The sequence below is a fragment of the Lichenostomus cassidix genome, chromosome 2 (assembly GCF_008360975.1).
Source record: "Lichenostomus cassidix isolate B80296 chromosome 2, HeHo_3.0, whole genome shotgun sequence".
In the NCBI taxonomy this organism is placed as follows: Eukaryota; Metazoa; Chordata; class Aves; order Passeriformes; family Meliphagidae; genus Lichenostomus; species Lichenostomus cassidix.
In genome coordinates, this window is record NC_139482.1 from 100299088 (window position 1) to 100412438 (window position 113351).

At 41.2% G+C, this 113351-nt stretch overlaps 2 protein-coding genes across 2 annotated transcripts; both read right to left on the bottom strand.

The window, feature by feature from the left end:
• Positions 1 to 9257: 9257 nt before the first annotated feature.
• VAPA (VAMP associated protein A) lies at positions 9258 to 37204 on the bottom strand. The gene is made up of 6 exons (XM_085052536.1): positions 36937 to 37204; positions 20191 to 20343; positions 17495 to 17598; positions 15425 to 15505; positions 12858 to 13034; positions 9258 to 11910 (listed from the first exon to the last, which is right to left on the bottom strand). Exons 1-6 carry the CDS (start codon positions 37010 to 37012, stop codon positions 11752 to 11754), a joined length of 750 nt encoding a protein of 249 aa, XP_084908662.1. The 5' UTR covers positions 37013 to 37204; the 3' UTR covers positions 9258 to 11751.
• A 15457-nt stretch (positions 37205 to 52661) lies between these two features.
• Positions 52662 to 112365, bottom strand: RAB31 (RAB31, member RAS oncogene family). Its single transcript, XM_085052537.1, has 7 exons — positions 112233 to 112365; positions 86515 to 86594; positions 84329 to 84410; positions 74791 to 74862; positions 72570 to 72676; positions 68449 to 68558; positions 52662 to 56852 (listed from the first exon to the last, which is right to left on the bottom strand). Exons 1-7 carry the CDS (start codon positions 112269 to 112271, stop codon positions 56755 to 56757), a joined length of 588 nt encoding a protein of 195 aa, XP_084908663.1. The 5' UTR covers positions 112272 to 112365; the 3' UTR covers positions 52662 to 56754.
• Between the last annotated feature and the right edge of the window lie 986 nt (positions 112366 to 113351).

Genomic DNA, 113351 nt, shown 5'->3' on the forward strand with positions numbered 1-113351 from the left:
AATAATGGGAACTGCCCATGATCACCACCTCAAAGCAGGCAGATACCCTTTCCCATGGGAACCACAGTGCTCCTTGTCTGCTGCCATTTCCAAGAAAGTCTGTTGGAAAATGAGAAAGTAAGGCACACAGGGCAGTGCTGTCTTCAAATAAATAAATTTAAAAAGCTGGGAGAAAAAAGTTTGCACTTGGGGATGTTGGGCATTAGATCTCCTAGATTAACACACAGTAAAAATACAGGATCAGACTTACGTACTTTAATCCAGAGGACAGATGATTGCTAGACAGACACATTATGAATTTCTTTAAATAAATGCCCAACTACTGGATAACTTCACTGTCAGCACCAGCCAAAGACCAACAAAAGTAATCAAAATTATATATGGGCATCAACTTTATTAACTGCCCTGTATGAGACCCACCTGCATCTGGAGTGTTGCATCCAGCTCTGGAGTCCTTAGCACAAGACATAGACTTGTTAGAGTGGAGCCAGGAGAGAGCCACGAAGATTATCAAAGGGCTGGAGCACTTCTGCGAGGAAAGGCTGAGAGACTTATTCCTGCCTTTCAATACCTAAAAGAGGCCTATAAGAAAGATGGGGACAAACATTTTTGCAAGGCCTGCTGCAATAGGACAAGGAGGAATGGCTTTAAACTGAAGGAGGGTCCATTTAGATTGGCTATTAGGAAGTCATTCTTTACTGTGAGGGTGGTGAGGCACTGTAGCAGGTTGCCCAGAGAAGCTGTGGATGCCCCATCCTTGGAAGTGTTCGAGGCCAGGTTGGGTGGTGCTTTGAGCAACCTGGAAGGAGATGATCTTTAAGATCCCTTCCAATCCAAGCCATTCTAGGATTCTCTAAGGTATTGCTGGAAACAACCGCATCTCCCAGCAAACACTACAAACAGTAGTTTCAGCATTACTAACAAGATACCCAAGCCCCGCTGGACACCCTGCCTCAAAGAGGAGCGCTCGGGCCGGGCTGTCCGGGCTCTGAAGGAGAGGGAATGGAGCAGTGCCCGGCCGGGCTATCAGGGCTCTGAGGGAGCGGGAATGGAGCAGTGCTCGGGCCGGGCTGTCCGGGCTCTGAAGGAGAGGGAATGGAGCAGTGCTCGGGCTGGGCTGTCAGGGCTCTGAGGGAGAAGGCATGGAGCAGTGGCCGGGCTCTGAGGGAGCGGGAATGGAGCAGTGCCCAGCCGGGCTGTCAGGGCTCTGAGGGAGCGGGAATGGAGCAGTGCCCAGCCGGGCTGTCAGGGCTCTGAGGGAGCGGGAATGGAGCAGTGCCCGGCCGGGCTGTCAGGGCTCTGAGGGAGCGGGAATGGAGCAGTGCCCGGCCGGGCTGTCAGGGCTCTGAGGGAGCGGGAATGGAGCAGTGCCCGGCCGGGCTGTCAGGGCTCTGAGGGAGCGGGAATGGAGCAGTGCCCGGCCGGGCTGTCAGGGCTCTGAGGGAGCGGGAATGGAGCAGTGCCCGGCCGGGCTGTCAGGGCTCTGAGGGAGCGGGAATGGAGCAGTGCCCGGCCGGGCTGTCAGGGCTCTGAGGGAGCGGGAATGGAGCAGTGCCCGGCCGGGCTGTCCCGCCGGCGGAGCGGGCATGGATCCGCCGAGAGCGGCGCGGACCGGGGGCACAGCGCCATCTGGCGGCAGGAGCCCGCGGAACGCCGGTTCCCCTCACAGCGTCCTCCCGCCAAAATCCACCGGGAGCACGGAGAGGGGAGGAGAGGGAGCCCAAACCCTGAGGAGCCGTGAGGCTCTGTCTCCTTTATCGAGCTCAAGCAGGAGAAAAAAAAACTTGAATGAGTAACGAAGCCGGTTTCTTTGCGGAGGCCATGGTTTCAGCGTACAGAAAACATCCATCTTATAAAGACACTTCACAAGTCTTCCCTGAGGGTCAGACTAACACTGCAGTTTCGTTCCGCATGATGCTCTCTCCTCACCAGAGGGGCGCACCATCCATGGGAGTGGTACTGATAAAAGAAACCAGGAATTACACCCTGAAAAAAATGTGAATCTACCCTTTCAAGAGCTAGGAAACGCCGAAATGAAGCTTTGCCCATGCAGCCTTCATGGAAGCCCCTCCTGTGTGCCCAGTGCCATATGATCAGGACAAGACTTGTTGAACTTATGCACTAAATTATTCCCTGCTCCACACTCTGCAAGGAATACAGCGGAAATGATTACGTGGTCTAAGCTGTACCAATCAGTTCTGCACTTAGGCATTTTCCATAGAAGGAAAATACTGTTACTAAACTGCCAGCCTTGCATTGCCTCAACATATGGCCATCCATCCATAATCCAAATCTGTCCAAAAATGTATATATAGGTAACAACTGAAAATTGGAATGATAGGTACACAGCTCATATGAAAGTACTTTATCCAGGGAATTACCAAAATTTTTAATGAGGATTATCACACACTCAACTAAAACTAAGAGCTACATAAACACTCAAATACACTAAATATGGGAGAAGAAATTACTGAATTTTGACAGATACACTAAATCTTAAATCTTAGATTATTATTGTCTTGCCCTGTTATAAAAGCAAGTACTTTAGTTTCCATGATTCTAAACAGGATTAGGAGATAATTATCCATGTATAGTGACACAGAAGGGAGCATACAGGACTTAGATGCCATCAGGCATGAGACTAGGAAGGATCTTCTATAAAAGTGGCTTAATTTGTAAAAATCTCTATTTAAATGTCTTAAAAATAAAATTTCTTTTGCATTGACACCAGAGACCTGTGCACAAAAGCAGTTGCAATTGCTCCTGGATGTTGGAAATTCGCCTTGTGTGAGCTTTTTCCTGCTTAAGCCTCCTATTTCTCTTCGAAGGTCTCAAATTAACACTTGCAGAGTGCATTTCAGAGAGGTTTTGGAGGAGATGGTTCCCATTTGGCAAGAAGGAAGTGTTTCTGCATGCAGCCACCCTCAAAATCAGCAATTTTAAAGTAATTCAAAAATTAGGAGCAGTTAAAGGAAGAAAATGGATTAGAGGCAACTGAAGCAATTACAATGTACATTACAATGTAAAGTCCTATAGAAACCCCATCTGCTGTAAACACCAGCTCACATACAGGCACCCCAGAAAGATTGGTGTTCGCAACTCAGAAGTAAATATGAACACACACAGACACACAGAATAGTTTTCACAGCCCACTTGTCATGCCTGCCCACAGGGCAGTTAATGCTGCTGTGGCTCGCCTGTGTGCACAGAGCACCAGAGGACTCTGGTCACACACTGCTCTTCCCTGCTGCCCTTCCCTGAGCAGTAGCCAAGGAAATCAAGAGGCCACTTCCATACACTGTGAGTTACTTTGATGAAAATGTTTACTTTTGATTAGCTGCTTGATTTCTAAACCTCTAGTTCCACAAATGCAACTTCTACACACCGCACACAGTGAACTTAGAAACCCACAATTTATAAAAAAGCACTAGTCTACAAGAAGCTTTGAACTCGGTTTTGGCTACTCTGAACAGCAGACTCCTCCCATCTGTTTGCAATCATTGAACCATTAGTGTTTCTGAAGTGCTTGAGCAGAGCAGATCAGGGAAGTGAGGGTGCATAACATGAAGGATTATACTTTCTTCCAATTTTTAGCATTTTTCACCCTGTTATCTACCAGGTTTCTTGCATAACCTATTCCCACTCCCTGGTAGATCAAGCTGCACTCTCACCTCCCCAGCCCCTCCATGAGCTTACTCTGGTGAAGGTGTTGCCTTCACTATGCCTGCCAAACTGCTCCCTTGTTGCCCACTCATCTCTCACCCCATTGCTGAACAGAGCAGGGCCACCGCCGGCAGCTGCTGGGGTGTTTGATCTGTGCCCATGCTCACACCTTGGCAAGGATGCCAGCAGTAACTGGTCCAACAGCAGCAAGCAGAACAGGTATCTTTCAGCTCGCCACCCAGGCTTGCCCAGGCTGGGAGCCTCAATTTAAATGTCTTTCATCTGAGTTCTAATCTTCCTTTAATTGGAGGTAATTGGTGTCTGTGAAACACACACCTCTTTATCAAATGTGGCTTGAACTAGATTTCAAATTCACACAGGGAACAGCAGCATAAAAATGCTGCAATCACATAAATCTTGTCTCTTTGTCTCTAAGTCAGGTTTTTCCACAAATACGCTGACCTTCCTTTGCCATTGTAACCTGGTTCCTGTGGAGGCAGGATAAAGAGATTATTTCACCTAATCAGGAAGGCAATCTGTTCTCATTTTCTTGAAGCTGGGATGTGAAATGAGAGGCCCAAGGGCTAAAGTATTTCAAGGTATTTACTGCAGTCTGAAAGCACTGCCATGAAGCTGAAGGCTGCACTGGAAATCGGAGGTTAGACAATCCTGGGCAAACAAAAATGAAAATACTTCTCCTGGCATTCTCCTGTTTACAAGGCCAGCCACCATGTTTGAGGCTTTGCACCTTACAATTGGAGAGAAGTTCCATTCCTGGAGAAGGCATGGCAGTTTCCAGCATATGTCTGAAGAGAAGGCAGCATATACAGACCTTTCTAACAGTCCAAGTGTCCTGGGACTATAGAGCCATCACAAAGACACTTCTGAAGCAGTCCACCTCATTTTTGTCGAGGCCATCTCTTCCTTCCAAACTCCCATTGTCTTCATTTGACACCAACCCCTCCTGAGGTATGGGACACATATCTCATATTTATCATTTCAATATTTTAAACTAACCAGAAGTGATTAGGGCAAGCAGTGAAAAATAGCCACCACATAAGCTCCCATTTTCTAAGAACCACTCCCTTCATTATCAAAGCTGCACTCTTAGGTACCTCTGATCACAGCTCCAGAGGTCTGTCTATTTGACCCAGGGTCAGGTTTTGTTTTCTGCAGACTTTCTTCCTAAGCCTTTCCAAAACATGGCTCTATAAACTACATAGGGATTTAAAGTAATGCCTCTCAACAATTAAGAAACAGAGCACCATCTTTATAATTAAGCTAATTATTCTCATTACTAATATTCCTCAGACCAACCTTCATACCAGTGCAGAAATCTACTGCAGTCTGAAAAGCAGTAGTAATATCTACTAATTTTGAGTGAAAATCCATCAGTGGATTTAACCTCTGAGTCAGTCTACTATTGCTGGAGCACCTTTGCTTGCAGGAGTCAAACATGTTTAGGTTTTAAAAAAAGTAAGTGCTTGGCTCTTCTGAAGTAGAGTAGTTGTCTGTATCATCTGTATTTGGACTATCAAAGCAGCAAATGAAAAATACTTTCCCACTTCCATGGGTAAAGCAATTGTGATACACGGCTGGACATCAGATGCTCACCAAAGCTGCACTGTCACTCCCCTCACAGAGAAAATACAATGAAAGGCTCATGGGTTAAGATAAAGACAGGGAGACATTGCTCACCAATTACCATCATGGGCAAAACAGACTATTTGGGGAAATTACTTTATTGCAAATCAAACCAGTGTAGGATGATGAAAAAGAAAACCAAATTTTAAAACATCTTCCCTCCACCCCCCTCTTCTTCTCAGGCTTCATTTTATTCCCACTTTCCTCTTCCTCCAAACAGTGCAGAGGGATAGGGAATGGGGGTTGAGATCAGTTCACATTGTCTCTGCCACTCCTTCCTCCAGGAAGGACTCCTCACATTCTTTCCCTGCTCCAGCATGGGATCCCACCCATGGAAGACAGTCCTTCACAAATTTCTCCAGTGTGAGTCCTTCCCATGGGCTGCAGTTCTTCACAAACTACTCCAACAAGGGTCTCTTCCACAGGGTGCAGTCATTCAGGAGCAGACTGTTCCAGCATGGTCACAAGCGCTCCAGAAAACCTTCAGCATCAGCTCCTCTCTCCATGGGTCCACAGGTCCTGACAGGAGCCTGCTCCGCTGCAGGTCTCCCACAAGCTCACAGCCTCTTCAGGTATCCACCAGCTCTAGCATGGGGTCCTCCATGGGCTGCAGGTGGATCTCTGCATCCCTATGAACCTCCATGGGCTGCCGGGGCACACCAGTCTCACCATGGGCTGCACCATGGGCTGCAGAGGAGTCTCCGCACTGGTGCCTGGAGCAGCTCCTGCCCCTCCCTCACTGACGCTGGTGTCTGCAGGGCTCTTTCTCTCACATTCTCGCTCTCCGGCTGCAATCTGCTCTTGTGCGGTATCTTTTTCCCTTCTTAGCCATGGTATCCCAGAGGCACTACCACCATCACTGATGGGCTCAGCCTTGGCCAGCGTCAGGTCCATCCTGGAGCCAGCTGGCCTTGGCTCTGTAAGACACAGGGGAAGCTTCTGGCAGCTTCTCACAGAAGCCACCCCTGCAGCCCCCCCTGCTTCCAAAGCCTTGCCATGGAAAGCCTGTTGGCGATATATACTCCCGCTAACAGGGCAGCTGGACACATTTAGGACTCTTTGCCTTCTTTTACTTGTAAAGTGCAAACAGCACTGGCTCCACAGAAGTTTTTTACAACACAGACTGACTTTTATGTTTCAAGACTACAAACATAACACACCCAAATGTTTAGCATATTTTTTCCTTTTCTCCCCCCTGGACTATCTTTGGCTAAGGTCAGGCATTATAATCCCTGAGCACATTCCACTTTTAAACACCTAACAGCTACATTTTCTGCCTGTTCAACACTCGGAACAGGAACAGACAAAGCAACAGCTAAGTCTTTAGGAAGCCACTTTAAAAGACTATTACAGATGTCTAAACAACACAAAGCAGCATATTTGAAATCCAACAAACAAAAAAAAATATTTGGACATGGCTCAAGGAATAGTTGATGAGAAACAGGACAGTGTGTGTGCTAGAGAATAGGGGCTGTGCTTAAAATACCCAATCATATACCTCAGCACTCGTGCCTCAGTTTCTCCATCTCAAAAGCCAGAAAAATGCATCCTTGACAAGGCAGACCAAGACACTCACAAATATTGCTATTTAGCTACTACCCACTGTGAGAAAAGCCTAGATATTGATCCCCTATGGTAATCTCTCTAAATTCACCTATGCGTGTCAACCTGCACCAACATTAGTGAAAACTTTCAATAATATCCTGAAATATATATTCCTAGACTGTGGCAGTTGTTTGTTCGCTGGGGGGCTTTTTCCTTGCAGAACCTGGATGATCAGCAGTCTAACTTTTAAAAGAACAAATCACCACAACTAAACAAAACAACTCAATGCCTTTTTTTATCAACAAATTTAAAAGGTAACAATAACTATTCCAGCCACCTTTCAATTAATGTTTCATTTATTTCAAGTGTTTGAGCTCAGATGGCTTAGCTGTTAATTATGGCTGTCTGTCTCACACCTCTGTACCTGGTTACAACACCCTTTAAATCTTTTCTAAAGAGAGGGAGGAGATCAGCCTTTCACCACTGCCAGCAACAAAGTGGCTATGGTATAAACAGGGATTGAATACCCTGCTGGCAGTGCTACCAACGTTACATAAACTGGTTCCAAGTTTAAAGTAAGATGGCATTGCAACGTGGTGATGTTTATACCAGGATTCAATAAAATATAATTTGTAGGGGATGAAACAATTTCATCCAAAGCAGTTTCCAGATCCAGTTCACCACGCTAACACATAAACCCCTGTCCCAGCAAATGAGGCACAGGCACTGACCTTACCACCACCTGGATGCAATGGCAGTGTCAGATAAAAGATAAGAATCAACTGTTTTGCCTTTGCACAAGACCTCATTTCTACACAATCATTTGTCACATACAGGGCAAATAAATAAGAGGTGATAACACCATCCCTGCATCTGCTTATGCAGCCCTGTCAGAATCAGCAATTCTTCTTCAACGTACCTAAGAGGCATTGAAACAGAAGAACACAACATACAAATTTCAGTCAGATAGTGGGTTACACTGAGTGTCCCCGTGAAACATATTTGAACAGAAATTACCTAATTTATCACCATTACTTTCAGTCCTTCCCACAGGAAGGAGCTCAAACCCTTGTGAACTGACTCCTGCATTTAGCTCCCCCTCTTGTCCAACACTCCACTGTGCCCCCACTCTAAAGCTACCACAGATCAGATCAGCAAAGACACTCACTGGCAGCAGTGGCAAGTGCTACACAGGGATTGGCCTTCCAGGACACCCCCAACAATGCCATTCCCCAGGAACCAGAGAAGCAGGCAAGGCAGTGAACTATTACATTCACAGCAATGTGGCAAGTTACAGAATTTCAATCCCTCTTGCAAACTTGGAGAGTGGGGCATTTCAGTAATATAGTAAATATTTATTAGGGTTGCTCTGTAACTGCGTAGCTCTCATTCCATCTTTTGCTACAGCCTGAACCAAGAGTTTGCTCCAAGAAGTCGATTGACACATAAATACCTGGGGACTCCCAAAAGGAAAATGATTTGTCAAGATGATTCTTACAAATCTGACAGGCGCACCAGCATCCTCAGTGTTGCCTGGATCGAGGCACCTGTTCTTCACTCCAACACTGACTCTTCATCCAAGGCAGCTTCTTGCCATTTACCAGCAGAACCTAGAGCAGAGCAGTTACACCACCCATGGGACCAGATACACCTCTCTTCACTAGCTGCAGTTCACAGAACAGAGTCGGGGAGAAGTTCCAAAATAAAAAGGACACTGCTACATTTTTAATAGTTTATTAACACTTCAACTTTTAATAACTTTGAAGAAGGCCTGAAAGAAAAGTTTTGCTTATTGACTTTGTCTTTTCCCCTTTGGCAAAATGTCACCTTTCAACTCCTCCCTCCACCCTCCCTCCTCCCAGGAGGACAATGAAGTTCCAAGCTACTGTTTGGTTGCTTCTTTGAAGTAAGTTGGCTTCAAACATAGCAGCAGAAACATGCAAGCCTGGGCAATAGTGTTTGTCAACAGCTTTTTGAGAATGAGTAGAAACGCACAAACGACTTGTGCATTGATACAAATAACTTTTTCTTAAATGAACTTTATATATATATATATTTTTAAGTGGGTTAAATTTGGTGCCCAGAATTACTACAGAAGCTGTATCTTCTAGTTAACTAGGCTTATTTCTTTTTCCCCCTGAACCAGACTACTCTTTTTTAAAGTGCTATATTCATAAAAACTTTAAAATAACTACTTTGATACTGTATACTTGTTCTATCTTGCCCTTTTGAGAAATCAGAAGAGCAACCTGCAACGTGTATTTAACTGAAGTTATGCATTTATCCTCATGTGACTTTATGGGCATCACCGTCTGCTCATATCACCAGGAGCAGGTAGAGAGACTGTATTTCCCCGTGCTCACATACACGAGTATGCAGGCAGACAAAGCAAGAAGTTCTAACCATTTCAGGAACAAAGACAAACAATTTAATCCATATTACATAATTCACTGAATACAGTTGATCTCATCCAAAGTGACTCCTGAGAGCAAAATAGTTTTAGCATTACATTTTATATACAGCTATGAAGGGATTACGGGAAACCAAGACAGTCTCCTTAGACCATTACTGAGAACTCTGGTTACGAGACCGCTGTACACTTTCACCTTGAAAACATTACTTAAACCATAACCAAAGTTTTACCACCAACTGTTCTGTTACTTATGAAAAAAATTATTTCATTCCAATTTTATCATTATTTTTACCGCATTTCCGCTGCCAGATATCAAAACCTGAGTCAGCTGCATTGAGCAATGACTTCTTTTTCTGCTTTAAAGTCCTCTAAGTGCTAGCACCTTTGGAAACCTCCGTACACCATGCTGTAAACATTTTAAGATCTTCCAGAGGGTTTTGTTTGGTTTGTCTCCCTTCAACGCAGGAATGACTGCTCTGTCTGAAGCAAACTACATCCTGCACAATATTGCTTTCGTTATTTTCCACGTAATCAGTTTGGAACAGGCCATGAAAGTTTGATGTGGCAATGTTCTGTTAGAGAAAAAAAAAATCAAGAGAAATACACCATTCTGAACCAGTGGAACCAAAATAATCAAAACCTTAAAACAGTTTTTTCCAGTCACTGGGATGGAAGGAGACTTGAATGCAGACACTGGAACAAGTAATTGGAAACATCAGTGCTTGCATGCTTAAGTGAAAAGATAAGCAGTATTTGCATTTTCTCCATCATCTTCCTTGTACATGTGCAAGATTTTATAAAAAAAGTTTATCACAGAGAGCTATGACAGAACATGATGTAATTTTTTTTTAAAAAAAGCACTAGAAATCAAAGGCAACCAAGATAACGTACATCTTTCCCAGAACATTTTTCTCAGCTACATAAGGTGTCCATATACCAAGGTCTAACACACTTTGCTGCACCACATCAAGTCAAGCTGTCCAAGAGCATACACAATTTTGCTTACAGGAGTATACCTCTTCCACAATTTTTCAAGTTTACAAGAAATTCCCTGTATTGGATTATGCTTACTCAGAAGTACAGATAATATTTTTTTTCAATACTACTGTTTGTTTTTATGACATATTCAGAGATGAGGCAAGACATAAGATTAAGTGCAGGGAAGCATTTCAGACCCCCAAAATGCATTTTTTAAAACTTAGCTATATATCGTTAAAACAGGTAGATCTGCCAAGAGTTGCATAAAATGATTTTTATTTCCCAAAGGTGAGCAACTGAGCAAAAGGTGAGCAACTCAGCAAATATCAACTCTTCTGCATCATGGAATTCACTATGGGTGTCTGAATGATTCAATTTGCATTTTTTAATATCTGCTAAGACAGAACTATAAACTGAGTAAGTTAGTATATGTGAATTAAGTACCCTTAAGAAATCAAAGAATAATGTTGACTCCTGGAAGACACCCAGAAGATTCAAAGATGGAACAGAAGGTTGATTATTACACTCCTGCACAATCCAAGCAAATTGTTAATATATTGAAAACATTCATGTCTGGTATTTGTACCTGCTGGATATCCAAATTATTCTGTCCCAAAACAAGTTTGATAACCATCTTCTTTGCAGCTGAAAGCAGCCAGAAAACAGTTCATTTTGTAAAAATAAATGGAATGGAAACTTTTTTTTCTTTCCCAAGCTTCAATTACAACAGTCAAAGCCAGAGACTTAAGCAAATAAACTCCAAAATAGCCATTTGTTACAAGTAGCAAATTACCATGAACAATGAACTTGTTAAGAATCCCCTCTAAAAGCACGACACACACAAACAGGCTACCCAGCAGAAAAATCTGTTAACAATTTTATTTCTTTTGTCATGTTAAATATTATGGGACAGGACTGTTAAGGATGAAGAACTCTCAACAATGCCTCACAAGGAATAAGAAAGAAATTCTGCCATGATATTAGCAAAGTAAGGTAAGGAGAAAATTTACACATTAAGAGGCACCATTTCCCCCAGAATACCTCTTGTCATATTCCTGAATGAGTGGGATTAGCAATCTAATAAATCATTTGTCAAGAGGTAACAGCAACAGATAAAATTTTAAAGGATTATTAAAATAACATTTACAAGACTCTGAACAATTTTTGAATTCTTATTAAAACCACAGAAAGAAAGAACAATTCTTTATTTATGAATTTTCATAAAGGACTGACTGTGCAACTGATACCTGCTATTGATGACTGAATGTACAATTTTGTCCAGCAGCTGAACAGTTTGTCTTTTCAGATTGTGTTTTCTAACCGTGCGAGATCATTAAAGGCAAAGCCTGTTATGATGCTGTACACAAGAATGGCCGATTGGGCCATACTACCCATGATGTGGTAGGTAAACAAACCTTTTTCTGGCCAAGAGAAAACAAAAAAATAAAACGAAACAAAAAAAAAAAAAAGGAAGCTGCAGTTTTGCATGCTTCTCTCACTCATTCTTTCTACAAGATGAACTTCCCTAGAAAGAATCCAATGAAAATGGCTGCAATTACAACAAGAAGTGAAGGAAGAGAATTAGAGCCATTATCTCTGAGGGCCAAAGCTGTGGGCGATCCAGATTTATCCGAGTGCGCTACCTTTCTGAGCCTCAAGCCTTCATCCTGAGGGAAGGAAAAAACACAGACAGAAAAAATATATAAATACATCATTACAATACATCAAAAGGCCATATTTACTGGTGAATATTTAAATAAAGTTTAAAAAAAACCCAACACATACAACATAACACCACACTAAAATCCAAAACATGAACATAGAAAACCGTACTTTAAATAAGGACCGTAATTCACTAGTCTCTCTCCACTAGTTCCTCTGCTTAAAAAATATTGCAAAAACCCTGCTAGGCCCAATGAAGCATCCTTACTTACTGTGTGTCAAAAATAAAAAGAGTAATTCCTTATTGTTAAGGAGAAACATCTGCTTTGTTTAGCGCCAATGTCATAAGTATCACAGATGTAGAGTATTATTACAGTATTATTTCATAGTTCTTTAAAAGACTACAACAGCCAATTAAATTGTCAGAACTGTTCCAAAAGCAAATATATAGAAAAGACACATAAAGTCATGTATTGACTGATTTGCAGGTCACTGAAACAGACACTTTTACATAAAGGTACTAGAAAGTAGTGCTTGCTTACCTCCTCTGGCCAAACAATTGCTCTTGTTCACTTGTTGTTTGTAATTCAAAATTATACTACTCTGGATCTCATTTACTCATTATTAATGAAAAATAAAGCACTTTTAAAAAGCTACTAATTCAGTATCTTAGACTTGAAGTAACTAAGATCACCTTAAATAGGACCATTTCATTTAAGAAGAAAATTATGCAGCTTCGATGGCTCATCCATGACAATCACAGTCTCAATCATTGACAAGTTCAGAACATACATTATATACAGAACAGTGAAATCATATCACAAATCAATCTTGACATTCTAACAGTTTTATCTGCTCACTGGAATATACACCTTTTGGCCTAATTACAAACCAGACCTTTCAATCAAGCAGAGTGAAGCCACTCAAACATAAATGTGGAAGCAGAACTTACTCTCAGGTGCCGATTTTCATCTGTCAGCTTCATAAGCTCTGCTTGAAGTCTTTTGCACTCCTCCACGAGCTTCCTTGTTTCAGTATCATTAAGTGAAACACTATGTGGTTTTGGCATCGGTCCATCCTGCTTAGATGTGTTCAGTACTGGGGCAGATTTGCTTGCATCTATATCATTCTACAAATATCAAGAATGATTTGAGAATTTTACTTTACTTACTAATAGAGAAAAGTCATCCACAGCTTAAAAGTGAAACAATGAAGCTACTAATATAATTCAATGAAGTTGATATTTACAGTAATCTGAACAGACACACTGACAGTTCAATTCTGATTAGCTCAAGTAGTAAAAAGCAAGAGAAGATTGCTGTTTACCTGGTACTACTGAGTACTGCTTACTCAGTACTGCTCACTTACTGCTGAGACACAAATCAGTACTTTAGCTGCTTAACACTGGCCCAAAGGCATCCAAAAGAGGCCATGAAATACACAAAAGAGCATTTGAACTGGGGGGAGGGGGGAGAGTAAAAGGAAGAAAGTAATCCTGCAATAGTAAGGAACATAAGTAAAACCAAAACAGATCATGTCACAAACTCCTATGAAGTATGTATCACACAAATGTTTTGCACTTAAAACACCTTTCAGTGAAGGAAAATCAAGTGCTGCAAAAACATGAAATTTAAGTCTCACAGCATCTGAAATACACATAACTAATTTTGAGAAGTCACAAAAAGCTGTGGAAAAAACTATATTAAAATTAAAAATCTAATTCCCACAGCTCTGCTCAAAATCACAGAATCATAGAATAGTTTGGGTTGGAAGGAACCTCAAAGAACATCTAGTTCCGACCCCCCCACCATGGGCAGGGACAATTTTCAGAGATCAGATTGCTCAAAGCCTGATCCAACAGAGCCTTGAACACCTTCAGGGGTGGGGCATCCACAGTTTCTCTGGGCAACCTGTTCCAGAGCCTCCCTACCTACTGAGTAAAGCATTTCCTCCAACTGTCTAACTCAAATCTTTCCTCTTTTGGTTTAAAAACATTCCCCCTTGTGCTATCACTATCTGCCTGTGTTAAAAGTTGCTGCAATGAGGTGCCCATGGAGCCTTCTCTTCTCTGGGCTGAACAACCCCAGTTCTCTCAGGCTGTCTTAAATAGGAAAGGTGCTCCAGCCCTCTGAGCATCTCCACAGCTCTCCTCTGGACTTGCTCCAGCAGGTCCACATTCTTCTTATGCTGGGGAACCCAGAGCTGCACTCAGGACTTCAGATGGGGTCTCATAAGGGCAGAGTAGATGGAGGGAGAATCACCTCCCTTGACCTGCTGGCCACATTTCTTGTGATGCAGTCCAAGATGCAATTGGCTACCTGGGCTGTGACCACACACTGTAGATTCATTATCAGCTTTTCAACCATGAGAACCCTGAGACAGGGGAAGCCTGATTGCCAGTGAAGACTGTGGCAAAGAACGTCAGCCTCCTCCATATTTGTTGTCACCAGTTCTCCTTTCTTGTTTATGAGGCAGTTCACTCACCTTGTCCTTTCTCTTCTGACACACATACTTACAGAGTCCCTTCTCGTTACTCTTCACCTCCTTCATGGAGTCCCATTCCACCTGTGCCTCAGTTTTCCCAATCCCACCCCTACCCACCCCCTACCCACCCCCAAACCACACCCCTTCCCAAGTCACATGTCCCAGCTTCCACTGGCTGTGCATTGCCTTCTTACTCCTCAATGTGAGGAGCAGATCCTTGCTCAGCCAAGCCATTTTCCAGCCTGCCTTCCTGAATTTCTTACACATCAGGATGGAGAGCTCTTGTACTCTAAGAAAAGTGGCTTTAAAGAGCTGGCCCTAAAAGAGCCTAAAGCCCCTTAAGAGTGGCTGTAAAGAGTTGACTTTCTAATTAAAGAGTCAGCTCCTCTGTCCCTAGGGAGAGTGTTTTAGGAGAAAAGGAGGTAGTTTTGTAAAACTCATTACATTTCTCTCACTACATTATACACTTTATAAAAGTAAAGCCAGAAAGTAGATAACTAAGTGCCTTGATAATAAATGCTCAATCTTTACATTTTTACTGTTTTAACACACACTTAGTAAGCTTACACCTTCATCTCATAAATCATCCTTTACCAAAAAGAAAAAAGAAATTAAAAAAAAGACCAAACCAACAAACCAACAAAAAAAAAACCCAGAGCACAAAGCAAGCCCGACATCCCCTTTCTCCAAGATTATACTGAGATTGTATCTGAAAACTATAAAGTATAAAAATAACAAAAAAATACGGTTTTGGCACTGGTCCCTGTTGCTGGAGTTTTTTAAGATGTGGTTGGACAGAGTGTTCCCTTTCGGACAAGATCTTGGATCAGATGGTATTTCAAGATCCCTTTAAACCTGGGCTGTTCTGTGATTCTATGAATCCTTTAAAAATTATATACTGAACACCCCTGCTGTCTAATTTAGTACAAACTCCTTCAATTCATTTAATCATTACATCAAATAGATTAAAAAAACCCTGACATTTCTGTGAGATCCTACCAGTCAGTATATGACAGTTTCTTACTCCTTACTTACCAGTTTATCATTTTCGTTGGGCATTTCAAACACACATCTCAATTTGGAGTCCATTAACTCATCAGGTTTCGCTTCTTTCCACTAAGACAACAATTAATACAGTTATTTAACATGCTGGACTCATGCAAACATCTCAACAGTTCATGAGTTTGCTCTTAGCACTGCCCTCCTATACAGCTAAACACTGTGCTTACCCTCACTGCATTTTTCAGACTTGCTTATGAACAATGCTTTTTGTTCACACTCACTGCTGTGAAGTAATAAAAGCTAGAAATGGTTATTCAAGTCTGGAAATGAAAAAGAATAAACTGAATGCAAGGATGGCTCCATCAGAGGTTTGTATGAAATAGGGATGCAACAATACAGTGGTTTCTTAATACACAATGAGAAACAAGTAGCATCTGAGTCAGTTTGAGAAGGAAGGTCTAGCCCTTTTATGCCTCAGTAAATGTACTTTTTGTATCCCATCCTGGAAGCACCGATCTTAAACAAAAGATTTAAAGACTCTGTATTTGTTCCAGAGTACATTTCTTTAGTTCTTCAAATTTTAGGCTTTTAACCACTTTGTCCTTTTACTTCATATCACGTGACAATTTGGGGCATGAGAATTTTTCAAAGCTGTTCATAAAAACATTTTAAATTGTAATGGTTATCAGCATATTTAAATAACTAAAATATGCCGGAATTTCTCTACTCAACTGACAATTAACTTTCAAAACCTGCACTTCATGCAGTTGCCTTAAATTCTTAGGCTCAGAGACTGATCTGAAGTCTGCAGCGATTTTTCTAATAGGTCCTCTCCTGTTACCTTAGAATTGTACATGTTACAGACTCAAATATTCAGGTTTTTCATAACATCCTTCCTATGTTTTTTTTTCCCAGTGGCATTATACAGTAACTTATAACTACAATTATTGATTTTCTGCAAGATCTGTTTCTCAGTATCGTATACCTGAACACAAGAAGACAGTGGTTATTTGAAAGGTATTTCTGAAGTTGATTTTTATATCCTCACTAAATGGCCATGCCTAATTTACCACACATAACCAAGAGCTACTAGAGCATATGAAGAAAAACTAAACCAGTTCAAAAAGGTGTATGTTAACTTTTGTGTCTCAAAAGCTTCACAAAATGCAAAAGGTTTTCCACTGCTTCCAGTGAAGAATGATGCTACAGTAGTCTGTCTTCATATAAGGGGACAGAGCTTAAACATGAAAAGGTCTACTGGATTCCAGTGATCTATAAAATCTCTTCTTTATCCCTTGTTTCTCCTCTCCTTCTCTGCCTTGAGTGAACATCAAATGTACCTGTGTAAACCCAGGCACACCTTAAAAGAGTTTGTAGAGTTATAGAAGCATGTGCAACGTTGACCTCCACCTTAAGACATACTTACATGAGTCCACATACAACCCTCGTTCTGACAACTGAGGGCTTCACTCCCATTGCTGCCAGCCAGTAATACCAGAAACAGGCACCTTACTTCTGAACTAACAAGCACAAACCTATGTATCTTCTCTCTGGATCTTCTATCAGACCAACCCAGCCTAAGAACTAAAGGTACAACATGTTCTATTAAAACAGAAAATAAATCTATCATTCATGCTGTGTTTAGCCACTTAGTACCCTGTAGAGAGACACATCTTAGTCTTGAAAATGTTTTAATTCATTATAATCCCATTCAACATTCCACTTTAACGCTTTTCACACCAAATGCACCCATTTCATAAGGCTTCAGGCTTGTTGTTTAAATATACTCTTGATTCCTTCAAATTCTATCTGTTTATCCCCCTCAAATTAGCTGCATATAAAGGTATAACATGCCCATATTATAACACTGAATTGACCTTACCTTAGACTCACTACTATCTCCATTCAATAACCTCACTAGGCAAGTTCTAAGAACTGACCTTGTATTTCGTATTAAAAACCCTGAATCACATTTGAAGTCACACTTGTTCAGAGAAAACCCAATTCTTCAAAAAGAAACTGCAAAAACATGCATCATTTATAGTTAAGCCTGATTTTTAAAGAAAAAATATACAAAAGTCATTTTACTCCATTTTTACTTACCACTGCCTCCATATCTGTAATATTTGGTGGTGCATAGGTTGTTTGTACCATAAACTTGTGTTTGCTCTTCTCATTTGGGTCATAGTCAAAAGGCTGCAGCATTACTGTTCCAAAGGAAAAAAAAAAAGTGATTCTTCAGCTAATCACTACAGCAAGCATGTTATCCACTTTAGATTTATTCCTCACTGAACAGACACCAAAAATTAAAATCCAAAGGCAGTGCATACACTGTAGTAACATGGACTGAAAGGTCCGAGTCTGGTGTAGCTGACATGATTATTTCTGTGATTACTATAGGTAAAAGACATTTCATATACAAATATGAACAAATAGATCCTGTAAGAGAGAGAGAAAAAAAATTACATCTAAATATGTGGGGGAGAGAGGTAAACTTGCAACTTGATCAACCAGAGGATGAGGATTCAGTGAACAGGAAAGATTAATTATTTGGCAGTGTACATACACTTGCCTTCCACAGAATGGAAACTCCAGTTCAGTGTATCTTTATACAAAATTAATAGAAGCAGAAGCAGTTTCAGGAAAACATTTGAAAAATTACATGGAGTCCTACAACAGCTATCTGTATATGTACCTATTTTATAGCAATGAAAAAGCTATAGCAGAGACACTCATATAGCTAGAAAAATGCAAAAGCAGAAGGAAAAACAGTAACCTGTACAAGTAACAAGCTGTGAAGGAAGAAGAGTGAGACGCTATATTATGAAAAAAACCACAAGCAATTGCTGTTAACAAGTTAACAATACATGACAGGACAATGAACAGTAAACTTAGGACATCAAGGTAAGAAAAACAGCTTTTACTGAATTCACATTTTTGGAAAAAATGAATAAACATGGCTGGAGAAGCTTACATAGTGATTCACAACTGAAAAGTGATAAATAATTTTAAAAATATCTGAGGACTTCCTTAAAATGACTGTTACATCACATCTCCAACAATGACTAAAAATTCGCTCTGAATCAGCACGATCCATTAAACAAGCTGAAGACGCTAACACTACCTCAACATACAGTTTTGATCGTAAGAGCTTCAGCCCACAGTATCCTATAGTTATTTCTCTCCACACAACAACGTGAGAGAAATCTATTTTTAATTATAAGAAAGATGACTCAGCACTGAAAACATTCAGTTGAGAGACTGATGAGATAAAGTGGGTCACTAGAAAAATAATCTGCGCACTTACCTTAGCAAACGACCCAAAAGAAATTATATGCCTAAAAACAAAAAGATGAAGCTGACACTTTGAGGAAGAGAACTTAGTTCTAAAAAGCATTGTGGAGTCACTGTAACTAAACAACTGCACTTGAAAACATCTTGAGGTCACTGTAGCTGAATAACTGCATGAGAATCCAGTAATACAGAAATAGGCACACCAAAGGCTTCCTGCTATGCCAACTGAAGAGTCGAGCAGTGTGACACTGTTTCCCTTTATTGGTGATCCTGAAGCCACAATATTGTTTACAGCTCCAGTACTGACTCATTTAAAAAAATCAAATATTTAAACTTTAAAAGGATGATTTGTAACTGTGAAAACACACAGGATGTAATCCTTCAATCTATTCAATCCCCTGAAGAGAAAGTCCAGCAAGACCTTGATTGTGATACTGAACTAGCCACTGGAAAGATCCCAGATACCAGATCAAACCTGCTAAGGCAAAATGGCTGTAAGTTGTAGCTGAAGACTGAAATAAAGAAGTTTTTCACTACGTGAACCTTAAACAAATTCTCAGTAAAATGATTCTTCATCCCTGAGTCAGTGAATAAGTACCATGAGTCCAGATGCTGAAGCGCCCATGGTAAGCAACAATGAAGTTTTAAAGGGTCCCATTCTACAGATCATATTAGATTAGAGAACTCCTACAATGAAAGTTACTCTAAGGTTTTAATCAATCATAAAGATAAAGACTTCTTGAGTTCTTCTTTGTAACATCTGAACATATCCCCTGAGGCTAATTCACTAGCTTCTTTTAAACTTCCCCAATGGCATAAGAATGTGAATCCGAAAAGCTCTGAGGATTGCTCTATTACTTCCCTTCTGCTTTGCTACAGATGTCTCCAAGGCTTCTACAATTACCAGTTTTCTAGACCTAGGAGATCTAGGAGTTCACACCTGTATTGCCTGAGGTCTCTACAATGTGAATGCCCCTTATTCTAGAGATTCTACCTTAAAATAGTCAGAAGAATGACCTACAAAAATCATTTACCAAATCTGAAGACTGGTATCTAGTCTTTTATCTAGTCTTTTCCCATTTTCTTAAGAAAAACCACTAGGGACAATTGTAAACTAATTTTTTCTTAAATGCAACGAACTGTGAAATGTTACATTTTAAACACATCCAAGCAGTCAAGCAATGTTCTGCTTCAGAACACAAACATGAATAGTGTGAAGCAAAGGTACTGTTATTGTCACTTCCCATTTCCAACTTTCTTTTCCTCCTTTCTGAGAGCCACAAGTACTTGACAAAGGCAAGTATTTCTATATGGAGAATTTTTTGATGTATCATTGCAGCTCCACATCAAGTTGCCATCCCCCTAACAAAGGGAATCACTTTTATTTTAAAAAAAGTGTTTTAAAAAGCTGACATACTTCAAACAGTCTTTAAGATCAAGTATTATGGAACTTCTTTAAAGGCTTTAAAAACACCTAACCTACAACTGTGTATAGCTGTTTTTACCTGAAACAATTACAGACGATCCTGGGTCAATAATTCCACTGTTTGGCCTCACACAGTATCGACGAGGTGCTGTGGTCTTCACTTTGAAGCATACTTTTCTATCTGATGGATTTCGTAGTTTAAGATTTGTAGTTACTACATCTGTAAAGGGACCTGAAAAAAAGGTTGGTCTTTTTTAAATATACATGTATCTCTGGAAAAGAATTCTGTTTATACAGTACAAGTAACTATTAAATTACAGCTTGTTGCCAACAAACTTCTAAAAGCAGGTTAAATCATACATCTGTTAGGCACATACACTGTGTTACATTCAAAGCATACTCTATTACCTTTGTTATAAAAATATACATGACAGCAATCAACTCTTAAATAGTAGTAGAGACTCAAGCTGCTAGCACAAGTGGTTCATATATGCATATGTTAATTTTAGCAAATCATTCTTAACATTTGAAATACCTAGAAGGTAATGGTCATATGCAAAAGTAAATTTTGCTGGATTTTTGTTTAGGAATAGAAGCAACACATTCTTTGGAACTCTTTCAATTGTTTAAAGAAAGAAAATACTGAAACTAAAATTCAGCAACTGCTCCTGAGATTTCAACCTCTGTTGGCTTCTGAGCTCCGACAGACTTGACAGAACAATTTCATCTTTTAAACTCAAAATAAGCAAGAGAAATGATACCCTGTTTATGCCTGTACTCTAACTGATCCCCAGGAAAGCAAGTTGTAGTTGCTATATTTATGTATTCAATGAAGTGTACTCTCTGGATTTTGTTTATGTTAAACCTTCAGGATAGGAATTCCTTCCAAGACTGGATTGGACAAGAGGTGTAATTTCAATATCACGCCACAAAAGCACATCTTCCAACAGAGATCACCTCCATGCAATGCCACACAGTAAGAGCACAAAAAGTAAGGTTCACAGCATTCTGAGCTGTGTTAATCTCCCTTGTGCTTGTGTAATCTGAAAGCAAGACTGAAAGGGCTCTAGAAAAATGGTATTTCATGTCAACATGAAATGTATTCAAGAATATTTCATGTGTACATTGATTTTTAAAATTTAAAATTTTAAAATTACACTTTAAAAACCTCCTTTAAAATTACACACTAAATTACTGCAAAATAATTTTATCTGTATTGAAAACAAAACAACAAGTTTTCCATTAAAAAAGTACAAAGAAAGCAAACTTTAGATTAAACTGGATGAAAAATGTAAGTGATATAAACCAGTGGTAAGGTACAACAAAACCACTAATTGTATGAAATACAGGAACTCAATTCTTTTCTGAACACCTTATTCCATAGAGGTGTCTGCACGTCTCTGAAAGAATAAGCTCTGGCCACTATCAAACACGTTACTACACTAGAGGGCTCACTATTTGATGCCTTTGTTTCTATAACTCATTCCAAACCCTTAATTTTGAGAGAGTGTTAAACAGAATTAACACAACACACCAAGACACAAATACATTAAGACTAAAAAGAGAATTACTGATAACCAGAATACCAAGATGTAGATAAAGATACATGTGAGATAGGTTTACATTCAGTGAAGTTCTTTTGAGAAAATAAGAACTGGTATTACTTGTCTGAAACTTCACATCTAATCTGACTTCATAAGGTGAATGAAATAAGTCACCCTCTCAATCCAGGCAAATTTGACAGAGCCCCCAGATTTCCTGCCACTCATCTCTTGATGGTTCTTGCAGGATCCCACTGTCTCTACTTATAGAGGGAGATCCAAAAATAACTTCCATCACCCATACCACAAGCTGAACTAAAATCAGGCAGCTGAATACTCCTCTTAATCTAAGACTGGTGATAGACTCCTAACACACCAAACATGTATTTTTTCAAGCTACACACACGTTTTGAGGAAGTTATTCTGGGAGTTTTACTAACAACCGCCTAAGCTATTAGTCATCTAATAACCACTGCTTTTCCAGTGCTCAAAGGCAAACAGCACCTTGAATATAGCTTTCAAAGATGTGGGTTGCCTTTTTTTAATTGCAACTCTAGGCAACCTGAGGAGCTCTGCTTCTCAATCTTCTCAACTACTTTTACTAAGGACATTCTGCACAAAGGAAAAAAGACACAGTTCAGAGGCTCATTTTCAAAAGTATAGTCATCAAGAAAAGAAGCTATACTATTCAAAACCAGCTTGTTTCAAGACAAAGCAGCAGTGAATTTATAAACTGATGATAAACTGGTTTTTAAACTAAAATAAAAAAGTTCTGTTTCTTTTGAGACATGAAAGCTCTCCTCATGCCTGCCTTTTTAAAGTGTGCAATAATGAGATAGGATTCAAAATATTCTTCAAATTACTCTGATATTTACTGTCAGTTTCAACACCTCAGATAATTAAAAGAAATCTGCTTTTCTTTCCCAGGTACATGAATGCAGTGACCTCTTTTGCATTTCCTGGATACTTTACAAAAAAAGCTTTTAGCTCAGGGACATTTTTTAGAATCAGACATATCTTTCAGAGGTGACTGAAATCTTTTTCAAGGTCTAGAGGATGCTTATGACAGCTTTACCTCTCACCTGCTTTCTAAAAGCTTTAAAGGAAATAGCTGTATAAAGCCTCTGAAGACTTGCAACCATCAGATTTAATAAATAGGTGGTAACAAATTGGTGCAGAGAAGAAAAGTATTACTGAATTTCACTGTTTCTGCAGAATCCAGGTGTTTTGGTAATTTAGTGGCATGCCAACGGCATGGATCTGAGCATGGACAGGCAGGAACAGACACAAGAATAGCAAATCAGAAAAAAAAAATCTATTACCTTTCAGAGGAGCCACATGATCTAAGTTAGCATGACATACCCTCCCAAAAAGAAACTGCAACACCTGAAGAAGATTCTGGAGTTCACTATTACACAAACATAACCACCACCTTTGGAGGAGTGGGGAAATAAAGTACAAGCTGGCACTAACAGCCTACGTTCAAAATCCTAAACCACAACCATTCTTGAGGAAAAATGTGGGGCGGTGAGGGGAGAATCAGGAAGGAGAAATGTTTGGGATCATATTACACAGACTGCATGTAAACAAGGAAAAGTACTGGCAAAGATGGATACAAACATTCTGCACAAGCGTCAAAATGGACAAATGCACACCCACTTCACTGCAGTAAACATTCAGCTACACTAGGACAGCATTATAATCTCAAAAATAGCATCTCACCTGCTGCTTGCATGACACTCAGATCCAAGCAGGTTTTTATTTAAGCACTTAAACCTCAGACAGGCTTATGTCTAACTGTACACACAAAAGCTGTGGTAATTCAACTAATAAAATCCTTGGGCTATATATCACCGTAGCATGATGTCTAACGACAAGAGATCATTGCTTTATAAACCAGTAATTTCAATTTAATAACCTCTGCAAGTCAAGAGTTACTTTAGAGGGGGCAGCGAGTTCAGCAACTCTTCGTAGTGTAAATTCAAGACACCAATTACAGCATCTTCCTGGAATGAAGGTTGTGAGAGTGCCAGTTTGTTCCAACGGTTTTGAATGGAGCAGTGACAATTCATGCCACAAGTTTCCCTGTCACTGTGACTTACAAGGGCCTTAGAAAGGAAGGACAGACACCTGCCTAATCACACTCAGAAATACCAGACATAAACCTTCATGTGCTGAATTTCTATTTCAGCTATCTTGCAGTGCAGTCACAGCAATATTAATGCCAGGGTTGCCTCTGGCAACTACACAGCTTGGACTACAGCGACTAGTGGGCAGGAAGAAATGCCACAGATTCTGCAGAGCCAGTTTCCACTGCTGGAGCACAGTGCCAAGTTTCCCAGCTTGCAAGTTATGCTGCAATAAAACCAAAATACAATGTATCACTGGTCAGGTAGGACCTGTACAGACATCTTTTTCATCAACAGTGTCATTTTCTCTTCAGATTCAGATCTCCTTCACTGTCCCAGCTTCAAAACCCATTCTTCTACCACCCGAGATAGTCAAACATCAGGGAGAAAATGACGATGTGAATATGTTTTCTTAGAGTGAGAAGGAAGAGCTTAGACAAATCTCCACAGGCTGTGGTAGCCCTGGGAAAGGTGAGAGACCCATGTCAATATCTCTAGTTGTTGGCAGTACAGAATGAACAAAGCACTTCTAAAACGGGGGCAGGTTTGGTTAGCAAGAAGCTCCATTCAAAATTAGTAAGGCTGTCATAATGTACACACAAAGCCTGTCACAAAATATCACCTCTACCTAAAATTGTGTAAGAAGAAATTATAATATTATAAAAATACATAAAATCTTCGATAATTAGAAGGCAGATCACTTGTAGAGTTGTGCAAAAATGAGCATGCATTATTAAATAAAATCAACAGCATTTTATTAAATGCTTAAGCTTCAGTTTTAAGCATATTGGCCTCCTCAATTTAAGACAATGAACTGTAGCTGTTACAAAAGCAAGTATCTAAGCCAATTCTGCCAGAAAACACTCCAGCTCATGCACTGAATAAAGTTTATTTAAGCTGTAAATTGGCACAGCAAAATGATACATTCAGCCACATCTTAAAACAATGTAAGTACACATAAAAGAAGTACACAAACTGGCAAAAGGAATCCAAACTCCTTAAAATGTGTTACAGTATTAACTCCAAAAACTATGGGGATTATATGCTTTAAGCAGAATGCTGTCTTTTCACAGCTCCTGCATCACCTTTGAAATTCCAAGAGTACTTGAAACATTCAGAACACTTCAAGGCACCATTACTAAAACAAACTCAGGCAGGGTAGCTGTCTTTCAGTGCACAATAAAGCCAGGTTGGGCAGACAAAACTCATTTACTGCATTTGACAGTTTGAGCCCTAGTGAATGAGAAATGAGTTCAGGTCAGCAACATAAAAACTAATAGTGATATTGTAAATCAAGCAAGACAAATTTTGAGAACAGGTTAACTGACTTTTAGGACAGACCTAAGAGGAACAGAGTAATATCTCCATCAACTCATTCTGCCAGAATCAAATGTAACAACGGAGTAAAGAAAGAATAAGTTAAATTAACAAAGCTCTGTGTAATCTATATTTGTATGATGTAATAAGGAATTTTTTAATTAAGCCAAAATTTAATTGTTTTTCTTTCCCATCATTTGACATAGCAACCACAGAATGGTTGTGATTGGAAGGGGCCTCTGGAGGTCAATCTGGGCCAAACTTCCAGCTCAAGCAGGGATACCCAGAGCCAACTGCCCAGCAACATGTCCAGCAAACTTCTGAATATATCCAAGGACTTTAAAGCCTCCCCGAACAACCTGTGCCTGGCAACCCTTACAGTAAAAAAGTGTTTTCTGATGTACAGAGGGAATGTTTCAAGGTGTGCCCATTGCCTCTGGTCTTGTCATGGGCACCCATCTCCATCCTCCTCACACCCTCCCTTCAGGTATTTTCATACATCAATAAGATTCTCCCAAACCTTCGGTTTTCCAGGGTGGAACAGTCTCAGCTCTCTCAGCCTTTCCTCGTAGGAGAGATGCTCCAGTCCATCCTCTTTGTGGCCTTTCCCTGCACTCTCCAGTATGTCAATGTCTCTCCTGTACTGGTGAGCCCAGAACTAGACCCAGCACTCCAGCTGTGGCCTCACCAGTGCTGAGCAGAGGGGAAGGATCACCTCCCTGGACCTGCTGGCAACATTCCTCCTAATGCAGCTCAGGATACCACTGGCCTTCCTTGTAGCAAGGGCACGTTGCTGGCTCACAATCAACTTGTTGGCCACCAGGACACTCAGGGCCATTTCTGCAAAGCTCCTTTCCCAGCTGCTCAGATCCCAGCCAGCACTGGTGCTTGGATGGTTGTTCCTCCCCAGCTGCAGGACTTTGCAGGTTTTGTTGAACTTCCCAAGGTTCCTGCCAGCCTGTTTGTCCACCTGCCAGCTCCCTCAGCACTTCGTGTGTGCATTCCACCAGGGCCCACGGATTTATTAGGCCCAGTTATTTAAGTATTTCTTAACCTGATCATCTTCCACCAGAGGTTCTAAAGGAAAGATATCTAGAAACAAGAAATACTTGCGCTCTGTGGTGAACCAAAACTACCTTGACTATCAGATAGAAAATTAATCTTAAAATATACACAAAGCACTTTATTGCCCATAATCAAATTTTATAGTACTTTCTGAAAAAAGCATAGGTGACACAGCTGACACAAAAGAGAGTGGAATGTTTTTTATTTCCATAAATTAGCTTTAAGAAATTAATATTCAGACCTCTGTGAAAAAAATGTGAAAAGAATATGTAACATGCATTGCAAATGAACATAAATAACTCCTTCCTCTTGAAATACCAGAACCATGACCATTCAAATACCTTCTCCAACTAGAAAAAAATTCCAACTCTAACAAATCACCTACATTAAAATTATTCATGGTCTATGAAACATAATAGCTTCTGTTTCATGGATTAATACTTCAACACGGATCTAAATGATCAGGAATAATCAGTGGGTGAAGGTGAGAGATTAATAATACCTACAAATAACCATGGCTCTCAGAAAGATATTCATATATTAGAACAGCATTACAGAGTCTTTTACTTATTATTCTACCCTGGCACATGAGAAATAGTTATGTTTTGTCATCAACCTGCATGTAAAATATAGAATGCGAAACAGGCTTTATAAGAAAGCTGACACACCTCAATGTCCACAATTCCTGAGGGCTGATTCTAGGCTACCACTGTTTACCAGGGGTAACATCAGATTTTATCTGAGCTCCCCACGATGACATGCTGTCAGCATTCATGCTGCTGATGTGTCTATCATGGATTTTTCTTTCTAAAAAATGCTGAGACAATGCCCATTTTTTAATCCTAAAATAGCTCATCTTTCTCTGTCAACAGGGCAGAGCCTGCATATGGCTACACAGCTTATTAGAGGTGCTTGTGCAGATGCTGGCACGCAGGCTTTACTGGGGGCTGCTATAAGAGAAATGGGAGCTGAAACCTTTTGCCTGTTATTCTGACAGAAAAGAGACAAAAATACAACACAGTGACATTTCAAAGCAGACAAAACATTTCCTTACATATTTTTTCTGGATCAAAACTTCTTATTCACCCCAGCTTGTGACTGAAATGTTGTTAGTAGCCAAGAAACCACAATAAAAATGCAGTAAGCATCTATCTTTAGGGTAAAGTACAGCCACAGATAACTACCAGGAATTCTGGTAAAGAGAATGTTATCTTCTTTATATATTAGATAAAATACAGACTAAATGAAGATTGTCCTGCATTTAATGTTAAAAATGGTTTCTTTAGCCTTAACAACAACAAAACACCGCTAGTAGTAATATGGTATACCATGGAATAACTCCATCCAAAGATATTCCTCTTGGTATTTTGCTTAAAAATCTAAATCTTTAAAATCTAGCAGTCTAGACCCAAGACAGTTATATGTCTATTCTTGACATTTTTCCTATTGAAAGAGTGCCATTACTAAAGAACTGCCTGGTTACTAACATCAAAGGGATGCTTTCTACTTCAACTTAGCCTCCTTAATATTGTGAATTTCTTACTTGCAATTTAGCTTTACTCAGTTACATTTTTATTCTTGACAAAGACACATTAAGAGCATACTAAAATTGGTAGCTCTTAATTCTACTAGGATAAAGTCTTCAGAATCTAATCATAAAGTATTATTCATACCAAAGCACTGCTGAAATAATAAGAGTAGAAATATTTCAATGGTGCTAAACTTGAACATTTAAACGATTGAATTATGCCCCCAAAGTCCTGAAGCAACTACTATATACAAGCAATCTTTCAGTACGGATTTAGTTCAGTAAAGGCTATGTTACAAACCTTTCCTGCTGGAGCAACTATTCTCTTTGCTTGCATAAGGAAGGATAACTAATGAGTTTGATATTTGCAGAGGTTCTTAGATTTCCAGAATACTAGCATATTTGATCAATGGAACTAAATAAACAAGTAACTTTTCCCTTTCCTTTTTCCTTTTAAACTTGCTTTGTATTTAACCTGCTTAGAAATGGTTTCAGTGATGCTGAAAAGCTCAGATCTGCTGTTCAAAATATTCAAATATTCAGCATCTTAAAATACATATGCATCCTCACATAAGAAACCTCCCACTGGATGCACCTAACTGATCTGCATTGCAACATACAAGATACTCTTCAAACTCTATAGCCGTAATCAGAACACTTGTAATCATCTCAGATGACAGCTGTAGTGGCACACAGAAAATCAGTCCTTCCACAGAAGACCTGATCAAAAGCTGTTGCCTTGCACTTTTCCCAACGTGCTCCAAGAACTGGGTATCAGAGGCCAGACACAAACATTGAACAGACCACCAAAGCTCTTGTGGTTTTCAGCGGCTTCCTTGCATCCCAATGGTGAAACAAAGTAACTTTAACAATAAATCAAACTCATAAGTCTCCCAGCATGGACAAAAGCCCAGAAAGTTCTTTAGAAAAATTTTAAAAACCCAAACAGCTTTAGCTGTTGGACTGCTACATGGTGTCCAACCTCAGCTCATAACACAGAGCCTGGTCAAAACAGACTTATATATCAGACATTAGCATCTCCTACAGACAGGTCTAGCTGACACTGGACTGCCTCCCAAACACACCAACAGCTCACTGCAGCTTCAGGATGCCTTTTCAGTCTCTGGAAGCACAGGCTACACATCTCCATTTCCCACACCACTGAAAGCCAAGTACCATCATATCCTACAGTCACTCAGGGAAACAAACACCTGCTTCAAATAGAAGTTTTATTTAGTCAGTCTCGTCAATCAGACAGGACCACAAACTCCACTTCCTCCATCAACTTCACATCCTAGTACTGAGCTGAGCTAATGCAGCCACACTCCTCAGGAACAGTCAGGTCACTTCTACAGAAGCAGCTGGAGTTCCAACTTGAGCTATAACATGGAACGAGTCTAGTAGAGAGCTAGTGGACATTCAAATTAAAAAACAAACAGTTTTTACTTTAAGTGGGTCTACTAGTGGCCATACACTATAACGTTAAATTAACATCATATCCCTATAAACTGGAATTACTAGGTTTACTTCATGTATGGAGCAGTTCCTCCTACATACATGATTTTTAAATTAATGGGTATCCCTTTTTACAAAGAAAAAAAAATAAACATATCTCAGTCAAGCTATTCTAATGTCTTGGAATATAACACAACATACCTGCTCTAGCTTAAGTACATAACTGTGTACCATTAATGTCCTACTAAACTTTTAAGAACATTGTAAACTCATTACCTAGAAGCTTTCTGAAGTCCACACGAAACTAATTATTTTTAAGATGGTATCTGATCAATTTAAAACTATTTTTGCCCACATAATTTTTAGAAGGCTGGTTCAGACTGACATGATTCAGATTCAGCTACTTTCTAATGATCTAAATACATTCATAGCCACTTCAAGTAAATTCGTTTTACACCAATCCTATCCTTTGGTCTAGATAGATTTTCTTTTCCCTGGTGCTTACCTTGCTGATATATTTATAGATAGCAATCAAATCCCCTTTCAGTCTTCATTTTCCTAAGATTAACAAGCTAAAGCTATTCTACTTCACTTACGTTAATAAAGTTTTCTTTGCACCATTCCCATTTGGGTTCATTTTATCTGACTAGGAGTTGCCAGGGATGCATTCAGATGAAGCTTCATCAAAGCCAAAAACCTTGACATTAATACTTCCTTCAGTACAAAATTACAGTCCTGTATTTGCCCTATTTCAAGACTTGTCACATTCACAATAAACTCATGATTAAGTACTAGTCACTAGTTTTACTTCTTTTTCATCACTTCTAAGAAAATGTTGTATTATTAGCACACATCAAATTTCTTTTTGCATTCATCACATCTCCTAACCTTGCACTACCAGTGAGCTGTACCACCACACTCCCACCCAGTACCAAGGTCATTAATGAAAAATGGGACAGACCCTCCTGTAAGATATATAAAAATGTATTTAAGACAAAGAGTTAGTGACAGCCAACATGGCCTTATCATGGGCAAATCACACCCGACTAATCTATTGGCTTCCTATGGTGGACATCACTGGACAAGAGAAAAGCTACACGTCACCTACCTGAATATCTGTACAGTTTTGAATACCAACATTCTTACCCCAAAATTGGAGAGATAACAGGTTTGATGGACTGTTAGATGGACAAGGAATTGTCTGGGGGGTCACATCCAAAAGGTTCCAGTCAATGTCAGAACATTCAAGTGAAAACCAGCAACAAGTGGCATCCCTCAGGGATGCACACTGGGACCAGCACTATTCAGTGGCTTCACCAATGACACTGACAGTGGAGGTGACAGCACCCTTGGCAAGTTTGCACATGACACAAAGTGAGTGGTGCAGTTGATTTTGGAAATGGGAATGCCATCCACAGGGATCTTGACAGCAGTGAAGGGTGGCCCCATGGAAATCTCATGAGGTTCAACAAGGCCAAGTGCAAGGTCCTGCACATGGGTCAGGGCAAGCCCCAGTATCACACACAGAGAAGGTCTCAGATCAGACTGCCACATTCTACCTGGGACACTGCATTTTATTCCATGTTCCACCTACCTCCATGTCTTTAATTATGCTTTCCTCTAAGGCTTTGCTTGCTATTGAAGCCAGACCAGTTCCAGCATTGAAGCATCAGATTAAAATTTTACTCCAAGTAAGACCACATTTTGAGAAACAAAGGAGGGAAAAATTCTGATTTGACTACTTTTTAAAATTTCAGGCAAACTCTTATTTTTCTTTTTATTTTCTTCCTTTTTTTCATGTTATTAAACACATGAAGTCCTACACCTGGATAATATTCAGCAAACCATCTTAATTCACAAGACCTTGTTCATATAGGAACGAACTGAAAATATTTATTTTAATTTACATAACCATCTAGTTCCAAAAACTTTCAAATACTAAAGTGAAATATGACATCTACATTGCCAAATAATTTAAAATGCCAGGAAATAACTTTATACAATACAAAACAACACTAAAAGGCAAAAGAAGCTAGAGGCCAAGATAACCATGCCCCAGGTAAAGTCTTATCACCTTAAGGAAAATAAAGTTAGAATTTTACTAACTTGTGTTTATGCATTTTTATTTTCAACAATACCACATCAGAAATTATCTTAGTAGAGTCATTTTTATGATTTTTCTTAAAAAGAAATTCACCTCCACTCACTTATCAGGTTCATCTGACACCTCAAGCCTTGTAAACTGACAACCTCCAAACTGGAAAATGTAATACTTATCTAATTAGTCAGGGTTGTTTTTCCACTTTTAACACAGCAAGTTCTCTTCAGAACCCTTTTCTACTTGAATTCATGGCTTTTAAGAGGAGCATGTAAAAACCCTTGAGTGACTGATGGTCACAAAGATCTGGTTAACAAACATCTCCCAAAGACAAAGTTGGACAGAAAGCAAAACATTCACAAACCATAGTCAAGCCAAAACAGGAACAATTTATATTTCCACAATGGACAGCTGGTGCACTAAATATCCAGACCTATTTACTGATGCAACAAAATAGCTCCTCTCAACCCTCTCAAACTTTCTACTTTTCAACCTGGCCTTGAACAACAGTACACTGTTCATGCATAATACAGATTTTTTTTATAATATTAATAAAAATGTCTTGCGGTGATCTAGAACTCCTGCTTATGCTATCAACAAGCAGCATGAGTAGGCACTTTGTAGTAATTACAATGCAAAGGTGAAGCTTTTATACCAATAATCATTGAAGACACTACAAGGACAAGATGTGAGACTTGGATAGTGTTTCGCTCTTTAGTGAAGCAGCAGCAATATTAAGTAAAAGAGAGCCCTATAAATTGCAGGTAAAGGCCAGAATTTCTAAATCTTCACTGCTGTATACCTCTATCACACCAGGAAAATATTCCATAACTGAATCTTAAAGCAAATGACAAACTAGTTCTGCCAAAATATAATCTAACACCTATAATACACCTGACTTCACAGATCAATATAACTCCCTCTTTACAAGGCAGTTTTAAATGCAGTCTAGCACAGTGGTAGAGACGATTGTATAAAATAATGCCACCTCATAAGCAACACCAGGTAAAAAACATTCTCCTCCTTTTTCTTCCTCAACACATTCCCACAAATCATCCTGTGCTTCAGTTTTCACTAATACATATTATTTAAAGAAACTTAAATACTAATAAATACTACGTTTGAGTCATGAAACAATGAATAGAAGTATATATATAGGAAGGGCAAACAATGCCAAGAATTGCTCTTGTATTTAAAAGAAGAAAAAAAAAAAGTCAGACTACGTCTTGAATACTGAGTCATTTTATGAGATGTTCAATCTTTGCCATTACGCAACTCTCAGCCAGCAAAAAATATTAACTTAAATGGAACCATTTCAAAGTATCAGAAAGTCACAACTATTATTAGTAATCACTTACAACCAGTTTTTCCCCCTCTACACTCCCACTGTTTAGTTTCAAAAATGTTCCTGAATGAAGATACCAGAAAACTGACATCACAATCAACCCATCTTAGAAAATTGGGACATCACAAATTTACTGGTACTTTGAAGAGAGTGAAAACAGGCATAAAATTTGACATAATCAAGATACACACAAGTAAGGCAGTAAGATCACATTTGAGGACTTCAAACTCTGCCTACACCAAAAGGCATCCTCGGCCAATTCTGGCAACAGAGCTTGAGGGCAAGGGATGCATTTAACATCGAGCTATTTTTGCCTTTAAATTCCACCTTCTTGATTTGCAGCAACACATAGCCTGTGGCATTCAATGTTACCAATAGCAGTGCAATGATTACCAAATAATGTACAGCAATATTTTTGTATTATTTAAAAGGTTGTTGAAATCTGCACTTCAGAATAAGCTGCAACACTTAAGTGCTCGCGACCTCCCATGAAAAGTCATTTGAACATATACCAACTGATAGCTGATTTTATACACTGACAATTCCAGACTATGACTCAGATCAACAATTGGAAATTAAACATCCTGTTACACTGATCTCTCCTAGTAACTCAACCTATCAAAAAGAAAACTTACTGCATACAGACACATTCAAAATTTTATTTTAATCTGTTAAAGGAAAACAGTGGCTCATTGTTTTGAATGTTTACAAAGGTAACATAACTGGACTTCACACACTTGTAAGCAAGAACTTCAGTAAAGGATATCAATCTAGAATACTCAAACATTTTAATAATTTTGTATTGCTAGTCAGACACCTTTGAATCACACAAAATTCAAATTCTGAACACTGTCTACTAATTTTCCAAAACTCATCAAATCAGCTAGTGTTGATTTTCAATTAGACGTTGCGGAAGCATGTCTTATGACTGATTTAAACATTTGGTGAAGGTTTTTAACTTTTTTTTTTTTTAACAAGGACCATCATCCAAGACCAACTTAAACACGTGTTACTTAAAATTGCAAAACTGGCTTTTTTGGTTTAAGGAAGAAGGAGTTTCCATTAAAATGCTACAAATTTTCAAACTTAAAACTTCAAATGTTGCTATTAAACTACACAACTGCTTAAAAAAAAGTATTAAAAAAACATATTTACTCACAGGGAACCAATTCCAGATTCCCATAATCTTCACTAAACTAGAGCTACTGACAATAATTACATATATGAGTCACATGAAGAAGACACCAGTAAGAAGCAGATGTTCCACTTTCCAAATGGGCTGCTTTTAGGTGTCTTGTGTTTCAATTCTTCCTAACCATCCAACAACTTCAGATTTGAGAACTTAAACAAAATACATTAGAATACCAAAAAAAAAAGCCAACCTACAGGAGAGATATGGCTGAAGAACCTGGGTACCAGAACCACGAGGCAAATTCTCAGTGCTCCATACTGAGAATTGGAGCACTGAGAATTTGCACTTTTTGAGTGTCTGAAAGTGATATTATGTAGTTTATCAATCGCCTCTTGGCTTCATCACTTCTAAGTACAATTTTTCCTCTTGTCACATTTGCACAACACTATGAAAAGTACTTATTTGTTTTGTGGTTTTTCTAAGATATTCCTGATAGTTCCAGAACCCAAAGAAATCTAAGTACCATAGGGGGACAGGGGGAATTAACCATGACCCAAACACTCCTAATGACTGAAATTTCTAGGACTACAAAGCATTATAAAAACAGGATTGCAGTCTTGGACACCAAGGGAAATATGTAATGTGTTAGCCACCATAGGACATGCTCTTTAGAACTTCCATTGAATCATGCTAAGTAAAATTCAAGGATAAATGTATTACAAACCTCATGATTGCTGACAGAGTAAATTAAGTTATATTAATAAAAAAATGCAGTTTCATCAGGCAATGATGAATTTAAAGCCTTGTTAACAAGTCCTTAATATAAGTACTATGTATCTCTTAATTGATATAGTTGTTTGCACAGGGGCATACTATCACATTTCACTGTTACCCTAAAGGTCACCAAATCCATTATAACTTCCTGAGGAAAGAAAACCAACAAAACTATTTGTTCAATTCAAATATTTAGACTTACACTGGATCTCTGTTACATATACATCAACAGTATTAAGTCAATAATAATAATCAAAGATTGTACCAATAAAATAACATTGAATAACATGCTGCACTGAAAAAAATGTATACTTTTATTCTTTTACCAAAGTTGTATGCTTTCCTACACTATGCTACATTTATTCCGAGTCATACACTCTCTTTCTTACTAACCAATTACTTTATAAAAGGTGACACTCAGAATTCCCTTCTGCCAATATTGGATTCTTCAACGCAGTACTTTAGAACTGGGTTAGTTTGTGGCCCACAAACCTTTATAAACACCTCTAAATAATAAGCAGTTAGAAAATATTATTGAGAGTGCACTCGATGCTCTCTCAATTGATAGCACTTTCTATAGTATATTACTGCAATAATACAGTAATAGAGAGTGCTGCAGTCTCATTATGCTTCTGATTTTGTTTTTGCTTAGTCTGCTCTAAAGAAATTTTCCTAATATATGCATTAGCCTGAAACCAAAGTTTATGCCTAAAGAATACACATTTCATGCTCTAAGTGCATAAACACACAGCACAATAAAGATCACTGACTGACAACAGCTTCACACAGACAGCATTTCTAATCTAGTATTTATTCTATCAGCACACTGTTTCATATCACACAAATACGGCTTAGTTCCAGCTCAAAAACAGCTCAACATTTGAAGGCTTTAAATTAGACACGGTAGTTTTTTTAATTTAAAAAAATTAAATCATGCATTTTCCTCCAACCTGTTCTTGCAATAAGAACACAGCATATTGAAATGTGAGTGCAGCCAGACCTGTCAGCATTTTAACAACACAAAACCAGAGTGAAAATGACAAGGTCCTGCTATGGTTTTGACTCCGTGTATGCAAGTGCAATTTAACAAATTTTAAATTGAAGCTATCAAGAAATTAATATGCATGATTAGACAGATTTTGGGGGTTTATTGATTTGATGGATCAATAAAAAAGTATCGTTTTCTAATTTATCTAAATGCTAGGCCAGCCCAAACATATTTTGGAGGAATACAGTGTTCTTTTCTAATACAAGTGTTCATTTGTTCTAGTTGTCCATTTGAAGATTTTTACAACATCATAAATTCCACTCCGTCCTCTAAAACAAAGAAAAACAAGCCTACTAAAAGTGGAAAATAGAAGCATGCACAGGATTAGGTATGTACTAGTGCTGACACCAGTCACAACTTTTAAAAATGTAAGTTCACATAATATTAACTGCTTTAAAAAAAAATTCTAATACTGACGATTCCAAATCTGAAGGGTTCTGAGATTTTTCCCAGTGCTCCTCACAGCTGTAAGATATCATCACGAGGTGCTACCAAAAAACTACACGTTTTGTCGTGCTTTTCTCTATGCCCTTGCATTTCAACGATCACTCATTTTTAACAGAGCCTTCCCTTTCATGACTATTTAATTGATGAGGAGAGAAAACCACACACACACACACGATACCAGCACTAGCTGGGACCTCTCTTGACAGCAGCACGTCAGCGATCACAGCCATGCGGTCGGCACGCAACACACAGCACACATAAAACTTCGGAAATGCACGCATTCCTTTTGCCTCACTGCCAGGGAAGAGGCGAGCTCCCTGTTTACGTTCCATTAGCCTGCCTGAGACATGACAGCTTTGGGGAAAGGGCGGGGAGCCCTGTGCCGGGCTGGGATGCAGCGGGGCAGCGATGGTGCAGAGCCGCGCCAGCCCCGCGGGGACACCAGGGCCCCAACACGCCTGAAAGGAAAAGTGGGACAAGGCCGGACGCCAGGGCAGCCTCGTGAAGCTCGGAACCCCGCAAGGCTTCCACCGCCCGCTCCGGGGCCTCTCCTGCCTGCCGCTGCCAGAGGGAGCCCGCACCGCCGGCGACCGGAGAGCGACAGCCGCGTCCCCAGGCGCCGTTGCTCCGGGGCCGGGCCTGCGAGCGCAGCGGCGGGGCGGGCGGGGGCCGGGCGCGGGCAGGGGCAGGGGCAGGGAGGGGGCGGCCGATCCCACCCGGCACCGCGGATCCCCGCGGGATCCCAAGATGGCGGCGGCCGATCCCGCTCGCCGGCTCGGCGGCGCCCCCCATCCCCCGGCGGGCGGGCAGCGCCCGGCACCGCGGCCCGCCCGCGGGAGGCAGCGGGGAACGCGGCGCCCGGAGGCGGCCCGGCGCCCGGGCGGAACGGGACAGCCCGCCGCTGCCGCCCCGCTCCCCTCCGCCGCGCCGGGTTCCCTCTCCTCACCTTTGAATTTGAGGTCGGTGGGCGGATCGAGCACCAAGATCTGCTCGTGCTTCGCCAGAGCCCCGGCGGCCGCCATCTCGCTCGCTCGCTCCGGCGGGAGGAGGGGCGGGGGGAGGGCGGAGGAGGCGGAGGAGAAGGCGGAGGAGAAGGCGGAGGAGAAGGAGGAGGAGGGGCAGAGGGGGCCGGCGGTGCCGCCGCTCCCTCACGCCGGGCGGGCGGTGTCTCGACGCGGCTCTGCGGGCGCTGCCGGCGGGGCGCGGGCCGAGGGCGGGCGCTGCCGCTGCGCGCCCCCGAGCGCGGCCCCGCGCCCTCCCCGCCCCGGCAGCACCGCCCCCTGCGCGGGCACGACGGCGGCGCGCGCCCCCACTTTCCCTGCGCGCATGCGCCCGCGCGCCGCGGGGTCGTCCCACAGAGACACACGGACACACACACACGGACACACACGCACTCCCCCTTCCCTCCCGCGCTGGAGGCTGGAGGGAGTCAGAGTCCCAAAATCAGTTGGGTTGGAAAAGAGCTCCGGGATCGCCGACTCCAGCCTATGACCGGACACCACCCTGTAAGGTAGAGCACGGTACTCAGTGCCACGTCCAGTCTGTCTTTAAACACCTCCAGGGATCGTGACTCCACCACCTCCCTGGGTATCACATTCCAATACCTAATCACCCCTTCCGTGAAGAAATTCCTCCTCATGTCCAAGCTAAACCTCTCTTGGTGGAAGTTAAGGTTTTGTACTCTCATCCTATTGCTAGTTGCCTGGGAGAAAAGGCCGATCCCCACCTGGCTACACCCTCCTTTCAGGTTGTTGTAGAGAGAGATAGAGACACCCCTGAGCCTCCTTTTCTGCAGGCTAAACACCCTCAGCTCCCTCAGCCACTCCTCACAGGACATGCGATCCACACCCTTCATCAGCATCGTTGTCTTTCTCTGGACACACTCCAGCACCTCAATGTCCTTCTGAACTGAGGGGCCCAGAACGGGACACAGCATGCAAGTGCAGTTTCACCAGTGCTGAATACAGGGGGACAATACAGGGGGACTGCCCTGGTCCTGCTGGCCACACTATTCCTGATACAGGCCAGGGTGCCATTGGCCTTCTTGGCCACCTGGGCACACGCTGGCTCAGGTTTAGCTGCTCTTGACCAGCACCGCCAGGACCTTTTCGGCTGAGCACCTCTCCAGCCACTCTGCCCCAGCCTGCAGTGCTGCAGGGGTTGGTGTGACCCAAAGTGCAGAACCCAGTAGTTGGTATTGTTGAACCTCACACGGTTGGTCTCGGCTCATCGATCCAACCTGCCTTCCCCCGCGCGGCGGCGCGGCCCGGTTCGGTCCGCACAAGCACGGGTGGCTGGAGCGGAGCAGGCAGAAGCGGCACCCCCCGCTCCCCGCCTTCCCAAGCACACACACAGCTCGGGCGGGAGCGGGAAGGGCGCCGCTGGCTCCGCGCTATGGGCAGCCGCGACGCGCTGGGGGAACTACAGCTCCCGGCAAGCCATGCGGCGGGCGCGGGGCCTGCCGGGAGTTGTAGGCTTGAGGGGGGACACCGGCGGGCGGCCTTCCCTCGGGCCTCAGGGGGTAGTGGCTTGACCGGCCCTTCCCTCGAAACGGGGAAAGGGAGAGGGAGCCTGCCTTTGACAAGGGTCAGTGCTGTTCCTGGCTGAGGCAGTTCCCAGCTGCTGCCAGGTACCCTCGTCGGGATGGCTGTGGTCCAGTCCAAAGCGCCCTGGGCACCGACGTGGATGGACCTGGCTCTCCAGCCCTGAAAACAGCCAAAAACACTCAAGCAGAAAAACTGCTGCTGCATGAAGCCTTAGGAATATTAATAGGGAGTAAATGGGCCTGTTTAGTCTAGAGAAGACTCGGAGGGGATCTCATTAATGCATATAAGTATCTCAATAGTGGGTGTCAAGAGGATGGTGTTAGGCTCTGCAGGTGTGCTCAGAGACACGACAAGGAGCAATGGCCATAAACTGAAACACAGCAAGTTCCATCTGAACATGAGAAAGAACTTTTTTATGTTAAGGATGGCCAAGCACTGGAGCAGGCTGCCCAGGGGTCTCAAGGAGTGCCCCCTCTCTGGAGACATTCAAAACCCACCAGGATGTGTTTCTCTGTCACCTGCCCTAGGTGACCATGTTGTGGCAGGGAGGGTGGACCAGATGATCTCCAGAGGTCCCTTCCAACCCTAATGACTTTGTGGTTCTGTGAAATGCTGAGAGAGCTTGAGCTCTTGCAAAACCCGTCTGAAAAATAAGAGCCATTGTTTATTAGTAGACAGGAGCATGAGTTGTTTGCTATCTTCCTTGCTATCTTTTTGTCAGATACAGTGTTGTCACAGTGGGCCTTTTCATTAGTACCATACTTTCAAGCAGATGGTGCATCCTGGGGTATTTGAATACACCAGTAACAAACAAACAAGAAAAAACAGTTAGACAGCCAAATCCATCCCAACCTCAATGATTTCTGTGTCCTAAATTTACTTCTGAAGAATCTGTCTGTAAGATATATAAATTTGTATTCATGCAATGTTGGTGTACAGGTGATGGAAATTGAGTCAGAAAGATTAATACATTTTTTCTCTTTTGTAAAATCTGGTGTAGACATGCTAGCTAAGAACATGTATAGAGATATAATAACCCATTTGAAAAATATGTCCTGAGAATAAATACATTGAGAGGACTTAAATTCTTTACATTTAAAATCAGCTCTTCATAGTAATACTTGCGGATCACATAACTTCTTTGGTGAATACCTCTAGCTCAGCCCCAGCCATGAAGGAAGGGCTGTGGGGCCATTGGGCTGGGGAGATTCTCTGAGTAATTTAGGTTCAGGTTCTGCCTTGGCTCTTGCAGAGCCTCCACCCTCCGTTTCAGCTGCCTGCCCCTCCTCTAGGCCTGCCACCATCACTCCTGTCTACTGAGGACTTCCCTCCATACCACTCTTGCCAATGCCAATACCCACGTGACTTTTGATACCATCACTGACTGAAGAAGAAACAATTAAAAAGTGTTTTAGAAAAGCACTTCAGAGCAGTTTTTCCTGATTGGAATTGCTTTCCATAGGTGGAGTTTCATGGCCTATGTGTGAAAATGTCACTAAAGCTCTGCAACTACTCTGGCTGCAGTTTCTGTTTGGACTTACTTTATGATGCACATGAAACAGCATCTTAAATTCCATCTTTTATTTACAGTGCAATGTTTAAGGTTGTTATCTGGTAGTCTGCTGGGCTTTGTTAACAAAAGCAATGTTCCACTCTTTTTATGCATTCTTACCCTTGGGATCTGGAAAATAAACTGGAAAACAGAGGTTTTTCTTCTTCTGTTAACACAGAATAAGAATGTTAACTCTGTTATCTCCACTCTGTTTCTGTTCATTAATCAAGCAAAGATTAAGCCACGATGCACACTTCTCAGGAACAGTAATTCAGCCTCCAGAATTACCTGCTACTTTTGTACCAGAAGAACTGGGTCTCAGCTTGCAAAAAATCAAGACATGGGAAACTGCTACAAAATGCTGAATGCCACAAAAGCTTCTGTCTTTTCTACTTTTAATGGGATTAAAAAATAACAGTAAAGAATACAAATTCAAAAGAAACTCCCTCTGTGCAGATTTAGAAGACAGAAGTATCTCTGCTGTCTAATTCTTCTATGTACATTCTTTGTCTAAGAAAAATAGGGGAAAACCAGAAGCTTGGATCTCTCCTTAATATGACAACAGGACTTAGGTTTTCCCATACAAACACCTCATTAGACTTGGCTGTGCAGTAGATGGGACTGACATCAGGGGCTGTCATGGGTTGGGGAAGACTGGGTTAATACTTATCAACATCATACTGAGTGGCAGTGAATGAAGGACAGGGCACAGCCCAAGCTGTGGCTCACACCGGGATGTCACATCATCACCAAGATTGTAGAGAATCCCAGTAAGGCCATAGTTCAATTTCCAACTCACAGCTGTTTTTTAAATGTGGTCTTTGTTGTCATTTGAACACATTTTGAAACCTTAATAATGCATTGATCTGCATTGATCTGTTTTATTGCATTCAGCATCATTTCTGATCTAATGCTTTTATTTCATCCAGACCAATATAATTTTTTATATTAAAACAACACCAGCGCTGTTGATCAGCAATATCTGGCAACCTTCTCCAACATCTGATTCATTTCATTTCATCACCTCATAGCACAGCTCAGGAATGAAGACTTGGATCTATTGCCATCAATAGAACTCCTGTCACTGATTTCAGTGAGATAATAATGTCATTCTAGAAGTGCCTTTAGTGTATTCATCACTGCTTGCAAAAGGATAACATTTGCTTAATCTCAGGTCAACATTTGTCCTGTGTATTTGTAGATCTTGATGGTTTTCACTCTGCAAATTCAGTCTTGTTGTTATAATATCTTAGTTTGGAGATGGTTTGACATCTTTCAAAACTGTTTGCTATTAAATATTAAATAAGCACTCTCTATACCTGAGAAGTAGTAGAATAGATTCAATTTCTTAATAGCTTTTTCCACTGTTTATTGTGCAGGTTATTTGTTCAGTCCAACCAATACTGAACTTGAAAATGTCTTGCAATAAAACAATATCACAACCTTCTTTGCCAGTTCTTGGTGTTATTGAGACTGTCAGAAAGAGTAATCAAGTGCTGCGTTATTTTTTGTGTTAATGGGAAAATTCCAAGTCTCACACAGGGAAGTATCTCATGCATCCTGCACTGTTAAGTCAGTGAATATTGCAAAATGCAAAGGTATAAAGCTAAGAATATGTTCCAATTTCTCTGTAAGGAAATACCTGGCTTTCTGGTGCTGCTGTGTTTCTTCTGAAATATGAAAGTGCTCATACAGCAGGCTCTAGTCATCATTTACCTTACTGTTAGGGGTCCATATATAATTTTAGACCCACTTGTTATATTGTAAACCAGAGGTAAAGTCACAGTCCATACTATTATTGAAGATTTATGGCCCTATTCAAATGTTGCCACAGAATGGAAAAGTAGATCCTGAGTAGTTGAGTATCTTCAGCTTGGTTCAACTACGGTGTGTTTCTTTACCCCAGTAAATTATTATAAAAACAATACATGTTGAATATTCAGGAAGAGGAAAGCCAATAACACATAATGGCATTCTCATAAATAGCTATAGCACAAAATTTGATGTGCCTTTCATATTTTGCACCCAATTCTGTTCTGCTGAACACAAATTTGCCCATGACCATTAACTTCTGTAAGAGCAAGACAAAAGTGTTATCTTGTCTTTGTGGTTTAAAGTACAATTTAAAGAACTGAATGATTCCTCAGACAATTTCAAATGTGCTAAAATCCATTAGTCCTTTGATAAAGGGAAAAGTTATTAAGGAAGTGGAGTTTTGAATACTGTTTTAAGAATTGATTCTTACATCCCTACTCATTCATGAGGGATGTAATGAGACAATTCAATATACAAAATACAGGTTCTTTGTGTGTGTGTGTGTTTGTGTGTTGGCTGTTGTTTGCTGATGATGCATATCTAAAAATCAACAAAGACTTTCCTAAAAAGTAGCCAAAAATCAAAATTGTAGCTAAGCATACGAACATAAGTATGTAGTTGAAACTTGCTTCTAGAAGAGAAGAGTTAAAGCCTCGTTAAAGACTCTTAAAAGATTCAAGTGAGTCTTAACCTAAGTAATTCTTCAGAACCAGCATGATGGTGCCCTATGGTCATCACATCTCTTTCTCAAACTGATATTCTTGCAAACAATGTCAAGGTCTTTCTCAATCTCAGCCTGAAGGACTCATCTGGCAACTAGGATTCAAATTCCCCCTCTCATTTGCTCTATAGCAGCTCTGCATTGCTAATTCCGCCCGCAGCATCTCCCCAGGGGTCCCAAGAAGCCCACAAATTATATTTTTGAATTATGCCCAGTTTCAGTTCTAATAGGGCACAAGGTAAATGTTTGCAAATAGTGTCATATCAACGTGTGAAAGACAAGCACTGTGCTGAGACTGTGCCTGACACATGAACTGCTCTCCCTCTATGAAGCACTGAGAAGACCTGTGCTGAAGAGATTTTTCTGGTTTTGGGCACTATCTGTCAGGAAAGATGTGGAATAAGTGAAGGGAGTCCAGAAAAAAGGACCTGTATTGACTAAGATCCAGAAAACAGATGGATTGAAACACAAGAACAGATTGAAATACCAAGGTTGTTTAGCCTAAGGAAGACAAGACTGTCTCACATTTGGTAAGACTCTTCAAATACATTCAAAGCTATTGCAAATAGAAAAAAAACAGTCTTCACTCATTTACTTTCAATAAGACAGGAAGCAGTGGGTGTGAATTCAGAGCAAGAATTGATTTAGAGTAGATATGAAGACCTTTTTAAGAGTAAGGATAATTAACAAAAAAGATTGCCTGGAAGCGCAATCCATGGTGTCCCAGTCACTGACCTTCAAGAACAGGTTAGACATCTGTTGGGAGATGTAAATTTAGCTGATCTTGCCTTGAGATGTGACCTCTGAAGTCCTTTCCAGCCCTGTGAGTCTATCATTGCATGAATTCCAACATGCTCAAAGATTAAACTGATCATCTGCAGTGAAAATGTCCACTTCCCAAGGTCTGAGCTACAGCCCATTGAAATCAGAGGGAATTTTTCCAATGACTTTAATAAGCATTGGATCAGGCCCTAATTGAGTGTGTAATTTGGAGCTGCATATGGAATTTGGTCCACAATTTTGTTAATGGCATTTGCAAATGGGAAGAATCCAACTCCTTTTCCCAGGGCACATTAGTTTGCAATGGTTTTACAAGAGAAAGTAAACACACTCTGGAGGTGCAGTGCTAGATTTTTCTTACCAAATTGAGTGGAATTGACTGAAGGCAGACACAAGGAGGAGATCTCTGGGGGGGAAATAGCAACTTTTCTCAAGGAAGAACATTTTAGACAGCTATTTTTTACGTCAATTAAGCAGGGCCAGACAGAAGGAGACAGCTAAAACTATGTTAACAACACCTTAAAAATAAATAGGTATCATGAACATGAGAATGAAATGTTTGTCTTTGCCAAAAGATCAGATTAGCTGAGAGCCTGAAAATGAGCAGAGCAAAAGAAGGGGAGACATTAAAGCTGTCAGTGGATTCAATCATTTGTGTAGTGACTGATGAGGAAATATCCATTCCCCTGTAGTCTGTTACCAAATAACATAAAGATTTTTCTTCGCTCTGAATGATCAATTAAATCACAAGCACTTATGCCAGCTAAAGGTCTGCCTCTGCAATTGCATTTTTATGCAATTGAGAGGAACACTGGATACATGAAGTTCTACATAAAGTTAAGAGCTTGCATATTTGCAAGATCACAGCTCCCATGGGCATCCATAGCCACTCTGCTATTGTGGATTGTGGGCATCTCCTAGAAATATTTTCACTGTTACTCTTGTCTTGTGGCAGGAAACAGGCAAGTGCCTGCCCCTATAGGAAGCCCCTATTTATGTGGGACTAATACACACATGAAAAATCTTTGCTTTTGACTGATTTATCATGTCTAGGAGCAAAGACACAAGGTTTCTAGAATCATCTCGCCACTCTGGCTTGTTTGTCACAGTTGTGTTCTGTGTCTGCACAGAAGCTTGAACACTCTACCTGAGAGATCATTTATGAAATATTTACTTTGCATTCAGGGAAGAAAAAAAAAAAAAAAGTCTGCATATTATTATGGATGGAATCTTTGACTGCCAAACACTGAATTATTTATTGCTTAACTGTGCAAATGATATCCATGAGGACCTGTTATATTTCAATATGCAATTGATACACTGCACAAAAAAAGTGCTGTGTCTTTGAGACTTTGTTCTGATACTTTGGTGGGTCACCTTAAAAGAGGCAAAGCAGGAGTACCTGATTGCATTTTGGAAATTGCAAGGGGTAAAAAGGCCTGCAGAAAGCCCCATGTTGCAAAAGATGCCCTGAGCTGGATTTGCCCTGCAGGACCTTTCCACTCCCCACCCATGTGCATCCGCCAACCAGTGATCTCTCATGTTTTTCTGGTGTTCCCCTTCCCTATGGGCAACCCAGTCCCTTCTGTCCTCCAGCAGGGTCCTACCTACGCTATGGACACTGAAACCATGTGCAGGGCTTTCCACCTACAACCATGGATACCTACCATTTTCCTCCTCCAACACCAAGCACTGGCAAGGAAGGTTAGGAGACTGTACCCATTCACTTGCTCCTTTGGCCCTGTGCCTACATGCCTGTTGCAGACAGAAATATAAATAGACAATTTGCTGTTAAATTAATGAAGTTAAATGCTTGTAAATATTTTGTGAGCATGACTTTAATACAGACTTTAAGTGTGCAGTCTCTATTTTAATGCCACAGGTTTCCTGGCTTCAATTCTGTTTTTCAGAAAGAAACACATTACAGTGTGAGAGAGACTCTTCTGCTTCCACTCCATCACCCCAAAAACTAATTCTGTCCTGTTTTGCTGGGTTTTTTTCCCTTTCCCTCTTTCCTAATTCACATTGTTCCTCCCTCTGTGTTCCCACTAGCTAGCAGGCAGGCCAGCAATCTTCCCCTGCTTTCATGTTCAAAGGAGGCAGGTGGGTTTTTCCCTTCTTTCTCCCTAGTATGAGGAAAAGAAATTTAACAGAAATTAATAGCAATCTAACAGAAAAACCAAGTTAGCCACTGCAAATCTGGATTGTGATTTTTTTCCTGCGCCAGGCCATTCCTTGCATTTTTTCCTTCCATGAGTAAGACAAATAACAAAAATGAGGAAAACAAGAATGTACAGTGGATCAGAGAGTAATCTCTATTCATTAACCACCCTTCCTCTCTGGGCCAGCACCAGAAGATTCAGAGGATCCCACATCTGAAGACAGCAGCTAGTGTATCTTCCACATTGAGATTCATCCTATTTTTAAATACTGGGTTAATGCTTAAGATCTGAAACACCATCTTCAATACTTTTATGTAATTTTGTTCTCTTCATTCTTTCCTTTCCAGCAATTTTGGTGTAATTCACAAAGTTATCAGTAGAGTTTATGTTTTCTTCCAGATCACTGATAAAGATATTGAGCTGCATTAGCTCCTTTGAAGCTGTTAAATAACCCATTAGAAGAGAGTAGAAACATTCTGATGTAGCTGCTAATTGGTTCTCAGAGTATTTGATATAGGTAAATTGATTTTGTATAGTAATGCATTTTTTTACCGGATTGTCATGCAGGGCTACATCAAATGACTTAAAGTAATCCATGTGTACTAAGTCAATACATCTATCTTAAGCAATTGCATTTTAGTCTCATCTTGATGCCTGAGTGCCTCTATTTTCCACACAAAAATATATTTATTAACATTACATAAGCTACTACCTATGAATTAATTTCTATTTATTTCTGTCTTCATAATCTTTCTTCATTAGTATTTTGCCCAGAGTCTATATAATGCTTATAATTATCCAAACCCCTTGCATTTATTCTATACAGTGTGCCACATTCACTTTTTAGCAGTCATCTGAAATCTCACCTGTGCACCAACAATAACATTTCAGAAGGAGGATGAATGGCTCCAACAGCATTTCCACCAATTTTTTGTCATACTCTTTGTGAGCATTGGAGCATGAAGATTTAAATGTGTTTTGTTTTCATTGATGAACATTCTCTCATACATACAGTGAGAGGGGGGAAAATTTTTTATCTCTTCATTATTATAAGAGAAAAAATCCAGTTTTTCAAAGTAACTTAATAAAAACTGTGCTTTATTATCCAGAAACTAGTTCCTACATGAATTCATATCAAAGGCAAAAGAGAAATCATCAGATTTTGCTCTGTTGGCTATTCAGAGACTATACAATTGTGATAGAAAAAGCTGAGCTGGATTTTGGACTACACATCAGTAACAAAACTTTTAACCAAGTTAAAATATTAGGTGTTCAATCTTAGGGGTGGCTAAGCCCTAATAAGATTACTCTTTAGGCCATTTTCACATTCTATTCAGTTCACTCTCTAAGAGACCAATGTAAGATTGAAAACCTCATTTCACTTTTCAATAAATATAAAGGGAAAAAATGGTGAAGAAATATACACATGATGTCAGTGGAATACACTAGTTTTCCCAAATGCATGACAGATTTTAAAGTAGAGATTAATTCTTAGATTTAAAGTATGACTTTGTAAAAATGTAATGATGCAGCTCCTTGCTTTGGTGTCCATCAAAGCTATCCAGATCAATCCTCCTAGGATTTGCTGAAGATTGCGTGTCAGGCTTGGAAACCCAACTAAGAATGTAAAATGTAATCTTGTTGCCTTACCAACCCCTAAAACTGAACATCCAATATCTTAACTTGGTTAAAAGTTTTGTTACCAATGCACAGTCTCCACTAACCAGCTCTGAGAATAAAAGAGGTAAGCAAATAACAACCGTGACATTGTAGTAATAGTTATGTTTAAAATGGCAACGACAAAAAGCTTTGATAGAGAGTTTTTCCATCACCTCATCACACACTTTCTGTGACATGGTTGTGTATAAAATCAAATGGCCTAGTTTGAAACACAGCCCCCTCACATTTCCAGAATGATCTGATGACACCAATAGAAAATCACAAGTTCCTGAATTCTGATTTCCTGCCTGTGGCTGCCTGGCTTGAAATATATATTGGCATTATCTAACATCGATGATTTTGTTATGGGTTGGAGCTTCCAGTAAATCGAAGGAAAATTCCCAAGCTGGTTGCAAATGGCAGGGATCATGTCTTTCCTTGAACATCTGGAAAAATGAGGACTTCTCATGGGAATCCTAGGACCCTGTCACCAGGAAAGCTAGCTGTCTTCGAAAGCAGACCTGTCAGAAGGCAGCCTCAATGACTTCAGGCTCTCCTGCACTGCCAGAGACATGGGCTGAGTCATTTTGCCAGAGAGCTAAGTAACCACTTTCTAAGAGCTCTGAAACCTGTGGCTCCCAGACATCCTTACCTCGCTGTCACGGATGTGATGAGAAACAGGCTTCTCAGATGGCAGCTCTCCTTCTAATCTAGTAGTTGCTTCAGGCCCTGTAATTTTTTCAGCTGTGTCTATCACACAGGGAACGGTGCAATTTTTTGCCATAGTGTGCATCATTCCCTGGTGTGTGATTCACAGTGAGATAAGGTGAAGTGTCTGAAAGACATGCCTGCTGACAGTGATGACTTGATGACTCAAGCCTTGAGGATTTTCTAAGGCATCAATTTCCTCCTGGGAGAATTAAAATAAAAATCCCTCCATTTTACCTTTCAGTGATGGATGTTGTGTTATTGTAAAGCCTTTATACTGCCAGCAGCACGTATTTAAGTACATACTACATGCTGTGGTTAAATCAGTGAATGTTAATCTACTTGGATACATTTATTACCACCTCATCCTTTCTTCTTTAGTCTTCTCTGGAACAATTTGTGCAAAACCACCCATCATTCCAAGACATCATTCAGACAGCATTGAGCTTCATAAAAAGCTAAACCATGCAGGCAGGGTGGCTACATAAATGTACTGGAATGTATTAGCCAAAGCCCTTTGTCCAGAGTTCCAACTCAGTAACCAGTGTGTCATAGACTGCATGAATGGGTATCATCTTTAACTCAGTGGACTTTGTACTTAAATTCAGGCATACCCACAGGTAAAGATATGGTATCATTTTTTATAGGTGGAGCATAGGCACCTGATGTACTCTAATCTCATGTTTGTTTATGCTCATTTATTAGCTAGGGTTCTCAAGTAACAATGGTGTTATGGTGGCGTGGCTGTGCCATGAAATGAGTGTATATGCACTCTGACCATTTACAATGTGATGTTCTTTCTACCCCAAATCCAGATTTTGTACTTCAGACATGGCTTTTGTTTCTTATCACCTCAATGGAGTTGTGACCCACCATGAAGAGGATCTTCCAGGGCAGGACATCTTCATCTTGTTTGTCCCTTCTTTTCAGTTCTAAACATTACTTTCCCCCTTCAGAATTTTGTAATCAACAAGATAGTCTGCCTTCATTCTCATTCCAAGAAACCTATTTCCCTTCCAGAAATTTCACCACCTAAAACATTAAAGAAAAAAAAAGAAGTAAAAAAATACTGTGGTGAAAAATTATTTCCTTTTCTGGTATCTTTGTCACAAGAAAACAACTTAATCTGTTGAAACCTTTTCCTAGATCAATATAAGTTCATATTTCTAGCATGTCTCAAGACTTCTGTCCCTTCTTACTGAGATTATGGGGAGAACCATTCTGGTGTCAAAGGCTGTGGCGTAGGAGGAGAGCTGGTTGGGTGCCAGCAGGCAGTTCAGGTTGCCACCTTGAAAGCAAATTTTCCTTGAGAATCAAGAATGACTTACAGAGTGTGGCAAGACTCATAGGACAAACAGTATCTCTAAAGGGACTGCTGCCAGGAAAGCTATTTAATTCTCATTTGTGTTCCTGACTGTCTCAAGAAATAGCACAGAAAAGTTACATCTTTATTTTGAATGTCCTTCTTTTTGAGGGTTCTTAGATTCCTTCTACACATTTTATGCTTTTTTGGTAAATAGCTATGGTGCAAAATTGTCCCACGTGATGAGTGATGAACACAGACAAGAACTTGTATATTTGGTAGTGATTCCATAGGTTTGGTGATGACTTGGTTTTTTCAGAGCTAGAATATAGAAATGCACAGTGTCATCCAGGCTGCATCCATTGGTCTTTCTTGCTAAACCCCTGTGAGAACTCCCAACATACAGTTGTCAGCAAAGCTGCCAGTGTCTTTGAAGATGACAGGAAACAGGGATTTATTTCTTTTATAAGGTGATTAACCTATGTTTCAACCCTATTAAACAAGTGGAGAGAAACTATTACTATCCTCTTAATAATTTTTTATTTATCTTTAGTCAGTAACAAAAATGCTCTTGGCTTGCCCCCCAAGTCATGTTATATTGACCAAGAGGAAGGAATGTGATGTTCATTTTCCTCAAGGGCATCTCTCAGACATGTAAGCTGACTTCCTTATTGATTGGTTCTTGTCAATATGTAATCACAAGCATAGGGATCATTTCTGTTTTAGTCTGTAACAGATCATTTCCCCAAGGTACTCGATGTAGGAGAATAGAGATTTAGTTTTTGGGTATTTATCTTCTTATTTAAACATGTATTTTACCGCTGTGGAAGGAGCAGGAGTGGCACTGACTAAGTAAAATAAATGGGAATTAAATGGACTTTAGGGAAAAGGTGGTTTTGTTTTCTAAAATTCTCAGAGTGTAGCAAACAGAAAGGTTGGGTGTTTCATCATAAATAAGGTGTGTCTCAAAGAACTTTTGACAGATGATGGGAGAGAGAAAGATCAGGTTCTCAGGGAGGTTTGGAGAAAACAAGGTCAGTACTTTTCAAAGAAAGCTGGTTTTTTTTTTTAAGTCTTTCAGGTAGTCTCAGGGATAAAAAAAAAAAAAGAGACAGTAATTTACAGCCAGAAAAAATAAATCCTTCCCAAGCTGCTAAATGTTTAATACCTAACCAGGAGCCTCAAAATTCTCTTCTCCACACTAAATAATGATATCTTATTAAAAACTTGTTAATCGGTATGACTCTAAATGCAAGTTTGTACAGGTCTCTTACACTTCAAGTTCTGTCAGTGTACTTACTATCTTCAAGTTTTCACAACGTCTGTGTTACAAAACAGTTCCAATAACACTTCTACACCTATGTCTTGAAAACAAAATGATTATGAATGAGTATCAGGAGCCTGTCTTCCTATTTGTCCAAAATACACAGTGGTATTACCACTTACAGTGGTAAGTGATAATGCAAACTAATCTGCATTAAGGGCCACTTGGTAGTATCAGAAATACATGCATTTTGCAATAAGGACTCTTCTTAACTGAAACAGAAGAAACCCATCTGAAATAGATATGGAAAAAGCTGTATTATGCCACATTATGCCTTCTCATCTTAACCTTTTAAATGTGGTTAATCATTGATTTTATAGTTTTTAGTGAAAAGTCTTACTTTTGGACAGAGAGAGAGCATTTATATCAAGCAATGACTCTATCCCTGGTCCAGCTGGCAAAAAACAGATCAAAAGAGGACCTTATCCATGGCCAAGAACCCCATTACACAATGAAGACATCCATCCTATCACTGATGTCAAGTCCTTAGGGAGTAACCAGCACCAATTAACAAAGGCATTTTTACAACACCTTCAGATAGTCTATCCTCCCACGAGTGTTTTAACACTTTTAAAGCAAACTACTCTGTATCCTTGCGTAGAACAGCATCGAGGAGGGTTTAAAAAAAATCCTGCATTTTACTCTTTTTCTTTCAGGGAAGGAAGGCAAAACATGGTAGTGGCCTAAACAGTTCTGCAGATTAGGTGAGGGGGTGGAGGCATGAAGTAGCTACACAGACTGTTTCATCAGCCTTGCTGTCCTGATTTCAGTGCAGTGCTCAGGAGATCACAGCAGGGTGTCTTATGATGCTCTTTGCAGAGACTGAAGCTGCAGTGGTGAAGATTTTGAAGGTCGAAATGTCAAATACTTTTCCTTAAGTACCTCAAGACACAACCTTCAATCTTCAAAAGGAAAGCAGAGGAGATTTATTTTCCAGCCAATTGTACAGCTCCCCTCTCATCGCTAAATTCGACTGCAAGCTATCCTACAGCACCACAAGCACATGATTCCAAGCCATGTAAAGTATCCCACTGACAACACAAGGACTGATCCTTTCAGGGGCACAACTGTCTTTAAACACCTAAGGGCAGAACAGCATTCACTTCAGATTTTCCAACACACTGATAATAGTTAAGGGGCTTACTTAGGCTTTCCATTAATTAAGTACATCACCTTTCAGTTTACCATTACGTACCTGCATTCATTCTTGTTTGTGCCCAGCTGGAGGTAAGATACATCATTTTTTCAAGGTGATTGTAATTGCTTTAAAGCAGGGAACAGATCCTGCTGGGTATCTTCCAGCAGTAACTAAGCTCATAACGTATGAAACCTCTTTGAAATACTGGTTTCTCATTACACAGAGAAGCGGTGTTCTGTGCTGTTATTTGAGCTACAGTGCTTCTTGTGTACTGCTGTGCATTGAATTTATCATGGTAAGCTGAAGTCTTAGCCCAAAACCCTGGTTTTCCTTAAAAAATGCAACTCTTTACTCATAGTCCTCACAGATCTGGTAACAACTTTAAAAATATGAGCCAAACAGTGCCAAAAGCTGCTGGTGTGGTTGAACACCTCTTGAAACAATAGCACTAAGGGGAATGAAATACTGCATATTCTTAAGAGAGTGTTAATTCTTAACTCCTAGATACAAGTTTGAGGGAGGGACATAAAGCAGGGAGAAAAAAACAAATGTACACCAAAATAAAATCAAACAAAATAAAGTGTCATAGGAGCCATACTAGTCATTGCTATTATTCAAAGCAAGTGGTAACTGGAAGCTAACTTTCTACTGACAGCCACTATCCTAAATCTTTAAGCAGATGCTGGCCACTCAGGTCCCTCTCTTCTAATGGATAAATCAAGTAACTTAGCAAAAGGATTTTCAGATCATATTTTCCTGTTTTTTGGGAGTTCACCTGGACTGCAGGATCCCCCAGGAATGCATTCACTTTCTGCTTAAAAGGCCAGCCACACACGTTTCAAGCAGCATTTAAATCCCAGGCAAGTAATCCACAGACTGCAGACAGCCCTTTTCCAAGAGCTAACGATGTGCAAAATGGGAGCTACTTTGTTCTGCTTTATTGAAACCAGAGATATCCCCAAATCAGAGGCATTTAAAACATTTATTAGCGTTAATCATTGGAGGTTAAATAAAACACAAAAACTACATTTTAGGGGGAAAAAATATTATTAGGTGTGATACAATTAATATGTAAAACAGAAGGTAAAGTATTAACAGATTGCAGCATCCCATACATGAAGCGAGTGGGTCCAGCCCAATCAAAGCCCTTATATAAACAAAACAGAGGAAGAGTACCTAGCAGGTGATTTTAAACTGGCAATTTATCACTGACTCTGGTTTAAATAATTAAGGGTAGGTTAGTAAAATGTATCACTGTACTGAAACAGTCTGATGACAGTCAGAATGCTCACACATGTAACCCATCTGGTCACGCTTATTCCCATGTGCCATGAAGGATTAGTGAAAACATGGGATGACAGGTAAGTTGTTTGGATATTGATGCAGACTCATGTTACATTCCAGCACTTTAGATAGACATGTTGTACCGTGAGCAAAAACAGTAAATTTTTTCTTTTGAGTGTCACTTTATTACTTTTGAGTCCCAATTCCTAAATAATAATGGTCGTTTTTAGATTTCTTGGTCTGCAAGACAAACATTTTCTAGAATATGCCATTTTCATGCACAAGAATGGCAAGTCAAAAATTGTACCTATGTGTATCTCTATCTCCTTGCTACCTTTGATCCACAATTTTAAGTTCATAAAGGTGAAATGATCATTAACAAAAAAATGTACTTACAGAATACAATGTGCAGTATATGAGAACCAGACATAGTGAAAAAACACTACATGTCAGCAGAACAATATAAAACTGTACTTATATACACACATATATGCAGAGCATATACGAACACAAGTTCCTTCATAATTTTGTTTTTTTAACTAGCTCATGACAAGCCAGGAAAGTAAGTCACCCACAACTGGACCGTCACAGTCTTGAGTCATGGTGCAAACAAGCTCCACCAAATATCCTTGGCACTACAGCCTGTGCCTCAGTCCTGCTGCCAGCTCTCTTGATAAAATCAGTCTTGGACAAAGCCAGCACCAGCTGGCTAACCAAGGACTGCAGCGTTGATATTATTATTATTATTATTAGAGAAGATCAGTTACACAGTCAGGTGCTCCTGTACAGTAATTTAGCTTTTCACCAGCCATTAACTACTAAGAGGAATTCCAGTTGCTGCTGAAACTTTCAACTCTGAGATTGGGGTTTTTTTTGTCATTTTCTGGCTTTTTATCAAGGGTGGTGGTATTTTCCAAGCAACACAGGCAACCAATGGAAGCAGAAATAATTGATTTTACATTTTAAAATTACAATTTTTATAACAAACTATTGCCCCATTTGAAGAGGCATGTTAAAGCTGCACCTCAGCTTTGACAAACAGCAGAGAGGCAACAACATTGTCCAAGGTAAGCCCTCTGTTCAGGGAAAATGTGAGATGCTCTGCACAGCACATTGGCCTGTTATTTTTCCTCTGGCTTCAGACTTTCCTACTGAAGCTCGCAGTAACCCAAATCTCAAGAATTTATACAATCAGAATCCTTATTAATTTAAATCTTTTTCTTGACTAAAAGCAGAATAAAGTGATTTAGATTTGCCCCACTGAAAGCAAAACCAATTTAGTCTCCATTGAAATTTTAAAATCTTTCAGAGATCCACTGTAAAAACTTCCACTTTAAAACTACTTTAACATATAACTCATAAACCTGTTCCTATTCACATACTACTCAAAGCCAGCTGTGAGAGCTGGTTGTACAGGACAATATCCCATAAAGATCAGCACCAATTGCCAGTTCTAACATAAATTAGAGTATACAAGGTACTCACAAAATTGTCTTACAAAGATTTCAGACATCTCAGTTAGGATTTACTAAGTTTTGAGATGCCATGTTAAAAAAAGAAAAGTCATGATTTACAAAAGCCTAAAAATCAATTATGGATAATTTCTATATGTTGAATTAAAATTTATGACACCTCTAAAAACATGGGTTCGATCTCACCTGTTTTCTGGGTAACTGGTCTAGCCTCTTACTGGGTTTTACTTAGGAGGAATCAGAACTCTTCCTGCATTGGGTCACAGACCCCATAAAACATATGAACCTGTGATGTTGGTGAGTTTGGTATTTCCTTAGCACTGAAGGCCAGGTTAAGCTTCTCCCTCCCCAGCCAAGTGAAAGAGCCAGGCATCCCTGGCAGACTTGCTTGTACCAGGATGGAATTAAATGTTCCCTAAAGGAGCCTGTCTCACTCCCCAGCTATCAACAATAATGATTACTGAATTTTCACTTAAATAACCCTGCTGCAATGAGTCAGAGACATGGATCATATATCAGCACAGCTGAAAACTGAAAGTTTACCCAAAATATCCAAGGGCATGTTTTCTAGTAGGAGTATTTTCAAAGGAGGCCAAAATGCAAGAGAAATTCATTATATGTCAAAACACAATGCACTGTAGATTCTTAGGTAAAATCCAGAGGGATATCTCCCACCTATACTACTCCAAGCCCTCTGGAGACAAAATGTTCCTGCTGATTTTATCTGGCTCTATTTCAAACCCTAACAATTAGTGACATTTTATCAAAGCCATCTCACAACCAGCCAATAAGGTCTGGGTTTTTTATGTATCAACACGGAAACCACGCTCTAGGCTGCCTGCTCATGATTTATTGTGGAAAGTTATTTTTCCCTTTTGTTTGCTTTTCATAAGCCCTCCTGAAAATGTGCAATGACGATAATTTTCCTCATAAGAGAACAAATTAATGTTGTGGAATGCAGGCTGGGCTCTGGTTTTGAATCCAGCATTTCTTACTCTAATTCCCATTTCCAATGAAACTGATGAAGAAGATAAATTTGGATTTTATCATCTCAGTCACACACATTCACAAAAGATGGAAGTGGAAAACACACACAGTTTTGCATTATTTCTAGTTCATAACCCTCTGTAGGAATTTTCTTCTACACTGCATTTCCAAGTACATCATGCTTCAAAGATACCACACAATGGGTATTCCACACCACATCCCCACACAATTGAGGCTACAACTCCACAAATTCAGGGAATTGCATTTGTAAGCAAACATTCAGGTTTGTTTTATTAGATTCCAGCCTCTAACCCCGAATTATATTGTGCTCTCTTATGCAGTTTTTGTACAGAAATATCATTCTTTGAACTCAAAGACCTCTTGGAGCACAGCAGTGAGACCATGAGGAGTGGGGCACTGTGAAATCCTCTTTTAGAAACCAAGGAAGAGGCATCTTTGAACAGAGAAAACGTTGGTCTGGATCACAGATTTGGAGGAATCCTGGTAAGCAGTGGAGATTAAGCCTGTATTTATGCTCTGTTTACATTTTGTGTAATTATTGAAGCCCACACCCTGCATGGGGAATCATTCCAGTCAGCACAGTGGCAGCATTTTCACTTCTTTCTGGAGCACACTGGAACTATATGGGGTCCAGCAGTTTCCTTCATGACAACTCCTTCTTCCACATACACAGCACTTCATGACACAGATTATGACTTCCAGTCCATAAAAACTGCATTTGCTCATCCTTTGGATCCATTTTTTTTTCTTCAGTTAGCAAATTCAATTAATTTCTTGCTGATGTTTACTGAAAGTAGGAGATGAAGCTGCAGATTTAGAAAAATACTAAGGCAAAGTCCAGCTAAAAAGATGGCAGAGAAACTGTAAGCCAAAATTCAGGTTTTATGGGATTTTTTTTTCACCCTACTATTACAGAGAAAACTCTAAAAACATACCATGTCCACTTTGCAAATGTAATAAGATAATTTTTTGCAGCAAACCTACATTTTATATATAAACTGATCTTTTTATTTAAAAAAAAAAGAACAGTCACTGGTTTAAACAGAGAATCGGAGTACTTTGACATTGTAATTTTGACAGAATATTAGAGAGGATTTTCCAACTGGGTTTTGCAAAATCCCTTTGAAGTAAAGCCTTCTGCTTCTGGTCCTTGCGTTATTGCTCATGGGAAGTATTGAAATTACTGCTTTCAAGATAAGGAGCCACGTCACTGAGATCACAAAGTCCTTTCTCAGTGAAGAAAAAAGCAAATGGTGCTGTTTTTCAAGTAAATCTAAAAAGATCAAGTTGGGTCAGCAGCACCGCCTACCCGTCTGTGAAGTCTGCCTTCCAAGTTTAATTGCTCCATTGTTACTGTTTTCATGAGGATCTAAGGGTGGAATTTGCCGACCTGAAACACATGAGGAGACAGTGAATTCAATTTTCCTGATATAAGAACAACACAATATGCAGGTAACAGTTAGAAGAATTTAGCTTCCATAAGAATTACATCTGTGAAACTTAATAAGAGAACAACCATACCTTGAATATTTTCCCTGTATCTTGCTGATTAGAAAAGACTTTCACATTAAAAACAAATGAAATATGGCTACTGAGAAGGCATGAAGTACATTGAAATTATATTATCCATGAATTTAAAACAAAAATAGTTATTTTACTAAGCACCTTACAACTTAGATAAAGAAAATTCTCATCTTTCTCCTAAATCCACTTAAATGTCAATTGTGCAAGTTTAATGAAATTGTGCCTGTCCTAAATGTCCATGGCATTTAGTCCTTGCACACTGGAGCTCTACAAAGCACTGTAACTAAACACATGATACCTACGTTTGAGAAAGAAAAACAGATCTGTTTTTTCCATTTAATCCCTTCCTCCTTTTTAGGGGTACTCACATCTTTGCAGCTGACAGCTTTGATTATTTAACACCACCACCATCCCCTCCCCCGCAAACTCTCCTGATTTTTTAATCATCTTATAGAGCAATTATTTAAAGTGTTTGAAAGAATTTCAGCTGTTACAGGAGAGCTAGAGATCTCTCTTGGGGCAGAAGGGCACTGCTCCAACTCCCTCCCCTGTGTGCCCTTTTAGTACTGCTGCATCTTTTGTCTAACTGGCTTCCTGTTAGTGGACAACAGACAATGTGCTTAATAATACAAATTCTAAATGGAAAAAGAAAGATTCTCCCAGGTCCAATCCATTCTGTGTCTCTGGTGTGCACCTGGGTTTTCCATTAAACCCTTGTGTGGGCTCTCCATCAGTACCTTGAGATCTTACAGTCATGGTAATCTACTTTCTCATCCCTTTGTGGATTTCCTAAAATTTTTTTCCTGAAGCTGAACCTATTTTTTAAGAATTATTCCTGGGTTTACCATTACCCATGTTAAATAACATGTTAAAATATTTAACATTTGTTTCTTACATGCCACTTCCAGAGAACACAGAGTTCCTGAGAACAGCTCATCATAATCCAGGTGGATTTTACAGTTTAGATTTCCCCATCCTTTGCTTCAGTTATTCACAGCTCTCCCCTACCAAATGTTCTATGAATTATGTACCTATGTTGAAGCCTGAGTCCTACAATTGGTTTGGGGGAGTGGTTGTGGGTGGGCGAGTTGAAAGTGTTCAGGTAAAATCCAATCCCAATGAAATAAAACAGCAAAATTTGATCTGTAAAACTTGTCCCTAAATTACCTTTGGCCAAAATTCAAATTTTCTCTGATTTGGTTAGCTCTGCACAGGTATGCCATACAAGAAAAGTCTGACTTCCAAAGCAGATAATCTTGCATGTTTGTACGACTGAATGAGAAAGGGAAAAATCCTCGCATTACTAAGGTAGAGATATTATATTTGGTCCAACAGAGTGAAAAATGTGTATCTTGAGGGCCAAAGCATGTATAAGCACTGACATTACACTGCTGAACTATATTTGGATCACTAAAATATCAGCTTCACATCCTGCTTAATATTCTGTTTGGATTTCATGTTTGTAAGATAAAAGCAGAATAGGTGGTTATAGACCCAGCTGTTACATGCATTAGCTCTGTTGGCTTTGTTTGGAGACAAAGAGAATCCACTAATTCTTGAAACTCTGGAAAATATGAAGAACATGGTACCTGTGAGAGGCTTTCCAATAAGGTAATGGCTCAGTCCCAGCATAATAAAATCCTGTCGATGGGACCCAGACAGAGCACAGTGTAGCAAAAAAACCTAGAATCTACAGACGTGGTTTGCATAGTCTGCCATTAAGCAAATACCCTCTAAACATCTGGTTCTTTTAACAGTAACTTTGGAAGAGGAGAGCTTTAATGTGCAAACTAGCTCAACTTTCATTTCAGAACTCTGCATTAAACAAAGATGTTATTTCTATTTGTTTTTCATTCAGCTTTTCATACTTCTTAACAGTTTGAAGTCTTTTCTACAGTAGTCCTGATGTGTATGCCAAGAAGCAGGCAAACTTATCTTTGCAGCAAAAACCTTGCAGGCTTCAAGGTCAGCAAGCAGTTTGTCCAGTTCAGACCAGGACACAATATATGTTATTAAGAATCATCCAGATTTAATTAATTTCTCAAAACAATAAAATCCACACAGATAACAACTATAAATAATAAAGACAAAAAAATTTCTTGACCTATTTGCTGGTCAGTTATTCTGGCCTTTGAACTTAAGTACCGTTTGTCAGGAACTAACCATGTTTTCTGCTGTTTTGATACCACCACCCCCTCCTTGAACTCAATGCAAGGAAATAAATGTTTAAACAGTCTAAACTTTTACTTTTTTCAAGTTTGAGAGTATTTTTTCAGTTGGCAATTCTTCTCTCACTTATTATTTCTCTTATTACTAGAATTACTAAAGTTAATTGTTAAAGTTAAATCATTTTAATAACAAGACATGCCTGCCCAAGCAGTTTTTACCAGGACAGAAGTAACCATCTTGGAACATATAACTCAGTCTAACACCTGAGAACCAGCCCCACAGCAAATGATACAGTGATTTTTCATCAGACATCAGGGAAAGCGAATAAAAAAATCAGTCAGAAATCTGTCTGACTGATTTTCTGTCCCCCTGGCAGTAGGCACTGTAACAGAGAAAGGCCTAAGCAGCAGCAGAATACTAAAGATGAGCAGTTGAAATGCTGAGCCTGTATCTATGCTTCCTGCTTCTAACCCAGCTCAATCACTATTGCCACCTAAAAGCACTGTGATCATCTCATCTTGTCATTCAGCTCCTGATAAATATGGCATCAATATTGCTGACACCAACTCAAATATAGCTGGCACTGGGTCAGGATCAACAGAGGTCACAAACTGAATTAATTTTGGAAAGTATAGACTCATCTATAATTTGTATCTCACTGGCATCCATAGTCTCTGTTCCAGAGCAAGAAAAAATACTCCAGTACTGAATACAATAAATTAATAACAATAGGTTATTTCTTTCATGCAGGTTATGTCAGAAAGGAGCAGCAGTGCTCTGACATCCAGCCCTGCAATTCTCACGATGAAGAAATAAAAACATTAAGGCAATTCCTCTTCAAACTCAAGACTGCTTGGTAAAGATAGAGTCAGCATAAAAGGACCATGACACATGGAACTCCTAGAGTAAGTGAATGGCTTGGGTTGGAAAGGACCTTAAAGACCATCTCATTCCAACCCCCCTGCCATAAGCAGGGATGTCACTCACTAGAGCAGGGTGCTCAGGGTCCCCTCCAATCTGGCCTTGAACACTTCCAGGGGTGGGACATCCACACCCTCTCAGGACAACCTGTTCTCATCTCTTGCTTAACTGAAGATGACAAACTAGACCACAAATTGTCTTCACCCTGTTTTGCAGAGCAGGACACAACTCACCAGCTTGCCAAAGATCACCAGGAGGGAATCTTAAAATTCCAGATTAAATAGTTAATCACAGAGAATGCATGTACATTTATCTATGGATTCTGCAGCTAAACTGGTGAAATTAGCAACTTGGGGATAAAATATTACTAAGGTGGTATAGAAGTCCCACATGGCTCCTACTGCTGATATTCCTACAGAGTAAGTTGCTGAGTGCAATTTAAAACTTGATTTTGCACTTGTATTATTAAATATATGATTATATATTCTGGTTTCATTTCACTAAGGTTCAGACAACGTTTCACAGACTTTGTGCAACAGAACTGTTTGTAACCATCCACCTCTGCACATTCCTTAAGAGGTGTTGGTGTCCTCCATTCTCTCATTCCAGCAAACACACCATGGTGTGTAAAATAAAAAGCGTCACAAGAGACTGCTCAAATGTAGGGTTACAGAAATTGTCACAGTTCTGAAGTGAATCATGTCAGTGATTAACAAATGAAAATCACTAAAGCAGCTGCATCTCCTCCTTTCTGGCATGTTTGAGTTGGGCTGAGGCAGTCCAGGATGAAGGTCAGAGTCTTCTCCAAAGCCTGGTAGAGTTCCAACTCCTGCTACTGAATCTGAGATTTGTTAAGAGATTAATCAGCACTGTGGGTGTTGCTGCTCTAAGAGTGCCAGAGGCAAAGAGATTGGGAAATGGGAGGGTGGAACAAGAGATAAACAAAATGGGAATGAAGAAAAATGAAAACTGGAGCAGAGAAGCAAGAGAGACAACAGGGACTGGATAACAGCTCAGCGAACAGAACTTGAAGAAAGGTGGACAGGGATTGCTCTGCTGCAGCTGGAAGCAGGATGCATGATCATAGTAGTAAATGCTCTCCCTGTTCCTTTTTGAATGTGATGTTCCAGTTGGAAACTGTGACATTCACTAGCTCAGAAAAAACAGGCTTGGAGTTGAGCTTTTTGCTCTTGTTTGGGTTTTTTAACATGAAACTAGTTTCATCACTGACCTGTAAAAGACTGCATTTAAGAAAAGGTTGGGATCAGCCTTAAAGCTGAGGTAAGGCTCAGTAAAAAACTCACAATAGTTACCATGCTGACAAAGGGACAAACACAACAGTGCATCAAACAGACAATTCATTTAGTGTGGAAACATGTTATGATCAACCTGAGCTGGCACATCCAGATGATGAAGTCAAGTCCCAAAGACTCACAGAAACACAGAATGTGCTGAGTTGGAAGGGACCCACAAGAATCATCGAGTCCAAAATCCTCCTGGTTCTACACAGGACACCCCAAGAGTCACACCATGTGCCTGAGAGCATTGTCCAAATGCTTCTTCTGAACTCTGTCAGGCTTGGTGCTGTGACCACTTCCCTGGGGAGCTGTTCCAGTGCCCAGCCACTCTCTGGGTGAAGAACCTTTTCCTAATATCCAACCTAAACCTCCCCAACACAATTTCAGGCCATTCAAGAAGCAGAGTCCGTCTCTCTAACACAACAAAAGCTCTGCTAAAGGTAAGCAATCAGAGTGCTACGCAGTGGCTTTTTGTGCCTTTCCTTCCATCTCCCTGAAAATCATGTACAACATAATTTTTAGGGGGCTGGACCACAGCAGCAGTCTCACAGCTGCCAGAGGTCAAGTGAGCTTTTCTAATGGCTCACCTGAGAAAATGTTAACTTCTTCAAGCAGCGGTACAATAGCTATACAATGGCCAGAACCTCTTCCTCAAATTGCCAGCTGTATCACAGCAAGATGAGCCCCTGCAAACCTCATTAATAAAGAACAGCCATCTGTGAAGACATGGCAGAGTGAAGCAGGCACATCTGATCCAACAGTTTTGGCAGTTTTCTGCACCTGTAGGACTTAAGATAGTCCCACTTCATATCTCCCCAAATTCTTTCATGCTTTGAAACCCATTTCAGTGGTATTATAGGAGTTTCCCACATGGGTTATAAAGCTTGGCTCACTAGTCTGTCTCTGGTTTCTTTCCCCCCACCCCACACACTTACAGTGAGGTTAAGATTTCCCCAATTGACAGAGATGACTGTTTACTCATGTTGTAAACTTTCATGCAAGGAAACACAATAAATTTTACAATAAAATCTATTGCATAACTAAACATAGTTAAGCTGCAATTATTTTAATACTTCTAATAGCAAAGCCAGCAGCATCTCCATGCAAGACAAGAAAGCCTTTGGTTTGGTTTAGCTTTATTTAAAGCAAAAGCAAAGATTGCTGACACAAGTTCTTGCTAGGGGAGGCAGCAACACAACTACATTTTGCTCATTTAATTAAAATCTCCAGAAAAAAACCAAACAAATATTTAAATCTTGTGCACATGAAAGTAAACAACAGTATTCCTAATTACTTTAATTACTAAGAGATCCAACCTCAATTCAAGGTCCTGCTGTAATTAATTTTGGGCTGTGTCAGTTTATTTATTAGCAGTTTATGTTGAAGAGGTCTCCTTGGTTGGAGAAAAATCCAGTACCTAACAAGTTTAACTTCGGGAACAGTCCGAAGGTCATTAAGTTTTGCTGCATTCACTAGAGTTTGAAAGCAAAAGGAGAACTAATCCTAAAACACAGGGAGCATAAACTGTAAAGAATAAAATTTCAAATATAAGTTTGGACAATGTTTTTCCATCCTTTCACACCCCCTACAATAATTCAATTATGAGTTTGGACTACCTTAAAAATTAGCACATGTGAATTTCTTTGTAACATAAACGTACTTTCTTTTCTTAAAATATCTTTCGTAGATCTCTTCAAAGTACTTCACAGATATCTGCAAATCAGCAGATAAGAAGATGAAAACCACCATACTCATCACTCACAAAGCTTGAAGACTGTCCAGCTGCAATTCCACCCACCCAAGTCCATCCGAGTCAGTGCAAACATTGAATGTCTGCTGGAAATGATCCGTTCCCCATTCCAAAGATACTTCGCACCTTCCTCTTTAGTTTGTCCAGTATACACCTGGTTAAACTGCAACCTCTAGAGACTGAGTTTGATTTGGTTTTTTTTTAATCTCCCAGTATTTCTAGGAAACAAGTATTTGGGTTACATTAAATATTCAATATATGTGCTGCTGGCAAGGCATCAGAAAATCAATAGCTTCACACATTTATAACTGAGCATTTACCACATGAAAGGTTTAATCCCAAGACAGAAACTCTGCTCTAATTAGGAAGCCTCATCTAGGAAGAATGTTCTTATCTGGATTTTTAAACACCAGCCAGTCTCTCCTTCACGTAGTACAAGCACCAGTAACACCAAGCATGCTAACCACTCTTTGCACAGTCTCCATAGAGTGGTTCTGATAATCTTCTGCCCCACTTCCTTATCACCCTCAACAGAAGAAATGCTGAAATGCTTCAATCTTGCCCCCTTTGGTAGCACATTCATCTCCAACTTTCGTTGGATGGGGCCTTAAGCAACCTGATCTCCCAGGAGGCATCCTAGATGACCTTTAATGTCCCTTCCAACCTAAACCACTCTATGGTCAGGTGAGTTGCCACACTTTAGAGAAAATAACGCATGGCCATAACTTTTTTTTGTTTTTTCTGTTTAAGCACAAGTTTATGTCACGTTTCACTTGGCTAGGTATTTTTCAGTGGCTTGCTTGTCCCAAAGCCTGCTCCCCTCTGCAGCTCCTGATGCAGCCTGGCATTAACCCAGGAGGCACAGCCTCGGCTCTGCCGCGCACCGAGGGCGGATTTTACGTAATCTGCTCTTTCATATCTGGGGCACCTTCACGCTGAGGTAGCAGGTAACACACAGGCTGAAGAGAAACAGCTGGGTGTGTACCAGATTTGAATAAGGTAACTAAGGATTATTTGAGCTGGTAAATGAACAGGTGTCTGAAATTGCAAGGGTATGATTGCCACTAAATGATAGTGTGCACAGGGCAGCTTGTTTAGTCGTTGAAAACCAGCCAGGCAGAAGCAAAGGTCAGTGGGCTAAAGTCCCAGAAACAAGAAGGGGCAATACAGAACTGGTATGACCCCCTGCACAGGCACAACTTTATTATACTGCTATTGTATAATACATTCCTGGCGGTTTTGCTGCTGCTAAAGTACAAACCAGCAACAAGGAGCCACTGTGCCTATGATTCTTTTAAGGCTGGGAATAAAAAGTTAATAACATTTGTTCCTATAGAAACTCAGCTATTAAAAAAGAACTACTGGAACAAATGAAAAAACACTAAACTGTTAAGCCTTTTTTATGTCAAAAACCTTTAAAGAAAGACTTTGGAGAAAATGTAGGTGAAGTGAGGAATATACAACTATATTAAAAGTATTTGTTTCATGTTTACAGAAACATAAATCAGTCACGTGATATTTCACAATCACAGCAAGCCTTCAGCCAGGCACTGCTAAACAAACCCAGGCTAAGGGTAGTGGCTAACCATGTGAAATCCCATGGGTACAAGAGAACCCAGGAGCTGCAGCCCATTACTCTCAGCTCAGTGCAAACCCCCAGTGCAGAGAACACTGACTTTGCTGACTCTCATGCTCAGTCTGCCTCCTCAGCCTTATTTGCCCAAGTACAGCGACTGCAGAGTACCTCTCCTGCAAAATTTGACCTATCTTCAAAAAATCAGAAACTTTACTGATTCTAGTGTTTCACATCTTGTATTTTCTTGAACTTAAGGACAACAGATTTGTGTTGAGACTGTGCTATGAAAACATCCCTCTAAGCAGCCAAATCCTCGAATTGTGAGAGAAACTTATTTTAAAAAAATCTTTAAGCAGAGTGTAACATAATAACCTTAGAAATGAAGCAATCTTTCTATAATCTCTGTAATTTTCCCAAGATTTATCTGGCTGTCAACAAAACATTCCAGTGCTTCTGTTTTTTTCTTTATGCCTTCTGTCTACTATTGTGAGTATATTTTTTTCCATTATACTATTTCACTACTAGTGAAATTCACAACATTGTCACAACATTGTCCCTGGAAAAGAGACAATTAGACACCTCAGGAAGGAAAAAATTGCATGTTAAAATGCCCCTGGGAAATGAAAAGCATAGGAAAGAAGGAGGTAAATTTTTTAGCTAAAATAAAATGAAGACTAGCCGTGCTTGGGCTATTGATTTCAACGAGGATCTAATAGAGAAATTCTCTACACATGCTGGAATTCCTCCCAAATCTAGGCTGTAAAACAGACAACACATACAGTCTACCTGCAAAGTCCAATGTAAACAGAAATTGCTGCTTCCTTGTTCAGAGGCCAGGGAGCTGCACCATACCCTTCTAGAGCAGTGCAAGGAGAAGGGCAGGAGCTCTCAGGCAGCAAGAAAGCAAAACTAAAGCTGCAGTGTGACTTCTAGGGCACCACACAAACAAAATTAGTCAGTTAGGGTAGGAAACATGGCCACAGGAGGACTTCACATCCTGAAAAGGCAGAAATGCTGCTATGCAACTGAAGTGTAAAATATCAGAAAGTTACTTATCAATACCCTCTGCCCAGTCATAATCATACTAATTAATTCTACTGCTAATCAAGCATTTTTCACTTGGTTTGCACTACATTTCTAGAAACATACTCTATACCAACACTCTCCTTTCTCTCTGCTGAATGCTTGATAAGGTCACAAGTAGATCCACTGAGACCAAATATTTCTATATATAGAAGTAATTGCCTGTGGAATTAAGTGCACTTGCCTGGGTATCTAGTTCATACTAAACTTAATTTAGCTGATTTTCCTTGTCTATTATATTCATTATTAGGGACGGCGCACACCACCAGCTGCAGCAATGCCTATCAAAGACGGAAACTAATTAGCTAATTACGTGGCAAGAATGAGATCCTCGGCGAGAACATCCACAACCATCACATGCAGACAAACAAGTGAACTGTCACAGGGAAGAACCAGTTCCTCCAGACAGCCATGTGGCACACACCTTCTTTTCAAAAGGAGGCAAAAGAATGGCAGTGTATTCTAGGAATACTGGTTCTCATTAACCATTTCAAATCCATCCCATGTAAGGAAAGCAAACACACAGGCCCCATCTCAGGCTAAGTGTGGTAGATAATATCAGCTGAGTACAAATATGTGAAATAAAATATATAAATAAAATAAAATAAAATGAAATAAAATAAAGTAAAATGAAATAACTTCAGGGAAACAAGGCTGAGTATCTGGACATGCCATCTTCTAGGTCTCTGCACCCCAGAACAGGATTCAGTGATAGGAGGAAACACCAGTAGTGGAAGAAGATCAGACCACTAAGCTGTTAAGAAATCTTAACCCATACAAGCCTGAGGATGCATAGGGAGCAAGGCCATTCTTTATCATCCCTATTGTTTTTGAAAGATTGTGGAGAAAGGTGAATGTTGTATCTATCTTCAAAAATGGGCAATAATGTGGTCTACAGGCTGGTTAGCCTCACTCTGCTTCCTGAGAACCAGAGAAGGCCACAGAGCAAATCTGCTGAAAAGCTGGTTCTGAGCACAAGAAGGTGAAGAAAGTGACCAGGACCAGTCAGCATGGACTTACCCAGGGTTAATCACATCCTGCCATCCTGGCTGCCCTGTATGACAGCATGACTGGAAGAGCACTGGATGTTGTTTACCTTGACTTTGGCAAGGCTTTCAATACTTCTCTCTACAACATCCTGGTATGTCCAAGTTGGGATGTTACAGACAGGCAGACTGTTAGCTGCATGAGGAGTTGGCTGGAACATCAGACTCAGAGGTCAGTGGTTAATAGTATGGGTCTACCCACAGACCAGATACAAGTGGAGTACCTTGCTAAATACCTTTTATCAGAGCCTGAAGGATGAAAGAACAGGAACCCAATTCAACCCTCAGATGGTACCCAGCTCAGAGGTGCATTCAGTACCCTTGAGGGCAGGCAGGGCTGCTCTTCAGAGGGCCTTAGGCTGCAGGCAGATATGGGTCAAAAGGAGCCTTCTCATACTTCAGAAAGGACAAATGCCAAGCCCTGCTCGTGGGAAGAAAGAGCCCCTGGCTACGAGAGAGGCTGGGGACTGGCTGCCTGGGAAGCAGCTCTGCCAAAAAGGACCTGAGGGAAACAATCTGAGCACGAGCCAGCAGCGCGCTCTGGCAGCAGAGACAGCCAGCAGCAGCCCACAGGAGCCAAGGCAGAACATTAGGCCAAGTGGTTATCCCCTTTTAGATGTGGTCTAACACCAGCTGGGTAGCATTTGCTTTGGGTCCCACAACACAAGAAAAATGTTGACAAGATGGCACAAACTCAGAGGAGGGCTGCATGAGAATCAGGGCTAGAGCACTTGCCCTGTGAGGAGAGGCTGAGGAAACAGGGAGAGCTCAGCCTGGAGACAAGACAGCTTTGGTGGACTGCAGAGCTGCCTGTCAGTACCCATGGGAAGGGCAGCTGAGAAACTGAACCAGGCTCTTCAGTGAGGTGCACCCAGGACAAGGAGCAATAGTGGCCACAAACTGAATCAGAATAGCTTCTGGCTTGATGTGGGGATGCCACTATAAAGACTATTTGAACAACTTCCCAAAGAGGCTGTGCAACCTCTGTTCTGGGGAAACCCAGACAGTGGCCTGAGCACCCTGCTCTGAATTCATCAAGTCTGCTTGGAGCAGGAGGTCTTGTGAGGTCCCTTCCAGCCCCCAAGGTCCTTCCCACTCAATATCAGTGACCAGCACTGGAACCCCTGGAAGGCAAACTGAACAAGACCTTTTTTCTTCTCCTCATAATGAGTGCCAGTCTCATCATGTTTAGAGGGCCTGGAGAGAAATTTACCTGTTTGGGGTTTTTTTAGATGTATTCCACTGCAATGACTACTTTCTATTATCAATGCCCTCCAGGAGCATTTATCAACTTTTAAGTTTTTTGCACTTGATGATAAGATCAACAGTATTGCCTCTACAGCAGGCTTGGTCTGAAACAGCAGATGTGACCCAGGTCAGGATCTATATACAGATTTAGAAGGAACAGGCTTACCCTGTATCTACTATCTACTATGTTTTGCTCTGGTATATTCAAAGTTGTTCTTAGTTTACATCTGCATAAATAGCAGCCATACCACAGGCTCAGTGGGATTTATTGATGTCCTTGGGGAAGTAGTTTATAGACCTGAAACAGAATGCTATTTTCAGAAAACCTCTAAACAATCAAAATTAATTAATTAAACGGAACATCTACTTACTTATTCCTTGAAAAAGTTCTTCAATGTTAACAGCATTTTTTGCACTGGTTTCAACAACAATTGCACCTATAGATTCTGCATATTCTTTGGCATCCTTCATAGGAACCTCCCTGGAAATAAAAATTAAAACATTTACAAATAAAAGAAATCAAATTTTAAAAGAAGTTAATTCTAAGGAAAGAAACCCAAACAACCCCAAACAGCCTGATCAGAAAGCATTAATATGCTCTTCTTCTCTGTAAAAGCAGTCCTATCTTTCTTCATACGGCATTTAGATCATTATATTCACATATATCAAAATTTCAACAAAATTCATCAATCTGCAGATTTCTGGGACTTGCTGAATCCATGCCTTGAGAAAAGGAAGATAATTTAAAGAAAACCACATTTGTTTGTATTTTATATTTGACTGTGATAAGAAAAGCACCCTCCACACACCAAATGTTCAAACAAGATAGGGCACGACTGTTGTGGACAAAAAACAGTAAAAGCATCATATGGAGAAAGCAAGAAAACAAAAGCATTGGTCTTTGCAAGCAGAAAGGAAACAAGAGATTCTGAAATAAATATGAAAGCCACTGGCTTTGAGCACATCAGCAACAGCAATCTGTGAGTGGCAGTTCACTGGGGAAAGACACCATTCTGTGCCATTTCACCACAGTGACACCATCTTAAAATCACCAGTAGAACACCCTCATTTTGCAACCAATACTTCACATGTCAAAAGCTGGAGAATGCCATTTACAACATGCAAAAGACCTCTACTTTAAACAAGCAAGCCCCACGCTGGCCTTGTATCTGCCTGAGCCAGGTGGCAATGCTAAACCTGCCCATGTCTGCTGCTATCTGTAACCACCTCTACTCCTCATTTCTGAGCAATAGCAGAATCTGCACCACCTACTTCACCCCACAACTCCAATGTACCAATCCTGAGACTCCTCATACAATTTCTTCCCACTATGAGCATGTAAAGCACACCACTCAGCTTGGTGTCATCAGCAAACTGCTGAGGGTGCACCTGATCCCTTTGTCTGTGTCATTACTGAAGGTATTAAATAACACTGGTCCCAATACAGATCCCTGAGGGGCACCACTGGTGTCCATCAAGATTCTGAGCAGTTGATCACTACACTCCAGATGGGACAGTGTAACCAACTCCTTTTCCATCAAACAGTCCACCCTTTGAATCCATCTCCTTGCAGTTTAGAGAGAAGGATGTTGTAGGGAACCATGTCAAAAGATTGACACAAGTCCACATAAATTATGGAATAAAGAAATATTATGGATGCACAGAGTGAAGATTTGAGCATGAAGTTCTGCTGAATTCTCTTAACCAAGGACTTCCAGTGAACACACTTTGTTAAGACTTGGTGAACCACATTTTTAGGGAAGTGAACACCTCCTACCTGCTGTTAAAACTATTGTATTCTATTATGCTCAAAAAGAAGTATTACAGACACTTACAACATTTTAGCATTGAAGTTTCAGCTCCTGTCTTTGAAACTACTTTTTAATGACCTGTCAGAAGAACAGGACATGTATCAGAAGCAAGCCTATTCCTATTACTTAAAAGTAGGCTGAACATTCAGCAGTTCTAAGAGTTGAAAGTACTATAACAAAGATGAGGATTTATACTTGATAAAATTGTTTGCCTATCTGTAGAAAGTCCTTCAAAGTGGAGAAGAAATTTACTTCAACAGAGCACCAAGAATTGCTGATAGCCTATTAACAACATAGAGCAAAAACAGTGTGACCCTAAGTGTCCCAAATACATCTTGGCAGCTCAAAACCAAATTTTATATGCTAAACAAGGAGGGTCACATGGTCAATGACTATGAGAAATACATTCTATCCTCCTTACATTATCTCTTACACTCACAGAGATGGCAGAATCAAACCAACTTGAACTGGGTCAGCTTGACCTCTTTTGCATTTATTCATATTGGTCTTAAAAGCAGCTGTCTCTCTGATATCCAGCAAAACATCTGCCAAAAGCTCTACAAAACCAAGGAGAGATGCCAAAAATGCATACAAAGAACAGCTTGCTCCTGTGTGCTCACATAATCTTTTTTTAAAATTCTCTGTGCCCAAAGGCATGCGTATTTTCTACTCATTGGAAACAATCTGATAAATTGGTGACATGTTTCACCTAAAACCATTTTTACTGAAGTAAATCTGAAGACATGAAGCAGACAGAGAATGCATACAGCTGCACACATTGCATAAACAATCAGATTTCTGGAAGAATTGAAAATATGACATATAAGATAGCCTACTCTCTATTTTTCCACCAAAATCTCTTTAGCCCACTGGATAATTTCAGAAAGAAAAAAAGATTGAGGGATACAGAAAGAACAACTGCACAAAAAAATATTACCAGAACTATTTATAATTATGAAGAGAAACAAAGTCCTCTCCCATAAAAACCAAAAAGTTGAAGAGACATTAGCTCATGGAGTACAATGAGGACCATTCACACAACAAAATCACTTGAGCAAAGAAGAGCTATACTGGCTGAACAGGAGCAAGAATCGGATGATCAGCAATCATTAAACTACAAGTAGTGGTTAATAATATGGTGGGAAGATCACAGATCACAGTTGTTCTGTGAGGAACACCAGCACTTTCACAACATTTCTGGGGTGCAGGATTTTTCTTAAGTCTTCAAGCTGTCTCTGGTGCAACAGCATTTCCAATCTTGCTGGTTGGACGGCAAATGCTTCCAAAGCAGGAAGAGGGCTGTTCATGCATTCATTAGCAATTGTTGCCATTTGCCACCATCTCCAAACTTATCACCCTTCAGTTAATCCAGCAACTGTATTGCTGAGTACACTTGAGACATAAATTTAAAAGTGACTCTCAGGGCAACCAAAACCCCTGATTTGTGCTAACTAGGTTTTGGTTTTATTTTTATAATCATAATTTCCTCTTTTTTTCTCCTTCATATTTGGAAAGCTTTATTTTTGTCTTATAGGACTCAGTGTCACCATGTTGACCAGCATATCACAACACCATGTAGGTGTTGTGCCAATATATCTGTGTCCCTGATTCTTAGCCCAACAGAAACCAGTAGTTTGCCAGAATCAGGCAAACTGAAAAATTAGTTCACTACTTAGATATGCAGCGAGTTGCAGCTTTGTATTGGTTCATAGCTGACAGTGGCAGAAGGGAGAACAAAAACCAAAACCCCACAGAGGTCAAACCCCTGTGTAGGCCTTGATTCAATACAGCACTGCAGCACTTACTTGAAGTTACACACATGCTCCAGAGCTCTGGTGAATCCAGGCCAAAGTAATGATAACAAAACACATGGGGATGTATTTGAACAACCACGAGAGCCTATGAGGTCGTGAGAGGAGAGCATCAAATATGATCACTGAGTTTGTACTTGTAGGTGAAGCAAGAAATAACAGTCATGGACTGACACACAGAATCACTACTGCACAGCAGAATGTGCTTCTGTTTCCTGAAAGGACAAATGCAAATCCAAAACAGAGCTAACAAGCAGAAGAGCGATTCTAGCTTCACTCTCATTCCAAATAGCATCATCTCAGCTCTTATGCAGGGGTGTGGATGCAACCCTCCCCTTTTACCTAGGAGGTTCTTTGCTTCACAGAACTAACACAAGTTTTACTTGAGGTTATGTTACAAAAAAAACCCAAAAATACACTTTCTACATGCAGTATTATGAGATCCTTTCAGTTGTTGCAAAGTATAAGTTTTCAAAGTTCTGTGAATAATATCCTTCTAACTCTTGCTCACCCTCCTAGTTTTACATTGCTTATTTTGCTCATCACTTACTACATTCTGCACCTTCTAACTGAATGGAAGTGAGGGGGAAAAAAAAGAACACTCTTCCATTCCCAATGATTCAGGAAATAAAGGATGTAGAGATTGTACAAATACAGAGGAAGGGCAATAAAAGAGAGGTTAAAAAAATGTACATAATTCAGGTTGTGCTGTTGCTGTTGAGGTTGTGCACTGCTAGAATCGCTGATGTTAGTACAAGTGGCCAAAATTCTATACTATTACAACAATGAAGCAAAATTGTTACCTGAAGGAAAGAAACAATATAGTTACTGCAATACACAGCAGTGAAAACAACAACAAAAAAGTATTACCTGATATCAGAAAGATCACATTTGTTTCCAGCGATGGCCATAACAATGTTTTCAGGACCATGTTCTTTTAGTTCTTTCACCCATTTTTTCAAAGTATGAAATGAATCCTACATCAGAGAAATAACAAAATAAGCTACCAGCACGGTCTCTGCTGATGTATTTGCCTATTTTTTAATGCAGAGGAGCACAGCTTTGACAGTATTAATGCAATAATAATTATATAGATCACTGTCGCTGTTGAGCAGCTAGCAGAGTAATGAATGCATCAGTTCTCAGTGGCAAGAAGGAATGACCTTTATTGTTTTGATTTCATCACATATATAGAGTTCTCAAAAGTCACCCAGATTGGTCAGTCAGAAGCCTTCCCCCAGGCCTGATTGGCCAGGCCTGCACTGCCCAAGTTCTGGGACACTGTTCCAACAACATCCAAACTTTATCTTTATTCATAAAACACAAGAAAATTTCTCATGGGAAAAACCTGTGCTAGCCACAGATCACAAGACTGGAAGATCTTTATCTCTCTGTGCAATTTGCTTTTCAAGCTTTAGGCCATAAGACCTTTTTTAATTAATTCTCAAATTTGGATGCTTTTCTCTTTTCTACCTCCATTCCTCCCCACTTGAAAGTGGCACCAAAGATTAAACTTCCAGTGATGACAAACTTCACCAGCTCGTCAAGTAGCTACATTCCTTCACTTTTAATGGGACCTTCATTTGTCTAATTTCACTTCTGTCCAGTGGCTTCCCATCTCAACCACTGTCATATTTTTTTATAATATCCAGGAGAGCTTCCACAGTGATGTCCACCTCCCTGCATTTCCAAATCTGTGATCTGGTAAACCTCAATTTACTCATGAAACTGAAGAGAGAGGTGACAATTCACTTGGCTTTTTTCCCCTCCAAGCACAAAAAATCAAACTCTCTCTGATGCTACCCACCTTTTAATAGAAAATTTTCTATTTCTTTACACTAGAGAAGTAGTAGCATTAAGATCACACCTGTTCCTGGAGATTCTAATTATAATGGTTGAAATTATTACTGACAAAGTGAGCTCCCAAATATACCAGAAATAATTTTTCCCCTTAAGAAATGCACTTCAGAATTGTGTCTAAATATACAATAGCTGTATCAGTATCACTGAAGGTAGAGCACTATCAGTCGTTTGGAGACAAAAAATCCATTCTGCTTTAACGATTAACACTGAATTTTAAGCATCAGAAAGTGAAATATGCATTGACCTTCCTCTCCTATTTCCCCCTCTTTGTCCTGAGATCTGTTCCACATAAGCTTGGAGAAAAAGGCTGGCAAAATGAAACTTTATTCTTACAATATATTACGAGACCAACTGTAAGATACTGAAATCAAAAGTATCAAACCAGCACGATCCACTCTTCCTCGCCTTTTCCTGGCAAATTAGCAGTGGAAAACATCACTGCTCCAACAGTGACCACCACCATCAGTGACAGAACATTACACTAATGCACTGGGGAACCAAACCAGCCCTCTCAATCTAGAGGTAAATAATTCAATTGGCAAGAAAGGAATAAAATGCTAGTGAATTGTCCTGGCCATCCATCCATTAGCACTGCCTCTAACTCAGCTTTATCAGCAGGGGTTTCTTCCACAAGCAGTGAAAGAGGCATTCAGCTGTAATCTCCTAGCCTCCTCTGCCTGAGAAATGAGCCAGAGCAGTTTAGAATCTGAAAATACAATTTTCACTCCAAATGAATAATATTGAGACAAAAGCTCTTATTATTTCATTACCAGTTTCTAAATTAAGACATGAGTCCTGCAATACAAACATGAAATGATATGCTTAGATAAAAATAATTAGTTTTAAACTCAGTAATACGCAAACAAATTTCTACTCAGCTGATAAAGCTAACAGAGGCTTTTTGTAGTAAGAATTCAGCTCTACTCAGAGAACCTAGGTGGTGGTAGGGAGTATTACAGGATATTAATCCTGTCTATTTAGCCAGAGGAAATCCAAAGAAACTTTGACAAAATGCAGTCTCCAATCTTTTGTCTACATGAAGTCAAAACAACACAGAAGAAGGACTTTTTATTTAATGTTTTAAGGCAGTTGGACACCTCCACCCAGATCTACACAAACTATATATATACACCCCAAACAAATAAACTTCTGCAGTTGTGGAGTTTAACTCCAACTCAGGCCCAGGCAGAGGAATTAACCCAGACAAAAAGCATCCAGAAGGTGTTACCTGTTTGGTGATATCATACACTATCACCGCAGCTGCTGAACCTCGGTAGTACATTGGAGCCAAGGAATGAAACTGTTAAAACATAAACCCCAGACAAAAAGTATCATTAATTAGAATCAGAATTATCACACGCTTTGTCAGCTCACAAAGACTTGCCATGGCAGGACCACCAGCTTTCTTTCACCCCATAGAGAAAAGACCTTATCAGTGGTCACCCATCTCTCATTTTCCTTAAAAACAAACCAGCCAGACATCCTTTACCTCCTGCTGCTCTTCATCCCTCTGAATTTAGGCAATCAGCACTTACTGGTTCAATGCATCTTTTCCATTACAGGGCATGGACCCTGAGGACAAGTTTTGACATGAAGATCACCTTCACTTGGAATCTAACCCAACAGCATATGGACCCCTTCCCCTGGCAAACCACAGTCTTGCTTTGTGGATCTAAGACTGGATTCAGCTCAGGTTTTAATTCTATAAAACATTGCGAATTACTTGGATAAAATTAACTTGTTGGAAAAATCTGAACTCCTGTCTTGTTTACCTATCCTATACTACAGCACATATTTCAAAGAACATGGATTCTTGCAGTTACTCTTCAGCTTTTTGTTTCAGGGAAAACATTCTTGGGGGGAAAAAAATCAAGAAATAAATATGTTTGTTATAACAACTGAAGAACAGCATAATTTTCATAATTTACCAATGACTAAGCAGCTGATTTAGAATTTCAGCTTACAATTACAATTAGAGAAAGGAAGTTAAAAAAAGTCTTTCTGCTGACTCAACTAAACTTAGTCTCAAAAAAACCAAAAATAATCTTTCTTGGAAAATGCATTCAGTCTCACTATGCTCATACAGCCATTTTATAATTTTTTAAAGTTATCTGCAAAAGCTGCATATTAGGCTGCAGCTAATAACCGAGGTCAGCGCCTAAATCAAATACATTACTAGGGCAGGGTCTGAACCTCACTGCCCAGCAAACATGCACAGATCCACATGTTCCCCTGCAAACCTGTGCAGATTTACTGCACACATCTTCTCCCCAGAACTGTACTTTCTGACTGAGCCTTTACACCCAGCAGCCTCCACATTTCTTGCTGTTCCACGTGCAACATATCAGGCAGTTTATTTGCAATGCTGGTTCACTTGCCAGTTGGTAAGCTATTTATCACAGATCACACACACCAGCTCAAGGTCGGTGCTTTCTTTCCTAACAGTGTGGATGCACAGCAGCAGTGACAGATGGTCAAGTGCTGAAGTGTTTTGGGGAGCGAGGCAGGTGGGAGAGCTCATTAATAAGAGAAAACAGCAGGAAAGAGGATGAGAAAAGAAAGAGGAATCAGTCAAGAAGCGTGGTCTGAAGAAATGGGATCAGCCAAGATCCTGAGGGAGTTGGGTAGCTGTTTGCTTTCTGGGGTTTTAGTGTGTAGCTCTATTATATGCATGCTTAATGCAGTAAGTGCTTTCCAGAATTTTTAGGCTCCTAAATCACTACAGAAGTTTTCCATATGTTAGAACGGAACAGACCATTTCAGCTGGAATGGACCTACAAAAATCATGCAGACCAACTGCTTGATCAAGTCAGGCCTGGCCAAAAGTTAAAGCATCTTGTTGAGGGCATTGTCCAAAGCTTCTTAAACACTGACAAGCTTGAGGCACCACTTCAGATAACAAGAAAGGGTTTTTAAAAGTATGTTAAGAGCAGAGGAGATCAAAAGGAAACACTGACTTATTGCTTGTTTTGTGATTGCTGTGGCCAAGGCATCCCACCCACCATCACATCCCTCCCAAGCCCTACTTGAATCACTAATAACAAGTCTAGGAGGGCATCTTGCCTGGTTGGCTCACTGAGTGCCTGTGACTAGAATTTATCTCCTACAAACTTCAAGAACTTCCAAGCCCTTCTCCTCAATATAAGTGCTGTGTTAGAGTAGCCTGAAAGTCAGGAACCTTAACTGTGGAGGGTACCTCTCACCTTTCATGGTGTATGCACACTCCTCCCAGTCTGTAAACTCCTGGAAAAAACCATACATACCCTACACACATGCTGATTTCATCTTAATCTAGATTATATTTTAGTCTAGATTACACAGGATTAATGAATTTACAAAGACCTCTCAGATAACAGTAATCACACTTCACAGGAGCCATGCAGTTAAACTCACATACTTCAAATTCCTTCACGACTGGCCCTGAAAGCACACTGAGAAGCTGTACAACAGCTTGGGAATTTCTCTCCCTTTTCTTCTGACCAGCTGACAAGAACATTTCCCTTAATAGCTGTTTCACTGAAGAATATTGCCAGTGTTAGGGCAAGAAAGCAAAAATAAAAGTAATTTAAAGCAAACAAACAAGCAAAATTAACATAAAAATGCCCTTTGTCATTCTTTTATACAGGCTAATAAACAAACATGACAATACACTGTGTGCCAGTAACAAGAAATCACTGTTTTCTACAAGAAAACAGGAAAAGCCTCTTTGCAACTCTGAATGAAGTCAAGGGAGGCTGAAAAAATTTTAACTGCATGAGTTTCATGATATAATGATAGATTCTTAACAAATGTGCTTTATGAACATGAACTTTCCAATACCATGCAAATAATTATGTTTAATTTTCCTTTGAAATCAGTGCCTAAAAGCAAAGTCCTCTTGAACATTTTTCTGGCCTAATTAATTGGAAAAAGAGAGTTGCACCAAATTAATTAAAGGGATACAAAATACTAATCTGCACATTTTTCACCTGCCAAGGACCAAATGTGGGACAGATGCCCAAAACAAGTGACACACAAAAAAACAGCTCACAAAATTAAATCTCATGGGACTATCTTCTGTATTATAAATGACAATGTCTATAACCTTGATTTTATAGCTCAGTATTTCTGTATCCAGTAATTCCCAAGAAAATTAGGAGAAACAGGAGCAGTTTGAGATTTGCCATAAGGACAACTCTCCTTGAGAAGGGCCACGTAAAATGCTTGAGCAGCCACTCCCAGCTCTGCCACAGGGACACTCAGCTTATAGCCCCAAGCTTGCAGGGAGTCAGCCCCTCCATAACCCTCAGCCAAGAGCAGTGCTCTGGCAGATGTCACCCCTTCCTGCAGCCAGCAGCAGCTCACATCCCTTAGGGCTAACAGGAAAACACAGACCAGAAAGAAATGTCCATCGGCTCCTGTAATCACAAATAATCACACTCCTAACCTGTTTCAAAAGCTGAGCAATGGTCAGCCTAAAATAATTAGTTTTCTTTTTTCATTATACTGCTACAGGGACCACATTACTTTGACAATTAATAACATTCTGAATTCCTAATTACTAAATTACTTGTAATTTGCTTGCACCTTGACTTAGTAAAATTTAGGGATCACTGCTTGCCTTTAGCTGAAATATTAATATCGAGCAGCAAGCTTGCAGATTTAACTTTGCCAGTTTGCTATATCAGGTTCTTCCACTCTGAAGATGGGAGAAATAAGGGTCTAATCACCTTTCATTGTGTCTGGTCTAGCTTCAGTTCATCTTTCCTGACTGCTAGTGACCAGGTTTATATGCAGCATTATAGACATTGAACAGCCTTAACTGCACATCCCCTAACACCTTTCTCATGGCTGCATCATACTCACATGATCATCCTTTAGTTGGTGAATACATTCAGAAGTGGCTTTTCTCCAGCCCCCCCCCACCCCCCAAAAAAAAATTAAAACTCATCTAGAACTATACAGCACATATCTTTGTTGGGAGCAAAAAATACAAAGCCTTGGTACTTACACAACCAAACATCATCTCCACTTTCCACCTTCTAAACACTGGGAATATCTCCCATCTCTGTATAATGACTAAACTATCATTAGCAGCTCTCCTGCTGTAGGAATTTACAAGTCTCATGCCTGTCATTCAGTGTCCACAAAAAAGAGTTTGCCTATTTACAGATACTGACCAACCTCATCACTCATTAGTCCCATTTTGATTTTGAAGAGGTTGATAACAACTGGTGAAGCTGAGGTTGCTAAACCACACAGAGCAATGCTCAGGTTGTAGGGGTTTTGTGGTTTGGTTTTTTTTCCAATTTGACAGCCAAGCTGAAAGGATCACTCAAAATATAAATAAGAATCTTATTTCACCAAAGACATGCCAAAACCCAAAATCAATTACTTCCTGCAGACTCTGAGGACTCTCCTGCTTGGAGCATGCCCCACAGTGTGCTCCACACCTACAGTCACCTGAGCACTGCTGCAATGCTGACTGGGGTCATAGTGCCTTCTTCCTTGTGCTCCTCACCAGCACATCCACTCTGCACCTGTGGTTCAGCATCTCTGACACTAAGGAAGAAGTGAGGCCACGTCACTTTACCAAATATCCACTGAAAGCAGATCCCCTTTTTCTCTAAGAGTCTGCCTAGAAGCTGCCCAACCTTTATAGCTGTAGAGAAACCAATTTCAGTCTTACATGGTGCAAATGCAAGCTGAGCATAACCAGAGTTTTTCTCATTGACTCCAGAAGTATTTTGATATTCTGCAACCCCTCATTTGGCCATCTCAATGAAGTCAACAGAAGCTCTGCCCTTGCAAAGGACAGAAAGACAGAACCATTAAGGAATTTACCACCTATTTAAAAGTATATAGTATTTTGCTTTCTGCTTCCTGTGCATCTCATCATGGAGGGGTGTTTTTGGTCACAGATCACACTTTTCACATTTCCTCTTTACCAGCAGTAAAGAATGGGGAAGAAGAAAGGCCATCACATCATACTTGGAACAGAAAACCAAAATCAAGGGAAGACAATGTAAATCACACCTGAGCTGTGGCAGTGAAAGTCTCTTAATGCTGTCGAATGTAATGCTGATTTAGAAAGCAAAATAGAAGCCAAATAAATACTGAAATAAAAACTACCACTCCTCCTTGTTTATATACAGGCTGACAAATGCTGCTGAAGACAGTTGGGATTCATTCAATCTGCCAGGCACACCAGGGAACATTAATTCATGTCAGCAGCTCTTTGCACCATCCTGTGGTGCTATACCCCGGGACTGGCACTCTGCCACAGCAGGGCTGCCTCTTCCTCTTCCACAGCCAAGAGGGAAAAAAGCAAAACCAAAACCAGGAACTGCAACCACCATCTAACTCCTGTATTTGGTTGCTTTTACTATTCTAGACTGCAAAGAACATCACCTGCTCTTAGTGCAAAAGGATTATAATTCTGCCTGTAAGCACAGCTGGAAAGGATAAGGGTGCACAGACTAAGCAGAATCACACCAGTGCTCAGCAAGTGTCACACACTTTGAATTCAGCTACGATTTTCCTACACTGTGCCTTCTCAAGCACCTGCAGGTGCACAGCAGCACAAGATTTGCTTCCTGACAGCTGCAATCATTTGACTAAATTTCATTCCTTTTCCTACGAAGCTGCTCTCTGACAACATACATTGCATCTAAGTGGCCAAGACCAAACCACTGGCTCCTCTTGAGGATAGAGATCCTTATTCTTTCTTTATCTGGGTGCCACTAATGGCAAGGACAGCCACAGCCTCTGGCTCTGCTACTCTCTGGCATGTGCAGGCAGTGTCATAGCCCTGCAACTTCCTTCCCCTTCCCATAACACACCTACACTTTCTGCACTCGTATCTTGAACATACATCAGTCCCCTCGCTCAGCAGGCCATTCCCACACCTCTGCAGGGATTTTGGGTGTCCTATTTCTCCTGCCCTTGGCTCTTCCTGCCAGGCCACACCCACAAAGCCCCCTCAGTGCTGTTCCAAAACCCACCTGAAGCCCACTTGCCCAAGTCTGGGCAGTTACATGCCCAGCTCCTGTCACCTTCAAGGCAGCGGCTGCCACCAAACAGAAAATTTGTGGTGCTACAGAGAGAAGCAAAGGCAAAACCCAAAAGCATTAAACAGATTATCCTGACACACGAGCTTCTCAAATAGGGAGGGATACAAAATTCCTGACATTCTCAGCTGGCAAAGATCAAATGGGAAAAAATGTTATGCATGAAAGCCACTTTCAGATACCATTTAGCATTCATTTTAAGAGCTTGAGTATTTTTCCTTACATGATTGAAGGCTGAAATTCCAGTTCTCAGGATTTGCAAGCTGAATAAATCAGGAAAGAGCTGCCTGTCTCTGATCTGCAGGTATTTTTTGCTAATTAAATTGAAGATTAAATATAAAGGTATGGATATGCATATAAAAAATGAGCCTTTTTCCAATGTCTACAAATTCTTTAACTGAAGAGAGAAGAATTCCAACATTTTAGGATAATCTTTTAAAGATATTTTAAATAAGCAGAAAACAAATTTTGCAACATCACAGGAGTGACCTGTGCTTAGCCCTTCTGAAGTTCACCATCATTAAACAAATGATGCAAAAGACACGACACCAAAACCACAGCACACCATCAAACTACACATGCTACAAGTCTGTTGAAAGAAACACATTTTGTTAAGAAAAACACACTCACATGCATCCCTTCAATGATTTACCATGCTTTATGCTCACTCTGAAAATAGTAAAAATAACATATTCACTTGCTAGCTGTGATGCTACTTGTGCTCTCAGACACTACCAAATCACCTGTCAACACTTGCAGCATGCAAGAGGTATCTCACTGCAGGGAGGTCCTCACACCACACTCAGTGAAACACCCCCACTCTGACTGAGCTGTGGGAGACCATCAGAGCCACCTTTATAACACCACAGAGCAAAATTCAGGCTGTGTCTTGCCTGCAGAAATAATTCCAGTCATTGATAGATGGTGTTGTGACACTGCCTCTGAATCACCAGGACAACTACTGCCACTCAGAAAAGAGGGAGCTATAAAGAGCTGTGGACGTGTCATCAGTCAGCCTTTTCCTGGAAATGGAGAAGGTTTAAAAACAAAAAAAAAAAAAAAAGCTCACAACTCAGGGTAATTCCTATAGAGCTTTAAACTGGGCTCAAGTAATTGAAGTTTCTTCTATTAAACAAAATTAAAAGTCCCAGAGTTCAACAAGGTAAATTTTAAAAGGACAGAGATAAATTTTCCTGCCCTAGAAACATGGCCCTCAGACTCCCTGACTGTTTGCTACAATATTCCTCAGCTGGCAAAATGGAAAGCTGGCAGCCACCCAAGGTATTCAAACAAAGCATTGTAATTAGAAGCTACTTAGGGCACCCTGAACCAAAATATATGCTAATAAAAACATCATTAACTAACTTGTGAGGAGACTCCTCTTAGGGGGGGGAACCTTTGCTAACAACAACATAATTGTTGGGCATGTAAGTCCCAAAGTCTGTGGCAACAGTTTGAAGCTAATGGGGAAAACGTGAGATAGCAGGGAAAGAAGTGACATTTGGGAAATACTGGTGTGGAGGGAAAGCAACTGTGAAGAAGAAAATAAAGTGAGTTTGCTGGATAGCACACCAGCACAAAGCAACTAGGTCCACAGAGACCAGTACTTAGGCACAGAAAACAGGAGGATTTTGTGAAGTGTGCTGCCAGTTTGTTTCTTTCTAGTCAAGAAAAAGGGAAAGAAAAAAACCACAAGATAAAAGGATTAAGAAGCTCTCTCTCCTTTTGTAATCAAGTACAATGTGAATTTTTCACCACAAGCCACATACTCCTCTCCAGGGTCTCCTCCTAAGAAGCACACTCATCATTCACCCCCACCAAGGATCTCATAGAAAGGCTTTTAATCTGTTTTCTGCTGCAGTATTATGATTCTGCAGCACTGACTCCAAGTTAGCAGTTTCCCAGAGAAAATCACGAACAGGGAGGCAAAAACTCAAGAAGCATCATGTGTTTAGCTGTAAAATAGGAATGTTCTAGGACAGAGAATGACCTGGACCAGTATGGACCTCACCTTGGGAAACTTGCCTGCCTCTGTAGCTTGCACTCAACACCAATGAACTTTGTTTACTGTATCACTCCAGTTCCTAGTCCTAGTGAAGGACTGGGAAGACATTGTGCAAACACAGAATAAAAAGATGGTCCCTGGGCTAATTCATAATTACTAATTAATGAAAACCTGTAACATGACTTATCTGTAATAGATTCTAAGCAATCTAACAAAATTTGTGGTGCTCACTGCTCACCACTGTTTGATACACACACACACACACACATACACACACACAAAAAAAAGGAAAGCAGATGTTTGAAAAATGATGAGCTAAAAAAATTGAGAGGAAACATAAGGGACTAGTTGGGAAGGATGGATTTTGTGTCCAAGAATCACAGATTTCCTGCCTCAAATGAGGCATCATTTGTTTCAGTAAATAGGAATATTACTTTTCACCTACTTTTGAAAGAGCTTTGAGACTCTTTAGACTACGTAGGAAAATAGATTAATACTTACATCAAAATTTAACTAACTGAGTTTTGTGTGTAATGTGCTAAAAGGAAAAGAAAAAGCAAGGAGAGCAGAGCAGTGGAGGGAAAAGAGAAAGAATAGGCAAGGAAACTGAAACCATGGGAAATAAAACTGAACTTTTGCTACCTCTTGCAATAATTAGTCAGTTATCAGCTCCAGACCACACAGAAATGGAACAAACAAGATTCAAGGGAAGGAATTAGGCTATACTTCAAATATGTTTTTCAAGGTCCATTTTCCCATCATAAATAACATGCTGAATTGCTATGAGCCAACAGATTTCATCAGGGACACTTTACATCATGCTGTGCACTGTAAATAAAAGCACAAACATTTCCTGCACTTAACAGCAAAAATCTCCTCCGCCCATAATTCACATACAAGGTATGAAGAATACAGTGGGATGTATCTGGACTGACATCCCAGCCTCTGTAAGCACCTCATTTTATCCCAACCTAACATGAGCATAGATACATTTTCCTATGAGGACATGCTGTGCCATTTCACAAGTTTGAAGATGTTTTAGAAGTGTGCACAGGTTTTTCCATTTCTCTCAAATTTGTCAAGACAAATGTGGGCATATATTAAAAGAAACCTACAGCTCTACAATGTATTACTGCATACTACTGCCACTGAGGCTATTAAAAGAAAAAAAAATCAACTAAACTTACATACAGTCAAGATGAACTAATGCCCAAAAATCCATTATGGCTTTTTTTTTTTTTTTTTTGTTGAAAAGTCAAAGGAAAAGCTGCCTTGCCTATATTCAATGTCCCAATCCAAGACAAACCCAGAGTCACCACCTAAGTTCACACCATCCACCAGCCCACGGGCTGGAAGTCAAGGTCTTTCCAATGCCAATGAGAGCTGCCACACACAAACCTGATGAAACCAGAGGGGAGCTGGAGATCATGGGACACTGATCCAGCTGCCTTGGGGAAGGCAGCTGACAATTCACACCATGGTTTGGGTTTTTTTTTAAGTAAGTGATATGGTCAGTCTGTCTGCATTTTCCCCATCCATGAAAAGGGAACCTACACACTTGGTGCCTGCTGGCCACCTGCCTTACAGAGCCTTGCACAGATTCAATAGGTTTATACTCACAAAGTCTTCTGAAGATGAAAGGTTTAGAAAAAGTACATCAACACATTAAGAAGGACCAGGATAATAAAAGGATTCTGCAAACTAACACTCACCCGTTCCTGACCAGCTGTGTCCCAGATCAGAAATTTATGAAGCTCATTCCCACATGGCACAGTTTTGGTCATGAAGGATGCTCTGAAAAGAAGGAAGAAAGAGAAACTTGTAACATAACTGACACTCTGAATATGCAACATATAGACCTTAGTGAGTTCTGCTGGATCAGGCTGCATGTGGGGAAAAACTCTAAAACCTTGATAAAATACCTGCAGAAGTAGAAGTCTCCCTTTTCTCAGGGCATATGTTACCTATAGATGTATTTTTTAAAAGAAGGGAAAAACCTCAGAAGTTCAGAGGGCATTTGCTCATGGGTTCAGGAACACAAATGCTCCTGCCATTTACACATGGCTTCTGTTGCTTGTTAGCTCCATCTTCTTGGTGATACAGACCCGAGAAAACAGCAACAGACATCATCCACCACTTTTCCCTTTAACATGAGACTGGATCACCAGGAACAGAGAAGTCACCTGCTGGAATGCACGTGGTAAACAAATGCAAGAAAGTTGCTCTCCCTTTCAGCTGGGATGAAGTACTCTTTGTAGCTTATTTTCCATAGGAAATGAGGTATGTCTATGTTTCCAATGTATTTTCTTTTAGGAAAAGAAAGTTACAAACTCATAGGCTTCTTCTGTATTACAGCAGTTCATGTGAGAGCTGGTAGGAGAGACTGCTTAATTCTGGCAGATTTCTATTTTCCTCATCCTATCTGGGTACTGCTGAACCATTTTTGTTGTGATAACATTTTTCCTGGCTTGTAAAGATGCATTTGATACAATGCCCTGTTGTTACACAAGCACTGAAGGACATCAAATGACATATGACTGAACAAAACACTTCCTGAGAATGATATACCAGAGTTCTCCTCTACATCCACCAGCAAACTGCTTGAATTTAACAATGCTGCATTGCTTATCAAAATACTAACTAAGAAAAAAAAGCAGCATTTCTTTGGTTGTTTTCAGGGTGCATGCTCTCAGTTGTCACTCTCCTTCTCAAAGCAACAAGAAACACTTCACAGCTTCAAAAATGGGAACTTTATAGATCCACAGTGGCTACCGTTGATTGCAAGGATTATACATTTAAAGTAGCTGAATCATTTGGAAGGAAAAAAACCCTTATCTGTGCAGACAAATAATATCACCCGTGTGAAGCTAGCCTTCACATTTTAATCTTCCAATGGAAAGAAAAAATCCCTTTAGTTTTCATAATCATGTTAACAGAGGAAAATTATTTTCCAGTTTGAGCAGAAGGCATTTACTTAAGCAACAACAACTGCTTGGGGAAAAACACTGCTAACAGTTTATAAGTAAAAAGCACTCAAGTTGCCATCAATTCCTTCACTGCAAACAAGTGTCCTTCACCCAGTAATTTTATTCAAGACATGCTTCCTTTCTCTCTGTCCATTTTTCTCTATTCAGTACATTCAGGAATCCAAAATTGTTGTGGAACTTCTACCTGCAGCTTCCAGCTGAGACTCCTTCACACACTGAAAGGCAGAGCTTCAGAAGGTACTGCCAACCCTCTGAACAACACACAGCAATCAATATCAATCCTTCACAGATTACTTGAAACAGATCTGACACAGATCAGCCCTTTCTCCCCAAATTACTCCTTCTGTACATTCCATATTATATTCCTTTCCCATAAGAGATCCATAACAATTTTCCAGGTAGAACTGGATTTGGAAGACTTGTCCCTAAGATACTAAAAGAAAAAAAAATCTGAATTAAAATTTGCTACAGGACTAACAGGATTCTGATGGTCAGATACACGGAATTTTAGTAGTTTTTAAAGAAGAAGTATAAATTAATTATACTTGGTTTAAATTGCATTGTCCCTATTTTAAGAAAGGGCAATGTGGCACATCCTAAACTTAGACAAAAGTACATCCACACATGGGAACAGACACTGTCCATTTTCCAGCCCAGCCTACCAGGACACTCAACAAAGGTGCTTTAAGGGCTTCCCATGGTTTTCCTACCATTACTCAGCTATGGGATGACCTGGTCATTGTGCAGATCACACCCTCTTGGGTCATGGGCTTTGGGCTTTTGTCTTGTCAAGAGCTTCCCACTTTTAGACTGTGTTGGCTGTAAGACCTTAGGACTTAAATCACTCTAGGATCAGATCTGAAACCTCATTGACCAATGAAAACCAAAGTGTTATTATGTGTGGTACTTACCCAATAGTAGGACTAATATTATGATCAAAGTGGTCCTGGACAAACCGACAAACGATGCTCGATTTCCCAACCCCCGTATCCTGAAAATCAAAGAAAGCATGATAGTGAGTCATGGAGTCCTAGCTAGAAGACCCTAGATTTTAATACTTCACCTGATTTAATTTCAAGAATTAATATTTGACTCTTTCTTCCTGTCCTGTGGCAAGCAGGGCACATTACACATTTCAGAAGAAAAGTGAGGACATGGCTTATCCTTTTCAAACATCAGGATTGGGAATGAAGCTCCCTGGGCCCTCTTCCCAAGACTCCATTCTCTCCAACCCTTCTACTTCATTGGGGGGAGTTTATATTCTTGTTGCAAGGACTGCAGTCCATCCAGCATAGCCATTTATTTGTAAAAGCAATCCTTGTGCTTTCCAACACACAATGCATTACCCAGCAGAGCCAGAGAAACAATTTCATTCAGACCTGTTGCAAGGGCAGCCCGAGCAAGCTTCCAAAGCTGACTAGTAACACCAACATTTTAGCACTCTGACAGCACTGAGGTAGTGGAAATAGCCTTTTCATGGCAAGACAAACAAGCCTGCTTGGTGGAAATTTTGCAGAGACTTCGGGGGTTTTGAAAAGGTAGAATCCAAAGATTTGGATCCCCAGAGATGTGCAGCTCACCCTGTGCATGCCATGTTAAGAGGACTGCAGTGAAACAGCATTACTTTAAATGCAACACAGCTTACTTTCTACACTGCAACATGGCAGGCTAATTCCATCTGCAGGAATAGTCTTTTCTTTTCTTCTTCTTTATTTTTTATCACACACCCCATCAGTAAGGAAAAATAACAGCACTACAACACTGGAATAAAATTCAAAATAACCTGAAAGGGCAGGAGAAAACTTGAAATTGTGGAGAAATACTATTTTAGGCATTTAAGATATAAGCAACTTCCCTAAAATGCAGCATTTTTCAGTCTGTCTCTGGTTTTGCTCAAAGCCTTGGATGGTAGGTAGAACTTTAATTATACAGGGAATTATCAAGGAAGAGGAATAACAATATTGCTATGTCTTCCACAGAATTGCAAAGAGCCTCCTTAGAGACAAAAAGGATGCCAGGAAATCGATCCTGACCTTTCCAAGACATTAACAATGACAGCCCAGGGTCCAATCTAACTCATTAAACAGTCAATGGAAAGTTTTCTAATAATTTCATTGAAATTATTGCAGAAGTACCAGATTGTACCTGGTAGTTTCATTTGTAGCCACATTTTAAGATTGCTAATTTACACAAAACACTTGAAAAATGCCAAGACAAGACAATACAGTTAGTTAACAGCACTACACACATAACTATGTATTTAAAAAAAAACCCAGCTTTTGCCCACACATAACTACATATTAAAAATAGCACTTCTGCTTCTCCTATAATCAATTTTGCAATGTTATCTTCTTTTCACACAAGAAAAAGAATGCCTGTATTTACATTTCCTTTCACCATGCCTACATGAAACTGTATTGTCACGCCAAAGTCTTTACACACAGCACTTAGTAGAAAACCATCACTGAAACTCTCATATTTAATTCCAAGCTGTCCTTAGTCAGCTTAAAAGCCATAATAAATGCTCATGCTACACAGACAGTTGTTTATCTACTCTGTTCAATCAATAGGAAAAAAAGATCAAAGAGAGGAGCAGTGTTTAAAACAGCCCTGTAGCCTTTGATCAATAGCAGTAACGCATCCTGTTACTATTCCCAAATTTTGCCTTCATTATTGATTCCAGCTGACATCGCTGCATAATTAGAACACTAGGATGGCAGAACATATTAAAAAAAAATAAATTAAAAAACCCCCTTGCCCTGAAATTGAGGATCTAATTGTTACTCCAGATTTTAAATGGTGTAGAGCAGTCAGAATTACCACCCACTGGTTGCAAGGAATTACATTTCCCTCTTGTGGGGGCAGCATTTCTGCCACTGTGTTCCAAACTAGACATTGACTCTGGGGACCTGACGATGCTTTAGTTTCATCTGCTTCCTCCAGCTCCCCTGACAGGTCACTCAGAATGGCAACTGCAATTACAAGAGGAGCCTGGTCTCTGGCAGGGATGTGACATCTACAAGCATGGATTAAAGCTTAGCTCATTCTCCTGAAATGTCTTCATCTTTCAATTCGTGGCTCTTACTAATGTTTTGTGATAACGTTAAAGGACCTTTCAGAGTTTCCACTGCTCTCACATCTCACCATGAGCACAGCTAAACTTAAGCACATGCCACCAGAAGCTGAAAGGCATTCTTACACTTTGCTCCTGGGCTTGCTTGCACTACCAAGAGGGCTAAATTTACCCCTCGAGTAACTGGAGTGAAACCTATGGATTTGGACCACAAGTGAAGCTGGTTTTAGGACGAGCACTGCTGCAGCTAGTGGCTGGTGCTTTCCAGGAGCCAGGCAATTTATTACACCAGGGGGGCTCAGCTGAAACAAGCACTCCCAGCTTCCCTTCTGTTGCCTGGAGGATGCAAACCACCATCTACCAGAGTATAATTAGAGCACAGAGGGGAAGGAAGTAAAACAGAAAAAGCTTCCTACTTAAGGCAGTGATTATCATTCCATCACGGGATTTAAAACAGTTTTCAGTCCACGTTTCTGAAAACTGTACTGACACCCATCAAACAAGACATTCACCTGCCTGAAAGCAGAGCAAATGCTGGTGTATGAACACTACAGAACGACTTGAAAGCAGCTAATGAGGCCTTAACTTTTACTGACAACAGGGAACTATCTTTCAAGTCTCTCACAGAAGACAAGGAAAGCAGTGTTGTTGCTTCAAGGGAGTTGAAAAAGAGTTTGCTTCTCAGTACTCCACTGAAATTAAACCTCCTTGCTAAGGCTGTATAAACCTTTCCTGCAACCATCTGCTTTGTACTTTACTATATGGTCTTCCTCTACATAAATCCATTTTTCTAACATCTGATGGGGATGATCTCCCTTGTTTTGTTCTTTTTTCTTCAAAGGATTACAGCACATTTATCAAGCCACATGCCTGGGTAACATTCAGGCATACAGGTGACTGACTTTTCCAATTCTCAAAGTTCTGCTGTTACAGCCTCTAATCTGTTTTTCTGTTTTGTTTTACCCGATGTTGGTGCACATATAACATCAAACATACACAGAGCTATAACATCTTGGCTCATGCAAAAGGTCACGGTGGCACTGAGCAGAGTGGATTGGACAAGTTTCAGGAACTGAAAACATGACCTCAGGAGTTATGTTGCACTTCAAGGAACAGATCCTGCGATTCCTCAGAAAAATTCTCATCCACAGGAAAACCAAGGGTTTCACCACTATACTCACTGAGTCATCATGATCAAGAGCATACCAATCCATGAAAGAAGTGGCAAGAAATGAGTAAATATAAAATAATTACTGTGAATCAAGGTGCTCACCAGTTACCCAAGGAACCAACTACGTTTCACTTTTTGCCTTTTCTTCTTAATAAGCCTCCTAGCATGCTTACAAAATATCAGTTATAACCCACATTGTAGCGAGATAAGCAAAGTGGGTGGGGTGGGGAGGAAGGAAAGGAGCAGAAATGTAATTCAGAGTAAGTGAGCCACTATTACTTCACCAGAATAAGTAGCTACAGCTTCAGAATCTCACCCTGGTCAGCAAAATGGATTCAAAAATCTGAAACTGTATCAGATGTTTCTGATAAATAGAAGGAACTGATGCAAGCATGACTAATTCCAGATTTTTACACTTTAACCCTGGAAAATAGATTCTCTGTTCTTTCAAAATCCCTAAACCAGCAGATTTAGGAATGAGGATTTTAAGAGCACCAGAATGGAGAGCAGAATGCCACTGAAAACAGTGCTTCCACCCACACTCCTGCTCCCAAGGAACCACCCCCCTTGGCTCTCCTCAGCTCTCATTACTGTAAAGGAGATGAGACTGTATTTCAAGCTAGCAGCATTACAGGATGCTGGCAACTAATTTGCAGGCAAACAACAACTGAACTGCTCATTTGTTCTGGCTGATTTGCAGCAGTTTATAGGAAGATTTAAAAGAACAAAGCAAAAGCAAATAAAGTTCAATATGAGCAGTATATTAAAAAGGAAAACCATTTTCCCATTACAAATAGGGAATATTGATACATTCCTCTGTGTATTGTTCCAAATGCATGTATCCCAGCAGACAAAAACTAATGCAGAAAAATTTAATTATTTAATTTAAATCTGGATGTCTCATTTATATCTTTGCACACAGTGCCTAGTCCTCCAAGCACTTTTCCAAATTGGAGCAAACTGCAGTACCTTGAAAACACATCCTTGATTAGGCTGTTAGTTTTTAGCCTTGATATTACAACAGCTTTTAACAGATAGAGGGTCAAGCCCTATTGTGCTGAGTAAACTAATCTCTTCATGTAGTTTGTTTTTTTTTTTTACATCTGAAATGGAATAAATACTGAATTCACAAAAAAAAATCCACACGTGTAGAGACTGATGACTAACAGCAGCCCTATAATTATGCACACTGCTGCAAGAGCTTTTTTAGTCTCAACTATGCAGCCTTTCTGTGCTATGTTAACACACAGGGCTTCTTAAATATGTGTAAAATTAGATCAACAATACAAAAATCCCTCTACGACTCTAGGATTTTGAAAATACAAACAAAACAAGAACACTAGACAGCACTTCACGTGAGGAAATGGCACCCTAAGAATGAACATACTGAAGAAACTGCCTTCTGTCCTTCCACTTGCAAAGTAAGGAAAAAAAAGAAAAAAAGAACATCTGGCTTGTAACTACCACAGATCTCATGACTAACTTCCCATTTCAGCTTTAAAGAAAGGTTGAGATACCCTGGAGACAGGCACCACCAAAATCTGCATTGAGAAGCAATGGAGAACTGACCTCTGTATAAACAGGGATCTGACACACAGCTCCTGCAGAAGGAAGTTTTCTCATCAGCTTGAACAAAGCCAGGATTAAATCAAATTTACAATCTGAATTTATAAAAATGTTTACAAATTAAAAATGTCTGTCCCTTCAAAACATTTCTCACAATAACTAAGAGTCACTGAGACATGCAGGTCTCATTAAATCTGATAGGGCTGAACATGAATGAGTCTTACAGATCAGAAGAAGAATGAGCCCTAGCAACCTTGAAGGTATTAATACTAAGTGCTCAAAAATCCCCAGGTAAAGAAGATGTTATTTCAAAAATAATATGAGAAACATTTGCACCTTACAAGTCTTCAACCCTTCTCATAAGCAAGAAACTGATCCCACAGCTCCTGTGGCTTCCACCAAATTCAGCAGGACTTCCCTGCACCTCACAGGAGGAATGAATCTGCTCTTCAGACATTTGTGCCAGGGCTCCCCAAAAGCTAACCTGCCAACCACCCTAACTTGAGCAAAGGCACCACAAGGATTTGGCAGCTGAACCCTTCCTCTGAGGATCCCTGATCAAGAGAAAAAGAGAGCAATCAATGCAGTCGGGGTTGATTTAGTGTAACCCCAAGAAGTCTCTCATGGTGTAGCTTCTTCATCAGGCACAGAGCTGGAATTACAACGCTGCTCCCACTGATGGAACTCGGGGTTTCAGCCAGATGGCAATACCAGAGCCTACCAGCAAGCTGTTTTGAAGCTTTCTCCAGACAGGTTAGCATCAAGAGGTGAAATTAAGTGCATGCACCAGAAATATCCCGCCTTCTGTCTTCTTTCAGAGAGAAAAAAAAAAAAAAAAAAAAAGCAGCTTGATGATACATACAGAATTGGGGTGCAGTCAAAAAGCTGTCCCACTTCCCTGGAAGAAAATATGCTCAGAGAGGAAGCTGGCTGCTCCACATTGCTAAGAGAAGCAACAATTCCTGGCTCCCTGTTACATATTCACACCACTGGACACTCTTGGCTGATTCATCCCTAACTGAAAAATAACAGAGGAGCCAGTTTACACTCAAGATTTCCCAAGTTAAATTTCACTTTTTGTTACACTCATTTGATTCCTGCCAGCACTAGCACAGAGAAGAAGTCCGTGTCTTGGCCAGTGCAGAGCCTTCACTGTTGGAGCACTGAAGACGTAGAGATGAAAACATTTGAATTGGTGTGAAGTTACAAAAAAGAAGAAAACTGTCCTTCATTATCAATGCATTTGATATTTTATATACCAAAAAAAGGCACTGAAAACCTTTGCAACTGGCCAGGCAAACCTGAGGTAGAAAGAATTTAAACTTCAGGGGAAGAAAAATAATCAATGAGCCGCAAAAAAAAATCCAAATGCAGAGAGACCATTCATTCCAGTTGCTCTGTAAAGCACAGCTGGTTTTGACTTGGCAGATCAGCTTCTGCACATTTAAACAGCCACTTTAAATGGCTTCTTTCCACTGTCAGAATTGGCCACGCTTTCGTTTTTGATTTACAGTTGAATCACACGGGCCCATTCCCATTACCCTCAGCAGGACTTTGATGGAATCTGAAAATTCACAGCAGTGTAATCACATCTCGGAGCTGCTAAATGGTTTGCATTTCATTAGCTATCATCAAACAAATTGCAAGGCTTGCACTGTAAAGTATCACTGGGCTTCAGCAGAAATGTATGCTCAGCTCTGGTCAAGCCTGGTGTCCAAGAGGAATGTCACTCCTTGGGCAAGGCCTGGCATGCAGCACTGAGATATCCAACCTGCATCTTGAATGCTTTCAGGGTTGCAGCTCTTAACCCAAAGGCACATGACATGGTAAGGCTGAGTACAGGATTACGGCTGTCTTTTAAATTCCAGTGGAGGAAAAAAGCAACAAGCTGAAAAATGAATTAAAGCTTTGCAATTTGCAGCCTGCTTTAGTCCCGAATGCGTGCCTTTAACATTTTAATCATTACTCCGCTGATCAAATGCAGGTAGCATTGCAATACTTTCCATGTCTTACTAATCCAGTTACAGCTGCTCTGGAAGGCTGTGACAGGCAGCTTGAAGAGCATCTGAAACTGCCTTTGGATTTTTATCAACTGTATGAACATACAAGGAAGAGTTATGCACAACAGATTCCTGATCGCAGTTTCCAAGGGCAGTATTTTAATCCAAGAATTACTCTGCCCAATAAACTTTTTGCTAACCTTAAACACATCCTTTGCCCTTCCCTGTGTTTGGGTATCACTTTCAGTTGTCTGAAAACACTGCTGTAAGGAGAAATACCTTGCAGGAGACAGACATTCAGAGACACCCCTGGGACTGCACTGAATCTGCCAAGTGTCAGGCTTGTCCCAGGGAAAATGAAGCCGAGCACTGCGGAGTGGTGTCTAGGAAGAAGTGTAAAAAGCTTCTCGCCTTTATTCAGGTTTTCCATATGCAAGATGTATCAAGTGAGCAAAGCTATCGCTGCAGAACTGCACAGATGAAAATACAAGAGCAGCTCTCAGACACACACTGGCTCTCAGCTGCTACACCAACACAAAACTGCCTGAGGCTTCAGCCTGAACCAAAGGGATGCAGGTACAGGTGCTCTGAAGCCCCACTTCTGCAGCCAAAACATACACATCTCATTCACAACACGAATCATTTCTGTAAATTCCAATTTATAAAATTTGTGGCCTTACACCACCAGTGAACTTCAAGGAATTTCTGCAAAGATCTGGGAGATACTCATCTGCAAAGTAAATTTTTGAAAGGGAAGAACTAGGACCTGGGTTGGTCCCCAAAAGTGTCATTTCGCTATCATGCACTTTCCTGAGTGAAAGATACTTGCCAAATGAACAACACTTACACTGAATATTGGAACTCAGTTGCCTACAGTCCCAGCACAGATACATGGATCTCACTGCAACTCTGTTTTGAGAAGGAGAATGGCCACCACTGGCCTGTCTCACTTCAGTAGGAACCACCACAATTCCTTTGGTCACTGTCCACGTGTGAACTTTACAAGAACATCCCTATTTGCATTTCCCTTCGTGGCATTCCCTTCTTTAAACTCATAATATAAGGTAGCAAAGGTAACTTTTAAGTCAGTCAGTGTATTACCCCCATCAAGTTAGGATTACCTATGCCAACTCCCACACAGTAAAACACCCTACACATTATTTCTAACTGCTTTCCGGCCAACGCTGGTGTTGCAGAGCACAAATTAGCCACAGAATAACACTTTTACTCTGGAGCCCATTAGAATTAGATTAATTCCCTCTACACATAAAAGTGCAGCACTTGCTCTACCCACAACCAGGTCAGTCCTGTTATATCAGAATGCAATCCCTCCTCCTAGTGCTGCAAGGACTGCATTTGGCACAGGAATTCTTGGCTCTATTGTTCTCAGCTCACTAGCTGTTATATGAAAATAGTGATTTGATTTTACCTTGTAACAGCATTATGGGGACGTAAAACAGTGATAGTTGTAAAGCATTCAGACAGCACAGTAACAAAGAGCTATTTAAGTGCTTTAAGAGATAGTCGGGGGCTGAGTTTATTTGTTTGGTATTTATATGCGTCTTCAACACCACCTGTATATTCCTATGGGCAGTCTTAAAACAGGAAAACATGTACCAGTCAGGGTTTAATGTATTTGGCCTCTTGTGGTGGGCTGATGGTGCCTGGAAACCAGGTGCCTACCAAAGCCATCCTATCACTCCCCTCCTCAGATGGGCAGGGGAGAAAAAATGTAATGAAAAACTTGTGGGTTGAAATAAGGACAGGGAGACATCACTCACCAACTACTGCCATGGGCAAAATAGACTCAAAATGGGGAAATTAATTTAATTTATTGCTAATCAAATCAAAGGAGGATAATGAAAAATAAAAATTAAATCTTAAAACACCTTCCCCCCACCCTTCCCTTCTTCCCAAGCTTAACTTTACTGCCAGTTTCTCTACCTGCTCCCTACCAGAGCATTGCCTCTGTCAATGCCAGCTGGCCTTGGCTCTGTAGGACACAGGGAAAGCTGCTGGCAGCTTCTCACAGAAGCCACCCCTGCAGCCCCCCTGCTTCCAAAGCCGTGCCACGGAAAGCCAATACACCTCTGAATGGAAAACATCACCTGATCCCTTCTCTTAGTTTGCTTTCCTTCAGTCCACATCCATTAGCAAAACACGTACAGTGACCAAATGTGTGCTTCGCCTCAGAACTGAAGGGAGTCTACAGCCCTGTCCACTTCTGTCCCCAACCAGTTCCCAAAGCCAAACACCTGCTGCCTTACCACTTTTGGTGCCCTTACCAGCATGATTACTCAGCATGTGGTCTCCTTCCACACACATCATGCACACATCCTCTTGTGGAATTAAACTCAGGCCTGCATAGCTGCTCCAGTATCTGCCATACCTGGAGCCAGAGAATGCGGTCCTACTGGTCCTGGTGATTTGTAAGCTTCTTTGGAGTTAGCAAGTTCCTTCGCAGTCACAGACCCCTTGCTCTTCACCAGAGCCTAGCCCAGTAATCTTTCAGAGATCAAAACAACACCCTAATGCCCAAGTTTCAAATACACTTTCTTTAATATTTTGCTGCACCCTTTTCTCTCTTATAAACAAAAAAAAAAAAAAAGAGTATTTCCATCCCTCCCTCACTCCCAGACTGCAATATTAGTTACAGTCTCTTCAACTATCTCCTTTTGTCAAAGACATACCCAAAGACCCCGAGTGACACCAAACTATAAAGTACAAAAGCAAGCATTGATGGCTAAAAGCACTTTATTATCCTACCAAAGTGATATGCCTGGCCAGAGATAAGAGAGAATGAAGAACAGCTAATGTCTGTATCATAGCTAATGCTAGCAAAAATTCACTTTCCCAGAGACACTGATATATTCCTGCATGTAATATTATATAAAACCAAACTCTTTCCTAGAGTGTTTCCAAGATAATTGGCATTATTCTATTATCATCACTAGGGCTCCAATCCCAAGCTCTTCATGGTGGATTGATGGCATGGAGAATTGTAGCTGCAGCCTGAAGAATCACAGAATCATATAAAGGGACCTCAAGGATCATCTACTTCCAACCCACCTACCATGGGCAGGGACATCTTTCAATAGACCACGTTACTCAGAGCTCCATCCAGCCTGGCCCTGAACACTTCCAGAGATGGGGCATCCACAGCTCTGGACAACCTGTGCCACTGCCTCACCACCCTCACAGCAAAAAACTTCCTCCTAATATCTAATCTAAGCCTACCATCATTTTGTTTGAATCCCTTCATCCTTGTCCTGTCACCACATGCCCTTGTAAAAAGTCCCTCTCCATCTCTCTTGTAAGCTCCCTTCAGGTACTGGAAGGCTACAATTAGGTCACCCTGAAGCCTTCTCTTTTCTCTTCTCTTCTCTTCTCTTCTCTTCTCTTCTCTTCTCTTCTCTTCTCTTCTCTTCTCTAACAACCCCGGTTCTCTGCCCTTTTTTGAATGAGTGATGCTCCATCCCTCTAATCATCTTGGTGGCCTCCTCTGGACCTGCTCCAACAGGGCTGTGTCCTTCCTGTGCTGGGGCTCCCTGAGGTGGATGCAGCACTGCAGGTGAGGTCTCACCAGAGCAGAGCAGAAGGGCAGAATCACCTCCCTCGCCCTGCTGATCATGCTGCTTTTGATGCAGCCCAGCATGTGTTTGGCTTTCTGGGCTGCAAGCACACACTGACAGCTCATGCCCACCTTCTCATCCAGCAGAATCCCCACGTCCTTCTGGGCAGTGCCGCTCTCAATCTGTTCATGCCCCAGCCTAGAATGATACCCATTTCCCCAGCAAAGTGTTCCATGAGTCAGCTGTACATTTACTCTTCCAGGACTTACAAATCGTGCTGCTCTTCCACAACCTGCCAACTCCTTTGTCTGTGAAGCTCTCACAGGAATATAAAATGATCTTTATTTATGAGACAGGGGGCTGTGGAGGGAAAGGGACAACAGAGCTATTCTTCAAGAATAAAATTAATACTGCAGCCAACCTACCTCTGCTTAGCAATTTTTAGAGCTCACCTACTCTGGTAAAAGAAACAACCAACCAACCAAAAAGCAACCCAAAACACAACCCCATATTCTAATTCCACTATATATGCTTAATCGCTGCATCTTATCATACAAAGTGCAAGCTAACCACACCACTATACTACCATGAGTGTGGACAGCAAAGATAACAGCCTGTAATTGTTGCTAATATTATTTAGAAACTGCTTCCCCACATCAAATTTCCAGCTAATTCTCTGTGTCTTTTCTTACGCATTTCCTTCCCCTTTTCCCACAAGTTATCAAATTCAGAACAGCAGCCGAACTGCCAAGAGAAACGGAGGATTTTAAATTGAAATCAAAGAGCAGAATCTCAATCAATTTCTCATGCCCTTGACAGCATGTGGTATGGGCGGCTGTGGAGAGAGAATTGCTTAGCCTGGTGAAAAGGAAGAAAGAACTTGGTGTTTATTTGCATTCCTTCATCTCAAACTGTGGCTTTTTGGGGCATTGGCTACTCGCTTAAGAAGCTCAGCTCCTTGTTTTGAACTGCCTCTACAGTTTCAAGTAGGAGCATGATCTCTATCCAAACCAGCTGCAAATAAGGTGGTATCAATCTGGCTGCCTAATAAGAAGAGTGGATGAAAGGAGAAAGAAGAGGAGCACCTTTCAAGGGTCACACACACACAAATCTCCTTTGCACCAGCAGCACATGGCAATGAACGAGCAAAAATACCTCCCACTGGATTGCAGCAGGGACCCAACAGCACAAAGCCTGAGGATATCCTTAGTAAGACTTGCTTATGCTTCACACTAGAGCAAAGCAGCTTTTGAGTACAACAGCGTGGTCACAAGCTGTGTAGAACAGTCCAGCCTTTGGAGGACCTCACTGGCAAACAAGGCTGATTAAGCCACAGGAAACAACTTTGTGTCAATAAAGCTGACTCAAGACTCAGCCCGTGTCAAGAAGCAAAACCGCCTGCAGTACCTGACACAGCTGCCCACCAAAGAAAGCTCCATCGCAAAACCAAAGAGCACTAAACCCTCCTGCGAGGGCTGGGCTGTGCTGAACACAAGGGAGGGCATTGAACTGGGCAATAGCACCACCTGGTGACTCCTGGGACTAAGGGAGAAGGGAACATCCCACTTGGCCATGCTGGGATGGAGCAAAGGAGGAAGTGCCACTGACCACACTGCTCGAGAGAGCCGGGAGCCAAAAGCCTGGGTAAGGAGGGAAAGAGGACAGCAGGATGAAGTTACAAGAACTAGAAAGCTGAGACACACTGAGATGGAAAGAAGAGTGCCTGAGCACCTCCCTTTGGAATCACAGGCATCTCCCACTGCTGGTAGCACCTTGAGAAGCCCTGTGTGGCCATGGGTAGTGTGAATGTGACAGAGGCAGCTCCAAAGGAATGCCCCTACCCCACAGCTAATTGTATTAATGAACAAAGAAAGGAAAAAACCCATAAAACCCACAAAAAACACACCCAAACCTGCACAGTATCAGCGTTGTATGCCACAGAGGGGAAATTTTTGGGTTAATTTTTAGGAGACCTATAGCTGTGGGACTTTGTGGAGTCACTATCATCCAAACAAGAATCATACCTCTAACTGTCTTTTACTGACCACTGGATCACAGGATTCTTGGGCAAGGTATAACACAGACCAGCAGATAAACACTCTTAAACCCACCCTGACAGGTGCCTTGTAAGTGGTAAGAAAGTGTGTTACAGAATCACAGAATGTGTTGAAAGGGATCTTAAAGATATCTAGTTCTATCCCCTTGCCATGGACAGGGACACCTTCCACTAGATCAGGCTGCTCAAAGTACCATCCAACCTGGCCCTGAACACTTCCAGGAATGGGGTATCCACAGCTTCCCTCAAGAACCTCACACCCATGACATACTCTCCTACCACTCCAGTTCACCTTAACGATATCTCCCTGTTACCAGTTTGCTGATTTCCCATCTGAGCTCCAGCACAGACACTGAAGTGTGACCTCTTCAATGTTCACCACTTCGTTTTTCAGGTGAGGATGAGAAATGAGACCTGGTTTGCCATGGGAACATTCCTGCTGGCGGTGTCACAGATGGGTCACAGTCCCCCTACCAATGAAGCAGGAACTAAAAGCAAACTTCACAGATCTCTCCAGCAAGTCAAACCTCAATTGGGAGGAGCTAAATAAAGCTGAAGTAAAAATAAATTAAAATTGCAAGTCCTGCTCTACTGCCTATGCAATTTTATTGATAGTAATACCTGGATTTTGGCAATTCCAATGGTCAGAGTTCATTTTCTAGACAAATTTGGGAGACTCTTTAACAATCTGTACACTGCCATCCCTTTCCTAGCCACTCTATCTCAAAATACATGTGCAGTCACAAAAATCCACTTAATGTAATACTACTCCTCCCGCAGAAAAATTCCTATTTAAAGATACAGTAAAAAGCTGTGTGAACATTTCTACTGAGAAATCCTCATAATTGGCCCTGAACTTGAAAAATTAGGTAAGGGAAGTAACATACAAGTCACTGTACCTCACATTGTCAATGATAACAAGAATTGATTGCAGGACTGTTATCTCTATTACCCTTATGCACACACAGCAGCATAACAACTTGGTTAAATATCCTTCATCACCATTGTGCAATGCAGTGATCAGAGAAACTAAATTTAGTTTTCAGACTAAATGCATAAATAACCTGAGGTTTTCATAGTTAAGTAAACACATTAGGCAACAGCATCCTGACAAATGTTGTTTTCAAGTACAATTTGCCAGCAAAAAATGGGATAAACAATTCTGTGTAGTTCTTTCCAAACCAAATTCTTTTCCTAAGTGAACCTTCCCCACATATATTGTAGCAGCTGAAACTTCAAAAATAATGGTATGATGAGGGGATAATCTTTGACTTGAATTGCTGTTTGACACATGTTTCTGTTCATCCTCCAACACTCTGCCTCTGTCATTGTCAAATCCTATCATTAGGGGCCATGATTTAGAAATACAGACTTGTTAGTGATGCCTAGTAAATAGGAAAACAAAGTAATTTATATTCCTGCCCCAACATAGAAGATATTAAAAATCTTCCAGCCAGTCTGAAATAGATAATTCAATCCAAACACTATAATTTCATAGTGCAGATTGCCTACAAGTACCAACAGTCATTTTCTTTTATTAAATGAAGGCAGTGGCTCTAACACAAGCAACAATATGCACATCAACCACAGTAGTTAACAAAATGGCTCTTGTGTTCAGCTTACTATTTCACTAATACAAAAATTGTCCAGAAATTGCCTGGAAAAAATATAAAAGTGCTCAATTACCTTCAAATTTGTCCATCCAAGCTCAATAAGCTCTATTCAATTCAATGTTCAGACATACTGCTCCCAATTTGCAACTACCCCACCTGGAACTTGTTATTGCATTTCATACCAGCGAGGAAGAAAAAAGCCACACAAACTGTAAGCTCCATCTGAAACAGCAGTTGAAAACTTCAGTCGTGGAGACAAGAAAGCCCAATCCCTTCTCCCTCACAGCAACAGAGAGGAAGAAGGCAGTTTCAGGGGGCAGCTACAAAAACTAACATTTCCTCTAGCAAACAGGAAGCAGCCTCATGGCCACAGATCTTTGCTCCAAATTAGCAGAGCCCTGGCACTGGGTATGTCACCTGCCAACAGCCAGAAGCAAGTAAGTCTTCCTCTAGTCTCCACTGGCCAAAGGCAGTCAGACACCATCAACCTCGAGTGGTTCAGGAAACACCACAAGGGTGGGCCAGGAACTAGGGATTTTGCACCTGGATTTATCCTGGATTTACGTCTGCCTATCAGTTACTTTTAGCTGATACTACAACCTATAAAATCAGCAGCCTCTGGTGACCATCTGAGGTGTGAGCTGGTCTCCTTTATCAGCAGCCTAAAGGCTACCCAGCTGCTAATGGCACCCTTTTTTACACAGGCTGCCCTTACAATTTGCCAGCCTTTGGAAATCCCCCTCCATCAGTCTTCCAGACACATTAAAGTGTGTGCCCTCTCCAGGAGGTACCAGGGAAAGGGGACAAGTTGAGAGTTTCTGAAATTTGCCATTATTTGTTATTTACAATGAACTGCAAATTACATGTAGATAATAAACATCCATGTCGACAGTAAGCAGCATGAAGGAGAGATCTAAAATCCTTGAGACTGGGGGTTTTCATTTCCTGAATTTATGTGCAGGACTGGGAATGGACAATTGGCACTTTGCTTAAACTTAAATCTGTGTTAAGAAGTATTTTACCCAACTCTTAGGTTTAATTACTGTCGATTAGTAGTGATTTCATGTTCATGTCACCTCTTGCCTGGATGTAAAGTTTTCCCTAAGACAGCAAACATCACCACTTATTTTAAACAGCATCATATAAAGACCTACCTAGCATTTTCCCCTCTATCACTCATGCAAGTAAACAAGAGATAACAGCAAGCACAGTATAATAAAACCCAGGACTGAGGTTTTTATCTGTGGATTTACTGTGTGCTGCTGTGAAGTTACTAAAACTAATGCTATCTGCACTGAACAGGCTCATAAATGAGAGAAATTATCAGTGCAAGGCTGTAGCCCTTAAGCAGTTGACTTCTTGAATGTATTCACCTCCTGTTGATTTCACCAGGAATGAAACCCAGCAACTCCTAAAAGCTGGTAGCACTAGTACCATAAAATTCAACTTTTTAGGGAAAGGCCCTTAAAATGAGCACAACCAGGCTTTGTTGCTCATATTATGGCACCTTCTCCTCTCCAACACAAAAATTGTTGGTTTGCTCTGTGTAGCTTTCTGTTTTATTGTCCTCAGCTTCTCTTTCCCTTTCTCCTGACTTTACTCCTCTGTGTTCCTCACTCCCTCTCACCAGTCCCCCTACAACGCTCCCTAACATTCTCCCTTGGTGTCACAGTTTCAGTACTCCACCTCCTCCTCCTTTAGTCTCTATCACCCTGTTCCTCCAAATCTCCTCTATGCCAACTTCTACTCCCCTTTTTCCACAGGTCTGCACATTCTTGCAAGTGTTCAAGGCCCTGAGCAATGTGGTCTATGGGAAGGTGTCCCTGCACGTGGCAGGGGGGCTGGAATGAGATGACCTTTGAGGTCCCTTCCAACCCAAACCATTCTTTGGTCATAAACTTTTCCTGAAGAACTTTTTAGGCTGCAGGGCTACCACTCTCCTTCAAACAATCTGTTTTAATTTGGATTTGTGGTGTCAAAGGTTTGCTTTCTGTCTGCCTTTCTCCACATCAGCCTCATGGAGAAAGCAAACCTGGCCACAAAACTGAGGTAGAACTGAGCTACCCCATTTGGCTTTAATTTTGAATGACAGAAATCAGTCATGAGTTGTGTTATCTCAAATATTTTATTTACCTAAACTTTTTATCTTGTCCTCCACACAGCAGTGCATTCAGCCGTGCAATAAAGCATATGCTGAGCTTTAAGCATGGGATTCAATTTAGCCCATGCAGCAAAGGCTGAAGGATGTACCCTGATACACTGCTGGAAAGGGATTACTCTAATGCTCAGACTCAAATATATGCTTAAGGATGCTACTCAGATTAGGGTTTCAGTGACATAATCCCAAATCAAATTTATATTATCTGGCTTTATCCAACTGCCATTTTTGTCACATAAAACATGTTCCAACTGTCCGTCTAATGCCCTGGCATGCCTGTTTTCTTTTCAAGCCCACTCTGCAGGAAAAAAAAAAGTATCAAAGGACAGGACAATTGATCCTGAAGACTATTCACATAAACTACACTCTGCTGCCAGAGTCATAACATTTGAAGCGAGGTTTAATTCCTTCACTGACATTTAACCAAACTGAGACAAAAAAAACCTTCAACTTGCCTTGGATTTTTCACAAGAGCAATAATATCCAAAAAGTAAAACTGCTGGTGTAAGGGATAATGTAGCAAAAAAACCCCATGTTTGTAGCACACTCAAGAAATGAATATCCCAAAGTAAGCTTGTCTGCACAGTATTGATTTAGGTTGAAGTCAGCATGGACTATGCACCATGAATGACTTCTGGCCTGAAAGTGGTTGGAAGCTTCCTGTTCACATCAGCTTTAGCAGGTATATTTCAAGTGTTGATATTATGACTCTTAAAACAGGTACTTAAATACTTATATTTAGTATGCAAAGGAAAAGGAAGAAAAAAGATAGAACAGATCCCCCTTCTTGAATAGGAAGCCTGTTACCTTTCTCATTTCCTAAATCCCTCCAGGAATTAGTCAACTGCCAGATTCATCCAGCCACAAAGTGGAAGTACACCCTTAGAGGCTGATAGTGGTGTGTATCAGTCAGTGAGAGGTTCATTCTTTTGATGCTCTGGGGTTTTTTCAATTAACAGAGACTGTCTAATGCAAACAAATTTTGTATTTGCTTCCATACACGGCAGACTGATCAAAATGAAAACTGTGACTACATTTACCAACACCTCAAATATTTCAGTTGCAATACACTTGTAAATCCTAAACCATTGACCATAGTGATAATGTACTTTCACCCCCTTAAATCAAGCAGTCAGAAATGAATTAAAGTCTCAACAGTCAAGCTGAGCCTTGCTGTGACACCACACCACATTCAAGGAAATGCTCTTTTCAGTCAGTCTTTGGTAAGTCCAGTGATTCCCAGTGCAGCTTCTCTGCGTTGGCACATACCAGATGCTAACTGAACTCGTGAGGATTCCTTTTCTGTTGCTGAAGTCCCTCACAGTAAGAAATGGGTAGATCTGGAGAATTTACATAACAGCAGAACTGGAGATGCGTTATCAGCATAAGATAAAGTTAAAGCTATTCCAGTTGTATCCCACAGGTCATCAGTGAGCATGGAAGGAGATGCAAGTGACTTCAGACATGTGCTGCTGCCCAGAAGCACAGCTTTGCTGATGAACCACGAGATCCTATCAACACTTAAGTTTTGTTTACTGCAGAATTAAATAGACACAAAATTTCATTTTTCTCAGAAATAAACCTACTTTAGGAATCTCTTGGAACTCATTTTGGCTCTGTAGACAGGTTTTAAAGGAAAGAGCAATCTGCTTCAGAGAGTCTCTAGGTGTAGGTGAATTCCTGTAAGAGCCTGATATTTATAATTTACAGTTTTTTATAGTCCCCTGCAGGGATTATAGTCCCCTGACGGGTCCAACAGGGACATCCAATGACGTCCGCAGCATCCTGTCACTCTGCTGACAAAGGAGGAAACAATAACTCAGGGACACAAAGTATTTAATGTCTGAATTTCATGCACATGCGCTTCCACATGTTGCCCAAATAAGAACATACTCTGGCCAAAACAAAAAGTGAAAAACCATAACTTCTCTACCCTCTCCTCCAAAAAATATAAAACCCATGCACTAACCAGCATTTCTGTTTAAAAATATCCAGGCAAAAATAAAAGGCGTTTGTTCCACTGCCCGTTGTTCAGCTTTCTGAGTAGCCCTATAAGGCCAGGGACCATAAATCAACCACTGGCATGTGCTTACAAAAGGCTGTGCTCCCTGTTGGCCTCCCATCCACCTCCACTGGCAACTTTCTAAAGCTTGGATTTGTCTTTTGGCAGTGGTGTTCAAAACGGCGAGCATTCACGGAAAGGCTGTACGAGATGTTTCAAAAGAAACCTGAAATGTGTCCCTTTCCTGGCATCTTACAAGTTGAGACGGAATTTTAAACATTTCCTCTCACCTTGACACCACCACCCAGCCTCTACAAGGAATGTAGTGAGAAGAAAAACAACTCCATAGGAATAAAAACACCTTTTGTTTTCATTTACTTTGGAAGCGCGTGTCCCATGGCAGCAGCTCCAGACACCTGGTGAAGGGCAGCAGTTATATTCACATAAGCTCCACTCAGCCTACAATCAAGAGGTAGGGGGGGACATGACATGGAGCAAAGCACTGGAGGCTTGCTCTGCCTTCTCAGAAAGTGTGGGATGATCCAACTCATCGGCATGATGATCTGACCCATGGGTGTGGTTAGCACTGGACGGAGGTAAGACTTGTAGGTGGCCTGTGAGTAGACAAACTCTACCTAGCTTCCCATCTCCTCTCCCAGCCCTTTTGGAAGGTACCTCTACCCATGTGTTGGGCATTCGGCTGGCCTCAGGAACAGCTTGAGAAAAACATGAGCAGAGGAAGCTCCAGGCCTCTGGATGGAGACCACAGCTCCAAAAACAGCCTCCCCATCAGTGGAAGCTGATGAGCCACTGAAGTTGAGGAGAACCCCCTTGCCCTGCACTCAGTTTTCTGAGGCAGCACCTGAACTGTGAGGAAGCTGGGGACAACAGCAGCCTGCTCTAGTGGAAGGTGACCCTGCCCATGGCAGCAGGATTGGAACCAGATGGTCTTTAAGGTCCCTTCCAACTCAAACCATTCTATCACTCTGTAACAGTGCAAACCTGCCAAAGCCAGTTGTGTTCACTTCAATGTGCCACTCTGCTTCCCCTCAAAACCACAGTGCAGGAAATGGGAAAAAAAAAGTGTGCCTGTCCTGATCTTATCTGAACAGAGATGTGGCCAGGAAATCCATGACTAACAGCAGTCCCTGGAGGGTCTAACAGCCCTGAAGACTGGGCAAATGGCATTTGTAAGAAGGAGCAGCGGGCAGGCAAAAGAGAAAGAGCAGCAGAGTTTTGGCTCCAGCCTCCCTGTAAATGCTTTGCTCAACAAGGAATTAGCTTGAGAAATTTTAGACAGAATAAGTCTATTGAGCCCCTATGTGTACTTGCAGTCTGCAGCAGCCACATTATACCCAGCTCAGACACAGCCCAACACAAGCAAAATGCACCAGCGCTGTAATTTATAAACACCACCACAAGCAAAAGCCCAGCAGACTCTTTGCCCACAGGCAGCTCAACTGCACTGTAACTACAACACACCCTATCAATAAATCCAACTATCGCCTTAGAAACAAGTCCTACCATTAAGCAGAGTCTCAGAAAACATACTTCAAATGCAAATTAAAAATGTCTTGTTAATATGACTTAAGCCAGTTAAAAGGAACCACCTGATGAAAATGAGATGGTTTTCCTTTTCCCCACATATTGTTTGCATGAAGTTTCTGCTTGCTTCATATAGTCTGCCTCAGCATTACTTCAGTGAGTAGGGCTAAAACTGCATATAACCATATGAAAAAAAAAATTTAGTTTATCACCATTCAGCTTCCTTATTTTGGCAGAAAGAAAGAATTTAGGTTTGGGGTTTTTTTTCTCAGAATTATTGTAAACCAAGAAGTTTCCCAATTTTTTGGCCAGAAATCAAAAAGAGCAACGGAAGCAAGGGGCTGGAGAAACCTAAAAAAAACCCCATTTAGCAACACTATGAACTAAAGAAACAAATAGAATTTGAGAGGCAGTAAGACTACAGCCTGTGTATGATTTCTGGGTGATAGTCACTGCATGGACTCATTCAAGAGGCAAATTACAAGCACAGGATGGGAGATGAGAGCTGGTTATCAGTGGATGGAAGCCCATGAAGAGCAGCAACACACACCAGCCACAGGGTACTCTTGCTACCCAGCAGATTAGTGGTAACAAGCTTCCTCTTCTGAGGCTTTGCTGCTACTGAAAGTAAAACCTGCTTCCAATTCCTCCTTCTGCTGTTCCAGAAATCCAGTTTGGTTGGGCTGCTGGAAACGAAAGCAAGAGTGTAGCCTCAACAATCACCTTTTCCTAGAAAGATGTTCCAGCCTGCTCTTCTAAGCAAACCCACACAAAACTCTTGGAACAAATTAGTAAAGAAAGAAGTTTTGTAGGTACATCAGGAAAGCAACAGGGCCAAGGTCAATATGAAATCCTGAATTCTAAATTCTGAGAAATTGTTGTTAAACCTACATATTTAAAGTATATATTGCAAAAATCTGATGGTAGCCATTTAAATATTTTATAAAATAATATGAAAAGGCTGCTTTGGGCTTCTGAAGACACATTCTTATTGATACAAGAGAATAGGCCTTTTTTGCTTGGTACATAACTGGATTTTTATGCAACATTGAAAAACATAATAAAAACTAAATCACCAGTCTCAGTCTCCTTCATTATCTTGGACACTTCCTTTGACTGGAAAAGCAGGGCAATGGAATATGGAAGTGCTGTGTGCCCACATTAAGTGCAAATTTCAGAGTATCCTCAACCAAAGAGGAATACCAAGAATAACATTTCCCAAGAAAATGAGGTATATGCAATTCAGCTAACTATGTGTCTGTCTTCCAGTTCCCCATGGACTTTAAATCACTGTTCAGTTTTACCTGTGACTTGATGTTTCACTCCAATATGTACTCCAGTATGGAAAAACATACCTGGCTAGGAAAGAGATACAAATCAAAGGGCTCCTTTGATGGAAAAGCTGCAATGATGGACACTTCAAACCAGTGACTCCACAAGACAGACAGCCATGTGGTCATGACTCAAAAATTTCTCTCATGATAGAGCTACTTGTTCACATAATGAAATAAGAATGAATGAGTAGGTGATGATGAACCGTTAACACGGAGAAAAAAAATCGCTTGCCAGTTTCTATTCTTCACTCAGACAGGATACTTTTGTGGACAAAATTATAGAAGGCATACATTTACTTCATCAGTACATCTTTCCTCTTTTCACGATCCCCTTTGTTTTTTCTTCTCTCTGTTTTAGTCTACAATACTGCAGCTGCTGATGCACGTGTGGCTTTTGCACTGTGTAGAGTTACTGCCTTCAGCAGGATGCTCACCTCTACATGGAGGCCACCTTGCACATACCTGGTGAGAAGAAAAGTCCTTACCTGGTACAACCCAGCCAGGGGTGCAGTTTTGTTTCTAACAGCAGCTCTCCTAATTGTGTTGGGGACATGTAGGCCATAAAAGCATTGAAGTGACAAATATTTTGGACATAAACTAAAAAATTCCCAGTCATCTGTGTTCAGTATCATAGTATAATTTCCACAGAGGAAGTGTCACTCCTTTTACAAATTTAGGCTTAACAGCTTCAGACAGCATTTTCATGCTAGCAGAACACAGGCCAGCAAGTGACTTCTTATGAGCAAGAAAATGGAGGCACAAACCGAAGGGTGAAGAAATGAAGCCTCAGATAAGGAAGATGTAGGCACTATATTTGAAAAAAACTTCCTTCAGTAAGAGCAGTTAAGCACTGGGACATAACCCCAGGGAGAAGATCATGAGTTTTTAAAGACAGAGGAAACAAACATATGTCAGGAATAAGAAGGGCTTTAGGGACAAGGGATGACCTCTGAGCCTCTTCCAATCCTACCTCCTTTGGTCCTGTGATGCACAGTCACAACACAAAAATGTAACAAACAAAAATAAAAGGAAAGGAGTAATGGAGGTCACTTTAGATGGTAGTTAGCAAGCCACCTCCCAAAGTCTGAAGAGTTGTCAAAGTTTCCTCAGGAAGTGACAAAGACAAGAAACTTTGCCTTAGTCGTAAACCTGGCAATCTCTTCTGCGGTTGCCACACACAATTATGTCAGGATTTGGCAGGGAGCTGTAAATTGCTCCTCCAGCCCACATAAAGAAAATGTTGGGAGCTAAGACACAGGGTACTCAGCAGCCACAGACAGATTAGGAAACCTGGCAGCTACACAGCCCAGCCACATTTCAGCACTAAAGCATGGCTCAGGAACACACCAGCTCCCCTACATTCTTCTTTCCTCCATCCCCTCAACAAGGTGCACACATAGAAGTCAAATGAGAGCTGCACTTCATTGTATAGCATAGACTGAGCTGCAGCGAAAACCTGCTCAGCCCCAGAAGCATGTGGCATCTAACATAAGGACAACTGGTGGGAATAAACAACAGACTGAACTGAGAGACCAGGAAGAGTCTGGGGTGACAAGACAGGACTTGGAGCAGAGCTCAAGCGTTAGCACTCAGGAAGATGAACACCTTCCACACGCAGATACTTCACTGCCCAGCAGCAATAATTGACTGGAGGAAGTAGTTTAGGTAGGAGCAGGCTGGAGGACACTTGCATGGCAACATACCAAAGAGAGCTGCTCAACTGCAGCTCCGTAGCTCCTACACCTGAGGCTGTGAGGCACTGGACAATTAGGCAGGCATCCTGCTCCTGCCACCCCCCAGCAAGCTGGAACCATCCCTGCTCAAAGAGCTCTACCATCAACAAAGCCTTCCTTCGAAACTGACTCACTCCCAGCCTTGCGCTGCCCCAGACTTCTCCCCTGGCCTTCTCTCGCTGGTTCTCCTTCAACAGCTACAAATCCCACAACCATCATCTTGTAGTGCACTACTCCTGGCTGCTCCAATTCACTCCCATGACACCCAGAGCGAGTTTTAAAAACCAGAAGATACTCTGGAGGGGGAGCAAATGAAATGCAGCTAGCCAAATCCCACTTTGTTAGGCTAATGCTAAAAACTACAGGGCCAGGCTCCCTCCTGGCAATGTGGGATTACATCCAGGGGTCAATAATTTACTCCCCATCTCTAGTGCAATGGCTCCAGGCCACTCACTGGCCCCGGAGTACTGCACTGCAGGGCTAGCAATGTGGACCACAGCTCTGGTTTTCCTATTCCACTTCATCTTCTCATCTAGACCCTCTATAGACAAAAGGGACTTCAGAACTTGTGGAAAAGGTGGCTCTGCAAACTTTGTGCCAACTGCAATTTTTCCCCATTGGGAAATTCTGAACAGGCAGAAGCAGCCCAAGCCCTCTGCACAGCTCGGGGCCAGAGACCATCAGTGATCCTCCCATGTCATCTAGAGGTGTAGCCTAGGGCTGTGTTCAGAAGTAGGGAGGGATATAGATTTACAAACGAACTTAATCCCTATTTCTAACAAGGATAAGAACTTGTCTTGGGACTAGGACATGCCAGACTTGTTTGATTATCAAGAGATCTACTACATACTATGCAGATTAACCTACCAGGTCCAGGACCTACTGAAAAAAAACAACTGTCAAGACTTCTTTTGGTTGATCTGAGAATGTATTTTTGAGTTGCCATCTAGCTTTCAAGCAGATCAGAAGATGAATGCCTGCATTTGTTCACACAGACAGGTATGGAGTTTCCCTGCTCTAGAAACGTCTGAGCTTCTTGAAGGGATTCATCATCTGAAGGATTTCTCTCTTTTGGGAAAATAGAGTGTCAATCCCCACGGTAAATGAGATGTCTGTGATCAGAAGGAGAAGGTTATCTAGGACTATGCCCTATTAAAACACAGGAAGGAACATCTCACTAATTACTAATGTCTATAACTACAGACACATCTCCCTAAGCATTACCACTGCTACCCCATCATTTCAGTGAATCTACAGAGTAATTGCATACTCCTAGTAACACAGAGCTGTATTATAGGTTTCTTTTCCTGTCTTAAAAAAAGTAAACAATTGCCTTACAAAACCTCCAGTAAGTTTAATATTACCAAACATAAGTAAATTATGGACACAAGGAATCTCATTCCAGAAGACACTTCATCTCTATAAAATTACAACATTTTCTGCTGGAGAAGAAAATAAACAAAGACACGTCCACATATTCTACCACAGACTCCTCGTGTTTGTACAAACCACACTCATTTTTGTCACTATGCCATTTTAAAAGTTGAAGGCAGGAATTCTAACCAAGAAATTAGGAATGGTCACAGACAAATACTTTGGGCTGAACTCTCCAGTGCCCTGGCACCACATCGTGGCAAGAATGACTTCAGGGCAAGGTACCCGCTCCTGCTGGGCTAGGTGTCAACACAAATCAGGGAGAACTGGAGCATCTATTTGTGTTTGGTTTTCAAATGTTCAATTCACTTGAATGGCATGAAAGCAAATTCACTCTAAAACACCTTCATTCATGCAGCTTCTCTGAGTGCTTATGGAGACAAGGGCCTAAAAGCAGCCTAACTTGCACGGGGTAATTGGAGATGTCTGACTTACTAAAGTAAAGAACTTGTGTACTGGAGTAGGGATGGTTACTGTCAGGAGAGGTGGCTCTGCCCTGCGGCAGTGTTTGTCCCGGCTCGGTGGGCACGTTTTGCCGGGAAGCTGCCTGGTGCCGGGCAGACAGGGGCAGGCGCAGCCGAACTGCAGAGCTAAGCACATTGCTGCTCCAGATGTGAAACGCACGCGCGAGTTCACCAAAAAAGCGAAAGAAGGAAAAAAAAAAAAAAAGCAACGGCAAAAGAGGACGTTCCCGTAAGGAGTCGAGTCAAAGAAGCTCTGAATAAACCCAGCCAAGTAACTAAACAAAGCAGCGAGCAGCACATCGGCGAGCCGGGACAGAGCCCCGGCAGCAGGAGCCACCCGACACAGCGTCCCGGGCTGGGCAGCGCGGCTGCTTCTCTCCGTGTCGCTCCCCGCCGCCGGAACGGGGCCTCGGCGAGACCACCGCCGCCCGTGACGAGCCCCCAGGGAGGGCAGCAAACCCCCCGGGTGCCTCCGGGGCTCTGGCACCGCAGGGAAACCCTCCGCAGGGCCATCGCCGCCGGGGGGAGATGGCTCTGCGCCGGCGACCCCCCTGCCTGGGGACCGCTGGGGAGACCCCCAGAAGAGCACTACTCACCGCCTCCCCAGCCCGCTACGCCCTTCTCCCCTCTAGAAAGTTGAGAAACAAGACCAAAACAAGCCGCCCCAGAGCCTCCCGCCGCCCCGCGGAGGCCGGTGCGCGGCTGCCAAGTTTCGGCGTGCAGGAATTCAGCGCGGCCGAGCCCCCCCGCCCCGCCCGGCACCGGCAGAGTTCAGCGCGGCGCCCCCGGGCAGCGGCACGGCGAGGCTGGAAGCGTTCCCCGGCTCAGCGAGCCCCACAGCCCCCACCTGCGGGGCGGGAGAGGAAGGAAGGACAGGGGGAAGCGACCCCCCGGTCGCCCTTACTCACTCCAAGCAGACACACTTTCAGCTCGCGTATCGCCATCATCTGCCCGGGGCCCCGCCGCTCCGCATCCCCGGCGCTCCGCCGCTCCGCACTGCCCCGCCGAGGCGGCTCAGCCCCGCCGGGCCGCCCCCGCCGCCGGTCACATGCGCCCGGCCCCGCCTCGCCGCTGCCCCCCGCTCCCAGCGCGGCCCGGCCCGGCCCGCAGCGGGCATGGGGCGGGACAGGGCCCCGGGGCGGAGAGAGCCGGGAGTCGCTGGGGTTGGAAGGGACCTCTGGAGACCGTCTGGTCCAACCTCCCTGCCAAGGCAGGGTCACCCAGAGCAGGTGACACGGGAACGTGCCCAGGTGGGGTTTGAATGACAGGGAGATTCCACGACAGCCCTGGGTATCCTGTTCCAGTGCTCTGCCATCCTCAGCGTAAAAAAGTTCTTCCTCATGTTGAGGTGAAACTTCTTGTGCTTTAGTTTATGGCCATTTCTCCTCTTCGTGTCTCAGGGCACCACTGAAAACAGTCAGGCACCATCCTCTTGGCAGCCGCCTTTGATATGCATTAACGAGATCCCCTCTCAGCCTTTCCTGAGGCCCAGTCCCTCCTCATAAGAGAGGCTCCAGACCCCTAATAATCTTTGTGTCCCTCCGCTGGACCCACTCCTGTGGCTCCTTGTCTTTCGTGTACTGCAGTGTAAATATTTGCTGTTGTGAGAAAAACAGTCTGTGAGAGACAGCATCCTGCAGGGGGCTGTGCATATGCTTAGTCCTACACACCATGTGCTGGGCCAGGCACAGGATGGGGACTGCTCTGGTTATGAACCATCTGAATCCATCTACTTTTTTTTTCTTTTCTTTTTTTTTCTTTTCTTTTCTTTTCTTGCTGTATGCAGAAATCATTGCAAAATAGTAATTCCATTCTTTACTCAACCCCGGTAATACACACCCAATTTGGATTTAAATAGTCAACCTCATGTTAGTAGTAGGGTTGCACCCCACACATCAAATGCCAAATTTAAGTTAAGCTCATTAGATTAAGGCTAGTCCTCTGAAATCAGTGAAGAAGGAGTCATAACCACTTTGCTTTTGGTATCCAAGGGTCTAGAACTTAACGAAAAGGATTGCACACTGTAA

What these genes read in the sequence shown, in the direction of transcription:
- RAB31 (XM_085052537.1), bottom strand. Translation starts at nt 112,271, where the DNA reads ATGATGGCGATACGCGAGCTGAAAGTGTGTCTGCTTGGA. An exon ending in TGAAAGTGTGTCTGCTTGGA is followed by an intron (nt 86,595 to 112,232) that starts GTGAGTAAGGGC and finishes TTTGATTTTCAG; the next exon opens with GATACGGGGGTTGGGAAATC. An exon ending in TGTATGATATCACCAAACAG is followed by an intron (nt 72,677 to 74,790) that starts GTAACACCTTCT and finishes TCTCTGATGTAG; the next exon opens with GATTCATTTCATACTTTGAA.
- VAPA (XM_085052536.1), bottom strand. Translation starts at nt 37,012, where the DNA reads ATGGCGGCCGCCGGGGCTCTGGCGAAGCACGAGCAGATCTTGGTGCTC. An exon ending in CACCGACCTCAAATTCAAAG is followed by an intron (nt 20,344 to 36,936) that starts GTGAGGAGAGGG and finishes CCTTTTTTTCAG; the next exon opens with GTCCCTTTACAGATGTAGTA. An exon ending in TTACAGATATGGAGGCAGTG is followed by an intron (nt 15,506 to 17,494) that starts GTAAGTAAAAAT and finishes TTGTTGTCTTAG; the next exon opens with TGGAAAGAAGCGAAACCTGA.